Here is a 132,418-nt window from a genome sequence, read left to right as displayed (position 1 = left end):
GGAGTTGGCCTGGGGCTGGGGTTGGCTCTGTTCTTTGTTTGAATTTTTTTTTTTTTTTTTTTTTTGAGACGGAGTCTGGCTCTGTCGCCCAGGCTGGAGTGCAGTGGCCGGATCTCAGCTCACTGCAAGCTCCGCCTCCTGGGTTCACACCATTCTCCGGCCTCAGCCTCCCGAGTAGCTGGGACTACAGGCGCTGCCACCTCGCCCGGCTATTTTTTGTATTTCTTAGTAGAGACGGGGTTTCACCGTGTTAGCCAGGATGGTCTCGATCTCCTGACCTCGTGATCCGCCCATCTCGGCCTCCCAAAGTGCTGGGATTACAGGCTTGAGCCACCGCGCCCGGCCATAGGTCTGCAGTTTTAATATCTTCCATTTCTAACTTCATTATAGCCCCAGTATCCAAAGGCTGAAGCTAACAACTAAGTTTCTTAACAGCTTACGAAATGACATGCTACCAGATAACAGTTCCGACATTAATCACCCAGAAGTAAATAGTTGGTATTGGGAAAATGCTCTTAAAACTACTGTTTGATTAGTATTCATCTGCCATCTTTCTACACTGCCAAGATTTGCTTAACATAAAACTCATATGAAACAGTCGTGAGACTGGGAAGAATGGGACAGTTGAAACAATAAATGCTTGTCATCTCAGAAGATAAGCATTAAAGATGGAGATCAAGAAAAATTCCTGAGACAGAAGATCTAGGCAATGATTTAGAGGAAGCCTCCTCCCAAAAACCCCAGAGGAAGAATATGACCTGTGTTTCCTATTTTACCTTTCTGAACTATTTAAAATTATGTGTATGTTTTTGCTTTTTATTTTAAAAGTAAAGCTGCTGTCCTCAAGAAACAGGCTAAAGTGTGTTGCCCACTGGGGGTTTGCCCTGACATCAGTTACAGTTACTTACTTGCCAATCAGCAGATCAAATGTTTGTTCCATGACCTTCTGGATACCAAGTCGATCAATATCTCTCATGGAAAAATACTGGATATCATAGTTCTTTAAAATAAAACTGTGATGAGATAGAAAGGAAGGAGTCCTTAGTTTAAAGAGCATTTTTAATAAATGCATATTTGGGGGAGGGGGTGGGTTTGTGGTAGTGACCTACAATAGACCAAGTCGAGCATCAGCCTTTCAAATGGAACATAATTGGCTAGGACGGGCCCTAAACTTCAGCCAAATGCATCAACTTACTGTTCAGGAGGGTCCACGTCTCTTAGACCAATATACACAATACTTGGGGAAGAGATACAAGGTTTGATCCAGGAAAATCCTGGTAGTTGTGGTACCTATGAAAGGGAGGAATGGACAGGATTAATCAAGAATTCTTGGTCTCACCAAGATCATCACCATGTGCCTCCTGGGTATGCAATCTACTTTCTTCTGCCACCCACAGGGTAAGTTTAGAGCAACACAGGACACACTCCTCGGGGAAGGAGAAGTGATGCAAGGTGGAAATGTTTCAGAAGGGCAGCTGAGGAACAGTAGTGCTTTCTCACGAAGAATAAAATCTCTTAAGGTTGTCTTGGTTTCTCATTAACTTACCTAGTAGCAGGAATACTGCTGATTAGCCCTTTTCTATCCCATTGCACATTACTGACTTATTTACAGATTGGTTCTTGAAACATAACCTGGTTGCCATCTCAAGTTGGCCAACAGCCGACACAGGACTTCTGCCCAATGAATAATCTTTGTAGTGTCCTGGTTTGACTTGGTCTCTCACTGAGGGGAGGGATATACAGAGTCTAGTCTATGCCTAACAGGGACTCCCATAGCTTCTGAGCTGCTCAGGAAAATGTTACCCAGAGGTCATCATGGTTTTATTTGTCTTCTAGATCAGTGTGTCTGAGAATATGGCCTGGGAGCCTCTAACCAAGAAGTCCTCAGGCTGTGGGTATACCAGTTGCTATAGTTACTATCCCTCCTTGCTTTCTTACAAGGTTATGAGCCCCCCCCCCCCCCCAAAGAACAGGGACCATGTCCTAGTCTTTATACCCCCAGCATCTGGCAGACTGCCTGGTCCATAATAGTGATGAACAAATGAAGGAGTGGTAATCCACACTCAACCCCACCCTTCACCACAATCTTACTGAACTAGACCAACCCCAACAAAACCCTGCAAGCATTCACCTTTCTTTTCATTTCAGCCCACTGACCTTGTCCTGTAGTTCTCTGAGGAGAAATGAAACTGGCTGTCCATGGAGATTTCCTGATGAAGTGGTAAGGGGTGTGTTGATGTCAGCATGGGCATCAACCCAGACAACGCAAAGGTCTGGGCAGTGTCGGGCATGGCCGCTAATGGTACCAATTGCCAGGCTGCAAAGAACAAATATAATCTTGAAGGCCCTCTGCTTGGCAAACATGACCAATAACAAATGTCCTCAGCCAAAACAACTTATACTCTCTCCACAGGGCAAAGCCAGGGCCTAGACGGAGGCTGGGTTTGGGTGAAGCAAGACCTGTAGTTGTAGTTCCCAAAGATTAACCTTGAGTGATTTAGACAGGAAGAAATATAAAGCCCTAGAGATTCCAAGCTGGTGACTGGCTACCCTGCAGTGTGACAGATGTCACTGCTGTCCGCAAATCCATGTAATTTTATCCATTAGCCCTGGCTCAAAAAAGTACCTCAAATATTTGTTCAATGAATGAAATCAAGTTAAGCCAGACAAGATGGTGTACACCTGTAATCCTAGCTACTCAGAGAGCTGAGGTGAGAGGATCACATGAGCCCAGGAGTTCAAGATTAGCCTGGGCAACATAGTGACACCGTGTCTCCAAAAGTGAAAAAAAAGAAAATAAATCTTGGTAAATGATATGGTCTGTAGGTAACAACTCACCAAACTCTGAAAGAAAAGCTCTTGGAGACATTAACAGGGTAAACCAATTAAATACCTCATTTAGACCACTAAATCTACCTGCTTCCTAAGTAAAAAATCACTAAGTAAAAAGGTTTACTGCATGTTACCTTATATATATTAGCATGGCATTCAATTTTTTTTTTTTTTTTTTAGACAGAGTCTCGCTGTGTTGCCCAGGCTGGAGTGCAGTGGCGCAATCTCATCTCACTACAACCTCCACCTCCTGGGTTCAAGCTATTTTCCTGCCTCAGCCTCCCGAGTAACTGGGATTATAGGCACATGCCACCACACCTGGCTAATTTTTTGTATTTTTAGTAGAGATGGGGTTTCAACATGTTGGCCAGGCTGGTCTTGAACTCCTGACCTCAAGTGATCCACCCAGCTCAGCCTCCCAAAGTGCTAGGATTACAGGCTTGAGCCACCATGCCCGGCCTCAAATATTCTTAAAGTGTTTTTCTGTTTTTGCTCTTCCTTGTCCTTGGGCTCTGCTTAAATTAGCCAACTGTCCTGTCTCAATTCTAAGAATACACCTGATGAAATAAATGTGGGAGAGCTTCCCAGTAACCAAGGAATTTGACATACATGGGAAATGCAGCTTAAGCATCTTAGGACTTCAACCATCCTTGGTCAATATAGCATGAGACAACTATTCTAGGCTCCATGTCCCACACTGGTTGGGTCTTTTGAGGAATAGCATGGTCTAGTGAAAAGGCAGTGGATTAAGTCAGAATACTAGAGTTTTAGTCCAGGAAGAGCTGTGTGACTGAAAACAAAGCATCTAATTTCTTCAGACTTCAGTTTCCTTTTCTATGAGATAGGGATAATAATAATACTTGACCTGTGTAAATCAGAGTTGCTTTGATGATTAAGGTAGTAATATATGTTATACCACATAAAAGGAGCAGTGACCTAAAAATGCCTCTTCTTGAAAATGTTCAACAGCTGTTCAAGTTATGCACTTATCCCTTCCTCTCTAGAATTTCAGATTGCCTAGGTTTTAACATTGAGCCGGTAATCAGTAACATGGCTGCAATACAGATAGCCACAAGAAAAGAAAACAAGATCTCTGGTAATCACATTGATCAGGGGTCCCCAAACAGGGAGACTTGACCAGAAGTCAGACGAGAAGACAGACTAAATTTCCAGAGACCACACTGAGAAAGGAGGCAGGAGACTTGCCCACTGGTTACTTTAATTGAATGGCCTTGTCATCTCAGTAGAGAACCGGGGTGTGACCATTTTCTTCAACCTGAGTCTTTTTTTTTTTTTCCTCCCAAGGAGGAATCTACCTGCTTCACCAGATGTAACAAAGATTTCATTTCTGTTCAGTGATCTGAAAAGCTCTCTCAGCACCTCAGGGAAAATAATCACCAGAAGAGTCACACTGGATTTGAATTCCAGCTCTATTTCCTGGTTCTAGACCTTGCATAAGTTTTCTTTCTTTCTTATTTGTTTATTTTTAAGAGAACTGATCTCACTGTGTTGCCCAGACTGGCCTCAAACTCCTGGGCTCAAGCGATCCTCCCACCTCAGCCTCCTGAGTAGCTGGGGCTGCAGGCATGCACCACTGTGCCCATCTTGGATAAGTTCTCATATGTCTGTCCCTACGTGCTTCCAGCAGTAAATGATAAAACCATATCTACCACATAGCATTGTTAGCAGGATGAACTGAGAATATGTATGGAGTGCTCAATACTCCTAGTACTTCAGTGCCTTTTTCCTACCAAAGACCTTCATTGCTTAGTTCAAATCACATTCCCTTGTGAAATCTATTTTAGTCCAGATTGATCTCTTTCTCCTTTGAAATTCTGTAGAATTCAATATTGTTGTTTTATTCCATGTATATTTATTTCATCTAGGCCTTAATATATCACAAATTTCCTACAATCTGTAGCACTGCTGAGAAAATATCAGAACAGTGCTCAATCAAGTACATGCTGATTCAGGAGGAGACAGGATCAAAGGACTGACTGCATGAGTCACCAGGGTGCATATTGTGGAGGCAGAAAATGTATGCATGGCTGGGCACAATGGCTCACGCCTGTAATCCCAGCACTTTGGAAGGCCTTGGTGGAAGGATCGCTTGAGCTCAGGAGTTCAAGACCAGTCTGGGCAACATGGCCAAACCCCCTCTCCACAAGAAATACAAAAATGAGCCAGGCATGGTGGTGTGCACCTGTAGTCCCAGCTACTTGGGAGGCTGAGGTAGGAAGATGACTTGAGTCCAGGAGGTGGAGGTTTGCAGTGAGCCGAGATCATGCCACTGTACTCCAGCCTGGGAGACAGAGCCAGACCCTGTCTCAAAAAGAAAGAAAGAAAGAAAGAAAATGTAGTAACATGCCAAAGGGGATTTCTAACAGTTCTGTTAGCAGAAATGCTAACAAAAACTCTCAAATTCAGCCTATCAATGGACCTTTCTAATTCTCCAAAGTCAAAAGATAGTGTCTCAAGAAAGCTTCCCAGGGGACAAACATGTAACACAGTGCCTAGGAACCTTGCCTAGGCACTTGAACCTCTGAACTTGCTGTGTCTGAATGTACATGTTCTTACTATACAATGTGTCATACAAAGAAAGCCACAGTGCCCCTTCAGCAGCTCAGGATCTTAGGCGTTTAAATGCTGTTTATTTTAATATCTACCCTAAAAATTCTGTAGAGTATTTTTCTCCAGATAAGGAAACAGGTAAAGAAGCTAAGTGATGAGCCCAAAGCACCATGTAATCCAGCCCCTCACCACCCCTGGCTCCCGGCTTACCTGTGGTCTCCTCCCAGTGTGACACAGCTGTAGCCATCTGACACAGCTCTGCTAACCACCTCAGACAGTTCCTGGTTGGCAAGACCCACTGAGCGCGGATTCACTATCAGGTTGTTGTAGAGATCATCTTTGGGGACTGGAGTAAAACTCAAATCTCCAAAGTCTTTTAGGTGGCAGCCTGGAAACAAATGAGGGATGGCAAGATGAATTTTCTGTGCTATCTCCAACTCTTACTAGCCTGGGCCACAATGATAATATGTGACAAAGTACACATCATAATCATTTTGTCACAGCAAAATTTAAAATGTCAAATGATTGTGGGAAGATTATCTTGATCCTATTATGAATAGTTTTGCAGATGTTGGAAACTGGAACTAAGAGATGTCAATTGACTTAACCCAACAATAAAAAAAATGGTTAAGAGTTAGACCTCAGATATCCCAGAGTGATAGAGAAGTAAAATATCAAAAAGAACCAACAATTTTAAAGAAAATTAAGAACCAACAATTTTAAAGGAAATTAAGTACTATTAATTTAGCAAAAATACACAGAGATTCTCATTTTTTTTTTTAACTTTCTTTTTGTAGAAGTGAGGTCTTGCTATGTTACCCAAGCTGGTCTCGAACTTCTGACCTCAACTGATCCTCCCACCTCAAACTCCCAAAGTGCTGGGATTATGGGCATGAGCCACCATGCCTGGCCAAGAAATTAACATTTTATAATATTTTATAAATGAAAAGCCAATCTGAAACATCCTAAAAGAAATATCTAACATTTATTGATTATTTCCAAGATCCCAGGCATTGTTCTAACTGCTCAACATATATTCTTATTTAAGACTCAGAACAATTCTGTGAGGCAACTAAAATGTGCTTATTCTGTGGATGAGGAAACTGAAGCCAAAGAGAAGTAACCATCCAAGTTACACAGCTGTTAAGTGCCAGAATCAGGATCCGAATCTAGGCCATCTGGCTCCAGAGTTTGTACAGGTTGAGTACCCGTTATCCAAAGGCTTGGGACCAGAAGTGTTTTAGACTTTTTGTTTTATTTTTTCAGATTTTGGAATATTTGCATTATGTATATTGAGAAATCTTAGGGATGGAACTCAAGTCTAAACACAAAACTTGGGTTTCATATACACTTTATACACATAACCTGAAGGTAATTTTATATAATATTTTAAATCATTTTGTGCATGAAACAAAGTTTGTGCACACTGAACCATCAGAAAACAAAGGTGTCACTATCACAGCCACCCATGTGGACAATCTGATTGTTTGGCATCACCATCTTCCTGACTGTGAATTTATATGCTACTGATAGGCAGTAATTTTCTTGCTTTTTCACACATAGGTACTTAGCAGCAGAAAATATGACATACCATTAATACAGTGTGTTCAGGGTAACTTGTAATGTCATATTGGTGCTCAAAAAGTCTCAGATTTTGGAAGACTTCCTATTTTGGATCTCTGTATTAGGGATGCTCAACCTCTATCCTTTACTATGCAGTTTGTCTCCTAAGGAATTCCTCATGAGTCCAGCACTTTAAGAACTAGTGCTATATTCTCACAGCTTTGAATATTTTCCCACCTAAGTTGGATGCTACATTTAGGGTGAGAACTAAATAATCTGACTCCATCAAACAGGGATCTGAACTGTCAGAGAACAGAACATTGACATAGATTGTATTCTTAGGGTCCCGGTATTGGGGAAGGGGCAGTAACAAGGTAGACATGGCATATCTTAATATTGGCAGAGATTTGTGTTAAAGGTTTGGATTAAGAGCAGCATAGACTCATCATGAATTTAAATTATAATTTTGAGCTTTACCTCTTGAACCCAAACTCGATCCAAAGCCAAAATTCTGAGGAAATATAAAAATAAAAAATGACCATAACAAAAACCCATGAGGCCAACCAAGGAATTGCTACCAAGAGATATTGGAAACAAGACAGAAAACTTTATTCTATTCTTTTTTTCCTCTCCAGCCCTTGTGTCACCCAGACCTATTCTTAAAGGTAAGATACACCTACAGCAAGAATTCTGTATTTATCTTTTGGCCATTACACTTTAAGGAATAGTCGTATAAAAGGCCCTGACCTGGAGAAGATCCAGACAACTAGATAAAAAGGTAGCGGGGGCAGGGGTAGGAGGAGAAAAATATGACAACAGGCCAAAGACATTGTGAACCAAGGGAAAAATGTGAACCAAATAAAACATCTATAAAAGGCCGGGCGCGGTGGCTCAAGCCTGTAATCCCAGCACTTTGGGAGGCCGAGACGGGCGGATCACGAGGTCAGGAGATCGAGACCATCCTGGCTAACACGGTGAAACCCCGTCTCTATTAAATACAAAAAAAAACTAGCCGGGCGAGGTGGCGGGCGCCTGTAGTCCCAGCTACTTGGGAGGCTGAGGCCGGAGAATGGCGTGAACCCGGGAGGCGGAGCTTGCAGTGAGCTGAGATCCAGCCACTGCACTCCAGCCTGGGTGACAGAGCGAGACTCCGTCTCAAAAAAAAAAAAAAAAAAAAAAAAATCTATAAAAATCTTTTATTAAAAAAAAGACAAAAAGGTATGAGTAAAGTCATTATGGACTTCACCAAATCTCAAAATATGGAGAAGATACTTTAGACTTAAGAGAATGAAAGTTTTAATTAACCTTCAAGTCAATATCAAGTCTTTACTCTGTTGACAACTCAATCCTGGACTGCACAGACTTTTTATTTTGTTTTGTTTTTGAGACAGGGTCTTGCACTGTTACCCAGGCTGGAGTGCAGTGGCACAATCTTGGCTCACTGCAACCTCCACCTCCCAGGTTCAAGCAATTCTCCTGCCTCAGCCTCCTGAGTAGCTGGGATTACAGGTGTGTGCCACCATGCCCGGTAAATTTGTTTTTGTATTTTTAGTAGAGACAGGGTTTTGCCATGTTGGCCAGACTGGTCTCGAACTTCTGACCTCAAGTGATCCGCCTGCCTCAGCCTTCCAAAGTGCTGGGATTACAGGCATGAGCCACCGCGCCCAGCCTACTGCACAGATCTTGGACAATTCCTGGATGTTTCTACTTTCACCTCCATGTTTATCTCCGCACTCTCCTTAAATCACATCAACCATTAGGTTCTTATTAGATGTAAGACACCAGGGTATGCCTGCTGATTTATAGTATTAGGTGTACAATTATAACAGATTTATACTCTTCATAAATTTATATTTTGGTCATTGCATTTTAAGGAATAGTCATATAAAAGGCCCCAAACTGGAGTTAAATAATATTAACTAACTTTTCAGAACTATTTGCCAAGTGCTTTCATTCAATCCTCATATGACCAAGAAGAAATACAGGGGAATTAAAGTGCTCAATCCAGTGGATATGTCACAGAACTTGGGGACTACCCAAGTCCAATCATGCAAACCAGGATGTAGACTCAGATAAACGTGAGAGAAAACAGTACTCACTTGTATTAGAAAAAAGCTGCACAAAGCCTAAAAAATGAACCTAAAGAGAATTTGGCAATCTTACAGCAATATTCCCCAGGAAGAGAGATTGAATTTCATAGGATTTTGGTCGCTAATTCAGGCCATCACTCTGCTCTCATTACAGGTGCTAGAAGGGTACTAACTTCTGTCGGGGGTTCATCAGATTAATTCCCAACCTGGGTAGTGGATTCTGTCAACATTGTCCAACTCCATTTACTCCGATGCCATCTCACCAAACAGCCTTCTGGCTATTCAGTTGGTTTCCTACATGCCTTAATATGGGCAAGAGCTTCTAGACAGTGGACGCTGGAAGGACTACTGCTTCACATAATTATGCATGGGCACTTAGGTTGATCCAGCACCATTAGCATGAGTCTGTGGGTCTGAAAGCCCGATGAGCTATGCACTCAGCAACCTTGTGTTTCTGCATCCACAAAGCTAAGGGCCAGCCCCCTCTAAAGGGATTAATACCTTGAAAGGCCCTGCCTGAGTGGCCTACCTTCCTGCTCCCAACTCTGCTCTTTTTTTGCCCCCCTAGAATATTCAGGAAGAACCAACTCTGCTCTATAATCTGCACAGTTTCAGTGCCATGTAAGGACTTGTGACAGTGAGTCCTAAAGGAGTCAAAGGAAGTTCACTGAGGATCAGGGGCGTCAAAGAAGAACTCCTATGACAAATAATTTGTACTTGCACTGTTTTGCTTTCTTCCCCCTCTTCCCTTACTGGCAATTGAAATTCTCTGTAAAATTGGATGATAATGTGTATAACAGAGGTCCCAAACCTACTCCCCAGGTTTTACTACTGTATCCTTTTAGACTTTAATCATTTTTTTCCCCTTTTCTTGGATTATTAGTAGAGACAGGGTCTCACTGTGTTTTCCAGGCTGGTCTCCAACCCTGGGCTCAAGTAATTCTCCCATCATGACCTTCCAAAGAGCTAGGATTACAGGTGTGAACCACCATGCCTGGCCTAGTTATAAGCATAATACATAATATTATTTTAAGTAAGGTTATTAGAGTAAATTAACTGCCATAGCAACTCCCCCCAAATAGTGGCTGAAACAGTTTATTTCTTGTTCGTTTAGCATCCAGGGTAGGTATTCCAGGTCAGCAGGAGGCTTTCCTTTATGCGGTAATTCAGAGACCTGGCTTGTGGCTCCCATATCTAGGACTTTGCCATCTGTGTGGCTAAGTCTAGGTCTCTCCAGGTTCAAGGCAGCAGGAGAGAAAGAAAGCATTGAGAAAGCACACCTCCTGTTTTCAAGACTCTGGCCTGAAAGTGGCACATTACTCCTGCTCACTTTTGGCACTGGCCAGCAAATGCAGGTCTAGCTTATGTCCAGAAGAGAGTGAGAATGGATTTTGGTGGATAGCTAGCAATCTATGCCACAGTACTTTTTTATTCTACTGCCATAACCTTTAAGAACAAAATATGAAAGTTGCTCTAGGATTACAAATTTATGTTAAACTATTCTAATTACAGAACTGAATCAACAAATATATGCCAGCCTGATGTCACCTCTTAAGAGCTTTCTCCGGCCGGGCGCGGTGGCTCAAGCCTGTAATCCCAGCACTTTGGGAGGCCGAGACGGGCGGATCACGAGGTCAGGAGATCGAGACCATCCTGGCAAACACGGTGAAACCCCGTCTCTACTAAAAAATACAAAAAACTAGCCGGGCGAGGCGGCGGGCGCCTGTAGTCCCAGCTACTCGGGAGGCTGAGGCAGGAGAATGGCGTAAACCCGGGGGGGCGGAGCTTGCAGTGAGCTGAGATCCGGCCACGCACTCCAGCCCGGGCGACAGAGCCAGACTCCGTCTCAAAAAAAAAAAAAAAAAAAAAAAAAAAACAAACAAAGAGCTTTCTCCTCTAATGCCCACTGTGCCAATAGTATTGAAGTACCCAAAGGACTGGTAGAACAGAACCCTAGTCCTAGGATTATCTGAATCCTGGTTCTAGTATGTTGTTGTAGAAAACATGAATTGTAACCCATCTGCTACAGTTTTTTTTCTTAAGAGGAGTGAGGAGGCTGATGGGACGTTAACATTTTGTAAGAGCAGGATGAACTGGGTAATATTAAAGCTATTCCTTTTTTTTTTTTTTTTTTTTTTTGAGACAGAGTCTTGATTTGTCACTCAGGCTGGAGTGCAATGGCGCGATCTCAGCTCACTACACCCTCCGTCTCCCAGGTTCAAGGGGTTCTCCTGCCTCAGCCTCCCAAGTAGCTGGGATTACAGGCATGTACCACCATGCCCAGCTAATTTTTGTATTTTTAGTAGAGACAAGGTTTCGCCATGTTGGTCAGGCTGGTCTTGAACTCCTGACCTCAAGTGATCCTCCCACCTCAGCCTCCCAAAGTGCTAGGATTACAGGCATGAGCCACCATGCCCAGCCTTAAAGCTATTTCTTTATCAGGGTGCTGTGGCAAATTCTTCTGGTTCATAGGTCATAAGAAATGGTCTTGCTAATTTTTCATGAAGCTTAGGGTAATGATGAAAAATGCAAACATTGTAATGTGTAAGGAATATGTGTCTGGCTGTTATGCCTGAGGGAACTTTCCCTTTCTCTAACTGTGCATCAAGTCGGCTCATCTGTAAGTCCAGGTCAGGTGAGACCTAGTGTTTCATTGCTGCTCTTTCTTCTCTTTTAAGAGGACATTGTAGGACAAGAGGAGCCTGAAACTTCAAGGAAGTTCTCATGTCAAACAGATTTGGAAGCAATGTGAAAGGCTCTCATTTTCCACTTACTGTTTATACACTGGCACAGCCTTGTAGGTTCTCTCCTGAGTGCTGGTAATAAAATCCACCGAGTACTACACTCTGATCTTTCAGGCCCCAGATGTTACCTTTGGCCTTGATAAACCTCTCCAGGCTCTGTCAGAGTGGAACAAGAACACAAGTGCATCAACAGAATGATGCAACCAGGCGGTAAGGAAGAAATCAAAACAGCCTTACCTGACCTTAGCAATATCTGTGAACAGCACTTCTATTTCAGGGCTAGTGAGTAAATCCCTGAAAGAAGCCAGAGACAGGAAATGGATAATAATTGTCTGCCTCGCCACACCACATTGTGCTACACATTCTACAGATAGGTGCGCATTCTCGCATCCTCTGCTGGTATCACTATCCACACGTTGCAGAGGAAGAATTTCAGCAAGGCTAAATAGCTCCAACTGTTTAACAGCAACTGAATCACCCTTTGGTTAGAGACTCATATACAATTGATGAGTGAGGTTTATTTTTTATTTTATTTTATTTGACAGCATAAGACTATCCCATTCTCCTTACTGCTGTGACCCCTGTTGCTACCAGGGCTCTTAGCAAGTCAAGAGAGATGGGTTTCAAAGTGGGCTGACACACAGTAGGGTCTGCTGAGCCACAGGCAGCCCATTGGTAGAATAACAGACATGGAGAAAAGCTAGGGGCCTCTTAGTGTGCAGTTTTTCCAAATTGTTTCTACATATGAATAGGATAGAAATGTTTGTGACTTGTCAGGAATAACAAATCAGTGAAATCAGGAGAAAAACAAAGACTCTGCATCCTCACTTGGTGCTGAGAGGGTACTAATGGCTTTTAAAATTACAGACTCAAATATTATACATGGCAGATTTAGCTCCATGCAAAAGGAATTCTTGGAAATTAATTTTAAAATTTTTTAAAATTGTTTGTTTTAGATGGAGTTTTGCTCTTTCACCCACGCTGGAGTGAACTGGCACGATCTTGGCTCACTGCAACCTCTACCCAACGGATCAAGCAATTCTCCTGCCTCAGCTTCCCAAGTAGCGGGGATTACAGGTGCCTGCCACCATGCCCGGCTAATTTTTGTATTTTCAGTAGAGACAGGTTTCACCATGTTGGCCAGGCTGGTCTGGAACTCCTGACCTCAGGTGATCCACCCGCCTTGGTGTCCCAAAGTGCAAGGATTATAGGTGTGAGCTGCCACGCCCAGCCGAATTCCTGGAATTTTAAAGGGATGCGACTGCTAATTGTTAGAACAATGTTGTACCTGAAATACTAGCTTATTAAAAATAAAGTTGCAATGTTACTAGAAGTCCAAACTGGAGGGTGGGGAATGGGGGATGCCGGGGTTAATTCAGGCCATTTGAAGTAAGTAGAATTTCTGTTATCCATAAAATGTAATTTGGGCAATAACCTTTGGAGAAACTGTTGTTTAGGTAAACTCATTTGGTTACTACCAATAAAATGCAGAGATCTGAATTTTATTTGGTGCATTTAACTCCCAAAGACTGTACAACTTCAAGAACCTTGTCTTTTTTTTTTTTGAGATGATCTTACTCTGTCACCCAGGCTGGAGTGCAGTGGCACAAACATGGCTCATTGCAGCCTCAACCTCTCAGGCTCAAGCAATTCTCACATATCAGCCTCCAGAGTAGCTGGGACTACAGGCATGCGCCACCACACCTGGCTAATTTGTATTTTTTTGTAGAGACAAGGTTTCTCCATGTTGCCCAGGCTGGTCTCAAACCCCTGGCCTCAGGCAATCCACCCGCCTCAGCCTCCCAAAGTGCTGGATTACAGGTGTGAGCCACTGTGCACCCAGCCAAAGAACCATGTGTCTTGAGATATCTGTCCCAGTTCATTTCTTCAGAGTTCCAGAGGAGACGGCTCCAACCAGCCCTTGTAACATCTCCTGCCTCCCTACTCTGCTCTCATGTTGCCTCCATGACAGATAGGTTTCTCAGAGGCAGTGAGGACCATGACTGAGAAAGACAGGGGCACAGATAGTGGCACTGGGGACTCAAGGAAAGTGACTGTGGGGATCCAGGCCAGTCACTTTGGAACATATCCATCTAACATACACCAGCGTTAACCTCGAGAGCAAATGATACAAATATGGTGTTAATAGATGCCTTTGCATGAATGTGATCCTTGAGTTAAAATATATATATGAATACAAAATACACTTGAAAATTTAGTTCAAGATAGTAACTGAGATGATTTACAACACCAGTTATATGTTTCCTGCTAATTGGCTCTCCAGCTACATCTGTCCTTCTTGCCTAAGGAGAACAGATGCTGTCATCTTCTAAAGATAGGCTTTGGAATGTACACCCCTCTGAACCAAACTCATGTCAACCCTCTGAGCACCTGTAGACCATGATGAGCCAGCTCAGGCTTTCTCAGACAGACTGTCAGCTGATGGCACCCTAGTACACCCTAGAACCCGGTTCCAGCACAGGCAGGGGTGGAGGTAAGAGGAGGATTGCTCTGGCTTCATGAAGTCACATAACCATATCCATTCAGAATGAGACTGTTGAGCTCCTCTGAGAAGACAAGACCTGCTATTGTTAACATGTTGATAAAACTTCAGTCTTTCCAGTAGCTAACAAGAAGAAGAAATAGCAACAGTCCCCAGGAATAAAATACTGTTCTTTAGAGCATGTGATGTTTGAAAATTGTTTACACCTTGGTGCAGTGCTCTACACCTGTAATCCCAGCACTTTGGGAGGCTGATGCAGGTGGATCACTTGAGGTCAGGAGTTCGAGACCAGCCTGGCCAACATGGTGAAACCCTGTCTCTACTAAAAATATAAAAATTAGCTGGACATGGTAGCACATGCCTGTAGTCCCAGCTACTTGGGTGGCTAAGGTAGGAGAATCACTTGAACCCAGGAGGCAGAGGTTGCAGCGAGGTGAGATCGCACCACTGCATTCCAGCCAGGGAGACAAAGTGAGACCCCATCTCAAAAATAATAATAATAATAATAATAATAATAATAGTTACACTCTGCCTTGTTCCAGAAAGAATTTTTAAAAAGACACATCAGGCTGGTGACTACAGCTTTGCAAATTACCAGTTTTGATGGGTAGCTCCCTGCCCCAGACCCTGGGCTAGCATCCTGGTGAGTCTGCCCAAGAAACCTCAAAGCAGCAGACTGCATTCCCTACTACTTTGGGCTGAAAGCACAGAATACTCAGACAGCCTCAGTTAGCCAAATGCTACACTGGATGCAAAGAAAAGAAGCCCTGCCATCTGCCCACTAACTTCCTAGGACAGTCCAGATCTCTAGTCAGGTTCAGTTTCTAAACCTGTCCTACCTCACATAGTGGTTTCAATGAGATAACAAGGAAAGACCTGACACATACTAGAGATTACAGATTAGTTCAACTGGATGAGGCATCTTTGTGGTTTTTCTCCCCACCCTATCCTTTTCCTTTTTCTTGAAACTGATGGTGTAACCTAAGACTTCCCAAAATCTGTAATATTGCTATGTCATTTTAATAAAACAGTTTCTGGTGAGAAGTAGCAAACAGGCTGGCCGTGGTGGTTCACGCCTGTAATCCCAGCACTTTGGGGTCCAAGGCAGGAGGATTGCTTGAGGCCAGAGTTCAAGACCAGCCTGGGCAACATAGCAAGACCCCATCCCTACTAGAAAAAAAAAGAAGTGGCAAACAAATGCAGACCCACTGCTTTCTCACTGGAACGGCTCTTAAAGAGTCCTGCTCTCACACATAGTTTGAATTTCCTGCATTCCCTATAAAAGAATATAAAGGCAAGGCCAAGTAAATCTTAGAACACTGCTTCTCTGAAATCCCTAACCACAATGCCACAACCTGCAGTGACTCAACTCTTGGGTCACACAGGAAGGTGTTTTCTACTTCTTTTTCTAGGCTGTGGTTCTCTTCTCTTGGCATAGAGGAGGGAGCCAGAAAGGGTCCATTTTTCTTCCCTTCAAAGCTGAGCATTACCACATATATTTATTCTCAATAGTGGATTACAGGTGTGAGCCACCGTGCGCCCAGCCAAAGAACCATGTGTCTTGAGATATCTGTCCCAGTTCATTTCTTCAGAGTTCCAGAGGAGACAGCTCCAACCAGCCCTTGTAACATCTTCTTCCTTCAAGGTTTGGTCATTAATAGAGAGGGATGAGTAAATGTATTCAAAGATTAAATTATTTAAGCCAACCACTGTAATCTCTTAGGTTCTGCCTCTGAATTGTACTAATTTGGATATTAAAATAACAATGCCACATCTGTCTAAACTAACTAGAGGTCAGCCTTACTTGAAGAAAGCAGTCATTATCTACTGATGTCCCAGTTTAAAAATGTATCTCAAAAAAGGGAGCAATAACTCGTCATTACTACCTATTAGCGTTTTTGGTTTTGGTTTTTTTTTTTGTTTTGGTTTTTTTTTGAGACAGGGTCTGGTTCTGTTGCCCAAGCTGGAGTGCAGTGGTGTGATCTCAACTCACTGCAACCTCCATCTCCTGGGCTCAAGCCATCTTCCCACCTCAGCCTCCCAAGTAGCTGGGACTACAGAAGCGCGCTACCACACCCAGCTAATTTTTTTTTTTTTTTTTTTGGTAGAGATAGAGTTTTGCCATGCTACCCAGGCTGGTCTTGAACTCCTGGGCTTAAGTGATCCACCTACCTTGGCCTCCCAAAGTGCTGGGGTTACAGGTGTGAGCCATCACATCCGGCCCCTACTAGTATGTAGCTTGCAAGAGTTAAAGTTTGATATATGGCAGTTATCCTTTGAGTCATACATTTTTAAAAATCTGGGAGACCAGGTGGCTTCTAAGTAGCAGATCATTTTCAGAGAAACAAAATACTGGTTCGGGAAGACTCATCAAGGGTTGTGATGTGAATGAAGTTACAGGAGAAAGCTAAGATGCTTTGCTCCCTCTTTTCCTTCAACAAAAGTATACTGTGTGCCTAGCACTCCGCCAAATCCTAGGGATGCAGAAATAAGGTATGGTGCAGACTTCAAGGAGCTCACAGGCTGGTGAGATGTCAGGCAGAGAAAGTGGCAGCCCAGCCCAGTGCTAACTGCTATGAACCAGCTGTGCAAAGGGTGTGGCGGGAACAGAGATCCAGGAAGAGAAGGGTCAGGAGAACTTCTCAGAAGCAGCAATATCTGAGTCTGGAAGACATTAGCCAGGAATAAGAGAAGAGGAGGAAATGCTTACTGCAGAGGAGAGAATACCTTCAGCCCTATAGAAAAATGCACAATTCCTCTGAACCCAGAGTGCACCTAGAGGACTGCAAAGAGATGCGGCAGGAGGAGGGGGCAAGGCCCAGATCCTAAATATGGTGGGGAACAACTATGGTTTCTAAGCCAGGAAGACAAATCAAATCTGCATTTTGGATCTAGTGCTCAGACAGCAGTGTAGAAAATGACCTGGAGAAGCAAAGTGCCACAGGAAGCTAAAGAAAGAAATGAGAGGGAACAGAGAGTCTAGCAATAGAGGGGCATGGGAAGGGAGGGAGAAGATGGTAAGTTCAGTCTGGGATATATTGACATTGACATGTTAGAGACTATCCTGTTGAAAGTACATGGAGACAGGTTAATGGATAATTCTAGGCAATAGTCAGTGGCTCACAGTATCACTGAAATGTCATCTCTGATGAAGTATACATCACCATAGAACATGTCGTAGAACACAGGGCTCTAAACAGAGAAATTCTGCAGACAAATGACCTAGATTCTTCTACAAATAAACTGCAAAGAAGAAAAAAAAAGAGAGAACCTATAAAGGTCTTTTTTTTTTTTTTTTTGAGACGGAGTCTCGCTCTGTCGCCCAGGCTGGAGTGCAGTGGCTGGATCTCAGCTCACTGCAAGCTCCACCTCCCGGGTTTACGCCATTCTCCTGCCTCAGCCTCCCGAGTAGCTGGGACTACAGGCGCCTGCCACCTCGCCCGGCTAAGTTTTTGTATTTTTTAGTAGAGACGGGGTTTCACCGTGTCAGCCAGGATGGTCTCGATCTCCTGACCTCGTGATCCGCCCGTCTCGGCCTCCCAAAGTGCTGGGATTACAGGCTTGAGCCACTGCGCCCGGCCTAAAGGTCTTAAAATATAAAGCAATATGGACCTTACTTGAATTCAACTCAAACTTAAACACACACACACAAAAAAACAAAAGAAACCTAAAAAGTGTAACTTAATCAGGCAATGTGAATAATACTAATTAAAAATTAAGAGGTTTAATTCTCCCTGTTGAAAATAAAGAGACCTCCCTTCCTTTTATTTCATAATTTCTCTATGCTTTTCAAACTTATGTGAATCTTCACAATGACTAAATAGGCCTCTCACAAGTCTCACAACGCAGGAATGTTTCTTCAAGGACCCAGGGAGCCATGTCCTGGAGATGCACACATTTAGGGAGATAGTGTCTCAACCTCTCAGTTCCTACAGAAGGGTAAGAGCCTAACTCCCATGGGTACAGATGGTGAACACCTTGCTCCAATTTGCAAAACCACCTCCTATGTTAAGATACGAGAAGTCTGTTTCCCTTCTGAGTGGCCATAATAAAGTTAGGATACACTGTGTGTGATAAAAGATGCTGTCCAGTCCATGAAACAAGATATCTGATTTACTCCAAAATGGTCTGGAGGTGGTGTAAAAAACATTGCCTCGTATTGGTGATGATGCTGGCTGATGGATATATCAAGTCAGTTATGTTACCATCTCTACTTTCATTACGTTTGAACACTTCCATAACAAAAAGTTAAAAAGATGAGCTACATGGAAGACATCTGTATACAGGTTTGCAGTTAGGAGGAAAAATAAGTATTAGAGATAAAGTTTTTGCTGGGCATAGTGGCTTATGCCTGTAATCCCAACACTTTGGGAGGCTGAGGCGGGAAGATTGCTTGCATCCAGGAGTTTGAGACCAACCTGAGGCAACACAGTGAGACCTCATCTCTAAAACAAAAAGAAAAAAAGAAACAAAATTAGCTAGGCATGGAGGCACAAGCCTATGGTCCAAGCTACCTGGGACACTGAGGTGGGAGAATTACTTGAGCCCACAAGGTAGAGGCTGCAGTGAGCCAAGATGACACCACTGCATTCTGGCCTGGATGACAGAGCAAGACCCTGTCTCAAAAAATTTAAAAAAAAAATAGAACTTTGGGTGGCATCAACATACAGGTGACAGCAAAGCCATGGAAGCAAATTGCCAACCAAGACAGGATAAAGCAGGAGAATCAAGGACAGAATCCTGAGAACACCAACATGTAAGGAGTAGGTAGAAAAAGAGGATGTAGGCCAGATGCACTGGCTCACACCTGTAATCCCAACGCTTTGGAAGGACCGAGGCAGGAGGATCACATGAGGTCAGGAGTTCAACACCAGCCTGGACAACATAGTGAGACCCTGTCTCTAAAAAAAATAAGTTAGCTGGTGTGGTGGCATGTGCCTGTAGTTCCAGCTACTTGGGAGGCTAAAGTGGGAGGATCGCTTGAGCCTGGGAGGTCGAGGCTGTAGTGAGCTGAGATTGTACCACTGTACTCCAGCGTGGGTGACAGAGTGAGACCCTGTCTCAAAAAAAAAAAAAAAAAAAAAAAAAAAGGATTTACTAGAGGAATTTGAAAAGTTGAAGCCAAGAGAGAATAGTGTTGGTTTCAATAAAGAAAGCAAGATTAGTGGTGTAAATAAAGTGAATATTATACTGTTCATCTTATTAGGAAGTAGGTCAGATACTGCAGCAATACTAGGTTTACTGCAATGATGGCCTACGAAGCCACATTATAACAAGCTGAAATGTGAAAGGGCAATGAGAAAGCCAGGAAGTCGGCTCTGAAGAAAAACAAAATAACTGGACAACAGCTAGAGGGCTACCTAAGGTCAAGGGGGATGGTGGAGGGTAAGGGTTGCACAATTAATTACCAAAAGGACAGGTTAGGAGAGAAGAGCCATGACACGAGGTGAGAGGAGGGATAATGCTGGAGCAGGGACTGTCGGAGGGGAGGGGGTCTAGAGTATAGGTAGAGGCACTGCCACCGAGTGTTAGTTACCCAAAATTCATTCTTCCCTTTTTCCACAGAGAAAAGGCTTTTAGCTGGGAGCATAACCTCTTAGAATAGACTACATACTACATGCTACATGGGGCGGGTGCAGAGGCTCACACTTGAGGCTGAGGAAGGTAGATCACAAGGTCAGGAGTTCAAGACCAGACCAGCCTGGCCAAGATAGTGAAACCCCATCTCTACTGAAAATACAAAAAATTAGCTGGGCGCAGTGGCAGGTGCCTGTAATCTCAGCTACTATGGAGGCTGAGGCAGAGAATTGCTTGAACCTGGGAGGTGGAGGCTGCAGTGAGCCGAGATCATGCCACTGCACTCCAGCCTGGGTGACAGAGTGAGACTCCGTCTAAAATAAATAAATCAATAAATAAACAAACAAACAAACGAACAAACTACATTTACTAACCTCACTTGTAACTGGATGTGGTCATGTGAACTAGTTCTGGACAATAAGATAAGCAGAAGTGTCCCGCAGCAACTTCTTGGGAGGGGAAGAGAACTGCTGTTGCCCCTTTCTTTGTTCATTCTTCCATCCTGCTGCTGAGGCTACAGCCATCTGGCACCACTAGGCAGAGGCCTTGCCAGTAGCACCAGATAAGAATCTAGGTCTGAACTTAAAGGAACAGAACCGCAAAACCAGCTCTGGACTACTTTCCAAACTGTTTGAGAGTCAAATGAACTATTTTTCTTTCCACTGTTACTTTCGAGCCCTTACCATGGGCACTCTTATCTATGGTATCCATTTCAATGGCAAAAACTGCAATTATTTTTGCATCAGCCTAAGACAGGAACTAGACTCTCATCCTCTAAAGAGGGTGTTAAAAAAGGTTCTGTCAATACAACTGATTTGGGGGATGACAGGGAGAAAGCTGAGAGAGTCCCTACCCAAGTTGGAAAAGCATGAGCTTGAGGATCATGAGATGGCTGTGGTGGGAAATGAGGGAAGGAAGACCCTGAGAATGAGGGCTCTTCAGAAGCTGGAGGTGAAGATCATACATTTAGGATGATTTTTTAAAGATTTTTGAAACTATTTATATTTTTGTTTTTCAGATGATCACTTTTAAGTGGACTTTCTGTAACAATGTATAACTCAAAAATTTGCCAAGTATCTATCTGATCCACACAAATCCTAAGAAAGGTTTTCTGTGTAGTCTTCGTTAACGCAAGTCTTTGCGAATGTTTCACTTTTACTGTAGGATCTTGAATACATTTCACAATAATGAAGCTATAAAGTTTTTATGCAGTGCATTCATTATAAACTATAAATAACATTTCTATTAAAAAGAAAGCTGGGTAGTTCAGTTTCTTTCTTTGTAATAAGAGCCAAGAAGACTGAGAAGTTGATTGGACAATCCAAAATTCGGGTTGCATATGGCAAGAAATGAGGTTCTTAACTCCTTCTCAACTCTACTACTGACCTTGGGAAAGTTTCTGAATCTCCTCAGGTCATACTTTGTTTTTTGGTTTTTTTCCTCTCTTTTTCACACCAGAGTACAGTGGTGCCATCTTGGCTCACTGCAACCTCTGCCTCTTGGATTCAAGCAATTCTCCTGCCTCAGCCTCCAGAGTAGCTGGGATTACAGGCACCCGCCACCATGCCCAGTTAATTTTTGTATTTTTAGTAGACACAGGGTTTCACCATGTTGGCCAGGTTGGTCTCGAGCTCCTGACCTCAGGTGATCCACCCGCCTCGGCCTCCCTAAGTGCTGGGATTACAGGCCTTATGAGTCACCACGCCCTGCCCCCATACTTTCCTTTTTTTAAAAAAATTATCAGCATTTATTTACAGATCAAAACAATGCGCTGAATAACAAATTGAAGAGTTTTCAGATATACTGCATTATGTTCATATACAGCATTATGTTCCTAAGAAGCCAGAACTTCAAGTGACCTTCCTCGTTCTTAATATACATTCTATATTTAAATGTTTCTTCTTAAATTGTGATAATATACCTAAAATTAAGTTTAGTAGCATTAAGTACCATTCATATTATTGTGTAACTAACCATCACTACCATCATCCATCTCCAGAACTCATCTTGCAAAACAAACTCTGTACCCATTAAGCAATGATTAACTCCCCATTTCCTTCTCCCACCAAGTCCTAGTAACTGCTATTCCACTTTGTTTTTATAAATTGGACTACTCTAAAAACTTCATATAAATGGAATCATGCTGTATTTGTTCTTTTGTACCTGGCTTATTTCACTTAGCATAATGTCCTCAAAGTTCACCCATATTGCAGCATATGTCAGGTTTCTTTGTTTTGTTTCTTAAACAGAGATGAGGCTTTATTCTGTTGTCCATGCTGCTGGACTGGAATGCAGTGGTATGATCACAGCTCACTGCAGCCTCAACCTCCTGGGCTCAAGCAATATTCCTGCCTCAGCCTCCAGAGTAGCTAGGACTACATGCATGCACCAGCACACCTGGCTTTTTGTGTGTGTGTGTGTGGAGATGGGGTCTCGCTAAGTTGCCCAGGCTGGTCTCAAACTCCTGGACTCAAGCAATCGTCCCGCTTCAGCCTCCCAAAGTGCTGGGATTACAAGCGTAAGCCACCCCACCCAGCCCTGCTTTTTAAAGACTGAATAATAGCCCATTATATGTATGTACCACATTTTGTTTCTCCATTCATCCATCAATGAACACTTGGGTTACTTCCACCTTTCGGCTATTGTTAATACTGCTGTGAACATGGGTACGCAACTACTTCAAGATCCTGTTTTCAATCCTTTTGGGTACATACCCAGAAGTGGAATTGCTAAATCATATAGTAATTCTATTTTTAATTTTTAGAGGAGTTGCCATACTGTTTTCCATAGCAGCCCCATTTTATGTTCCTACCAATAGTGTACAAGAGTTTCAATTTCTCCACATCTTCATCAACACCTCTTATTTTCTGTTTTGATAGTAGCCATCCTAATGGCTGAGGTGGTCAAAATTTGCTTTTTACAAATTTTGAAAATGGGATAATAGCAAATGCCTAGCACAGTGTCTAGAAGATGGTAAATGTTAAGTATCAAAAACTTTTGATAAGAGGTATTAAGTTAAATAAAAGGTATTAAGTTAAAATCTTTTCTGTCATAAATGGGAAATATACGACTACATTGAAATTTGCCAAATCCCAATAGTGTCTATTATAGATTTCCCTCTATGCAGGCACATCACTGAGTTTTCACTAAGGCATTAGCAAATTACTGATTATGTATTCACCTCCTGAAAGGAATCTGCAGCCGAGCACAGTGGTGCACATCTGTAATCCCAGCTACCCAGAAAGCTGAGACAGGAGGCTTGCTTGAGCCCAGAAGTTTGAGGCAGTAGTGTACTATGATTTTGTCTGGGAATAGCCCCCGCACTCCAGCCTGGGCAACATAGTGAGACCTTTCTATAAAATAAAATAATCTGCAATATAAAGGAGGCCCAGAAAATGAAAAGCTTGAACCCAAAGAAACAGGTCACTATTAGTGACATTCCATGTGGGATTGGAGTGGGCCCTAAAGTGATGCCACTTATCAGCTCATGCCTCAGCTCCTATTCTTCTGCTACAGGTGGCCCATCCCCCAAGGGGACTGTGGCACAGATGAGGTCCAAAGCAGGTTTGGTCTTTGCTAGATCTCTAAAGGAAATATAAGGCCAATTTGCTAGACATTTACTTTTCCAAATACATATCAGAATGACTTTAGAAATCGAAGAACCCAGCACTTTACTAACCTTAAACAAACAAGCTCATTCCAATAATTTAGCTTCCAGTCACATATGCAGACCCTAGGCAAAGACTTTTTTGCGGGGAGTGGGACAGATGCTGTACTTTCATTTCTTCCTTGCTGTGGAAATAGACTCTTAAAATATGTAGAGATGGGGTCTTGCTACATTGTCCAGGCTGATCTTAAACTCCTGGCCTCAAGTAATCTTCCCACCTTGGCCTCCCTAAGTGCTGGACTGACAGGCATGAGCTACTATGCCTTGACAATCGTTTAATAGAAGAGTGTGAATGGCGGAGGCAGAAGGTTTGGTGGATCATACAGCCCTACACTCTCTTCAGAAACATCACTAATATTTGCTGTTGAGTCAACCTAGCAACCAATTCTTGTCCCAAAGATATAACACGGTTCAAAAGGCACCTCAGAGACGCCATTTTCATCTCTTTTCAATGCCCAAAACTAAAGCTTAAAAATATCCATATCTATCAACAGACATGATTTGTAGTGTGTCTTTATTGTATATTTCATAAAATATAAACACATAAAACTTACATAACAGATAGTTGTAAACACCCTGTAGTTACTACCCAAGTCACAAAATAGATCAATATTAGCAATTCAGAAGTTTCATATATATATATATCTCCTTACTGATCACAATTGCCTAGTTTTTTAATTATTAAGATATAATTCACATACCATAAAATTCATCCCTTTAGAATTTATAATTCAGTGCTTTCTAATATATTCAAGAAGTTGTGCAGCCATCGACACTATGTAATTCCACAACAGTTCCATCACCCTTCAAAAAGAAACCCATGCCCTTTAGCAGTCATTCCTAGCTCCTGGGAACCACTAATCTCCTTTCTGTCTCTATGGCTTTGCCTATTCTAGACAGTTCATATAAATGGAATCATATAATATGTGGCCTTCTGTGTCTGCCTTCTTTCACTTAGCATGTTTTCTAGGTTCATCCATGTTGTAGCATAAATTAGTACTTCATTCCATTTATGGCTGAATAATACTCCATTGTATGGATATGTCAAATTTTCCTCACCTATTCAATTAATGTACATTTGAGTTTCCGCATGTTGACCATTATGAATAATGCTATAAATATTTGTATATAAGTTTTTGTGTGGCCAGGTGCAGTGGCTCATGTCTATAATCCCAGCACTTTGGGAGGCTGAGGCAGGTGGATCACTTGAGGCTAGGAGTTTGAGACCAACCTGGCCAATATGGCAAATTTAAAAACACAAAAGTTAGCTGGGCATGGTGGCGCTTACCTGTGGTCCCAGGTACTCAGAAGGCTGAGGCCGAGATTGCACCACTGCACTCCAGCCTGGGTGAAAGGGCGAGAATTTGTCTTAAAAGAAGAGTTTGTGTGAATATGTGTTTTGAATTCTGTTAGGTATATACATAGGAATGGAATTGCTTGAGGATACAGTAACTATACATTTAACTTTGAGGGTCTGCCAAACTGTTTTCCAAAGCGGCTGCACAGTTTTACATTCACACCAGTAGTGTATGACAGGTCCAATCTTTTTACACCCTCACCAATACTTGGTATTGTCTGTCTTTTTTATCATAGCCATCCTAGTGGGTGTGAAATGTTATTTCCTTGTAGCTCCCACCCCTGCCCCCTCCGAGACAGAGTCTCACTCTGTTGCCCAGGCTGGAATGCAGTGGTACGATCTCTGCTCACTGCAACCTCCACCTCCTGGGTTCAAGTGATTCTCTCGCCTCAGCCTCCTGAGTAGCTGGGACTACAGGCGTGTGCCACCACATCCGGCTAATTTTTGTATTTTTTAGTAGAGATGGAGTTTCACCATGTTGATCAGGCTGGTCTCGAACTCCTGACCTCAAATGATCTGCCCACTTCAGCCTCCCAAAGTACTCGGATTACAGGTGTGAGCTGCCACGCCCGGCCATTGTAGTTTTTAATTTGCATTTCTGTAATGACTAATGTGTTTATTGCCCATTTGTATAAATTATTTGGAGAAGTGGCTAATTAAATCTATTGCTAATTTTTAAATTGGGTTGTCTTTTTACAGTTGTTATTTTATTTATGTTTGCTGAACACTACAATCCTACCAGATATACGATTTGCAAATATTTTGCCCATTCTATGGGCAGTCTTTTTACCTTCTTTTCTTTTGTTTTCCATTACATTGATGAAGTCTTTCTACTTTCTTGATAGTGCTCTTTGAAACATAGATATATTTAATTTAGGTAAGTCCAATTTAATTTTTGTCATTTGTGATTTTGGTAGGATATCTAAGAAACCAACACCTGACCCAAGGTCACAAAAATCCAGTCCTATGTTCTCTAACAGTTATATGGTTTCAGCATTACATTTAGGACTTTGGTCCATTTTGAGTTAATTTTCATATATGGTGTGAGATAGGGATTTTTTTTTTTTTTTTTGGTATGTGGATATCCAGTTATCCCAGCACCATTTACTGAAGACTATTCTTTCCTTACTGATTTGTGTTGGTCAAATAAAGACAACTTTGTGAGTGGACAATTTTAGGAAACCACCAGACCAGTCAAATGGCAATTTTCTGGGGATGGTCTATGAGGAGTATTAACTCTGTTCTCCCTTTTCCAGTAACTGCCAGCCTCCTGGTTTCACTGTGATTGCAGGCTATTGGTTGTCCAGGCTACAGCTGATCTGGGAAAAGGCAGCATGGGAACAGGGCAAGTTAAAATGCCACAAATCTTAACGTTCTTACGGAGATTCAACATTTTTCCTGAATAAATGCTCCCCAGATTGCTGCAAGCCTTTGGTTAATTTCCAGAGTTCTGAAAAAGCTGATTCTAATCATTTTTGCCAGTGTTCTTGATATAATTTGGCTCTGTGTTCCCACCCAAATCTCATGTTGAATTGTAATCCCCAATGTTGGAGGTCTGGCCTGGTGGAAGGTGATTGGATCATGGGGGTTGTTTCTAATGGTTTAGCACCATCTCCCTAGTACTGTCTCATGATAGAGTTCTCATGAGATCCGGTTAAAAGTGTGTAGCACCTCCCTCTTCGCTCTCTTCCTCCTGGTCCCACCATATAAGACGTGCTTGCTTCCCGCTTCACCTTCCGCCATGATTATAATTCTCCTGGGGCCTCCCCAGAAAAGAAGCCTGTACAGCCTGCAGAACCATGAGTCAATTAAACCTCTTTTCTTTTTAAATTACCCAGTCTCAGGTGTGTCTTTACAGAAGTACAAGAACAGACTAATACAGTTCTCATTCCTTTTATGGAGGCCCTACACCACCATTTTCAATGGTGTCATTATACAGTATTTTAAAACAACACAGATTTCCCATTAAAATGCAAATTTCTCACTTTTCTTGAAAAACTGGAGAAAAGAGTACAAGGCCTACGCCTTCTCACATGGTAACAGGTGGCTAGAGTTCACAAATTACCATGGTTCTCAGAGCTAACCAAAATCAGGTGCAGATATACTACTCCTCAGCCTTGCCAGAACAATGCCTTTTCATTTCTCTTCAGGCCCTCTTAAGCCCAGTAGTTCGGGACCAGTCTGGGCAACATAGTGAGACCCTGGCTCTATGAAAGAAAAAAAAATTATCCAGGCATACTCGCATGTGTCTGTAGTCCCAGCTACTCAAGAGGCTAAAGTGGGAGGATCACTTGAGTCCAGGAGGTTGAGACTGCAGTAGGCTGTGACTATGCCACTGCAGTCCAGCCTGAGTGACAGAGTGAGACCCTCTCTCAAAGAAAAATAAAAGATGGCTGGGAGCAGTGGCTCACTCCTGTAATCCCAGCACTTTGGGAAGCCTATATGGGCGGATCACCTGAGGTCAGGAATTCGAGACCAGCCTGGCCAACATGGTGAAACCCCGACTCTACTAAAAATACAAAATTTAGCCGGGCACAGTGGCACACACCTGTAATCCCAGCTACTCGTTGAGGTTGAGGTTGAGGCAGGAGAATTGCTTGAACCCGGGAGGCAGAGGTTGCAGTGAGCCAAGATCGCACCACTGCACTCCAGCCTGGTGACACAGCGAGACTCCGTCTCAAAAAAAAAAAAAAAAAAAGGAAAGGTTACCTGAGAGAACTATTGAGTGTCCTTAGTAAGCCCAAGGAAATAAAACAAGCCCAGGCACTAAGTCAAATACATTCATTTGAGAGAAAACAGGAAGTTTAACTCATGCTATGTTAACACCGGCAGCCTGTGACATCAGAGCAAAGGCAAGGAACAAAGGGATTGTGAAAGTTACCTTTCCATGAGTCTCTCCTTCGAAATTTGACCCATGCTGTTTATTTGAAAGTGCTCAAAACACTCAAGTTATTTTTAGAGAGGAAGCAGTAGGGGAGTAGTAGTTGCAGGAGAATGGCTTCCCCTGCACTGGAGTGGAAAAATACCAAGAGCTGTGACAGGAAAGGAAGTCTACAAAGCATGAGTAAGAGAAGCTGCTACAAATGTGCCCTTCCCCCTCATTCAGCAGCCTCAGCTGATTATTATAGAGGTCTCCTCCAGAAGAGACTGAAACCGCTTCTTGTCAGGAGTCTCTTGTGGCAGAACCTACAGATGGTAGAGCAATTGGAGCAATGCTTGGCCAAGTTCAGATGGACTGCAGAGATGTCTCCAGGATTTAAAAATAGTGATAACCAGAGATTGTCGTCTTCAGTGTAAAATTATTCTTTTAAAAAGGCAATGTGTACAAGCTATTTTAAGAGACAGTATGCTCATTTATAGGCAGGAATAAAAACCTCCTTCCATTAGGTAACTTGCGACACATTAAAAGAAGACTAAATCTTAGTAGTTTGTCTTTAATCTTCGGTGGTGAACTTGGAGAGTTATTAAAATGACTAAGAGAGGCCTTAGTAAAGAAGAAACTGCAATTGTTTAATAAAGAAATAAGGTCTGAGTATTGAATCCAAGTCACCATATCCATATGTAGGTGGAGGTAAATGAAGGACACCTGAACTCAAGGTGGTTTCAGTGACTTCATTATTCCTGTCTTTTGGAAGGAGATGACTTCACTTGGACTGGACTTATGACCAGCAGATAAGATTTCAGAGCAACAGTGGGGAGTTAACTTAGATTCTGTGTTATTATCTCCATAATCTCCGTGCTGCCTCACATTTTGCTCTTATATCACCGGAAAAGATATGTGAATGATCCAAACATAAACAGAGCAAATGGCCTTGAATGGAGGCTAGAAACATTTAGATTGGATATAAAGAAGAACCTTCCTGCCATAAATGTATTTATTTATTTGAGATGGAGTCTCACTCTGTTGCCCAGGCTAGGGTGCAGTGGCACTATTTTGGCTCACTGCAACCTTTGCCTCCCAGGTTCAAGCAATTCTTCTGTCTCAGGCTCCTGAGTAGCTGGGACTACAGGTGCATGCTACTATGCCTAATTTTTGTATTTTTAGTAGAGAAGGGATTTCACCATATTGGTCAGGCTGGTCTCGAACTCCTGACCTCAGGTGATCCACCCACCTCAGCCTCCCAAAGTGCTGGGATTACAGGCATGAACTACCGTGCCCTGCTTATAAAGGTATTCAAATTTGGTGCTGTTACTAAAAGAAGGGTTCTCCCTTACTATAGAAATGGCATTTATAGCTGGGCACAGTGGCTCACACCTATAATCCCAGCACTTTGGGAAGCTGAGGTGGGCGGATCACCTGAGATCAGGAGTTCAAGACCGGCCTGACCAACATGGTGAAACCCCATGTCTACTAAAAATACAAAAATTAGCCAGGTGTAGTGGCACACACCTGTAATTCCAGCTACTTGGGAGGAGAATCACTTGAACCCAGAAGGTGGAGGTTGCAGTGAGCCAAGATTGCACCATTGCACTCCAGCCTAGGTGATGGAACAAGACTCCATGTCAAAAAAAAAGACAAAAAAGAACTCGGAAAACACAGATCTAAGCCTATTAGTTCTATAAGATCAATGAGTCTATAAGACCTATATTACTGCTTCCAGTAATAAAGATATTAACCCTAGAGAGGAAATAATTTGAAGACAGGAAACTGGTGAGACTGACAAATCATAAGCACCTCAAGATTGAGTTAGGAAAATGGAATTTTAAGGAGAAAGGTTGACTATGCAGTTGAAGCTGGAGTTAGTGTTCTTAGCATCACTTGCATTCACTGGCAGCTGTTCAGACCTTGCCTCACTCTACCACCTTGCCTTTCACACACTCTTTATTGCACGAGGACTTTCCCTGATGACTCCTTGATAGATCTTAAGCTGTAGATGGAATCCAAAGGAGGATGCCGGATGTGGCAGACTGTTCCCAAACACAAAGCTGTGTGGTTCCTGGATGTCAGAGAAAAAGATTCTGAAATACTCTATTACTAGTCCTGCACTGATATCTAAAAATCTAACCACTTACCCAGACTGGAGAGCCTTTTCATCAAGCCAGCTTCTCTTATGGCAGCGGGACCATGCTCCACTCCTTTTCTTTTCTGTCAATCACAAAAATTACAGTTAGAGAAGATGACTGAAAAAACCACTTTGGTACACTTAGTTCCCAGCAGGTTCCTCTGAAAACCTGTGACAGCATCAGCCCTTCCATCTATGACTGTCCTTCTAACTCCATTGTTGGAATCACATCAGCTGCCCAAGCCAAGACGGGAGAGGCTGAGCCAGGTTAGGATCCGGGAACTAGGCGTGTGTGGGGCTGGCTGGGGCCAGAGACCGGGCTTCTAGAAGACTGAGCGCTCCCGACTGCAGGTTTCCTTCATTGAAGAGAACAAAACAGCTCCTCCCGGCCTCCCGCGCTGGAGAGGCCAGCTCCAATTTCCCTCCCAGTTAAATAAAGCTCATTCTGAGTGAATGGTTCCAGAAGACTTAAATCCTCGGTCGCTCCCTTTAACCTCCTCCATCGATTCTCCACTGGGGATTTCTGGCCAGTTTCGCCTCCTCCAGCCCCTCCAAGGAATCCTCCCCCTCATTCTCTCCCCTCCATCACCCCAAGCTGCATCCACCGTTTTCTCGGTCTTTCTGGGGAGGCCGCAGAAACTCGCCCTCATCCCAAACAGGGTGGCCTCCACCCCTCCCTCCCTCTCCATCCTCTGTCGGGGAAAGTCCCACACGCTCCCACGGTGCCCAATCGCGGGAACCCGCCAGCTCTTCCCCTCGCCTTTTCTCCCCATCCTCTCCTCGCCTCCCGGTCCCCGCATCCCACCGCCGCCTTCTCCAGGTTCTGGGGGGCGGAGGATCCTGCCCGGCGGTGCCAGGTGCCAGTTCTCACCTGCCCTTGTGAGAACGGGGCTCCTATCACAGCCACAGAGTGGACGGATTTCTTCAGGATGGAATGCACTCGCTTCTGGAGGAGACGCGAGAGGCTGCCCCTTAGGGACATGATCCGTGGCACTGAGAATCTCCAAGGCAGAGGCTCAGGGAGGCTGGAAGCCGGGAGTGAGTGAGCGCCACCGCCGGTCGCTGCGCCTACCTACTCGCTCCAGCCTCCGCCCCGCCCCGTGACGTCACCGCCACATTGTCCCCGCCCCGACCCCGCCGCCCGCGCCTCCAACCAGCCCCCGGCACACCTTCGCAGGCCCCGCCCACCGCTCTGCAGGGCTGGGACATGCCTTCGATGACGTCACCCCACACTGGCCTGGGCTCTCCGGCCAGGGACATGCCCCTGCCTCTGACGCCAGAAGGCCAATATCCAGGTCTGGCCAGTAAGAGCGGTGACCAACAGGTGTGTCCCTTCGCGGGAGGCGGCCGGCCCCTGCCAGGTTCCTGAACTTGGCGGAACGCAGGAATCAACACGAATCTTCACGCCCGGCTGATGCTGACTCTACCGATGGGCTGGCTGGGTCGGGCCTGGTCTGACCAGACCCCAAGTGAGTGCCCTGCCTAGTCAAAACCAGCATCCATCTTCGTTCTGTCTCAAAGCTCAACGCCCACGAAACACTTAGACTTTGGGCATCAGTGAAATTTAGATTCGGAGATATAATATAGATGAGAGCTCTCTGAGCCGGGCACGTTTATAAAGAGCCGTCTACCTTAGGTATTTTGAATGAAAGAGGTTAGGATTTACAAAGCAAATTACTTCTAAATGTTTTTAATTCTTTACCTGAATAACGGGAGCGCTGGTTATTAAAAAGTAAATATAGCAACGTATTTAGACTATTTCTAATTTTGGGGTAGGCTAAAGAGCTGAAAGTACTAAGTAACTACTTAGAGTTTTAACAACTAATAATAATTTAATAATACTCAGCATTCCAAGAACTTTACCCCTCCAATTCTATACCACAGGTTACTTTTTAAAGCGAAGAAGACAAGATCAAAGGTGTAAGTAATTTTCCCACAGCCACATGGCTTGTAAGTGGCAGAGCTGACTCCACATTCCAAGTTCTTAACCAATACACCATGGCATGCACGAATCTAGACATTATTTCTACCAAATTAATTTTTTACATAAACACTTGAAATGTATTTCAACTGATGTCAATTTACACACTGCTTTCCAAAATAGTTCAGAGGTCTCCATGGCAACACCATAACTCCAAAGGAGCTTTAGTACCTTAAGGCATTTTATTTTTAGAGGCTCTGTTGTGTACTGTGTCCCCCTGCTGGTTTAACAGTGCTGTCTTTGAGGCCTTAGCAAAATAACTGCTGTAAGTCAGTGGTTCTAAAAGTGTGGTCCCAGACCAGCAGCATCAGCATCACCTGGATACAGCATCAAGAAGAAACCGGCTGCACACGGTGACTCACCCCTGTAATTCGAGCACTTTGGAAGGCCAAGGCAGAGGATCTCCTGAGCCCAGGAGTTTGAGACCAGCCTGGGCAGCATAGTGAGATGCTGACTGTACTAGAGATTTAAAAAAAAAAAAAAAAAAAAAAGCTGAGTGTGGTGGCATGTGCCTATGGCCCCAGCTACTCGGGAGGCTAAAGTGGGAGGATCTCTTGAGCCCAGGAAGTCGAGGCTTCAGTGAGCCATGATCACACCACTGTACCTCAGCCTGGGTGACAGAGTGACACCCTGTCTCAAAAACAAAAATAAATAAAAAGCAGCAAGAAACTTCTTGCTTCTGGAGCACCTGTTATGGGTCACCAGATACTTGTTAGAAGTGCAAATTCTTGGGCCCCACCCCCAAATGTACAGAATCAGTAACTCCAGGGGCAGGGCACCAGTAACCTATGTTTTAACAAGCCCTCCAGGAATGGGAGGGGGCGTGGTCAGGGATTCAGTCACAGATACATCATACTTGTTCAGTTCACTGAAATTATGTTGATACTTTTGTATTTCTTGCCCATCACCACATTCAACTTTTTCCCTTTTACTATGTTTTCTGAAGTTGATACTGGCACAGGTTGCCTCAGGACTTCCTGTGCTACTGCAAAAACCTCTTGCTTCCACTGGGTGAGGTGGCTCACGCCTGTAATCCCAGCACTTTGGGAGGCCAAGGCGGGTGGATCACCTGAGGTTGGGAGTTTGAGACCAGCCTGGCCAGCATGGAGAAACCCCCGTCTCTACTAAAAATACAAAAAGCTGGGTGTGGTGGCGGGTGCCTGTAATCCCAACTACTCAGGAGGCTGAGGCAAGAGAATCACTTGAACCTGGGAGGCGGAGGTTGCGATGAGCTGAGATTCTGCCATTGCGCTCCAGCCTGGGCAACAAGAGCGAAACTCTGTCTCAAAAACGAACAAACAAACAATAACAACAACACAAAACAAAAAACCTCTTGCTTTTTGAGCATTTACTCTGGATCACCAGACTGACCTTTCCAAAGTGCTACTTTAATCCTGCATGTCATTTTCAGTGGTTTTCCACAACCTATAGTTTAGTCAGAGATAAATTACTAGTTCCACTTTTTTATGCACTGGGAAAGTGAACAGGAGATTGTTATACAGGTTGAGCATCCTTAATCCAAAAATCTAAAATCCCAATCCAAATTTTCAGCACCTACATGATGACACAAGTGGAAAATCCCATACTGGACCTCATGTGACCAGTCCCAGTCAAAATGCAGTCAGTTTGGTCCGAAGGTAGTGAGTTACCTTAATAGATTGTTCACAGTCAGTTACAGATGGAACACCTTGTTCTATTTTTTCTCCCCTTCTCACTACTGCACTTGACTAGTCTTAAAAAAAAAAGAAAGTAAAGAAAAAAGAAAGAAAAACAGAAAAGAAAAAAAAAAGGCTGCGTGCAGTGGCTCATGCCTATGAGCCATGATTGCATCATTGCACTGCAGCCTGGGTGACAGAGCCAGACCCTGTCTCTAAAGAAAATAAAAACAGGGCCTGGCATGGTGGCTCACGCCTGTAATCCCAGCACTTTGGGAGGCCGAGGTGGGTGGATTGCCTGAGGTCAGGAGTTCGAGACCAGTCTGGCCAACATGGTGAAACCCCATCTCTACTAAAAACACAATAAAATTAGTCAGGCGTGGTGGCGTGTGCCTGTTATCCCAGCTACTTGGGAGGCTGAAGCAGGGGAATTGTTTGAACCAGGGAGGTAGATGTTGCAGTGAGCCAAGATAGCACCACTGCACTCCAGCCTGGGTGACAGAGTGAGGACCCTGTCTCAAAAGATAAATAAATAAAAATAAAAATGAAATAATGCAGTCAAAACTTTGTTTCATGAACAAAATTATTTAAAATATTTTATAAAATCACCTTCAGGATATGTGTATAAGGTGTATATGAACATAAGTTTCATGTTTAAAGTTGCATCCCATCCTATGATACCTCATTATGTATATGCAAATATTCAAATAAAAATCCAAATCTTTTTTCGGGCCATATGCGGAACAGAACAAGAAAAAGGCTGAAGGAGACCTCTTAGGTGCATTGGGATCCTTGAACTACTTTTTTGTCTCCCCTTTAGGAGGGATATATGTTTTAATTTCTCTTTCATAGCGGGCCTTGTCCGCCCTTGCCATAGCTTCAAATTGTCCTTTCTCTTTAGCAGACATGGTCTTCCACCTCTCTGAGCACTTCTTAGAAAACTCTGAGAAGTCCGAGTGAAGCATCTAGGTGCTTCTTCTTATGCTCCTCCGGACAAGTTTGCACACAAAACACATATGATGGCATTTTGCCTCTTGGCTTCTTAAGATCTCCTTTGCCCATGTTTAGTCATTTTTCCTCAGCGAGGCACAGAGTCGCCCAGTGCCCATCTGGCTCTCACTTGCCCTGGCACTGTCTTTATGGAGCTCAATGTACTGCTTATAATTCATTTTTACAACCCCAAAGTTCATAAAACAGCAACTCAAAGCAAAACAAAAAACAAACCCCAAAGTTCCAAATGAATACCTCCTTTTATTTTCAAAATAGGCATTTAATTTAAAAATCTGTTTTTAAAAATAAAATTCTAAAGTCATAAAGAATGAGTTACATTTTAAAAATTTACTTTAAAACTTGTACCGTGGCCGGGCGCGGTGGCTCAAGCCTGTAATCCCAGCACTTTGGGAGGCCGAGATGGGCGGATCACGAGGTCAGGAGATCGAGACCATCCTGGCTAACACGGTGAAACCCCGTCTCTACTAAGAAATACAAAAAATAGCCGGGCGAGGTGGCGGGCGCCTGTAGTCCCAGCTACTCGGGAGGCTGAGGCCGGAGAATGGCGTGAACCCGGGAGGCGGAGCTTGCAGTGAGCTGAGATCCGGCCACTGCACTCCAGCCTGGGCTACAGAGCGAGACTCCGTCTCAAAAAAAAAAAAAAAAACTTGTACCGTTAGTGCATCGCTCTAGGATCCCTCCTCAGGTTTAAACCAGTTTGCTCCATTTTTCTTCTTCCTCTGTAGGAAAATCTAGGGATTTGGCCTCTTTCCTTTAATTGCATGGCTGCCAACACACACTCTATCCCTTAATAGGTTGCTGGGAGTTGTGGGGTGGGGAACTGTGAGGGAGTGGGAATAAGTAAGATGCAATTGTCAGGTTTGCTGATTTCTGTGGTGTAAATACTTCCTATTTATGAGCTCCCATTGTGATGTCACTGAACATGGAGTTGGGAAGAGGTGCTCATTATACAATATTTCTACCATACAGATACAATCAACACAAAGAACCTCAAGGACATAAATAATAGGAAGACGTAAAATAATTAGGCAGTGATAAGTCTGGAGTCTATATTATCTTTGGTTTTAATATAATTTATGTAGTTAAATTATTACAGGCTGGAGTACAGTGGCACAATCACAGCTGACAGCAACCTTGACCTCCTGGACTCACGCAATCCTCCCACCTCAGCCTCCTGAGTAGCTGGGACTACAGGTGTTGTGGATGCTGCACTTGTGTGAGATGTTGATTCTGAACCTCTGGCAATCTTTGAATCTTCTTGGTTAATATCGTTTTGGCAAATACAGACTGTAATGGTTACATGATGGCAGTGTTTATGGGCAACACAGGTGCACACCTGGCATTGATAACCCTGTTTCCCAAATACTCCCCAGATAAACTTCCTGCAGTAAGAGCAGTAGGTGGGCTGCCTCAGGTATGTGAGAATAATCTTGTTTCCATTGATCTGTTTTATTGGTGGGGAGGGGTTGGGTTTGGAGACAGGGTCTCATTCTGTCACTCAAGCTGGAGTGCAGTGGTACGATCATAGCTCACTGCAGCCTTGAACTCCTGGCTCAAGAAATCCTCCACCTCAGCCTTCCAAGTAGCTGGAAGCACAGGCATGCACCACCACTCCTGGCTAATTTTTATTTTAGAGACAGGATCTCACCATGTTGCTCAGGCTGGTCTTGAACTCCTGGTCTCAGATAATCCTCTCACCTCAGCCTCCTAAGTACCTGGGATTACAGGCTTGAGCCACCATGCCCTGCCCTATCAGGGTTATGACCACAGTTACTTTCCCCTCTGGCTGCCGATTCACCAAGCCTTGTAAGGTGTTCAAGGTGTTGGCCATGCTGGCCGTGCACAGCCGCTCCCAGTGAAAAGAAAAAAAAAAAAAAGCTCAGAGCAATCTTTTGAATCTGTGCTCCTGTGTTGCAATCCTCAAGCTTGGTCCAAATAAATTCTCTAGTTACATTAATTTTGCCTCAGCTTCTTCCTTTTAGTCCACACTGGAATTGCTACCAGGGCAGCCCTAGAAATATAGCTGGGAAAGCTCATTATTTTCTTTCTTTTTTGAGACAGAGTCTCCCTCTGTCACCCAGGCGTGCAGTGGTGCGATCTCGGCTCCCTGTAACCTCCACCTCCTGGGTTCAAGAGATTCTTGTGCCTCAGCCTCCCGAGTAGCTGGGATTACAGGTGCAAGCCACCACGGCTGGCTAATTTTTTGTATGTGTTTTTAGTAAGATGGCGGAGGGGGTGGTCTCACCACATTGGCCAGGCTGGTCTTGGACTCCTGGCCTCCAGTGATCTGCCTGGCTTGGCCCCCCAAAGTGCTGTGATTACAGGTATGAACAACCGCACCCAGCCTATTTTCTTAAACCATAAACAGCTGTGAAAGCTCTTTTTTTTTTTTTTCCTTAACAGTGTTTTTCTAGTCTTTTTATCTGAAGGTACTTTGCTTAAAGAACTCCAGATGGCCCAAGAAGCCACAGGAGCTTCAGAACCCTTCATCAATTACCAGAGGAAAATAAGGCTGGTGCAAAACTGGTGCCAACCAGAACTGGAAGCTCCTTGTTACCTTTAGATCATTAAGATATCATTATAATATCAAAATCCCACCCATAGAAGAAAATCCCCACCATTTTCTGAACATGCATTGTATGAAGATGCATGTTGATGATCTTGGGCTCCCAGCACGTGTTTACATACCTCCCCTTCCCACATCTAACTCCATAAAATTCCCCAGTTTCCCATGGCTCTGGGAGAAGGTGTCTTTAGAGCAGGGGTACCCAACCCCCGGGCCATTGACTGGTACTGGCCTGTGGTCTGTTAGGAACCAAGTTGCATAGCAGGAGGTGAGTAGCAGGTGGGCAAGCAAGCGAGTGAAGCTTCATCGGTATTTACAGCCACTCCCCATTGCTGGCATTACTGCCTGAGCTCTGCCTCCTGTCAGATCAGCAGCGGCATTAGATTCTCCTGGGAGCGTGGACCCTATTGTGAACTATGCATGTGAGGGATCTAGGCTGCACACTCCTTATGAGAATTTAATGCCTGATGATCTGTCACTGTCTCCCATCACCCACAGATGGGACCATTTAGTTGCAGGAAAACAAGCTCAGGGCTCCCACTGATTCTACATTATGGTGAGTTGTATAATTATTTCATTATATATTGCAGTGTAATAATAATAGCAATAAAGTGCACAATAAATGTAATGCACTTAAATCATCCCAAAACCATCCCCTACACCCTGGTCTGTGGAAAAATTGTCTTCCATGAAACTGCTTCCTGCTGTCAAAAAGGTTGGAGAACATTGCTTTAGAGCAAGAGCTCTCTATTCATGGCCAGAAATAAAACCTGCTTGCCTTTTGTTTTTCCCATTGGTTGTTCTTTCTTTGCGGCTGACACAAAGTAGGGAAAGAACTCATTTTACCAGTGATAGAATTACAGGGTACATGTGGCCAGGTGCAGTGGCTCACGCCTGTATTCCCAGCACTTTGGGAGGCTGAGGCAGGCGGATCACCTGAGTTCAGGAGTTCGAGACCAGCCTGGCCAATATGGTGAAACCCCGTCTCTACTTAAAAAAAAAAAAAAAATTAGCCAGATGTGGTGGCGCATGCCTGTAGTCCCAGCTACTTGCGAGGATGAGGCTGGAGAATCACTTGAACCTGGCTGGGAGGTGGAGGTTGCAATGAGCCAAGATGGCACCACTGCACTCCAGCCTGGGCGACAGTGTGAAACTCCATCTCAATAAATAAATAAATAATTACAGGGTACATGTTTACATGAAGTGGTCATAGCCCAGGGGCATCTCATGGACGATGGCTGCCATCAGTGGCATTAGTGTAGAGCGCCTCATTGTACATGGGTTTGTTGGTCCTCCATTGGTGCTAGTGTGGCCCACATTCACCTCGTCCACACTCACCATCAGATACGGCTCCAGCAGCTGGTGGCCCTTCATGAGCAAGTGGCACAGGTATCACAGTCTGACGGGTTCTTCTTGCCTGCTGCCCTGAAAAAAAAAACATTGAGAACAGCAGAAGTTGTGGCAAAGAAAGAGTTTAATTAATAATTGCAGGGTCAAGCCAAGTGAGAACAGGGAGAAATTTCTCAAATTCCTCTCTCCAAGAATTTGGAGGCTAGGGTTTTTTAAGGGTACTTTGGGAGTCAGGGAGCTGGGCAACTGAAACAATTGATTGGTTGGGGATAGAATCACAGGGGCCTCTAAAACTGTCTTTGCACAGCTGAGTCAGTTCCCAGGAAGCGTGGGTGGTCTCAGGACCAGACGGCCTCTCTTGATCTACTGAAATGCTAAACCTGAAAAGGATCTCCAAGACCAGGTCTTTAGGTTTCACAATAGTGAGGTCATCTATAGGAGTAGTTGAGGAAGTTATCAATCTTGAGACCCCCATTATGTGACTTTGGGGCAGTAAGCAACTTACAGAAAACAGAGGGAGCAATAGCAGCTCATTCTTTAACTATGTTCAAGCCCCACCACAATTCTTCAGCAAAGTTCAAACCCCTACCATAATTGTAACCATGTCATATGAATGTGGCTTCAATCTCCAAGCAAGGAGGGGGGGTCAGTTCTCCTTGCCTCAAAGTTTAGCTATAAACTAAATTCCTCTTATAGTTATCTTGGTCTCTGCACTAGAATATACAAAAACAAGACAAAAACAAAACAACAACAAAAACCCCAAAACAATTTAGTCTGCAAGACTAGAAGCAAAATGGGGTCAGTCATGTTATATTTCATTACTTAAAATTCTGCAAAGGTGGTTTCTCAGGGAATGTGGATCCTTGAATAGCCATTCAACAGCATGGTGCTGGACCATAGGCTGGCACCTCTGCCCCCAGCTGGCAACCCTCGAAGCAACCACAGGAGTGGAGGCAGCCCTGGGGAAAAGCAGCACCCAAGCGGCCCTTGACTAGCCATTCTGCCTTCTCCGTTGGCCCTTCTCCTCCCCTCATTCCCTTCATCCCTCCCAAGGTCGAAAGGAAGGGACCGGGCGCACTAGGGAAGCCTGTCCCTCTCAATCTCACAGCGCTTCCAGGGGCCTTGTTGGGACTCGCCCTTTCTCCAGGGCCAAGAAACTCCTCTACTCTGAAAGCTGGAGCTACCAGTCCCGTTAGTGCCAGCCCCTAGCGGATCCCCATCCCCTTCGCCTTTTCCTCCTCAAGAACGTTTTGTTAAAATATTTGGCCTTTTGTCTTTGGTTCCTGAAACAACTCTAGAGCAATAAAGGTGAAAGGCTCTTGTTATTTATAATGAGCCCCTTTCAACCACACCTAAATTTATGTTAAGGCGGTGAGTTTTGTAAAGTCCCTAGGTAACCACAGGATTAGGGGCTGGTTACCAGGAGAAGAAACCATGTGCTCAGGGGCTTGAAATTCATACCCCCACCCCGCCCCCAACACACACACACCTTCAGGAAGGGGAAGAGGGGCTGAAGGCTGAGTTGGCCACCAATGACCAGTAATTTAATCAATCAGACCTACACAATGAAGCCTCCATATATAAACCCAAAAGGACTGAGTTCAGCGGACTTCTACATATGGAGTACAGGGAAGGCAGTGCACCCCAACTCCATGGGACAAAAGCGCCTGAACTCGGGACCTTCCCAGACTTCCCTCTATGTATCTCTTCATCTGGCTATTCATTTGTATCCTTTAAAATATGCATTATAATAAACCAGTAAGCATAAGTAAAGTGTTTCCCTGAGTTCTGTGAGCCTTCATGAACAGTGGCACAGGTGTCACAGCCTGACTGGTTTTTTTGCATGCTGCCCTGAAAAAAACCACTGAGAACAGCGGGAGTTGCAGCAAAGACAGAGTTTATAGGAAATTAACTGAACCCAAAAGGAGCGTTGTGGGAATGCCAATTAATAGCTGGTTGGTGGGAAGTTCCAGAAGCTTGGGCTTGCGATTGATGTCTCAAGTCGGGGGCGCTTTTGTGGGACTGAGCTGTCGACAAGTTCTGTAGGATCTGACGTGACTTCCAAGTGGACAGTGTCAGAATTGCTTGCTTGGTGTATGGGGAAAACCCCCCACACACTTGGTCACAGAAGTTTTCCGTGTTGTAAGAAACAACAGGAGAATGAAACTGTGTTTTGTTTTGTTGTTTTCTATTCTGTGCTCTTGTAAAAAAGTGCCCAGAGAGCTGCCTTGCCCCTTGTAACATGTGAGGACACAGCAAGAATGTGTCATCTGTGAAACGGGCTATCACCAGACACCAAATCTGCAGGCAACATGATCCTGGACTTCCCAGCCTCCAGGACTGTGACAAATAAATTTCTGAGGTTTCCTGTGAGGAAGTTTCCTGATTAGGAAAAGACTGAGACTTAGCACCAGAAAGTCCTAATTCAGCGTCATTTGGTATCAAAAAACCCGGTAGAATCTTCCATACATTCCCATTGAAGCCCTAAACCTCCCTCCTTTTGTTTAAGGTGATATATACAGTTGTCCCTCTATATTAGTTGGGGATTGGTTCCAGGACCTCCCTCAGATACCAAAATCTACAGACGCTTAAGTTCCCGATATAAAATGGCATCGTGTTTGCATATAGCCTATGCAATCCGCCTGTATACTTTAAATCATCTCTAGTCTACTTCTTATACCTAATACAATGTACATTATATGTAAATAGCCATTATCCTGTATTGTTCAGGGAATAATGGCAAGAAAAAAGTCTATGCAAGTTCAGTAGACATTTTTTTTTCTCTTTTTCTTTTTTTTTCGAGACAGGGTCTCACCCAGGCTGGAGTGCATTGGCATGAACATGGCTCACTGCAGTCTTGTCATCCTGGGCTCAAGGGATCCTGCTGCCTCAGCCTCCTGTGTAGCTGGGACAGTAGGCACGTGCCACAACACCCAGCTAATTTTTTTGATTTTTTGTAGAGACAGGGGTTTCACTTTGTTGCCCAGGCTGGTCTCAAACTCCTGGGCTCAAGCAATCCTCCTGCCTCAGCCTCCCAAAGGGCTGAGATTATAGGTGTGAGCCACCAAACCAGCTCTCTGAATATTTGCCACCCTTGGTGGGTTGAATTCATGGATACAGAATCGACAAATACAAAGGCCCTACTGGATACCTTTATCTCTGACTATTCAGAGTTACACTGTACTACACAACACCCCAGTAGGTAAATTAACATTTTCTCCTATTAAAGTCTATTGTCAGTTAATTCACAGGCCTCTAACATTAGAACCTAGGATGGCAGAGGGAAAGATTATCTCCCAAGAGTGCTTAACTCTGGCAGCTCCCTAAAAATAACTTGGGAGCTTTTTAAAAATACTCATGTCCAGGTCGGGCGTGGTGGCTCACGCCTGTAATTCCAGCACTTTGGGAGGCAGAGGCGGGTGGATCACGAGGTCAAGAGATCAAGACTATCCTGGCCAACATGATGAAACCCCGTCTCTACTAAAAATACAAACATTAGCTGGCCCTGGTGGCGGGCGCCTGTAGTCCTGGCTTCTTGGGAGGCTGAGGTAGGAGAATCTCTGGAACCTGGGAGGCGGAGGTTGCAGTGAGCCGATATCGCGCCACCGCACTCCAGCCTGGTGACAGAGCGAGACTCCGTCTCAAAAAACAAAAACAAACACAAACAAACAAAACTCACGTTCATGTTCTCCTTCCCTCACTGCCCATTCTGATTTAATTACCTGGGATGGACCCAGGTGTAGTAGTTTTTAAGAGCTCCCCAGCTGATTGTACTATGCAGCAGGGTAGAGAATCCGGTATTAAGAGTTATATCTTTCAGTACTTCTCAAATTTTAATGTCTAAGAGTATCACCTGAGAATTTTGCTAAAACTCAGATTGAGTCTATAGGTTTGGTGTGAGACCCAAGAATCTGCATTTCGAACAAGCACCGAGCCACTGCTGCTGGTTTACTGCCCACACTTTCAATATATCAGGGTTTTTAAAACTCAGAGCTCTTGGCCAGGCAGGGTGGCTCACGCCTGTAATCCCAGCACTTTGGGGGGCCAAGGTGGGCAGATCACAAGATCACGAGGTCAAGAGATCGAGACCATCCTGGCAAAGATGGTGAAACCTCCGTCTCTACTAAAAAATACAACAAATTAGCTGGGTGTGGTGGCGCGTGCCTGTAGTCCCAGCTACTCGGGAGGCTGAGGCAGGAGAATCGCTTGAAACCAGAAGGCGGAGGTTGCAGTGAGCCAAGATGACACCACTGCACTCCAGCCTGAGCAACAAGAGCGAAACTCCATCTCAAAAATGACAACAACAAAAAACCAACAAAAACCAAAGTACCTTTCCTTTGAAATCTTCATTAAAAAATAGTTACATAAAGGTAACTTATTTCCAAGCCTACACAGTTGTGGCTTGATCAAAATCATGAAACTGAACTGAGGCTGTTATAGTCTAATTGAACCTATTTGTAAAACCTATGCCCATCAAATTAGATCCATCTTTTATCTAAACTTTCTCACAAGCTTGGTTTAGTACATTCAAAAACCTTTAGTGCACAAGAACAAAAAGTATCCTGATATTACAAGGGAAGAGGAACAGTCCACATAAAAGCCAGGTGTGTTCCTAAAGTTGAAAATACTAAGCTCTACTGTTTTAGAAAGTCACAAGATGGAGATGTGACTTCATGAAAAAAAACAACAACAACAACACTACTTTCTGCGCTATATCAGATTCTGCCAATAGATTTCTTTCTATGTTTCCTTTCTTCTATTTTTTTCCCACTGTCATTTGTCCTCACTTGTAACAATTACTAGCCATTTTCACTAGCTATTAGAACAACAGGGTGACAGTAAGCAAACTATGGTAGATTAATGTCGGGGAAAAATAAGTATTTTTTTTTTCATTGCTGTGTTAATGGCTGACAACAAAGCACACATCAACATGAGAAAAAATATACAAGAAAACATATTAATCAGCTAGGTACAGTGGCTGACATCTGCAATCCCAGCACTTTAGGAGGCCGAGGCAGGCAGGTTGCTTGAGACTGACCTGGGTAACATGGTGAAACCTCACCTCTATTAAAAATACAAAAATTAGCCTGACATGGTGGTGCGCACCTGTAGTCCCAGCTACTGGGGAGGCTGAGGTGGGAGGATTGCTTGAGCCCCGGAGGTGGAGGTTGCAGTGAGCCAAGATTGCACCACTGCACTCCAGCCTGGGTAACACAGCGAGACTATGTATAAAAAAAATTAATATGAGAGAAGCATATAAATTTATTTAATACAAATTTTATATGACATAGGAGCTTTTGTAAAGAATACTTAGGTGGCAGGATTATGGATGTATTTTGTTTTATAAAATTTCAATTTGATGTTAGGTAAATACCAAACATACCTTACTAAAGAGAGAGTGGCAAGGCTGGGCACAATGGCTCATGTCTGTAAGCCCAGCACTTTGGGAGGCCAAGGTGGGAGAATACCTTGAGCCCAGGAATTTGAAGTTATAGTGAGCTGATATTTGTGCCAATGGACTCTAGCCTGGGTGACAGAGTGAGATGCTGTCTCTAAAAATAAATAAATAAAAACGGAGAGGTAATAAAATTTTTAACGTACATCATTTATAAGAATATCAGAAAACATCAAGCCTGTAATCCCAGCACTTTGGGAGGCCGAGACAGGCGGATCACGAGGTCAGGAGATCAAGACCATCCTGGCTAACACAGTGAAACCCCGTCTCTACTGAAAAATACAAAAAACTAGCCGGGCGAGGTGGCGGGCGCCTGTAGTTCCAGCTACTCGGGAGGCTGAGGCAGGAGAATGGCATGAACCCGGGAGGCGGAGCTTGCAGTGAGCTGAGATCCGGCCACTGCACTCCAGCCTGGGCGACAGAGCAAGACTCCGTCTCAAAAAATAAAAATTAAAAAAAAAAAAAAAGAATATCAGAAAACATCAAATACCTACAAATGAAGTCTAATGAAAGATGTGCAAATAATTGTTAAGCATTGCTAAAAGAAATTAGAGAAGACTTCAATAAATGGAGAGATGCCAGGTTCATGGATTGGAACATGTAGCATAGTTAAGGTGTCAATTCTCCCTTAAATTGACTATAGATTCAGTACAATCCAGGCAAAATTTTTGGTGAAAATACAGAAGCCCTAGAATAGCCAATACAATTTTGAAGAAAAGGTACAAAATGGAAAGACTTAACAGAATGAGAAATCAAGACCTACTGTAGAGCTACAGTAATTGAGACAGGTTGCTATTAGCATAAGGGAAGACAAAATAGAACAACAGAACATAATAGAGGGTGTGGAAATAGATCGACAAATATGTGGTTGCTTATTTACAACAAAGGCACCATCACAACTGGGGGGAAAGGGTAGTCTTTTCAACACATGATGCTGGGAAGAAAAATTACCCTTAACCTCTACAAACAAAAATTAGTTCAAAATGGATCATTGGCTTAAATATGAAAGGTAAAATAATTACGCTTCTAGGGAAAGAAAGATAGGCAAAGTTTTTTTTTTTTTTTTTTTTTCCTTTGACACAGGGTCTTACTCTGTCACCCAGGCTGGAATGCAGTGGCTTGATCATAGCTTACTGCAGCGTCGACGCCCTAGGCTCAAGCAACCCTTCTGCCTGAGCCTCCCTAGTACCTAGTAGCTGGGCCACCATGTGCAGTTTTTTTTTTTTTTTTGGTAGAGTCAGAGTCTCGCTATGTTGCCCAGCATGGTCTGGAACTCCTGAGCTCAAACAATCTTCCTTGCTCAGCCTCTCAAAGTGCTGGGATTACAGGCATGAGCCACCATGCCCACAAGACAGGCAAAGCTTCCTAAACCAGACAAAATATTGTACACTAGCCATAAAAGACAAGACTGATAAATTGGACTTTATGAAAATTAAAACCTCTGTTCATCAAAAGACACCATTAGAGTATGGAAAAGTAAGTCACAGACTGTGTTTTACTGCTTGGAGGATATACCTCAATTTAAAAAATTTCCTTAAATGGACAGATGAGGAGACTTCCACTTCTGAAAGGTGGAACAGACATACCTTTGCCTATCCATCCCAGTAAGAAAGCTAAAACCCTTGTGCCTGTAATCCCAGCTACTTGGGAGGCTGAGGCACAAGAATCGCTTGAACCCAGGAGGTGGAGGTTGGAGTGAGTAGAGATTGTGCTACTGCACTCCAGCCTAGGCGACAGAGCGAGACTGTCTCAAAAGAACAAAAAACAAAGGCCAGGCGTGGTGGCTCACGCCTGTAATCCCAGCACTTTGAGAGGTCAAGGTGGGCAGATCACCTGAGGTCAGGAGTTTGAGACCAGCCTGACCAACATGGAGAAACCCCGTCCCTACTAAAAACAGAAAATTAGCCGGGCATGGTGGTGCATGCCTATAATCCCAGCTGCTTGGGAGGCTGAGCTCAGCAGGAGAATCGCTTGAACCTGAGATGCGGAGGTTGTGGTGAGCTGAGATTGTACTATTGCACTCCAGCCTGGGCAACAAGAGCAAAACTCCTTCTTAAACAAACAAACAAACAAAAAAACCCACAAAGTAGTAATAAGGATTTTAGTGACTGGGCACAGTGGTTCACGCTTGCAATCCCAGCATTTTAGGAGGCCAAGGCAAGAGGAATGCTTGAACCCAGGCATTCAAGGTTACAATGAGTTATGATTATACCACTACACTCCAGCCTGAGTAACAGAGCAAGACCCTCTCTCTAAAAAGAAAAAGAATTTTAGAGATCTTGTATTACCACAGTATTTATTCCTAATAATTGAATATTTTTTTAAAATTAAGTACATTTGGCCTTTTTCTTTCTATGACTCTATAATTGTAAAACTTCTTGGCCTGCTGGGCATGGTGACTCATGCCTGTAATTCCAACTCTTTGGGAGGCTGAGGCCGAAGGATCAACTGAGCCCAGGAGTTTGAAAATAGCCTGGGAAACATAGTGACATGCCATCTCTACAAAACATGCAAAAATTAGCCTGATGTGGTAAAGTGTGCCTATAGCCCTAGATACTTGGGGGGCTGAGGTGGGAGGATCTCTTGAGCCCAGGAAGTTGAGACTGTAGTGAGCCGTGACTGTACCACTGCAGCACTCAACTTTGGGTGACAGAGCAAGACCTTGTCTCAAAAAAAAAAAAAAAAAGAAAAGAAAAAGAAAAAAAGAGAAAAAAAACCAGGAAGAAAGAAAAAGAAAAGAAACTTCTTAGCCTGTACAGGTACCTTTCGTATTGTAGACCCTCTGGAAGTCTGGTGAAACGAATGGACCCCTTATTATAATAATACTTTAAAATGTATAACTACATAGGACTTCTAAGAAAATCAACTATATTAAAATATGGTTATCAAAATATTTTAAAAACGTGTTACAGTGATGTTTCTCTTTATTGACACATTAAATAATAATAGCTAGTGATGCGTTTAATAATTACTGCAATTCTGAAGTAGCAATGACTAGAAATGATATTTTGAAACAATTATTGTGAAAAGAAAATATCTGTGATTTCTGTCAGTGACAAAAATCACAAGCTCTAATACTAGTTTGTTGCCTATATTAATAATCAAAAGAAATGTTAAATTTTAATTAGAAGTTAATGAAACTAAAAATGACACACTGATTCTATCCATGGAGCCCAAGTTAAGAACTCCAGGACTACAGGCTTCCCCAAAACATTAACAGTACTTATATCTGAGTGATGGAAATATGGGTGGTTTACATTTTTTTCTTTTCTGCATTTTTCAAATTTTCCACAATAAGCAAATATCACTTTTTAAATTATAAAACACATGATATATGCAATAGTAAAAGGGGTGATGTGGTTTGGCTCTGTGTGCCTACCCAAATCTCATGTCAAACTGTAACCTCCATGTGTTAGGGGAGGGACGCTCCACCATGCCCAGCTAATTTTTTTTTGTATTTTTAGTAGAGATGGGGTTTCACCATGTTGGCTAGGCTGATCTTGAACTCCTGACCCAAGTGATCTGCCCTCCTCAGCCTCCCAAAGTGTGAGATTACAGTCATGAGCCACTACACGCAGCCCATCACCAGTGTTTTGACAGTCCACACAGCCAATCCTGGGTCACATCAGAAGTAAAAATGGAACCCATACACCACTATTACGCATGAGTTCAGTAAATTTATTATCAATTCCATCTGCATCTCCCGCTCCTACTTAATTCCCAGCCAGGTCTTGCCTGTCTACCACGGTCCAAGCAGTCATTTGGGAGACAGAACTCTCAGGCAGTGAAATCCAAACTCCGTACAAGACCCTCTTGGATCTGACCCCTACCTACCTCCCCCATTTCCAACTGTTTTCCTCACATATCAACCTTTCTGGCCTTTTGATTATTTCATTAAGCCAAGTTTGTTCCAATTTCGAGGGGTTTGTCTTTCCTGGTCTTCCTTTCTGGCAAATTCCTCCTCCAGAGCTCCTTCAGTCCTGTCTGGTTCCTCACCCTTTGTAACTCCAGTGTCCTCTTAGAGACTTCCCATGACTGCCCTATGTAAAGTCCTCAGTCAATCCCTGCCAGTCAGCATAGTATTGCCAACAATATTCTCAAGTTATTTCCATATTGTCTCCTACTAGAAAGGAAGCTACTTGAGGGCAGAGACTGTCATCAACATCGTTCACTGCTGCATCCTCAGCACCTCAAACTACCCGGCACAGGAAAAAAGTGGAATGAATACCCATGGACTCTTCTTGCGTCTTTCCGGCTTAGAGAAATCACCTTGCCAAGCAACAGCGTGATTAAAACTGTGGGTTTGGGCTGGGTGCGGTGGCTCACGCCTGTAATCCCAGTACTTTGGGAGGCCGAGGCGGGCGGATCACCTGGGGTCAGGAGTTCGAGACCAACCTGGCCAACATGGTGAAACCCCGTCTCTACTAAAAACCCAAAAATCAGCCGGGCATGGTGGCGCACGCCTGTAATCCCAGCTACTCAGAAGGCTGAGGCAGGATAATCGCTTGAACCCGGGGGACGGAGGTTGCAGTGAGCCGAGTTCGCGCCATTCCATCTCAAAACAAAAACAAAAAACAAACTGTGGATTTGCTTGTTTTTAGACAGGGTCTTGCTCTGCCGCACAGATTAGAGAGCAGTGGCATGATCTCGGCTCACTGCAACCTCGACCTCCCAGGCTCAAGCGATCCTCCCACCTTGGCCTCTCAAAGTGCTGGACTACAGGCGGGAGCCAACGCGCCCGGTCTAAAAACGGTTTTAATCCGTCCGCTGAACTATCGCCCTCGACGGGCTTTGTTCGAAGACAATCACAGAAGCCGGATCAAGGCCGGCCCGGACGAACGCACAGTCATCAGCCCCACACAGGGCTCTCGGCGCGCAACTGAGGCTGCGCAGGCTTAGGGCGGGGCATGGTGACGCGACTGCCGGAAGCGGGTCTGGAGCGGGCGAGACGCCTAGGGCGGGCGATCGCTGTGGAGCGCCGCGCGGTGCGGTGCTGGCGGCCGAGTCGGGGCGTCATGGAGGATGAGCGGAGCTTTTCGGATATCTGCGGCGGCCGCCTGGCCCTGCAGCGCCGCTACTACTCCCCGTCCTGCCGGGAATTCTGCCTCAGCTGCCCTCGGCTCTCGCTGCGTTCGCTCACCGCTGTCACCTGCACTGTGTGGCTGGCGGCCTACGGACTCTTCACCCTCTGCGAGGTAAGGGCAAGTCGGCCCCTCCCCGCGGTCGAAGGTGGGGGGTTCGGCTTTGGGAGGGTCTTTGGGATCTTTGGTCGAGCCCGGACCTCTGGTCGGCCCCTCCTACAATGATAGAACAGAAGGGCGGGAACTCACGGGTTCTGGGGACGACATTCCGCTGCTGGACAGCTCTTTAAATGACGTTTAGTGAAGTGTGTGCTCCTGGACAGTACCTTCCCTCTCCGTGGCTGTGCTCTGCTCGGTGGGTTCACTCAGCACACATCTAGTTCTTGCACGACGGTATAAAACTTTAACTTCCATGTGTTCTATGTAGTATAGGCGCGCAGTAATTTAATTCCAGGAGTTCAGGGAACTCTTAAGTGAATCTTCCTTGTCCATCACTTCTGCTCCTCAAAGTAGTACTGCTAACAATACTTTATGTAGACTTCCACAAACTGTCTTTGCCTCCACAAGTGTGTGTGTTTATCCGTGTGTATAGATAGTGTTAGAGTTCTTCCTAATCTCTGTTTTTCTTTTTCTTTTTTTTTTTTTTTTGTGGCGGAGTCTCGCTCTGTCGCCCAGGCTGGAGTGCAGTGGCCAGATCTCAGCTCACTGCAAGCTCCGCCTCCTGGGTTTACGCCATTCTCCTGCCTCAGCCTCCCGAGTAGCTGGGACTACAGGCGCCCGCCACCTCGCCCGGCTAGTTTTTTGTATTTTTTAAGTAGAGACGGGGTTTCACCCTGTTAGCCAGGATGGTCTTGATCTCCTGACCTCGTGATCCGCCCGTCTCGGCCTCCCAAAGTGCTGGGATTACAGGCTTGAGCCACCGCGCCCGGCCTAATCTCTGTTTTTCAAGGCAGTTTTTTAACCCTCCGTCCTCCCAAACCCTTCCCCAATTTCAAGTACTTTCTAAAGGATTATGAAATTTTGGACGTGTGTGATATCTGTACTCAATTTCCAGATTCATTCCTGTTTTCTTTGAGCCTCAATTTTCTACATCTCTAATATAGAATTCATGCCTGCCATACCAGCTTCATGATATCGTGAGGGTTAAATGCAGTAACTTTGTGACAGCTCTCAAATAAAAAGAATTATCCCAGTTGCCCTTTTCAGGATGAGTTCTAGTTTCATATGTAGTGCCTGAATTGAATGTATTATCCCAGAAGTGATCTTATCAGAGCTAAGTACAGCAGGGCTATTTATTTCTGTAACTTGGATATTGTTTCCATTACTGCATCCATTAGCTTTTTTGCTGTCAAAGCATGTTTCAGAGCATGGTAATTTAGCATAGAAATATGCAGAATTAAGACTGCCCTAATTGTAGGAAACTGTATCTAAACTGTATGTTTGTTCAGGCGAAGGGCTGTACCTCACGCCTGTAATCCCAGCACTTTGGGATGCTGAGGCGGGCGGATCACTTGAGGTCAGGAGTTCGATACCAGCCTAGCCAACATGGTGAAACCACGTCTTTACGAAAAACACAAAAATTAGCTGGGCGTGGTGGCTCACGCTTGTAGTGCCAGCTACAAAAAAAAAGAAAGAAAAAAGTTTATTCGTAAGTCCGTTAAAATGATTAAGTTGATAGCTCCCCTAAAATTTAATTTACAGTATAGTTGAATTTTAGTACTAGCCTGAGTTCTTTTTTTTTTTTTTTTTTTTTTTGAGACAGAGTCTCGCTTTGTTGCCCAGGCTGGAGTGCAGTGGCGCGATTTCGGCTCACTGCAAGCTCCACCTCCTGGGTTCACGCCATTCTCCTGCCTCAGTCTCCTGAATAGCTGGAACTACAGGCGCCCGCCACCACACCCGGCTAATTTTTTTGTATTTTTAGTAGAGACAGGGTTTCACTGTGTTAGCCAGGGTTTCACTGTGTTAGCCAGGATGGTCTCGATCTCCTGACCTTGTGATCCTCCCACCTCGGCCTCCCAAAGTGCTGGGATTACAGGCGTGAGCCACCGCGCCCAGCCTAGCCTGAGTTCTTATAGCCTATGTGTGTGGTCATGTGAGGAGGAGGAAATAGATATTTATTAAATGCCCACTGAGTGCCAGATGCTTTACTGAATTCCTTACTTTAGCCCTAGAACGAAGAAAACCAAAGCTCACAAAGAGGGGTGAGTTATCCAAAGTCTCAAAGTGGTAAATGGCAGATCTGGGCTTCCAACCCAGGGCTTTCTGACTCTGAGACCCTTTCTTTTCCTTTATACCATTGTATAGTTGGTCTTAGGCAAAATTTAAAAACAAAAATCTGTTTTTGTGCCAGGTCCTTTCTGTACTTATCTCTCTCATCCTGGTGTACTCTGCTTACCCCCATCAAGTACCCCAGGACTCAGTGACCACATCTTCCTTTAAACTCTACTGCAACACTTTCTAAGGGCTCTGTGTGCCAAAATTTCTTACCTTTCCTATTCAAAACTGCTTATGAGAGTAATGAATATCTGGAATGAGAAGAAATCTGATTGAAGGAATTCATTCAAACATACAGCTTAACCCCAACCCAAATGAATATTGAATTGTTTCAATTCTACACAGTAAAATGAAGTTGAAAAAAATGCAGATAGTAGGGCATGGATTGCTCTTATTGGAAAGCTGACATGATCAAATCCTTAAGGATTTACTGTTCTTCATCCCTTCATTCCTTCTTGTTTTTAAGTTCACAGTTCTATTAAAGTTCCAGGTTGTTCCCTTGTTTATTCCAACCTGGAATGTTCTTCCCCCTTCCCTTTCAACTAATTATATTGGTCACTAACCACCACCTCCCCTGCACCAATTAAATCCTAGTTCCTTGGATGTGATGGGATATATTCTTGTGTGCTTTAATGTCTTTTTCTTTTTCTTTATTATTATTTTTTTTAACTTTTCCTTTGGCACTTATAGTCAGTATCAGAGTGTCCTCCAGAATATTTTCTGTGTATTAATCTTGCCTTTAATAAATCTATAAGGGTCAGGGCTGAATTGTATTCCTCTCCATTCTTCATAATGCTTATTCGGTGCAATTAATTAACTCAAAATTAGATCTTTCTGGATCATCAGAGACCCAGTACTGAATCCTCCATTCATCAGTCAACAAATAATTATCTAGCACAGAGATAAGCAAACTTTTTCTTTCTTTCCTTTTTTTGAGACAGTTTCTCACTCTGTTGCTCAAGCTGGAGTGTAGTGGTACGAATACCCCTCACTGCAGCCTCAGTTTCCTGTACTCAAGCGATCCTCTTATCTCAGCCTCCTGAGTAGCTAGGACTACAGACATGTGCCACCACACCTGGCTAATTTTTGTATTTTTTGTAGAGACAGGGTCTCACTGGGTTGCCCAGGGTGGTCTTGAACTCCTGGCCTCAAGCGATTCCCCCAGCGTTGGCCTCCCAAAGTGTTGGGATTATAGGCGTGAGCCACAATGCCTGGCCCAAACATTTTCATTAAAAGACTAGAGAGTAAATATAGCAGGTTCTGTGGGGTCTGTCTCACAATATTCTTTTCTTTCTTTCTACAACCCTGTGAAAACTTAAAAATCATTCTTTGCTTAAGATGGGCCAGACAAAACCAGACCACAGGCCCAAATAATTTGCAGATCCCTGATCTAACACTATGGGTTAAATATAAAGAAGTAGAAAGAGACCATCAAAGAAAACCAGAGCTAGTGAGTGGTTGAAGTGGTAAAAAACCAGGTTTTATTCAGGAACTACTACAGTAGGGGAAAAGAGACTTCAGTATAGAATTCCAAATTTCCTCAGTTCTGAATACAGCATGGAAAACTGGAGATTTATAGCCAAGGAGCAGGGTGGGAGTCAGTGGATAGAAAATTACCCAAAGGAAACATCAGGGGCAAGGTGGGATTCTGGCTAAACTGACTTGACAGGATTCTTGCTGAAGGCAGGCCAGGCTGATCAAATACCAAGGGTGGGAATTCTTTCTAAACTGATTCAGCAAGATTCTTGCTACAACTGGGTGGGTAGTGCAGGCCCAACAGAGATGTCAAGGTCAGGGCCTAGAGAGCTTAGAGGAACCTGACTAGAGGTAGATAAAGGAGAGTGTCTTGTCAGTGCAAAGAATAATAAGACACTTCCTGCCCTCAAGGAATGCAGTCCAAAATTACAAAATTTCTTTGATTCTAGGTCATCAATATTTTTTTCCCTGTGCCAGCCTTCTAAGTCACAGCTTTGCCGGGTGCAATGGCTCACGCCTGTAATCCCAGCACTTTGGGAGGTTGAGGCGGGTGGATCACCTGAGGTCAGGAGTTCGAGACCAGCCGGGCCAACATAGTGAAACCCTGTCTCTACTAAAAATACAAAAAAAAATTAGCTGGGCGTGGTGGCGGGTGCCTGTAATCCCAGTTACTAGGGGGGCTGAGGCTGGAGAATCGCTTAAACCCAAGAGGTGGAGGTTGCAATGAGCCAAGATCACACCACTGCACTCCAGTCAGGGAAACATGAGCAAAACTCTGTCTCGAATGAATGAATGAATGAATGAATGAATGCAAGCTTCTGGGAAAAAAGATAAAACAATGCCACATGAAAGAAACACACACCAATAGGACAACACATTTTAACTTCAGAAATGTTAAAGATTGTACATTTGTCTTAGAATCAAGGGAATAAATAATATATACCATTTTTTGAGTCCTTAACACATCACTTAGTCAACTGTAAGTAACACAGAACAACTAAAATAGCCTTAAGAGATCAGGACCTTTTCTGTTAACAAGAAGTCATAAGGTAGGAGGGCTCCAGAGTTCACATAGAAACTCATTTGATTCCAGCTCTTGTCATCTTACTGCTGACACCCTTAGTGTGCCCTACTTGTCCTCCACCTGGTCCTCCAAGTGCAGAAACTGCATTTCCACCCTTAGCGTCCTCTAGTTGTCCTCTACTAGCTCTCCACTAGGTCTGGCAGAGGCCATAGTAGTTCCAGGTATCTAAACCTCATGATGAAGGGAACGTCTCTTCTGTAGATTTTTAAAGATGAATTCATGTTTTCCGGAAGCCCCTCCAGCAGATCTCCCCTCACATCTCATTGGCCAGAGTTGTGTCACATGCCCATTTTTAAACCAGCCATTGGCAGAAGGGGTGGGAACCAATCATGATCACTCACAGTTCAACTGGGGCTGGTGGGTGGCCGTTTATTAGGCAAGCCGTAGTATTTGCTATACTGTACTAAGCACTTTATAATTGTTCAGTCTATGGTTTTGCACTATATACACAGATGGTTCCCAACTTATGATGGTTTGACTTAGGATTTTTTGACTTTAGGATGATGCAGAAACAATACACACGATACTGCAAGTACCCATACAAACATTGTTTTTCACTTTAAAGTATAGCATTGAATAAATTACGTGAGATTTTCCACACGTTACTATAAAATCAGGTTTTGTGTTACATGATTTGCCCAACTGTAGGCTAATGTAAGTGTTCTGAGCACATTTAAGGTAGGCTAGGCTAAGCTCTGATGCTTGATAGGTGTATTAAGTATACTTTTTAATTTTAGTTTTTCATTTGAGTGCTAGAACTCAATATTAAATGCATTTGCATGGGTTTATCAGGACATAGCTCCCTCCTGTATTCTGCTGAGGGAGTGTGAAAGGAAAAGATCTGGGGTCCTTTTTTTTTTTTTTTTTTTGGAGACGTCTCACTCTGTCACCCAGGCTGGAGTGCAATGGTGCGATCTCGGCTCACTGCAACCTCCACCTCCCTAGTTCAAGTAATCCTCCTGCCTCAGCCTCCGGAGTAGCTGGGACTAGAGGCGCATGCCACACGCCCAGCTAATTTTTGTATTTTTAGTAGAGACGAGGTTTCACCATGTTGGCCAGGATGGTCTCAATCTCTTGACCTTGTGATCCGCCTGCCTTGGCCTCCAGAAGTGCTAGGATTACAGGCTTGAGCCACTACGCCTGGCTGGGTCCTTTCTTTTTTTAAAGATACAGTGTCATATTTTGGTACCCAAGCTAGAGTGCAGTTGTATGATCATAGCTCACTGCACCCTCGAATTCCTGGGCTCAAGTGATCCTCCTGCCTCAGTCTCCCTAGTAGCTGGAATTACAGGTGCAAGCTACTGCATTCAGTTGATTTGGGCCCTTAATTTGGAATTTTGGAAAAAATAGTTTCTGAGATTGCTGTGATGATGGTGGACATTTTGCTGATGGAGGTTTTCCCCAGACCTATCCATTTGTTGTCTGGATCTGTTTCACTGTATACTTTTATAGCACCTCAGAACCCAAATAAAAGCAATTTCCTTTTCCTCCATGCATGTTCCCCTCATCTGACAAGAGAAGAAAGGCTTTTTTCCTCTTTGCCTGGAGTTGACTGGTACCACTTGGTAATCTTACTGCCTGTGTCTGGCTCTCTCTTCAGAACAGCATGATCCTCTCTGCTGCCATCTTCATCACCCTCTTAGGTCTGCTTGGTTATCTCCATTTTGTGAAGATTGATCAGGAGACTCTGTTAATCATTGATTCCCTTGGCATTCAGATGACTTCATCTTATGCTTCAGGCAAAGAAAGCACTACCTTCATAGAAATGGGCAAGGTCAAGGATATTGTCATCAATGAGGCTATTTACATGGTAAGTATTTAAAAGGCAGTATTACAGTCCTCTCTGGAGGAGGTAGCCAGCCCATGGGGTGTTCCCAGATCTATACCGAGCCTTAATACCTAAAGTACTTGATGTCACAGAATTAAACATGAAGATCCTCTGCTCTAGTACTTATAGTACTAGAGTTTTCTTTTTGGCTGCCATGTCTATAAACCATAAAAGTGAGACTTATATGTAAAAGGTAAATCTCCTTATTTTTAAAGAGATGCAGCAGGTTTTCATGGATAGAGAATTAGCATTTCAACTTTATCTTCAAGACCAACTCCAAAATTATCACTGGCATTTTTTCCTTCTCTTTCTTTGTTTTTTCTTTTTTTGTGAGACCCTGTCTGTTACCCAGGCTGGAGTGTAGTGGCTTAATCACAGCTCACTGCAGCCTCAACTTCCCAGGCTCAAGCCATCCTCTCACCTCAGCCTCCTGAGTAGCTGGGACTACAGGCACGCACCACCATGCTTAGCTCGTTTTTTCTATTTTTTGTAGAGATGGAGTCTCACTATGTTGCCTAGGCTGGTCTTGAATTCCTGGGCTCAAGCCCTCCTCCTGCTGTGGCCTCCCCAAGTGTTCAGTTTACAGGTTTGAGCCACTATGCCTGGCCCTGTCTTTTTTCATTTAAAGAACAAGAATATACTTTTCTCCCACTTCAAAAGCTATCAAGTGTTCTACTACTTAACCATTTGTGAAAAAGCGTTGAGCCTTCCCTTAGAAAAAAAGAATGTGGCCAGGCGCAGTGGCTTACGCCTGTAATCCCAGCACTTTGGGAGGCCAAGGCGGGCGGATCACCTGAGGTCGGGAGTTCCAGACCAGCCTGGCCAACATGGTGAAACCCCATCTCTACTGAAAATACAAAAAATTAGCCAGGCATGGTGGCAAGCACCTGTAATCCCAGCTACTTTGGAGGCTGAGGCAGGAGAATTGCTTGAACCCGGGAGGTGGAGGTTGCAGTGAGCCAAGATTGCGCCACTGTACTCCAGCTTGGGCAACAGAGTGAGACTCTGTCTCAAAAAAAGAAAAAGAAAAAAGGAATGCAAAATGAGTTTCACAAAGACTTGGAATCAACCCAAATGTCCATCAGTGACAGATTGGATTAAGAAAATGTGGCATATATACACCATGGAATACTATGCAGCCATAAAAAAGGATGAGTTTGTGTCCTTTGTAGGGACATGGATGCAGCTGGAATCCATCATTCTTAGCAAACTATCACAAGAACAGAAAACCAAACACCGCATGTTCTCACTCATAGGTGGGAACTGAACAATGAGATCACTTGGACTCGGGAAGGGGAACATCACACACCGGGGCCTATCATGGGGAGGGGGGCGGGGGGAGGGATTGCATTGGGAGTTATACCTGATGTAAATGACGAGTTGATGGGTGCAGCACACCAACAAGGCACAAGTATACATATGTAACAAACCTGCACGTTATGCACATGTACCCTACAACTTACAGTATAATAATAATAAATAAATTAAAAAAAAAAAAAAAAAAAAAAAAAAAAAAAAAAAAAAAAAAAAAAANAAAAAAAAAAAAAAAAAAAAAAAAAAAAAAAAAAAAAAAAAAAAAAAAAAAAAAAAAAATGAGTTTCACTTAGACTTTGCTATTTGATTTATTTTCTTACAGCAGAAGGTGATTTACTACCTCTGCATCTTATTGAAGGATCCAGTGGAACCACATAGGATATCCCAAGTAGTACCTGTCTTCCAGGTGAGCATAGAACACTTTTACCGTTCTCCAATTAATCCTCAACCTTTTCAGTGGGAATGTAAATTCCTTTTTTCAGAGTATTGGAAGACACCTGACAGCTGTTTTGAGTGATAATTAGGATTTCAGTTATTTGAGAAGTTCCTCTCTTGAGGCAAATATAGTCCTTAAAAATATTATTCATGCATATTTTATTATTTTATTTTATTTTATTTTATGAGACAGAGTCTCACTTTGTCACCTAGGCTGGAGTGCAGTGGTGTGATCGTCACTCATTGCAGCCCCCGCCTCCTAGGCTCAAGAAATCCTCCTGCCTCAGTCTCCTGAGTACTTGGGACTACAGGTGTGTACCACCACACCTGGCTAACTTTTTTTTTTCTTTTTAGTAGAGATGAGGTCTTGCCATATTGCCTAGGCTGATCTTGAACTCCTGAGTTCAAGCAATTCTCCTGCCTCAGCCTCCCAAAGTGTAGGGATTACAAGCATGAGCCAGCACACCTGGCCTCATGCACATTTTAAAGAGCACAATCAAATATATAGCAACCTCTGCCTACAAATCACTATTCATCTACTTTGACTCTGTCAGTCTACTAATGTACAGTTTTTTAGATAGAGGTCATTGATCTCACATTGTACGCTATTGTGTGTCTTGCTTTGTAAATAATATGTATGTGTCCTACAAAGGCCATTATATTTATTATTTTAAATAACTATATTGTATAATATATTGAAATGTCAGTTTATGTAGCCACTCTTGCCACCTTTTAAAATCCTCCCTGGAGTTTTTTGTTTTGCTCTTACAAAAAAAAAAAAACACTTATCAGCTGGTGCAGTGGCTCACGCCTGTAATCCCAACACTTTGGGAGGCTGAGGCAGGCAGATCGCTTGAGCTCAGGAGTTCGAGACCAGCCTGGGCAACATGGTAAAACCCCCATCTCTACAAAAAATACCAAAATTAGCTGAGCGTGGTGGCACACATCTGTGGTCCCAGCTACTCAGGAAGCTGAGGTGAGAGGATTGCTTGAGCCCAGGAGGTCAAGGCTGCAGTGAACTGTGATCATGCCACTGTACTCAGCCTGGGTGACAGAGATCCATCTCAAAAAACAAAACAAAAATTATACAAACATAATAAATTATACAAACATAATAAATTACGAAGTAAATTATTTTAGAGGTAGGTATTTATGCACGTATTTATGTATATAGTTAACCCTGCCTCACTGACCTTTTTCACAAAGGATTTAAGATAGCTAAGTTAAATATTATTTTGCATTATAATTAAAAATTATTTTATTAAAGCTTATGAATAGTTTTATAGATTTCTAGTGTTTAAGATGGGGCTCCAGAGATTGGACAACATTACCATACTTTGGGGCTTTTGTACTTCTTTTTCTACCATCCTGGCTAATAGTGGATTTAGCTTTTTTAGCTTAATATGTAGGTAAAGGCATTTTAAATAGGTAAATTTGTATCTCTTTAAATGATAGGCTTTTCATATTTCCTTGTATTACCTATCAGTATTTCCTCTTATTTTAAACTACCTATCTTCTCTATTAGTCAAGAAGAATCTGAATATTATGTATTTGTACCTGTTTTTATATATTTTTAACAATCTTTATATATTTTAGGTAGTATACTTTTATTAAATATACTTTCACATATATTTTTCCCATTCTGTGGTTTTTCTTTTAATTTTGGTTATTACATTTCATTGTACAAAACATTTTTCAATATTTACATATTAAACTGCCCTTCTTGTCTTTGAGGGCTATTTTATAACGTGTGACATTTCTCAAGGGTCCATTTTGTTTTTCCTCTTTGCTTACTCTTAGAGATGGAGTTCATGAAACTTAGACAGATGAAAAAGCTATCATTTGATCTCCCACTTCACACAATTCACAAGCTGGGCTGTAAGCCTAGCTGGGACTCTTCCCAGCAAGGTGTGCTGAGGCCTAAACTTAACTCCCTGAGCTCACTGCTGTGCCATTTATACCCCTTTATGTGGGTGACAGATTGAAGTTGCATGTGGGCCCAGTACCGTGGCTCAAGCCTGTAATCCCAGCACTTTGGGAGGCCGAGGTGGGCGGATCACTTAAGGCCAGGAGTTTAAGAGCAGCCTGGCCAACATGGTGAAACCCTGTCTCTACTAAAAATACAAAAATTAGCTGGGCATGGTGGTTCGTGCCTGTAGTCACAGCTATTAGGGAGGCTGAGACACAAGAATCATCTGAACCTAGGATGCAGAGGTTGCAGTGAGCCGAGATTGTGCCACTGGGTGTGGTGGCGAGCACCTGTAATCCCAGCTACTCGGGAGGCTGAAGCAGGAGAACTGCTTGAACCTGGGAGGCAGAGGTTGCAGTGAGCCGAGATTGTACCACTGCACTCCAGCCTGGGCAACAGAGCAAAACTCTGTCTCAAAAAAAAGTTGCAAGTTGATGCATCTCCACTGTACTCCCTTATGTTCACTTTGACTCTGCATTTCTCCCCTTTGGAATTCAGAGTGCTAAGCCCCGGCTGGACTGCTTGATTGAAGTATACAGGAGCTGCCAGGAGATCCTGGCACACCAGAAAGCCACATCAACAAGCCCATGAGCCCCAGCGTTCAGAAGGCCAGCATTGTCTTCCATGGGAGATGACTCTTAAACCATAGGGGCTGGTTTTCTGTACTCTAAACCATCACGTGGACACAGTCCTGGGAACCATTATCGGTGTAGTGCATCTCAGAGCCATAGAGCAGGTGACTGAAAATCTAACTCAGTGTATTTCCATGTACTGTAGTGTTTTCCTTGTAAAGTTTTGCCTACTTTACCAAAGGAGGGGAGACCTTAAGAATTTTGACACAGTATGTCAAAAGTAATGTCAGCAAAGAACACTTTGTGAAATTGCTAACCATGTTCAGGTTTACTTTGTTGATGTTTGTGAAGCAAAACCATGGGAAACTGACGTCAGATGTCTTGAGCAAGGTGTATTTTCCAATATTACCCCTTGTGTAAAGTTACAAAAAAAACCAAGCCCTCCACGTACTGGTTAGCAGGAAGAAATGTCCTACAAAAGGTGAGTCTGTCAACCTAGCGCCTGTGTTCTGTACAGGGCTTATTTACTCTTAATAAACAGATCTTCCAAAACACACAGTTACCTGATTCACAGATAGCTGCTTTTTATTGACAAACAAGATCATGGTATTTCAGTCATGGTATCAAGCACATTAATACTTTTCTGTTACTCAGCAATTTTTAAAAATCAGTTCAAAAGCTACTTTTGCCAAGAGGGATGAGACAAAAGGCCACACAGAAATTTGACTTTGGTTTTCAGACACGGGACTCTCATGTTAACAAAGAATAAATAAGCAAATTATTGAATCCTTTGTTTCTAAGGCAGTTTCTTCTGTATAAAATTAATAAACTAAAGGAGAATTCCTGAAGGGTTGGGGAGGAGAGAGGGTGGGGGAAATAGATTGATCCCAAATTCAGTGTGAACACAGCTCCATTCTTGTTTACCCTTCCTTCGGACTCCTACTTTTCTTTTAAACTCTCTGGGTAGATAATGTTATTCTTATTGGCCTTAGAGACACCCAAGATATTATAAAACCAGAGCTGTTATGTCTGTCACCAGCCCTGCAGGAATTATTCAGGAACCTGTGGTACATGTGACTTGTTCGAGGTAGAAATGTCTCAGCTAGATCCCCAAATCCTGGGGTGAAAGGTGTGAACAGAAATGGCTGTAAAACTACTTGCCTTGCACAGTCAAGTACATGTAAAAGAGGCAGAGAATTGGATGTGCTCCTTTTTTCCTCATGCTTGTCAGTTTACAGGGTGAGAGAGGAAAAGCTTACAGCAGCTGAGATGTTCAGATAAACTAGTTCCAGCCTCGCAGTTTTTGCTGTGCACAATATACACACATTGTTGGGATTAAGGGCTTGGTTTTGGGTGCTACTGCTAAATATACAGTTTTCAGCACTTTATTGACAGATAGTAAGGCTGCCTTAGAGCTAGGAAATAAAACTCAGCTTCTTAGATGTTGGAAAATCAGTGTATGAACTCTTTCATTTTGTTTTTGTTAAGGGAGGGTGTGTCTACACCCTGTCTAGAGGAGACTGTCTAGTCTCCTCTGCACTCAGTCAGAAGGTCTGAATTGAGGGGGATTATGGTATTATCAGTAAGGCAAAGGAGGAAAGAAACTTTCTTTTACCTGCTACTCGTAGGCTAGGGCAAGTGTCACATACGTATCCTCACCCTCAAACTAATTCCCAGCAGAAGTTTGCCAGAAGTCTTAAGGAGCATATCCAGGCCCACATGCCTGAAATAGTGTTCTGTGTTTCTGACTCATTTTTGGTAGTCTTATAGCAGCAAAAAGCAGAGTGCATTTGCTTGGTCTTTTACAAGAACAAGGAAACAAATGATGGCCCACTATAGTGAACACAGCCTTCACTGAGCCCTGTCCAGTCGTTAAAATGAGACAGGGAGGGGTCAGATTGGACCTACCCCCTGCCCTTGCTTGCACATTGTGTGGTACTGGGTTTGGCCTACAGTCCAGTGTGAGGGAAACAGCTTGAATCTTAGCAGGGATAGCATGTTATCCTGCAAAGACTGCCACAGAAGGGGCTGTACCAATGCCTACATACCAATAATGGGGAAAAGTGAGTCTATTCTTTTTTCTCCAGCTCTGCCAGCACCTTTCCCATTTGGGCAAGGCAGCCCAGTTTAGTGAGTTCTAGGCTTCTGACAGTGTAGGAGAATTGGAAATTTTAGTCCTATCCTGTTTAGCGACGTTCAGAAAACTTCAAGTATAAATAAGACCATATACAATATTAAAAAATTAGCTTCCAGGCTGGGCACGTTGGCTCATGTCTGTAATCCTAGCACTTTGAGAGGCCAAGGTGGGTGGATCAGCTGAGGTCAGGAGTTTGAGACCAGCCTGGCCAACATGGTAAAACCCCGTCTCTACTAAAAATACAAAAATTAGCCGGGCATGGTGGCACACACCTGTAATCCCAGCTACTCAGGAGGCTGAGGCAGGACAATTGCTTGAACCCAGGAGGCAGAGGTTGCAGTGAGCCGAAATCACGCCTTTGCACTCCAGCCTGGGCAACGTAGTGAGACTGTGTCCCCCACCCCACCAAAAAGAAAATTAGCTTCCTTGAGAGTATCAGTGCAGAAAGCCTTAACTTACAGCACTGATGCCCTCAGTAACAGTGTATCATCCCTGTCTATGTCTAGAATCAGGTAGCATCCAGAGTCATTCTTCTTACGAAAAAAGGAATAAGTGGTTTTAACACTGGGTCTAGATTTTTAAAAGTTGAGCCCTGAAACCTTGTAAGGCACCTAGAGAATAAAGGCTTCACAGACACTAAAATACACATTTCACAGAACAACAGTGGTGGGGGGCTGTTAGACCCATCACAGTAGTATCATACCCTAGGATATATATCTCTAAATCCAGAGGCACTAGTGGTAGTGGGGAATCGGGTAGGAGAAATATTCACAGCAACGTTGGCCCCTTGGTAGCACAGGAAACAGAAGAAAAGAACTGTTGTCCATCCAGTTCCCACAGCTGGCAGGCTCCGGGTAGGTTGGTGGGTGGGTTCACAGTTGTAGAGCAATGGTTCATATAGCTGGCCATGATGAAGGTAGCTTCTGCAATCTAAGAGGAGGTCAGAGATGTGAAGGAATTGAACTAGCCTTGGCTTGAATCCTGTTTTTCTCACTTATTAGCTCTTATACTGAGTTCTGGGGCCTCAATTTATTTAATCTCTTAAAATACCCACCTGGGAGAAAATATCCAAAGGGAACCATTACCGTGCGGTTCAGAGGCCCAGTGGTGTGGGCCCCTGTTGGTCTGGCGATCCTCTGAGATGCACAGTGCCTTTCTGAGAAAAGGAAGCCCAGTGTTCTGCTCTGGTTAGCTCTACAACCAGGGAAGGGGCTTTCTTAAGAACGGGATCTGGAGATCCTCCCCTTTGGCAGGGGTGGTATTAAAGGAGGAGTAGGTTTGGCAAACTCTAACTTTAGGATTAAAAAGTGGAGAACAACAGGGTTTCCAGGTAATCACAGAGGAGTCAGGAACAATAAATCAGAACTTAGGTTCCTGAGCCTTTGTAATTGTTATTTTCGCTGGTCAACACTTCCTGTATTGAGTAGGAGCAAAGTCATTAAAGCAAAAGAGGTCTTTTTGCCGTCTTCCCCACAACAAGGAAGAGGGAGAACTGTGGGACTGTCCCACTTTTCAGCTAGTGTTGGGTCAGCAGAACCTAGGGGTAACATGAGAGCACCTTAAAGCGGAATCTGCCCTGCCTCGAGGCCTGCTGCAAGGAAGAGAAGAGCACATAAACACCCAACTGAGGACTGCGTGATGCTGGGGCTTGAGAGAATGAAAAAGAGTAAGTGAAGAGCATAATAGTAGCTAGGCCAGAGTTAGTTCCCTCCGAATATGCCCCTTTACCTACTAGCTGAACATTGCTACTGAGATGCTATACCACCTGAACCTTCGGAATACTAATTACAGACAAGACCAACAATTTTATCTGGGCAGGGCCCTTGTAGAGCACTAGCATAACCCCAGTTTCCTTTGTAAGCTCCAAGCCCACCACATCTGGCCAGAGTAGAATGTTTTAGCAGCTGTCAGACCTACCTTGGGAGCAGCCATCCGGAAGATCAACTTCTCAATGTGGCTTTTTCCAGAGGTCTTGTCTGGGATAGATCTAATCACAAGCATGAAGTCATCCCTGCAGCCACCAAAGGTTGTCACTGAAGAGTAGGGGTAAGTGACGTGCACTTGCTGTGGAAAGGAACCAGTCAATTCTGGGGAAACTTTCCACCTGTCCCCTGAGCTAGGAACCAGCATCCCCTGTCTCTTCTAGGCACAGGAAAGGAGAACTCCCAAGTGGTCATAATTTGGAGATCTCCATCTTGAATGTCTACAAGCACTGTCTAGACTAGATGACAGTGGTGCCTGGGCAGGAGTGGGGGTAGAGCAGCCATGGTCACTTGGTTCAGGCTTTTGAGTCCACAGAGGAGAAGAAAGACCATGTTGAGGAAGAAGAGGGGTCAAGGAGCAGCCTGCATCCTTTCATACCATAGTGTTGTGGTCCAGGATGCTGACACCATCCTCATTCACAGCAATCCACACCAGAGCATTCTCCTTGGAAGACAGCTGGGCAGGCTGGGGAAACAGAAACAACCCATCAGATAGATCCATAGTTACAGATTTTGAACTATAAGAACTTTCTGAGAAAGAAGGCACATCCAGGGATCTGCTAAGCAGTAATTTCCAGCCACCTCATCTTGGAAAACAGATGGTATTTGTACAGCGTATGCAGAAAATAGACAAGGCTGCTTGTGACAGGAGACCCTTGGCCTTGGGGCTCTGGTCACCTACTAACCATCTCAACAGCAGAGGCGATCATTCTTTTGGTGTCCCTAGCACCCATGCTGCCACAGCACACTGGATGGAAAGCTCTGTGCTACAGAATAGAGGCTAGCCCTGGCCACTCTATTAGGGGAATGGGGAACAGGTGGTTTTCTCCTAGTCTTGGAAACACGGCATTCCACCTATAGTCTCCAAGCTGAAGTGCTTCTGACTTCAGCCAATCTCCTAGGTGCTATAAAGGAAATAGGAAAGCAAGAATGCAGTCCTGTGGCTTTAGGCCCTATCAGTAAGGAAGTGACTATTTAGTGGACATTCCTGTAATGACTGATTTTCACTGCCAGGAGTACGGTATGGTAATCCAGAAAACCTCTCTCTTAATCTAAAGGGAGGCAGATAGACATTGGACATGTCGCCTTTTTCAGAAGCTTTTCCCAAGCTCCCAGACCAAGTGGGTCCCCGTTTCATGCCTTTATAACACCTCTGTACATCTCCTTCATAGCACTTGCGATGGCTTATAAATATATATTAAATATATAGAGAAAAAAATGAATACGATTATTTGATGAATATACATCTCCTGCACTAGATGGGAAACTCCAGGAAGGCAAGGACCGTGTCTGATTTTCTCACCTCTTATAACCTCAAACAACCAGCACTGGACATAGTAGGAGCTCAACTATTTGTTGAATGAATGGATGGCCATTTTCCGATCTGTGGCTTCAGTAAACAGGATCACTGCCCAGCTTTGAGCTGTAATTATCTACAATGTTTATGCACAACAGACACCCAGTGAAGAAAAGTTCCTTCTGAAATTACTGTTGGCCACCTGGCCTTCATACAGAGGTGAAATTAACGGCTGCCTAAGTAATTTGATTCCCCTGTATGCCATGTCATACCAGTGGAGATGCATTTCTTTAGGTTATACATTGTTCTTTCAAACTTTAAAACAAATGAAAGCACTCTTGAGAGGGCTATTATATCAAGTCTGAATCTGTGTGTGTGAATTAGTTGATCACATCTTTTCTTTTGGGGCAGTCAACAAAGGACAGATGAAGATAAGCAATCACAATTCTGCTCTGGACTGGAAATCCAGTAGGCCAGAAATGGTGGAGGGATAGTGACCCCTGGTGGTTACTGGTATGGAGGCGGGGGCTGCAAACTGGTATGGCTCAAACATGAGCAGATGGGGACACACCTAAGGGTGTGGGCAGCTCCTTCCACGGGCACTTACCTGAGCAGCAAAAAGCTTAGCACCAAAGAAAGGCCATTTCCTGGCCACAGTCAGGTAGATGCGGATGCACTCAGGAGGGGAGCAGCCTTGCAATGTTGCCCACTTTGTGGTCAACATATCTGCCAGGTGCCTGGTGTGGGCAGATGGAGAGAAATAGTGCCAGTGAAGTGCCAACATGTCTTCATTCCAGCCCTGAGGCCTCCCCACAGCGGCTGCAAGCCTACCTACCTCAGCTGTTCGGGGGGAGCCCCATGTCTGTAGCGCCTGGGGTAGAACCTGTCTAGGACCTGCTGGAGAAGATGCTGAGCCTTGGCAGGGGATGTGGCTCCAGGGCCTGGCAGGGCAGGCTTCTCCAAGTCCCCATATTCTACCTGTGATAGAAGCACATGAAGAGACTAGTCAAAATCTGACGGTGGATGGACCAGGTGGGGGCTGTTGAGAGGTGAAATAAACCATTACTTTATTACCCTCTTGGTGGGGTGCTAGTGGATGTGAAAAATACTTTAGAAAAACACTTCATCTCAAGTTTTACAGACACTGGAGAAACAAACTTAGGGCCCTAGAATATTAGAGATCACTGACCAACTTTGATTTTGCAGCTGAGGTAAAGTGCCTTTTCCAAAGACACAGTTAATTGATAGCACACAAGGGAAAACAGTGTGGAAATTCTGGCTTCCAGTCCAAAAATATGGGCTATAGAATTGAAGATGCTACAGATCCTAGAGTACAGCAAAGTGTTCTAAATGTGGCCTTTGGAGTTGGATACCTGGCACAAATCCCAGCTTTGTGTCCCTGATCAAGTTACTTAAGCTCTCTGAGCTTCAATTTCCTCATCTATTAGGTGCGAATAAAAACTACAATGGAGGATGCATATATGCTTATTTCAGGGCCTCCTAGAGAGTATTCTTATCTTTTTAATTATAAACATCAACTATTATTGTTTCCTCTTCCTTTCTAGCATGTAAATCCAGATTCTTATTCTTTTTTACAATATTTTTAACTTTTAATTTTTGTGGGTATATAGTAGGTGTCAGACTCTCTTATATGCCCCTTTACCTGCTAGCTGAACATTGCTACTGAGATGCAACACCACCTGAACCTTTGGAATACTAATTACAGACAAGACCAACGATTTTATCATGGCTCTTATGGGAGCCATGGAGGTATCCCAGATACCTTTGACAAGATGGCCTTCTAAATATAACAGGAAGGACAGTCCAAGTCTGAATGTGTGTTCCTCTTCCTAATTCTACTTAGAAGGTCTGATGGTTTATAAAGTTTACCACATCTATTACATGATACACATTATCCAGGTATCATACTTAGTACAACCCTGTGGAGGCTGGCAGGGGTGTTGTTGTTGTTTTGTTTTGTTTTGTTTTGAGACCGAGTTTTGCTCTTGTTGCATAGGCTGTAGTGCAATGGCACGATCTTGGCTCACTGCAACCTCCACCTCCTGGGTACAAGTGATTCTCTGGTCTCAGCCTGCTGAGTAGCTGGGATTACAAGCGTCCACCATCACACCCAGCTAATTTTAATTTTTATTGTATTTTATTTTATTTTTTTCAGTAGAGACAGGGTTTCACTGCTCAGGCTGGTCTCGGACTCCTGACCTCAGGTGATCCGCCCACCTCAGCCTCCCAAAGTGCTGGGATTACAGGTATGAGCCACTGCACCTGGCCAAATATTTTTGGTTTTGGTATACTGAGAAGGAAACTAAAGCATAGAGAAGTGAAGTGACTTGGCTAAGACCTCACAGTTGGAAGGACTCAAACCCAGTCTCTGGATTCCAAGTCCAGCCATCTGCACGCATCCTGTATCTGCGGTGAGTGCGGAGCTCTGCTCTGTAGGAGTCAGCTGTTGTCCATCCCAGAGATGGCAAAGCTGCCTTCTCCTGAGCACCACAGGATCTGCAGAATCTTTCCTGTGTTTTGGGCTGCATGGTGCATTCATTCTAAGCTGGCAACCCCACCCTCCTGCTTCCTGAACAAAACCTTACCTGGGCCATCAGGGCAGCCATCTCAAGAGCCAATTCCTTGTTGACAGGAAACCTCCCTGCCACTATCTCTCTACTAGTTTGAGAGGCAAGGAGCAGCCGTTCTCGGTCCGTCTCCCCTTTGACTTGACTGCGAAAGTACAGCCTGCAGAGCAGAGAATAAGAAGCCAGGACTCAGCAGGGATCCCAGACAGGGATGAGGCTTTCTCTGGGTCTGTTACCTTTATTTCCAAAAGGAGAAACTACTCTTTTCCCACTATTTATGAGCCTATTTTGTATTGCCTCCAGAAACATATAACCAAGTATGGCACAGAGCAGATGAAGGTCATGCTGATATAGGAGGACATGGTTCATTCTGAAGACACCATTAAACTTACTGGATTTAGTAAGGGAAATCTGGTACCTGGAGTTACAGATTAAGGGACTGGATGAGGTAAGAGTCCAAGAGACTATTGGAAACTATTTGCCTGGAGACATACTGAGATGGAGGGATGGGATTTTCTTAACCAAATTGATAGAAAGTCGAGATGTCTACTTCTGTATTTCCTGGAATTGGTATAGGAGGTACATACTCTTTAGCTTTAACTAGCTGGAGCTTATACAAAATTTCACTCTCATAAAGTAACACACTTAGCCATCCCATGAGGTTGGTCTATTTTCTTTTCTTTCCTTTTTTTTGAGGCAGGGTCTCACTCTGTCGCCCAGGCTGGAGTGCAGTGGCGCGATCTCAGCTCACTGCAGCCTCGACCTCCCGGGCTTAAGTGATCCTCCCACCTCAGTCCCCCTGAGTAGCTGGGACTACAGGTGCATGCCACCATGCCCAGCTAATTTTTGTATTTTTTATAGAGGCGGGGTTTTGCCATGTTGCCCAGGCTGGTCTGGTCTGTTTTCTTGGCAAATGTATGTGTGTGCGTGCGCGTGCATATACACACACACACAAGCAGTACAGGGAAGGCTGACAGAAGGCCTGAGCTGCCCAGGGTTTCACAGAGTATCAGCAGCAGAGCCAGCCTGCACCCCAGCTAGTGACTGCCAGGCAGCATTATATCTGTGGGCCCCTCCCCCGTCTGGATAGGCTGTCTAGTCGAGGAGGCGATGGGCTGGCACCCAGTGGCAGCCCTCGTGTTTGGCCCCACCCTCGTGCAGTGCTGAGGACCTGTTCTTGTACATCAGCTTCACGACGCGTGTCCCACCCTCAGACTTTCCGGGGTGCAGCTCCTTCATGGCTTGTTCCCACTTGGAGATGGCATCGCAGATCTTGAAAAGGCAAAAGAAGAAAGTCAGAAAATTTCCTGATAAGGAGAGAAGGGATCAAGGTCCAGCCAGGGCTGGACTCAGAGCAGAAGAGCAAAGAAAACAAAGGAAAGGTCCTCCCACCAGGAGGCTGACCTGCGGAGCTTCATGCTTCCTGGACCCAAGGTGGCAGCGGCTCCCTCACAAACAGAGGAAACCCTGGACAGGGTGAGCAATAAAGCAAGAAATCTGCCCTGCTGGCCTCACCAGCTGAGGGGCCTCCCCAGAGGCTAGGCAGCCCCATGGCCTTTGATCACCAGCTCTATTTCCATTCCACTGACTGCTATTCTCCTTTTCAACAAATATGCCCAGAGGCCTACCATGTCACAAAGCCTCACAGACACCCAGACATTGGCAAAGAAGGTATGTGGCATAGTTTTTCCAGGCAATGTTAAAAGACCATAGAAGCCTTTGTCCTGTTAAAGACAAGCACACACTGGAGCCAAATATGCATCAAAGTGCTAGAGCACATTCTCACAAACACTTATCCCCTAGGGCAGTAAGCCCAGACCACAATACAAGATTGACCTTAAATTCCATTCAACGGCCTTTACCTATAGGGGCACCATAAGGACCTGCCTCTTTAAAAGTGTGGTTCAACCTATAAGCATGGCATAGACCCTGGCAGAAAGCGTAAAAGTGAGGTGCTGGGTACCACATGACATCCGGGGGGTCCAGGCATACAGCTGGGAGCCTCTGAGTAGGCGCATGTAGGCAGTGGCTTCGTGGGGCCTCGCTGTCCCTACACCAAGCCAAGAAGAGGCTTTTCTTCTGGACGCTGCACAGCCACTCGAGGGAAGTAGGAGTGTAGCGATCTTGTCTCCAGAGACAAGGGCACACAACAGCTTTTTTCTCCCTCCCCAGGTACATTTTAGGATGGCACAGAAATGCTGACTAGGGCAGCACCTTGGGCTCAGCACCAAATGAGCTACCAAACAGTCAGGCACCCATCAAATGGGCTCTTTCCCCACCACCAATATCCCTGAGCAGGGAGGGGCTCAGCCGGCTCAGTGGGAGGCTGTCACCTTGACACTTCCCTGCAGGCAGTGCTCCAGGTCCCTGCCAGAGGGATCGTCCGTGAAGAGGGCAAAGCCAGAGTGGGATGGCTTTCTCATGCCTATCTCCTGGTTCAGCCGCTGGAGGAACTCATCAACCGTGGAGGAGCCGTCAAAACCAACCACCTGAGACGGGAGAAGGGTTCCACCCCTGAGTGAACTTCCCAAGAGGAGCTCACTAGGGCTGGTGGAGGGGACTGGGTACAGCAGGTGGAAAGGAGCAAAGACAAATACAAGAGGCCAAAGCAAGTTGGTTTCTGTGTTCATAGGCAAAGGGCCAGTGCATGAGGGATGTGAGCCCATCCACTGTAAATTTTACCGGGCATACCTGGGTCCCTCCTTTACCAACAATCTTTTGGAGGCCCTTTCTTATGCCACTTTCTTAGTCAGCATCTCAGCTTCCCTGTTCATGCAATGAGTTCATAAGATCTACTTCTGGGGCGCCAGTGAAGAATCTGCCAAGCCTAAGGAGCTTTAGCATCCACCTGGCCCAGAGGTATTCTCTGGATGATGACGTGAGAAGACCCGGGGCAAGGAGCACGCCCAGCTCCTCACCTGATAAGTCCCGTTGGTAAAGTGCACGGGGATGCTGAAGGGCAAGGAGTGGTGGAAGGGGTTACGCAGCAGGATGGACACCACTTCCATGCGTGACGGCCTGGCTTCCCGCTCCCCAGTCTGCAGGGTCCGCTCCACTGCCCGCTGGCAGTAGGTGGCATACTGGCCAGTTTCACTTCTAAAAAGACAGAAGAAGGGAGTATTATGGACTCTGCTCATCCCTGCCACTTTGGCACCCCAGGTCCCTATCCGGATTCAGCCAAGACCAAAACTGTAGCTGGGGCAGGTTGTGAGAAAAGCCCTGAAGACTCTGGTCTGGGGCATTAATTTGTCATTCAGGACCTTTACATACCAGGTTGCTGGCATGGATATTTTCTTCCAGAACCCAGAGAACATAACAACAGAATAGCATTTGCGGACAGTTTGGGGGCAGTGTGGCTTTATGCAAGAGTTGCCACAGTACCTCCAGGGATGCATGGATTGGCATGCAGAGAAGCTTAAGCATGCCCAGACCCCCACATACCCATTTGTGCACATGGCAATGGGTGAAGTCTCCACCACCACTGAGCGGTTTCAGAGGACAGGAGTGATCTGGTCTGTCCTAGACTCCTCTCATCCCTCTTATTCATGCTGCAGTTGGCAATGCTCAAGTGGCAGAGGAAATGGCCAGGTTCACTCACCTGGGATCTGCATGGCGTTGGAGCTGCTGCTTGACATACCAGAGGAAGTGATGCTGAGGCAGGAAAAGTGGAGCACACAGAGCGAGGAGCTGCCAGCACTGCCAGGGACACACACAGCGTAGGGTGAGTGCTGGGCCTACAGCACTACTTGTCCTCATAGCCCTGAGTTACAAAGCCTTCAGCACTCTTTCCCCAAACCAGAGCCCCCAACTTGCTGTGGGTGCTGGGACAGCCAGCTTGGTCAGGCTGTGTCCAGAATGCAATCACCTGTCTGTGCACAGACAGCTCAGCTGTACTGATGCAGCTTGGAGCACGGAGGCTGGCCACTGGCTGGGCTCACAGTATGCCTGTCCAGTCACCTCCTCCCACCTTTCCCACCTGCCAGCCCTTGCCAATGGCTTCTGTCAGCTGCTGTACCCCTGGCATACCTACCTGCATGAGGGAGTACTTCTGAGGCGGGCGGCAGCTGGTCTGCTTCATGAGTTGGCAATAGATCTCACTCTGCAGCTCAGGGTGAACCAGGCAGACCTGCAGTGCGGTCTGGGCCAAGGACACGTGGTAGTCCACCGAGGCAGCTTCCACCGGCACGTTGATGAAGAGCTGGCAGGACTGGGAGGGAACAGCAGTGAGCACAGCAGACCAGCATCCCCTGGGTTCAGAGAACTCAGCGGCTTGGCCATTTCCCAAGGGCTCCAGGGAGGTTTAAGTTTACTGACAGCCCTTTCTAAGAGGGAGCACTGCTACTGTTGGAGGGCATCTCTGCTTACTAAAAGGGGCTATGGGCTACTTTGGGGTAGAAGCTTTCCTTTTTAAAATGTTCTCATTACATAAACAAGACAAATGCATTAAAAAAAAAAAAAAAAAAAAAACCCAGAAAACTCAGACGTTCACAAAGAACATGCTAAAATAGGTCCGAATCTCTCAGGTCCAGAAGCAACATAAACCTGGCCTTTTCTGCTTAACTACAGGAGGAGGGGAGCTCCCCCAGAGAGAGTTTTCATTGGCATTTCCCAAGGACTTGTGCGTGACGTTCCAGAGCTGCTTCCCTCCCAGTGACAGGATTACATTCCTGCCATCCAGGAAGTGATAGGGACCCCAGGAAGTTTCCTTCCCTTCCTCTCCAGATCCCTCTGTGGGTTGTCCCCAACGGCACAGGTCTTCTCCACCCAAGTATTGCAAGTATCCCAGCGGTGGGCCTGGCCGCCACCCCCCTTTACCTTGAAGAGCTTGAGGGCCTCCGTCTGCAAGGCCTCAGAGGGCAGGGTGGTGAGGGAGGCGTATAGGCCGTCTTTGCTGTAGCACAGCATGGGGTGCCTCCAGAGCGGCGAATCTGCCCAAAGCACAGAACCAGAGAGCAGGGACAGTTACTACTGAGAGGGGACTCACCTCCCATTCACTGCCATCTTTAATTTATGGGGAAGAGAGTGGTTTATCTGTGACACTTGGGTTGTGCTGGGTTTATCATCCATGGAGTGTGGGGGGTACAGGTGGGCACTGCAATGAGCACCCTCATATAAGCATGACCTTTCTCATGGAATGGCAGTAGGGGTGAGTGTGCAAGGTTATGGGTGTCTGAGTGCAAGTGGATGTGTGCAGGGGAGCCGCTTTCTTACTGTGTCAGGTCTGGATGGAGGAGCACATGAATTGGTCAGAAACAAGCCTCAGAGCAGTAGTAAAGGGGTGTATGTGGTATATGCCATTAATTAGTTCCTCAGGGCCCTGAGAATCAGTAGCAAAACAAAGACTCCAAACAGGTTAGTCCGATCCCAATTTAGGCTTCACTCATTGATTTACAAACTCTTAACTATAGATTAACCAGCTACCTTCTTTCCTCAAACCTCTGCCCAGCCAGCAACGCAGCAGGTTGATCCAAGTAAAACATTTACCCAGGTCCCTGGAAAGCCTGCTTCCCAGATAAACTCCCCCAGATGCAGAGTGGTCACCTCAGTGTCTCAGCCGGAGACAGAGGGGCCCTGGAGCTTGGATGGGAACTTCCTCTCTGTGGCTTAGATGTTTTAAAAACAGCTTCAGAGTACAACACTGCTTTCTTTGGAATCTGGACCAATAGTCACCAAGCCACTACCCTCTGACCCAAGCAGTGGTGGCCACCCTTGCCTTACCTGGGTCTCCTTCACCATCCATCAGTTTTCCAATGAGCTGCTCATAGGCAGTGCCCACCTTGGCACTGCTGCCACCCGCAGCCACTGTGAGGTGGTAGAGCCACGTATCCTGGAAGAGGGCAGAAAGCCATCGGATGGGGACGGGGTGGGAAGAGTGGAGGCAAGAGCTCCAAGGAGGACTCCTTAAAGGGGCCAAGCCCATGTGGGGTTCAGCTAGTTTGGTTGGCATGAGTCAGGGCTACCTGGAAAGACTGAGGATCAGGTGAACATGAACCCAAGTTTCCAAATTTGCGATTCTATCACATGGCCTCAGTGAAGCAATGTTGGTCACTGGGAATAAATTCAGTATAAAGGAGTATTCCCATTCAGAGAATATTAGTTGCCCAAGTGTCCAGAAGGAAATAAACTTGAATTTTGAGAAGCTCAGGGGAAAGAGAAGAGAAGATCAGAATCACAGGTCCGAGCCTGGCCCTGGAGGCCCAGCCCTCTTCCTTACCTTTTCATGCTTGGTGCCAATGAGGAGGTAGGTGGGGCTGTGCTCTGCGGGGTGGATCACCAGGGTGCAGTGGGAGGAAAGCAACCGTCTGGTTCCTCCAGCCTCATAGTCCTCGTCTGAGTCACAGGATCGATCTACTTCTTCTATGCGCGCGTCCTGCACAGGCAGGCAGCCCAGGGGTCGCTGTGGACAGGAGACTTCCATGAATGGGAGAGCCAGTGGAGGACAAGGGAGTCTCCTTTCTCTGAATACATAGGCCCCGTGGAGCTGGGAATGGTGGATATGGACAGACAACAGGATGGGGAGGTGGAGACTATAGCATCCCAGCCAGGCTGGCAGCAGAATGAGGCTTGCTTGGAGAAGCACCAGAAACCCAGACAGGCAGAATCTCACACTCTGGAGGGATCCAGCCAACTGGTTTTGTATTTATCATGGGGTTACGTGGGGTAGGGACTTTCACCAGGACATGCAGCAGCGGTCATATGCTTCAGGGGAAGCAGGAGAGTGGGTATTGTGAGGAGGCTGAGGAAGTACCTTGTCCTCATGGCTCCGATAGTAATAGAAGGTTTTCCCAACAAGAGCGCACCAGACCAGCTTGGAGTGGCCATGCTTTACCTGTAAGACAGAAATGAACTGGCATTATGAGAAGTAGGTGACTCTAGAAGTAAATCCAGCACTGGCAAAGAGAACTAGGTGACTCCAGAAACAAATCCAGGACTGGCAAAGAGAAGCCACAGAGAGACAGATTTGACCTATGGTAGAGATGGAGATGCCATTCGGGCTCCCTACTAATGGAACCACCCCTTTCACAGCGAGGGTGCCATGGCGCCCTGTGGCACCCCAGCCATCATGGGCTATTCAGTGACCTATGACCTGCCATGAAATGATTAGCCAGGCTAATCAGATGTCCCCTCCAGGCATATGAAAATGGGAAGAACTTGCTAGGTGGCAGAGGCCACAGTTGTCAGGGTGCCGGGAGGGAGGGAGGGAAAACAGCAGGCTGAAGCCCTTGGGCAACCATGCATCATGAGGGAACAGAAGCTGCACATGGGTGGAGGAGAATGACATAAACAGACTGAACGAGAAGCAGAGGCACAGAGCGAGCCTGCCAGCCCTGAGCTTGCTGAGTGCAAGTCGCTTTGGTTCCTGCTGGTGTTCTGGTCTAGCTAATGTACTTCCTTGTTAACTTCCATTTTCTTGGGATTAACAACTGCTTCTCTGCTCTTTTCAACCAGAAGAGCCCTAATAAAAATGTCTTTCGGGTAGGCCTGGGATACTTTAAGCTTTAAGTCTTTGAGAGGCCATACCTACCTCACCCAGGTCTCTTCCTCCCATTATTAACACTGAGGTGAGTACAAGGTGTGGGTGGGTGACAGCCCCTAATGACCTCAAAATGGATACAAGATAATTCCTTCCCTTCTCTGTCTCGAGAATAGTTGTTCCGACGACCCTGATTTGTTTCCAGGGAATCACTCACCATCACGTTGTGTGGCCAGACCACGTTTGAGGGCTGGCCAGCGAGTCACTGTGAGGAGGCTCCCAGAGAAAGGAACCCCGTATAAGGGGGACCCCACCAACCTCGGCACCCCACTCCTCGCTCCCCTGACTCGCAGGAGGCACACGTTCCTGCCCTATCAGCCCCACCCTGTACCTTGGTTAGCCAGCCCTTCACGGTGGGCTTGGTGCCCCCCCGAGGCAGAGCTGGAGGCCCGGTGGCCTGCACCTTCAGCAGGCTCTGGAGTACTCGGATCCACTCCTCCAGCAGGCTGGGTGAATCGGCCGTCAGGTAGTAGGTTTTCTTCTCAGAGATGAGCTGTGGAGGGCAAGATGTGGGGGCGGGGCAGCACGCTGGGAGAATGGAGTAACCGGGACCTGGCTCCGAGGTGGCACCTGTCCCTGAACCCAAGGGACCGGCCTTCTGCCTGCCCTAGTGCTCCCTCCTTTCTTTTCCTCCTCATCTTTTCCTCCCTGTCTCTCTTTCCTTCACTCCATCTCTCACATTCTATCTCATCTTCCTTTCTTGTACTCAAAGTTAGGATCACATCCAAATGTTGATCTAAAGTCTTTCATTCATGCTCATTTGGCCCCATCTTTGTTTCACTCATAGCCATATCCAAACCCAGCACCTCTCTGTCTAAAATACTAGCAGCTAGGAGCATGCTCACCTGAAATGTCTGTGAACCCTCCCCTCGAACAATTTGGCAGCGGGAGTTCAGATCCACTTGGCCTTGAGGTTTCCGGATGACATCACTCTGTACAGAAAGTATTGGGGAGGAGAGCCACTGAATGTGGAGCCTTTCCGGAGCACCTCATTTACCCTTAGCTCTTCCTCCAGGTCAGAAGCAAAGGGAAACACGACTCCCAGCATTCCGGCTGTGTTATGATGGGTGACTTACTCTAGATTCTGGTTATAGCTAAATGGAACCTCAATCAGGAACATGGGTCCTTCTGAGAATCTCCCTATTTCATTCTGAGAACTCATGGCCAGGCTTAGGTCCCCAAGTGTGGCTCAAAGCTTCAGGTGTCCAGTGAGGTTGCCTCTCCCCACCTGCCAGACCTTTGCCCTCTGGCCTTGGGCCACATTCCCCCTCCTCCATCCCATCTGACATAGTCCAGGGTGTGACGTGGAGTCCTTTCGACTGCAGTGCTGGGCAGGGAGATTCTCACCGGGGACTTGTAGTACATAATCTGTCCCTGTCTCAGGACAAACCAGCGCCTCTTCCACGTCTTCACCCGGCTCCCCATTTTCAGCAGGTAGCCTGACTTCTCCAGTGACTCCTGAGGGGTGGAAGGGTGTAGGGGGAAGATGAAGAAAGGGGAAATCACTCAGGGCTCCCAGACATCACACAGGTCCGAGTGGTCCAGCTGCCTCACTACTCTGTCATCAATGAAATACAAAATTATTGAGTACCTACTCAGTGTATTTTCAGAATACCATACCCTGCTACGGTTCAGGGAGGACTAAATAAAACATGGGTGGTCCTGCCAAGGAAGGGCTTCCATGCTAGCTGGGGAAGGCCTCACTATGAGAAGGTAGCAGAGCAGGGGCTGCTAGAGGGAGAGGCTGGCCAGCGAGAGCCTCAGGAGAGAGCCGGCCCTGAGCTGGCCTTGTTAGGACAGGTCAGCCACTCCCTCAAAGACTGAGACAAGGAAGAAGACCATTCCAGGCAGCACAGAGCAGGGAGAGGGCAAGGCAGGTCTGGGCGACCATGGACACACCAGCCAGGCGGGACTGGAGGGTCATGGAGCCAGGGAGATGATGGGGCAGTAGAGAGGTGTGAGCAAGGGATGGGGAATTACATCTGGATGGATGCTAGCCCTGGCATGTAGTGGCACAGCTTGGAGCCTCAGGCTTCTCATCCATAAAATGGGCTAATGACCCCAAGAGGATTGTGAGGACAAATGAGACAATGCCTGGAAACTGAGCACAGTGCCTGGTGCCCTCTAAGAGTTCAATAAATGTTAGCTTGCGTTAGCATTCCAGGTGATAAAACAAAGTCATATATGGAAAACTCCTCACGGGGCCTGGTGGGCCACAGCAGGCTCTCAGTAACTGGCCATTGCTGGTATTCCAGGAGCTCTCTGGGCTCCCTCCTTCCTTCCTCGTGGGGTCTGTGTCTGACTCCATAACTGTACACCCCCAGCCCACGCCCCCTGCCCCCATCCCCCAGCTCTAGGGACCCCTCACGTCAGGCGGCTACTGCCTGTGTCTTGTGCTGAGGGTCCCAGCAGCCTCTGCTGACATTCTGCTCCCACCCTGCCCCCGCCCGTTTCCCGGCTCACCCCGCCCAGGCCCAGCCCGTCGGTGGAGTAGGATGAGGTGCGCTGCAGTTTGTGCTCAGGCTCTGAGTAGTCACTGTCCAGCGAGCAGGCGTCTGGGGGGATGGCGTAGTCACCCTCCGAGCTCAGTGAGGACATGGAGACGCCTTGCCGAGGGAGGAGGAGTCAAGGCCTGGGTCCCACACCTCCCTGACTCACGCAGCCCGGGAGCTGCTGAGCCTTGACCACCCACCCGGGACCCGCTTTCTGGGGCTGGAGGTGGAGCTGCTGGGGGGGGTCATGAGCTCAGATCAAGTGGGGATCCCCATGTTCAAGTGCCCATGGGAAGAGGTGAGGGACTCCTTGCTGCTGCACCCTGCCCCTGCTCCCCTTCTCTGTACCTCTCTTGATGGCCCGGGGGCTGCCTAGTCCACTGGTCTTCCTGGACTCAGAGCAGGGCACTGAGATTCGGAAACTCGCCTGAGAGCTGCAGTCATCGTCAGACCCAGAGGACTCGTCCATAAAGGGCATGTTGCTGATCTGCGTGGCTCTCTGCAAGACAGGCCCCTCCCTCACTGCAGCTCAGGCTGCAAAACAGTCCTCTCCCACCCTGCAGCTTGCACTCCTGCTCCAAGCGTCCATGGTGTGGCCAACCCCCAGCCAGGACTCTGAACAAACAACTGTCCAGTGTAAGGTCCCTCCTGGCCTCACTCCTGTGTCATGACCTCCATGTTTCTCAGGCCTCCCTTCCCACACACCATCTTCTGCGGTCCCCAAAGCAGCTGCCCATCACGACTGAACGCCTGCCCACTGTAATCCTCACTCCTTGCCACTAGGGGGCCCAAAAGCTACACCACAGACCAAGTGTGCCATGCAAGCTTTAAAAATGTGTAGGGTCGCAACAATCGATGATTGCATCTCCATTGGCAAACATTTAAAGTGACTAAGTGTTGGTGAGAGTATGGGGAGAAGATGAGGAAAACGAAACGCCAGTGTGTAAGGCATTTTTAGAAGGTAATTTGGCAGTACCTGTCAAAAATTAAAACATGCATATAATTTGCCCAGAAATCCCACCTCTAGAACTCTGTCCTACAGAAATATGTAGATATAAGTTCACAAAGACATATGTGCACAGCGATGTTCATGGCAACATTCATATTAGAGAAAAATAGGGTCACAGCCTAAATTATCATTGGAGGAAAGCTTTAGGTATTAATAGTTATGGTGCTTTGATACCAAGGGTACTGGACACCTATAGAAGGCGCGGTGGCTCATGCCTGTAATCCCAGCACTTTGGGAGGCCAAGGCAGGTGGATCACAATGTCAAGAGATCAAGACCATCCTGGCTAACACGGTGAAACCCGTCTCTACTAACAATACAAAAATTAGCTGTGCGTGGTGGTGCGTGCCTGTAGTTCCAGCTACTTGGGAGGCTGAGGCAGGAGAATTACTTGAACCCGGGAGGTGGAGGTTGCAGTCAGCCAAGGTCGCACCACTGCACTCCAGCCTGGTGACAGAGCCAGACTCCGTCTCGGAAAAAAAAAGAGGAGGTAGGGAAGGATAACCTGACGTGGTTATTCATGTGGTTAGGTGAACAAGCAAGGCATAGAATGACATGTATATGAGCACCTTTTGTGTGCACACAGGAGACAGTGAGAATGTGCTGCATATTTATAAATGCATCAAAAGGCCTTACTGAATAAACACTAAACCATTCACGACAGCTTCCTCTGGGCTTACGAATTAGGCAAAAGCCATGTGAGGGGAAATTTCACTTTTGGTTTTTTATTCTTCTATAAAAAATTTTATCAAGTATTACTATTATGATTCACAAACCAATAACAGAGACAAAAATGTGTATGAAAATATTGCAATTATATCTGATTTTTGTTTTTAAAATGTAATGACGTTATGGGAATATAAGTTGGAATATACCTAAATAATTCTAGAAGGAGCCCTGCTGCCCTCTGGGACCTGGGGAGTGGGGCAGACATGAGAAAAGACGGGGAGGCCCATATAGCAGGCATAGGCTTAACCTTCTTACCTTGTCCACATTCACACTGATTCAAATTTTTGTAAATGTGGAATTTTTATAATAACCTAATAAACAATAAAACAAAATGACATATGCTGGGCTGAGCTCCCTGGCCAGGGTAACCATGTGCAGAAGCCTGGCCCTAGCGGGGAGGGGGGAGGGATTGCACTGGGAGTTATACCTGATGTAAATGACGAGTTGATGGGTGCTGACGAGTTGATGGGTGCAGCACACCAACATGGCACAAGTATACATATGTAACAAACCTGCAAGTTATGCACATATACCCTAGAACTTAAAGTATAATAATAAAAAATAAAATAAAATAAAGAAGCCTGGCCCTAGAGCCCCGCTCCGGTCATTGGATGATGAGGCCAGGGGCCTTTGCTGATGAGACACCCCCTATTTGTGCAGCAGTTTCTTACCCCCTTCAGTGCTGTGTAGACAGGCACAGTGACATTCTTGTAGACCAGGCCAGAGAAAGACCCAGGGGAAGCAAGGGCAGGAGGGCTTGAAGCTGAGCAGGGAAGAGAGGAATGAGATTACTCAAGGGCATAACCCAGGAAGAGGTGTGGGAGAAGCAGAGAACTGGGCAGATGGCATTCCCTCCAGGAGCAAGCCGGTGACAGATCTCAAGAGGGGGGCCAGGGCTCTGTTCATCTTCTCCCCTTGACTCACTTTGGGGACCATGATCTCCATGTGGTAAAGGATCCCTCACAATAGAATCCAAAGGCCTTACCCTTTAACCATTTTCTCCTCCATGACGTTTGCACAGTGTTCCACTGTTGCAGATGTGAGTTACAAATCATGCGGCTATGGGACCACCCCACAGCCCCCCCTTGTGGAGATTTGGTGGCTGGCTGGAGAGGAGCCAGTGAGTGGGGTCCATGTAAATCAGGACACTTGGGACTCCTCCCACCCACGGCCCTGGCACTGCAGAAGGGAAGCCTGTGCAGGTGGGAGGCTGGGCTGGAGGCCCCCCTCAGATCCCTTCCAGCTCTGTGACTGGCTCCTTCCCTGTGATGGGCTGAACCTGTACGACTTCCCTTTCCCTTCTAGGTGGGCCTTGCTGTGATTTCACCTGAACTTCACCTGCTGGGGAGGGGAACAGGGTGCCAGGCAACATTGGCCCTGGGTGTTGCTTGGAGTCTTCTCCTCCCCGCTTGCCCACCCTGCCCACCTTGGGTGTTTGGTGCCTCCAAGCGTCACGTGGGGACTCACTGTAGGGGAAAAATGTGCCCTAAGTTCCCACATGTGGAACTCACCGCAGCAGGCAGTATTACTTCTGGGAGACACGTCTGAGAGCCGCATGCCCGATGTGGCCACAGCGTAGATCCGGCTCTCCTGAAACACGAGGTCCTAGGAGGGTCAGGGCCCAGCATCATGCCCACCCCACCCCCTCCAGGCATGTGCAGGAAAAAGCATGGCTTTGGGGGTGGGCAGACCTGCAGGGGGCAGTGACTCGCTAATAAATCTTGAGCAAGTTACTTCATTTCTGAGACTCATTTTCCTCTGCTCTAAATGGGGGTAATAATACTTACCTTTCAGGCTGCTGTGAGAATCAATGAAATACTTAAGGTAAGCATTTAACACCTGGAATATAATCAGTGCCCAACAGTTCCCTGTCTTGCCTCCACCCTTCACCTTTGGGGCAAAGGAGGTTCAAGAGAAGATAGGTCAGTAACCTGTTGCTCTGAATCCTACCCATTTTAGAAACCGTTGGGTCTCAAGATCTCACCCCCCCAAGTTAGGGATATTGATAATGAAGAAGCCACTGGTGCCACACAACAAGGGCTCTTTTGTAAGCCAGTTGTTTGGAACTTAGGGCACATTTTAAAAAAATTCTCTATTGTTTCTTTTTCTAAAAAATTATTTGTTTTTTAAGTTCCAGGGTACATGTGCAAGATGTGAAGGTTTTTATATAGGTAAGCGTGTGTCATGGTGGTCAGCTGCACCTAACAACCCATCACCTAGGTATTAATCCCAGCATGCGTTAGCTCTTTTCCCTAATACTCTCCCACCACCGCCCTTCCCTGCCAGGCCCCGCTAAGTGTTGTTCCTCTCCCTGTGTCCATGTGTTCTCATCGTCCAGCTCCCACTTGTAAGTGAGAAGATGCAGTGTTTGGTTTTCTGTTCCTACGTCAGTTTGCTGAAGATAATGGCTTCCAGCTCCATTCATGTCCCTGCAAAGGACATGACTTCATTCCTGTTTATGGCTGCATTGTATTCCATGGTGTATTTATACCACATTTTCTTTATCCAGTCTACCACTGACGGGCACTTGGGTTGATTCCGTGTCTTTGCTATTGTGAACAGTGCAGTGATGAACGTATGTGGGAACTTAGGGCACATTTTTCCCCTACAGGAATAATGTCATATCATGGCTAGGCTTCAGGGCCAATCTACAAAGCCTATTTTGCCCAACAGTTCTCCAGCATCCCCATGCAGAAGACACTGGGAGAATGCCTATCCTGGGTCTGAAGTAGGCCATAGGCCAAAGGCCAAAGGAGCTTTTCCTAATGGCCCCGATTGCTCATAAACAACCCACATGGCTCCCTGCACCTTCTATATCTGTTTGCTCCACTGAGCCTTTGGTCAGCCTTTGGAGGAATGTCCTGCTGGCTCAGGGAGGCAGCTAGATGTGCTGTCACCTGGTGGGGTCAGATGGGCTAGGAGATGGTGTTGGAAGGGAGGTGGGTGCCTATTGGGGTGTATCCCAGAGGAGAGCAGCAGCCCTGGGGCACCTGGGAGGAGAGAGGGCAGAGCTGATGAGTGCTGCCATGAGACGCTGAGATCACTGGAGGGGCGGCAAGGCAGGAGACAGAGAGGCAGTGAGGAAGGAGGCCAAGGAGGGCCCTGCAGCAGGGCAGCGAGTTTTTGTGCTCGTGTAGGGCAGATACACCAGGCCCAAGTAAAATTAGGCATAAAAAGGATTATTTCTGCCCACAGCGGTGGTGGAATTTAACCAAGGACAGGCCTCTAACTTTGCAGAGGAAATGAAACTGAAGTTTGAAGGATTTAGGTGAAACAAAACCTAGAACTGTTTGACAAAAGGTTATCTAATGCCTAACTCACAAGGTTGTTTTAAGGATTAACTGAAAAAAGGGCTTTCCAAACTCTAAGGTACATAAGTATTTCTCACACCCTCAGATTGAGAAATGTCCTCTGACATTTCTTTTTTTTTTCCCCCTCCAGATGGTCACTGCCCCATTTCCCCCCCCCTCCATGGTTACTGCCTGGGAGAGAGAGAGGCTGGGCTGTTTGGCCACTGTGATTTCTTAAGCCCTCCCTGGAACAGGAGTGATCACGCCTCAGGGGCCTGGGAAGGAGCTAGCATTGTGTCTTGTTTTCCCCAGGAGCAAGTTACAAAGGGGATAGCAAACAGGATGAGATCTCCTTACATTCTTTTGGCTGATTCTTGGGTCCTCGGGGCCTAGCTGGGGGCAGGGAGGGTCTATGGGAAGACCTGCCCCTGCCCCTTTAATGCTTCATCCCAGAGTTCAGCTGAGGTTCCTGGGGAGAATGTCATCTGATATGCTTTCTATACAGAACAAGAGGAGAGAATAACTCCTCGTCTTCCCATTCCTCCTCTCCTCCTCCACCCTCTCTCTCGCACACACACACTTAACCTGTTCAGATAGAGAAGACCCACTCTTTTTTTTTTTTTTTTTCTTTTTAAGACAGGGTCCGGCTCTGTTGCCCAGGCTGTAGCACAGTGGCAAGATCTTGACTCATGGCAACCTTCACCTCCCTAGGCTCAAACCTAACTTCCACTTAAGCCTCCTGAGTAGCTGGGACTACCAGCATGTGCCACCATGCTCAGTTAATTTTTGTATCTTTTTTGGTAGAGATGGAGTTTTGCTGTGTTGCCCAGGTTGTCTTGAACTTCTGGGCTCAAGCAATCTACCTGCTTCTGTCTCCCAAAGTGCTGGGATTATAGGTGTGAGGCACTGCACCCGGCCCAAGACCCACTCTTAAGCTATCACAGTGAATGGCTGTATTTTGGCAAAATGGCAAAGGGAGCAACGCTTCTTTCTGGTAGCAGCTGCACATTCCTTGCCTGACTGCTCCCCGTTCCCAACCTCTGCATTTGGACGCCAGAGCAAGAAGAGGGCCAGCAGCCCAGGGGACCAGTGCTCTTCCATCTCCTAGTCTTCCTGATGTGCCCCACTCTTGGCTCAACTGGGTCTCCAGTCTTCCAGGTGTCCTTGTAACAACTAGAAGCTGGTCAACAGTCACTGACAAGGATATAGCCCAAAAGTCTAGGGCTGTGCGCCTCCCGAACCAGCATTTCTTTTTGTTTTGTTTTGTTTTGTTTTGTTTTTGAGACAATCTCCTCTATCGCCCAGGCTGGAGTGCAGTGGTGGAATCTCAGCTTACTGTAACCTCTGCCTCCCGGGTTCAAGCGATTCTCCTGCCTCAGGCTCCCAAGTAGCCGGGACTATAGGTGCGCACCACCGTGCCCAAATAATTTTTGTATTTTTAGTAGAGATGGGGTTTCGCCATGTTGGCCAGGCTGGTCTCGAACTCCTAACCTCAAGTGATCTGCCTGCCTCAGCCTCCCAAAGTGCTGGGATTACAGGCATGAGCCACCGTGCCTGGCTTAGAACCAGCATTTCAAAAGGAGGCCCTGGGAGGTACTGCTGAAAATACAGGTCTCCTGAGCAGTGGTGTGGGGTGAGTCCACCCTGATGCTACCCCCTCTCCCAAGTGACCTCATTCCTCCTGCTGCCAGGAGCCAATGCTTAGATGTCCCCCATGGTATTGCTGCACACCCCAGAAGCATATGTGGAGGGGATGTCTGCCCATGAATAAGACTGACATTTGCTCTGGCAATGTCCCTTAAGAGGAAGTACAGCTGGAGTGTGAGAGCTGGGCTTCAGAGCAGCTGGAACTACATTTAAAGCCTGGCTCTCAGACCAGGTGAGGTGGCTCTCGTAGCTGACGAAGGAGGATCACTTGAGGCCAGGAGTTTGAGACCAGCCTGGGCAACATAGGGATACTCCAACCCTACGAAAAATTTAAAAAATTAGCCAGGTGTGGTGGCGTGCATCTGTAGTCCCGGTTACTCAGGAGGCTGGGGTGGAAAGATCCCTTGAGTCCAGGAGTACAAGGCTGCAGTGGGCTGTGATTGTGCCACTGCACTCCAGCCTGAGTGACAGAGCAAGACACTGTCTCTCAAGTAAATAAATAAATAAAGCCTGGCTCCCTCACTAACTATTACATGACCTTGGGCAAGTACCTAAGTCTGTGGGGAACAGTGGTTTCCTGACCTGTAAAAGGGAGAAACCACACCTTACTCCTTGCAAGGAAGGGAGCCTTCCCACAGGCTCCGTGTGAAGCCCTTAATACCCGCAGGCCATTTTCACTGGTGACCTGTGAAATGTCATTTTTATAGCCTGTCTCATTTTTATTTTAACTTTTTATCATGGAAAATGTCAGACACAGAGCCAGACACCAGTGGCTCACACCCGTAATCCCAGCACTTTGGAGGTCAAGGTGGGAGGACCACTTGAGCCTAGGAGTTCGAGACTAGCCAGAGCAACACAGTGAGAGCCCATCTCCACAAAAAATTAAAAAATAGCTGGGCATGGTGGTACATGCCTGTAGTCCCAGCTACTGGGGAGGCTGAGGTGGGGGAATTGCTTGAGCCCGGGAAGTTGAGGCTGCAGTGAGCTGTGATTGCACCATTGCACTGCAGCCTGGGCAAGAGAGCGAGACCCTGTCTCAAAAAAAAAATAAGGAAAAGAAAAAAAAATGTCAGCCTGAGCAACATGGTGAAACCCTGTCTCTACTAAAAATACAAAAATTAGCCAGACATGGTGCCGCATGCCTGTAGTCCCAACTACTTAGGAGGCTGAAGTAGGAGGATTGCTTGAGCCCAGGAGGCAGAGGTCGCAGTGAGCCAAGACTCCACCACTGCATTCCAGCCTGGGTGACAGAGTAAGACCCTGTATCAATTAAAAAAAGAATGATCTCATGTGCCCATCACCCAGCTCCGCAAAGATTAATGAGGTGTGGTCAGTTATGCTTCATCTGTGTCCCCACCCCTGGCCACCAACCAGATCATTGCTTCTGAAGTATTTCTACCAGACAGACGTCAAGACATTTTATCCAATGTTACAAGTAAGGAAGCTGGCCTGGTGCAGTTGCCTGTAATCTCAGCACTTTGGGAGGCCTAGGCAGGTGAATCACTTGAGGTCAGAAGTTTGAGACTAGCCTGGCCAACATGGTGAAACCCTGTCTCTACTAAAATTATAAAAAGTACACTAGGCCGGGCGCGGTGGCTCAAGCCTGTAATCCCAGCACTTTGGGAGGCCGAGATGGGCGGATCACGAGGTCAGGAGATCGAGACCACCCTGGCTAACACGGTGAAACCCCGTCTCTACTAAAAAATACAAAAAACTAGCCGGGCGAGGTGGCGGGCGCCTGTAGTCCCAGCTACTCGGGAGGCTGAGACAGGAGAATGGCGGGAACCCGGGAGGCGGAGCTTGCAGTGAGCTGAGATCCGGCCACAGCACTCCAGCCTGGGCAACAGAGCGAGACTCCGTCTCAAAAAAAAAAAAAAAAAAAAGTACACTTTGGGAGGCTGAGGCGGACAGATCACGAGGTCAGGAGATCAAGACCATCCTGGCTAACATGGTGAAACCCTATCTCTACTAAAAATACAAAAAATTGGCTGGGCATGGTGGCAGGCACCTGTGGTCCCAGCTACTTGGGAGGCTGAGGCAGGAGAACCTGGGAGGCAGAGCTTGCAGTGAGCCAAGATCGTGCCACTGCACTCCAGCCTGGGCAACAGAGCAAGACTCCGTCTCAAAAAGAAAAAAAAAGAAAAAAATTAGCTGGGCATGGTGGCACACACCTGTAATTCCAGCTACTTGGGAGGCTGAGGCAGGAGAATTGCCTGAACCCAGCAGGCAGAGGTTGCAGTGAGCCAAGATCGTGCCATTGCACTCCAGCCTGGGCAAGAAGGGAAGGGAAGGGAAGGGAAAGGGAAAGGGAAAGGGGAAGGGGAAGGAGAAGGGGAAGGAGAAGGAGAAGGGAGCCAACATTTACCTGCCACCTACTGTGAACCACTACTGTAAGTACTTTCATAACAACCTTATAAAGTAGGTACTATTATCCCCATTTTATAGATAGGGAAGCTGAGGCACAGAGGTTCAGTAACATGCCCAAGGTCACATAGTTAACAGTTCAACCCTAGTGGTTTGCTTCTGGGGCCTATGCTCTTGACCATTATACCAGACCATCTGAAAGACTCCCAAAGATTCAATGGGAAAAGGTATGCAAGGCACCCAGCTTGATGTATGGTGCACGGTGAGCACTCAGGAAATGACAGTCAACTGCCATTCACATCATTCTGAATTCTAGCTCTGACCCTCACTGGTTGGGTGGTCTGCACAGGCTCCATGGTACCTGCCTGCCACGGCCACCATGAGGATGCCAGCAGCCTCCTTTCCTGCTCAGTGCATGGCTGTGCTCAGCCAGCAGTGTTCTTGTCATTAGCTCTGCTCTTCTGCCCAGCCCGGAGCTTGCCTCTTACCCAGGATGAAAACTGGTGCAGCGGGGGTGTAGGTGGCTTGTTACCCAGCTCCACTTCCTCCAGCTCAGCTCCAAGGGCCTTCGGGCTCTCTCTTTCCTCATTCTTCCCTGCTGGGGGTGGCTCCTCCATCTCCATCTTCTCTGGTTCCTCCCGGTACCTAGCTCGGGACTCCAGCTCAGGAAGGCCAGAGGGGTGGAGGGCTGAGAAGGCCCCAATCTCAATGCTCACCACACGGTCAAAGTGCCCATGGCCCACCTGGGGCTGGCTGTGGTGCCTTTTGGTCAACTGGATGCTGTCCCGTGGGGTGCCAGGAGTCCGCACCTTTGGTAGGGTCAGACTGCTGCCAGGGCCACCTTCCCTGGCAGAGGTCTTTGTCCCAGGGAGCATCCCTCTCTGGGCAGTAACCAGACCCTCACCCCAGGAAGCTGAACCACATCTGAAGGTACGAAGCTTCATGCATGGCTGGTGGGGAGGGCCCGCTCTTCCCAGATGAGGTTGAAGGGGCTTGGCCTCTACCATTTCCCCAGAATGGACCGTGCTGGAACTAGACTCCTCCAAGGGACTTGCTGCTTCAGAAACAGAGTCCTTGCTCTGCAGGGCACCTGGGGAAGGTGCAAGCACAGCTGCCTTCAGCCCCTCGGCCTGGGAGCCACTGTTCTGGCCCGTGGGCTGGATTCCCGGCTCTGAAGGGACCGAATCCTGCTCTGCAGCTCCGTGGGAGGGCACCAGCAGCTTCCGCGAAGGAGCTATCTGAATAGCTGTGGTTGGGGTAAAAACAGTCACATGGAGAGCTCCCGTAGCTCAGCCCCATATCCACCACACACACCTACCGCACACCTGCACACCCTGGCCTGCCTACCTTCTAGTGCATCTTGAAGGGCTCCCACCTGCTCCACCAGGTGCTGATTATGGCTTTTCAGATGCTGATTCTCCATCTCAAGCTGAGCAAAAAGAAAAATGAAGATTTAGGACACCCAGCCTACAGGTTTAGACGTACTTTTTCAATTCTTTTTTTTTTTTAATAAAGGGTCTCGTTCTGTTGGCCAGACTGAAGTGCAGTGGAGCAGTCTTGGCTCACTGCAGCCTTGACCTCCCAGGCCCAAGTGATCCTCCCACCTCAGCCTCCTGAGTAGCTGGAACCATAGACGCACACCACCAGGCCCAGCCAATTTCGTTTATTTTTTGTAGAGACAAGCTCTCGCTATGTTGCCCAGGCTGGTCTCAAACTCCTGGACTCAAACGATCTGCCCACCTCAGCCTCCCAAAGTGCTGGGATTACAGGCATGTGCCACTGCGCCTGGCTGCGGCATTTTCTTTTCTTTTCTTTTCTTTTTTGAGACAAGATCTGGCTCTATCACCTAGGCTGGAGTGCAGTGGTGCAATCTTGGCTCACTGCAACCTCTGCTTCCAGGGCTCAAGCCATCCTCCTACCTTAGCCTCCCACCTCAGCCTCCCGAGTAGCTGAGACTACAGGTGCATGCCACTATGCCTGGCTAATTTTTGTATTTTTTGTAGAGACAGGGTTTTGCCATGTTGGCCAGGCTGGTCTCAAACTCCTAGTGTCAAGCAATCCACCTGCCTAGGCCTCCCACAGTGCTGCTGGGACTATAGGTATGGGTCACTGCCCCCAGCCTGCATTTTCTTTTAAATTAAGTCCAACACACTTCTATTGAGTATCTTTTAGCAAGGGTTGGGACTGTGAGAATATGCAGGTAAGCCAGGCATCAGTTCTGTCCCCAAGAACTTGCAGCCTAGCAGGTGACCTGAGATATGCATCCAAAGAAGGGGATAGAAGGCAAAATGAGACGATACCCTCCTGCAGGTGTGAACCACTTGTGTGGGGAGCACACAGGAAAAGATGTATGTTCGTCAGCCAGGCGTGATGGCTCATGCCTGTAATCCCAGCACTTTGGGAGGCTGAGGTGGGTGGATCACCTGAGGTCAGGAGTTCAAGACCAGCCTGGCCAACATGGTGAAACCCGTCTCAACTAAAAGTACAAAAATTAGCCAGGCATGGTGGCTAGTAATCCCAGCTGTAATCCCAGCTACTCAGGAGGCTGAGGCAGGAGAATTGCTTGAACCCAGGAGGCAGAGGTTGCAGTGAGCCGATATTGCGCCATTGCACTCCAGCCTGGGCAACAAGAGAGAGACTCCGTCTCAAAAAATAAAAAAAAAAGTATGTTTGACCTTTTCCAAACTGCAATTCCCACTCCTTTTATTTAGAAGGAGGTTGTTTTCTGTTTGTTTGCTATAGCACTGTAGCTTCAAGTCCTGAGTTTCCTAAATAAAGGTACAGCATGTGATAAACTACAAAAATGGAAGATAGAAAAGGAAGGTGGAATAGAGGTTACCAGGGGCTGGGGGAAGACAGAATGGGAAGTTAGTGTTTAGCAGGTACAGAGTTTCTGTTTGGGGTGATGAAAAGTTTTAGACATAGATAGCAGTGATGGCTGCACAACACTGTGAATGTACTTAATGTCACTGAATTGTACACTTAAATGGTACATTTTATGTATATTTTACCACACACATACAAATAGTTAAAAAGAACTAAGAGGATGAAAGAGAAAGTAGTGCAGTGCGATGGTTCACGCCTGTAACCCCAGCATTTTGAGAGGCCGAGGTGGGCGAATCACTTGATGTCAGGAGTTCAGGACCAGCCTGGCCAACACGGTGAAACTCGTCTCTACTAAAAATACAAAAATTAGCTGGGCGTGGTAGCGCGTGCCTGTAAACCCAGATACTCAGGGAGGCTGAGGCACAAGAGTCCCTTGAACCCAGGAGGCGGAGGTTGCGGTGAGCCGAGATTGCACCACTACACTCCAGCCTGGGCGAGAGAGCGAGACTCTTTGTCTCATAAATAAATAAATAATAATAATAAATAATAAAAGAGACAGTGGAGCGAGTGGATGATGGCCTGTATGGGCTTCCTAGAAAGAAACTGAGGGGGCTTTTTAGAAGTGAGACACATTCCTTCTCCCAAACTTAAATCCAGCACCAAGCTAGTCAGGAGCTCCAGGGAGACCCAACCAAGACAAAAGGAAAGGGGAAGTGAACCACGGTGTCTCAGCATGGAGGCTGAATGCAGAACAAGTGCTGGACAGAACAAAGGTCAGCCGAGGCACCCCAGACAGAAGGGGGCAGGAAACTCCGGGGGTCAGGGAAGGCCGCCAAGATGAGTTTCCAACCCACCTCTGCCAACTTGAGTGTTACCCATTCCTTGATCTTTGCAGCTTTTTCTTGAACAGTTTTTGCTTCCTCTGCTCTCATCTGCTTCTGCAAGAAAGAGAGGGCCTTCTGTTAATCCCAACAGTCACCAGGAGACTGACTGACTGGAGGTGGGAGACTCCAAGAAACATCAAGTGTGCATGCCACTGACCTTGCAAAGCCAGTGAGCAGAAATCGTTTGTTGCAATATTATTTGATAAGGTAACACAAAATTTAAAAACTTGAAACTGGAAATAGTCTAAGTGTTCACCACTAAGGGGTTGGCTGAATAAACACGGCACATCCCTGCCATGGAAGGAGAACGCTGTGCTTCCATATGCAAGCAACATTAACAGTGAGGAGTGGAAATCAAGGATTGGGGAGGGAGAGAGAGGTGACTTGTTGTTTTATAGTCCTCTGGCCACTTTTGTATTTTTTACTATAAGCATGTATGTATTACGTTTATAGTTAAAAAATAAGGCGAAATTGCAGATCGCTGAGGTATTTCCATCAAAATAGTCAAAAGAGGAGATGATTGAAAAGGTTTGTATCTAAAGAGGAGCAGCCTGGCCAGGCACGGTGGCTCACGCCTGTAATCCCAGCGTCAGACGTCAGACTCTCAGTATTTCAGAGCTGGAAGGACCTTAAAGGTCATCTAGTTTAAGGTGTGGCAAACAATGGCTTTCAGGCCAAATCCAGTCCTCCATCTGCTTGCCCCCAACCAGACCTGTTTTTGTCAATAAAGTTGCACTGTAATACAGCTATGCTCATTCATTTATGTATTATCTGTGGCTGCTCCCATGTTACAACAGCAGCTTTGACCAGTTGCAACAGAGACCTGTGGCCCACAAAGCCTAAAATAGTTACTACCTGGACCTTTACAGAAAAAGTTGGCCGACCCTGACCTGGTTTGATACTGTCTTTGTAGTTCTGTGGCAACTAAGGCTATGGCAACAAATGATTTGCCTCTGTCCATTCATGGCACAGCTGGGACTAAAACCAGGTCTCTTGACTCACAAAACAGTGCCCTTTCTTTTATGATCTTGACCTACTGATTCTGATTGTAAAATGACATTTTTTCTGACCTAAGGAGCTTTAGCAAGAGTCGTTTTGTCCACTAACCCCCAGGATGCTGCCGCTTCTAACTATGAGCTACTCAGAAGAGAAGGTATGTCTAAAATCCATGGAAGAATTGGTCAGAGATTCCATGTGTCAAAATTCTATTTTTCCATCATTTTTCAGGAACACATGGTACCCCACAGCATACAAAGTCACCTCCATTAAGGGCCTATTTGATGAATGCTGATGGGTAAACATGAGTCTGCCCATGATGGTTGGAAGGCACCATCAGGATCCCACATGGAGAAGGCATGTGTAGGAAATTAAAAGTCATCTGTCCAGACTGTGGGGTGTTTAGTTGGAAATGATGGCACTCTGGCACAAGGGGAAAGCTGGGTAGGTGAGGTCAGTGGCAGAGGAAAGGGAAAGAACTGGGATGGAGTTGGTGAGATTGTGAAGGAGAGAAGGCAGGACACAGGAACTGGCAGGGGGATGTTCCAGAAGTCTTCTCAGGAGCAAAGGTGCCGAGTGGAGCTGAAATGCTGGGCCGTGGCCTCTCCTGGGCTTCCATGTGCTAAGGAGGGAAGACCCTGGTTTTCTGAGGAGGCAGCAACTTTGGTCTCTGCGTCTTCAGCTTCATTGAGAAACTTTGGGCAACCAGCTGGCCATGACTGACCATCCAGTTCTGCGCAGCTTTGATCATACTACAGCCAAGTATCAAGTGTCTCGTCTTGGCAGGGCACGACAAGGCCAGAATGGAGAAAGAAAAGCTCTCCTTACCAAGTACTGACCACGTGCCTGACGCTAGGCACAGGTCACACAGGATGCTTCTCCCAACAGCCCTATGAGGTGTTTCCACCTTCTTTTATAAATGTGTAAAATAAGAATCAGTGGCTTAAAAGCTTTGCCCACTGTCAGAAGCAGCAGGTGCTAGAGGTGGGCTTCACACCCAGGTCAGTCTGCCTCCAAGCTCCTTGTTCTACTCTATCCCCTGCTTGGCTTCTAATGAGCAGATGTGGGAGGAACAGCCCTTCCTATAATGAAATTTCCACATAAAAGAACAGGCTCAGGAGGAAGTGAGTTCCCCAGCACTTGAGGGCTTGAGCAGACCAGCTCAGGAAGCTGGGGGCCAGCGGGACAGATGTCGAAGAGGGCATGGTGCTCCCTTGTGCATGAGCCCTTACCTGCTTCTCCAGCTGAGCCTCCAGCTGGCTGATGAGCTCATCTTTGCCCTTTATGGCTTTCAGCAATTCTTGGTATTTCTGGTGCAGGCTCCCCCCAGAGTCCACATTCTTCAGATTGGACAGTTTTACTTTCTCTTCCATGACACCCACCTGAAAAGTACAATGATCTCATAGTACCTCCCGTCATTCACACGGGGTGTGCAGTGGCCAGTAACGTGGGATGGGACACCCTCTGATGCCCCAGGCTGTGACTCCCAGGCAGTTTGAGACCAGCCCGGGCAACACAGCAAGACCCCATCTCTAATTAATTGGCAGTCTGAGCCAATTAATCCAATTATCATTTATAAAGCTCCAATCTGAGCAAAAGAAGGACTAACAAAGAAGAAACTCATTTTGGCTACTCTAGGTCATAGTAATGGAGAGATGGGTACGAGGAGGGCAGAGGAGACGATAAGTGGAAAAAGCAGCTGGCCTTGTGCCATTGACCTCTGTGGATCCCAGTAGGAATGAATTGAGCAGGACAAACAGCCTAGGAGAGCAACTGTCCCAACCCCACCATGGTAGAGATATTTACTGTTCACTGGACAGCCATGTGCTGCCTCATATTTCTCAACCCTCCTGCAGCTAGATGGAGCCATGTCATTGATCCAACCAATGGGGTCCAAGTGGAAATGGTGCATCATTTCTGGACTCAAGTATGTATGTATGTATATATTTATTTATTTAAAAATTTTTTAAAACAGACAGGATCTTGCTATATTGCCCAGGCTAGATTCAAACTCCTGAGCTCAAGGGATCCTCTAGCCTCAGCCTCCCAAGTAGCTGGGACCATAGGTGCATACTGCTGCACCTGGCTGGGCTGAAGTATTTAAAAGCTGGTGCAGGGTGAGTGTGGTGGCTTACACCTGTAATCCCAGCACTTTGGGAGGTTGATGCAGGAGGATTGCTTGAACCCAGGAGTTCAGACCAGCCTGGGCAAATAGTGAGACCCTGTCTCTAGAAATAAATAAATAAATAAATAAGGTCAGGTGCATGGCTCACACCTGTAATCCCAGCACTTTGGGAGGCTGAGGTGGGTGGATAGCTTGAGCCCAGCAGTTTGAGACCAGCCTGGGCAACACAGCAAGACCCCATCTCTAATAAAAAATAAAAATACATAAATTTTAAAAATAAGTAAAAGCTAGTGCACAGACATCCAGCTTTCTTTCTTTGCCATGGCAACCAAGAAGACTGTGTATTCCAAGTGGTCCAGCTGTAAGGTAGGCAAGCTTCCTTTAACCTGGATTCCTGAGTGACTGTGGAAGCGGAATCACTGGCTAACCCTCAATGGACAGGTTCCATGAGTGAGAACTAAATGTGATAAACCACTGAGACTTCAGACTTAATTTGTTACCATAGCATAGTCCAGCCTATTTGGAATACTATTCCCAGTTGCTATATGGATCTTTACCCAAAGACTCCATTCCCACAGAAAGCTCCATGCACACTCATTGGTTCAGGTATAACACAGCACTGCTGGTGATGTGTGTGTCCACCTGTGTCCATGGGAAGGGCCTGGAAGGGCCGACAGTCAATCCCCTGCATATTGCCGCCAGTCCCCTCCCCTGGTTACCTGGGTCTCGGCATTCTCTGCTCTCTGCTCTGCCTCCAGCAGCCTCTGCTCCAGCTCCTGCATCTGCTCGGCCAGAGAGAAAGGGGAGATGTAGGTGCCATGTCCCTACTATGAACATGGCATCAAGGCCACTTTAGAGAATTGTGCACACACTGCACACAGGCCAGGCTTCAAGTGCCCATTTCAAGTGGCTCGAGAGTGTCAGGGTAAAGATTTTCAAGGCAACTCTCAGTTCCCTAATCCTGAGTTCATGGGGCAGGTGAAGAGCCCGTGGCTGCTGTCCCCTCTGCTGAGGGAGTGGAGGCCCAGCTCTTTTGTCCTGATGGAGGGTGTCCGAGGAGGGCAGCAGCTCCACTGTCATTCTTTCTGAGCATCCCGCCCTGTCCTGGCTTCAGTCTCCCCTTCCCGAGGCCCCTTTCCTCTCAGCATTGGGTCGAAGGCAGGGCCATGCTGCTGCTCCCATAGGGCCCACCCTGTGTCATCAATAGAGAACGTTTCTCCCCACTCAGAATATCTCTGGCTGGGGACGAATACCTCCACACCCACAGTTGAGGACACCTCTGCCTGTAAGGGCTTCAGGGCTATCACCTTATTTGATTTCTTTAATCTTAAAGAACTAGAAAGAGAAAAAGAGGCTCAAGATACATTTTTCAAAATTCTATCTTGTGAGCTGGGCACAGTGGCTCACGTCTGTAATCCCAGCAATTTGGGGGCCTAAGGCGGGAAGATCACTTGAGCCCCGGAGTTTGAGACCAGCCTAGGCAACATAGCAAGACCTCGTCTCTACTAAAATTTTTCTTCTCTAATTAGCTGGGCGTGGTGGCATGCACCTGTAGTCCCAGCTACTCGGGAGGCTGAGGCAGGCAGATCACTTGAACCCGGGAGGTTGAGGCTATAGTGAGCTGACATGGCACCATTGCACTCCAGCCTGGGCGACAGAGCAAGGTCCTGTCTCAAAAAAAAAAAAATTAAAAAACATAAAAATTCTGTCTTGCTGCCAGTAGAGGTGTGTCACTCAGGCCTGAGGAGCATGGAAATTCTGGAAATTACACCAAGTGGGCCAAGCAAAGGGACCAAAGTTCTTGTACGTGGAGGCTCTTCAGGTACCAGATCTAAGCTAAAGACTAAAGAGCTGCGCACGAGCCCACAGCCTACACGGCATCTCTTTGCAGCTTCTCAAGCTCATGGCTTGGTAAGTGAAGTGTGCGTTGGATGTCAGCTCCCATTCTCCCCCTGCCAGGGCACCACTGTCTGTTGCCCAACTGTACACCATCACACGGAGGACCCACAGAAGCAGAGCAAATTCATGCATCCTGCTCTCATGTCTAACACCATGTGCCACAGCCTAGCTGGGACCGCTACTTCCTTTCCCAGCCTGCCTTGCCCCAGAGTAACACATATGCTTCATACATGTCCCAGAGGCGTTGCATCCCAGCCGCGCCTTCCACGAGGCTGGACAGGCCCAGTGCCCCTCACTTCCCAAGCTTCAGCCCAACCTCGTCTCTAAGGATTTGGCCTCTTCTCTGGCTATTCAACCTTCTCCCCTCAGCCTGGACCCTAGCTGATATTTACCAGTGAACTGATCAATCCTTCTCTCTTTTCCAGTCTCTCAGCTGAAATTCTGCTTTCCTTAATTAAAAGGTGGACGAGCGGGATCCCTCAGCCTGCTGCTAGACAGTGAGAGAAAAGTTACACGGGAACAGGAGTTCATGTTTGGGAACCAGGGGGACCTCTTTGCTCAGGGTGGCCTTCCCTCATCCATTGTTTCCTCCTTCCTGGGACTGGGGAGACACTGATGCTTTCAGGGCACATTCCCTTGGACACCAGAGAGTCAGAGTTATGCTTATCTGAAGATCCCAAGTAAAACTCAAGACTTAAACCCATGGGACAAAAATGCCCCAGTGCTCCCATGGATAGGGCCCGCTCTGACAGGCATTCACGTGTTCAAGCCAAGGATGCCCCCACCCCTTCTTTCCTTCCTCTCTTGGGGTAACACTAGTCAAACCTCTCGATGGAAGCTGAGTGAGTGGGTTGGTTCTGGTCAGTTTCGGGCATCGATGTGAGCCAGATGGACTGTCCTAAGTCAAACAGTCCTCAGGCTTGTCCCAGAGGAGTTCCTTGACCTTCACACAGTTGCCATGCAGCCACGGGGCAGATAACAGCACAGCATAAATCAATATTATGGTTATAGCGGTGGTTGTCCAGTGCAAAAGGAATTCTACTTGGTGGTGGGGGGTTGGTTGATACATAGTGGTGGCCCCCAGTGTTGGTACTGCATAACCCTTCTCTCTTCGACACCAGACCTAACTGGGCCAGCCAGGTTCTCTCTCTCCAGGAATCTGGAATCAAGAGATCAGAGGCTGGAACCAGGGAGCTGCCCTGGAGAAGGGGCACAAACCTCACCAAGTCATGGTTGCTGGATAGTTCCTTTGGTTTTGTGAGCTGCCCCAGGATCCTTCTAATAAATCCCATTTGCTTAAGCTAGCCAGAGTTGAGTTTTTGGGTGTTTTTTTTTTGTTTTTTTTGTTTTGTTTTTTTTACCAGAAATAATCTAGTGAATGCAGTGATTAGGAGCATTTTCTTTTTCAAGAATAAAATGAAATACTGAATGGGAAGGCCCTGGACTCTCAATAAGTTTCCTAGGTTGAACTTCAGCAGGACTATTAAGACCTAACTAGTCTGCTCTGTAGCTTAGAATAAGGCATAGGCTTTCCATTGAAAATGATAATTCATATTTGTGACATTCTGCAACGATTGGCTGATATTTTCTAACTTCATCTGATGGAAAAATTTGTCTTGCTCTTTTGCAAATGGAGACCAAGGTGGAGTAAAGAATAAACTTGGGTCTTACCTCCCATGGAGGCATTTCCATTTGGGTCAAGAGTGATAAGTCAATGACATTGGTCAGAACCAGAAATCGCTCTGTTATTGACAACACAGCGAGCATTTTTCCCCTCCAGATTTTATTATCTATCCCATGCGCATGCTATTACTGAAGTAGATGGAATGGCAAAGTACCTTTCAGAGCCTGGGGTCTCCCTTGGGGTATCCTCCCAGCCCTGGGTCACCCTCTGTCACTGCCAGGTGGTCCTCATTACTACCGACCCTCCCAGTCCTTGTGTCCTGGCAAGGACACTTGACAGTCAAAGCATTTCATATTCACTTTTATGTTGGAGTATTCTTTTTTCTCTGAAACTATTGTCTGAACACTTTAGCTCCAGCATCAACACTTTTCACGAGGGCAGATCTTTCTTCTTCACCCTTGCTTAAAGGGCCACACCTGGAGCTCTGCAAAGCTAGTGCTATAGGTGGGCACCCTTATTTGGCTGTTCCAGGGTTCTCTAGGACCATGTCCTCAGCTGTCCTTTCAGTGTGTGGGTCTGGGGTAACGCACCAGCCAAGGAGGTGTCAGGTTTAGGTGGCTGACAGGGATCTACTTTCACCAGCTGCACATAAGACTCATAAGCTGCCCTAGAACTGGCTGCAGCAACCTGATGAAGTGCACTTGGCACCAATCTGGCATTTAACCCCCAAGTGTGCAGTTCCTTGTCACACGCTGTGAGGTGCTGTGAAATATCAGCCCACTGTGGCAGGAGCACCTGGGACTCTCCTGTACTCCCAGCACAGTCCTGCCATGCCAAGCAGTGGCCTGAGCCAAGAGCCACACCATCCTGGGTCTCAATGATCCCTTTGAGAAAAGGGTTCAACATTCTTTTTTTTTTAGACATAATCTCGTTGTGTATCCCAGGCTGGAGTGGCCGATCTCAGCTCACTGTAATCTCCACTTCCCAGGTTCAAGCGATTCTCGTGCCTCAGCCTCCCAAGTAGCTGGGATTACAGACGTGCACTACCATGCCTGGCTAATTTTTGTATTTTTAGTAGAGATGGGGTTTCTCCATGCTGGTCAGGCTGGTCTCGAACTCCTGGCCTCATGTGATTCGCCTGCCTCAGCCTCCCCAAGTGCTGGGATTACAGGCATGAGAGGTTCAACATTATTACCACTGCTTTGCACCCACGGGAGAGAACAGCACACCTAAGAGGTAGGGCTCTGGAACTTGACTGACTCCACCACAGTGTGGTTTTAGAAAATTCCCTAACCTCTCTGTGCCTCAGTTTCCTCATCAGTAAAAAAATAAATAATAATAATATGAATAATGACACCTCCTAGGATCGCTGTGAAGATTCCACACACCGCCCCACGTAAAGCACATGTACATGGCCTGGCATTCGGAAGTTTATTGGTAAAAGCTACTTGTTGGTTTTTTCCTGTACAAAGATGGCACTTAGGAGCAGGGAGACCAGTTTGGCCAGGACAGTGTGATGCTCACCTGTTGTCTCAGCATGACTAGTAAGAGAGCCCCCTTTCACTTTCTCTCCAGAGTGATAGATTTAGGTGATAGATTGTATGATCGGACTACTTACGGTTCACCTACAGAAAGAATGGGTTTAAGCCAGAGGTTGCCCACTATTAATTTAAAGAGTGTCCTATAAGACCTACACTGTGCTGTGGGCATTTAGCTTATATGTATATAGCTAAACAGGGCCACCTGGTCTGTGTAGGGCTGTGTGTATATACACGTAGGACATTTAGGCTACACTTATGTAGCTAAACAGGGCCACTGTCATAAGCACTGTACATGCGTTAACTCATTTATATTTCATAACAACCCCAGAAGGCAGGTACTATTAGTATCCCTATTGTGTGGATCAGGAAGCTAAAACAGAGAGGTAAGGTAACTTGCCTAAGGTCACACAGCTACTAAGATTCAAAGCCAGAATTCAAACGCAAGTAGACTGGCTCCAGAGTCCGTGCTGTCAGCCACTATACTACACTGCCTCTCACATCCAAATCTCACATGTCACATAAAAATCCAGATTCCATATACATCTTGATTTCCACCTTCTCTTAAAAAATCAAAAGATATGGCCACACTAGCATTATATTTTCTATTTTCTATAGCAGTAAGTGGCTTCAGCCCTTCCCCTCACATTTTCCCAGAACCTCTCGCTCTCTTCATTGTCTCATCTGTCTAAATTAACTGCAAACATTTGAATTTGCAACCCCCCGTTTAGCCATTAAATTGTTCTAACTCTGTTGTTATCAAAGACAATTGTTTTGGCCAGGCGCGGTGATGCACGTCTGTAATCCAAGTACTTTAGGAGGCCGAGGAGGGTGGATCACTTGAGCTCAGGACTTTGAGACCAGCCTGGACAACATGTTGAAACCCTGTCTCTACTAAAAACACAAAAATCAGCCAGGCATGGTGGTGTGCACCTGTGGTCCCACTTACTCAGGAGGCTAAGGTGGGAGGATTGCTTGAGCCTCAGGGGCAGAGGTAGCAGTGAGCCGAGATGGCGCCACTGCACTCCAGCCTGGACAACAGAGTGAGACTTTGTCTCAAAAAATAAAAAATATAAAGACAATGGTTTTCAGCTTTTTTTTTTTTTTTTTTAGCAACAGATCAATTAAAATCATATGCTTATTCCCAAATACATAAAATACATGAATGTGGGGCTGGGAAGAGAAAGGGCTCCAAGTCTTGTCTGTGGGCTCCACTATACCCCACAACCCCAGAACCTCTCTGGGCCACATGGGGCTCCAGGGATCCACTGGAAAGACAGCTGAATGGGGTCCGAGGTAAGGCCATGGCAGAGGTTAGTTGCAGGAGAGACTTTCAAGGGCATAAGAATTACACATGGGCTTTATCACCATGCAGATTCCTGGGCTCTGCTCACAGAGCTTTTCTTTAGCAAGTCAGAGACATAGCTCCAGAAAGTGCTTGTAAAGAAAGTGCCTGTGGATGAAGGAGGTGGTCCACAGACCACATTGTAAGAAACAGTAGCCTGGCCACAGAATGCAAAACAAAGCTGACTCCTTTAGGGATATAGCCTGGAGCCATAACCCCATCAGCACCTCCTCGCAAACGGTTCACCAGCACTACAGAACTCATCCATACCATGGTTCCCGAGAAATACTATGACGAGCAGGAGGGCAGCCTTATTAAAAAAATAGGGGGTTAGAAAAATAATTTAAGGTCGGGCACAGTGGCTCACACCTGTAATCCCAGCACTTTGGGAGGCTGAGGTGGGTGGACCACTTGAGGTCAGGAGTTCAAGACCAGCCTGGCCAACATGGTGAAACCCCGTCTCTACTAAAAATACAAACATTAGCGGGGTGTGGTGGCGCGTGCCTGTAATCCCAGCTACTCGGGAGGCTGAGGCAGGAGAGTCTCCTGGACCTGGGAGGTGGAGGTTGCAGTGAGCTGAGATCACACCATTGCATTCCAGCCTGGGTGACAAAGTCAGACTCCGTCTCAAAAAAAAAAAAAAAAAAAAAATTAAAAATCTCTCTTTTACACACACACACACACACACACACAGCCCCCACAGAATAAAAGCCCTAGAAGGCATCTTCTCCCAAAACAAATCAGATTTGTGAGCACAGAGACCTGCTAAGACCCATTCCATGATGATTTTATGCAAACTTCAACATACTTCCAACTCATCCTTGTATTCTCCTTTTATGGTACCTGGCCTTGTCACAAAGTATGAGATATTTTAGGATATGTTTTTCTGGGCTACCCATATGTTGTGAAACTGGCACTTAAGCTGAACTGCTGCCTCTGTATAATCCATCTGAGGTGGGAGGAGCAACATCCATTGTTCTCTTGCTTAAGAGGAGTGAATGGAACCATTTATCCACTCAGAAAAATTTCTGAGCTACAAATTTTTGGTAGGTAGATCAAAAACTGAGTTATACTCCAAAACCTTGGTTGGTAAAACTGGCAAGCAATTGGGATACAGCGAAAGTACACATGGTTGCACTGGAACTGGACTTGGTAAACGCTGCTTCATTTAGAAATTTTTAAGCTACAAACAGAATGATGTTTTGTCACATTATTTCTTCTCTCTTTTTTTTTTTTTTGAGATGGAGTTTTGCTCTTGTCGCCCAAGTTGAAGTGCAATGGTACAATCTCTGCTCACCACAACCTCCGCCTCCCGGTTTCAAGCGATTCTCCTGCCTCAGCTTCCCGAGTAGCTGGGATTACAGGCGTGCGCCACCATGCCTGACTAATTTTGTATTTTTAGTAGAGACGAGGTTTCTCCATGTTGGTCAGGCTGGTCTCAAACTCCCGACCTCAGGTGATCCGCCTGCCTCAGCCTCCCAAAGTGCTGGGATTACAGGCATGAGCCAACACTCCTGGCCTATTTCTTCTTGTATTAATACACTCAAAGCCCTTTTGGCATAAAGAAGCAGATAGGGAGTAAAGAAAAACCTTGTATTCTAATATTGATGCCATGAATTCATAATGATAATTCCTACAATGCTCTTTTGTGGATAGATACTATACTCCCACTTTTCTGATAGGATAACTGAGAAACAGGTTTAGCAAGAATGAAAAAGTCCAAGGAAGAATCACATTTTCATATCCATTTATGTGGCCTCTCAGAACAGTATCAATTTTTAAATTGATCTGAATCGCCTTTGTGGCTTCTCCAGCAGGCCAAGAAAGACAGGAAGGGAAAATGATGAGCAGAGCAGGGCAAGATGTGAATCTCAAGTCATTAACCACTCCCTCAGCCTCCTCTACTGGAAGGAAAGGGAACCCACGGCTAACCTGGCTCCAGAATGGGGTGGCTCGAGCAGGCTGGGTAACCATGGCAATAGCACACCAGAGTCAGAGGTGTAACAGCAAAGGCACAGTCTCAACTCTCCTCTCCCTTCATCCGGCTCTCTCTCCTTTAGGTGAGGGATTATCTAAGAGCCTTGGTGTTTCTGCTTTTTTAAAAAAATTCTTTCTAGCACAGATTATTCCCTGACTACAATGACAATTTTGTACGAAGGAGTCAGGTGCAAGTAGGCTGTGTCAAGGTAGGAAGAAGGGCATTCTTCCAAGCCTCCGCAGCCCACAGGCGGGTCTGATCCTAAGCAGAGATGGCTCCCCGGAGAAGCACCCAGGCTTTGCTCACCCTGCAGGATAGCCAGCTGTGAGCAGCCTGCAGTCATCTGCCCATGCAATGTCCCAGGGCCAGCTGTGTAGAGAGGTAGGGGAGCAGGTAGGTGAGAGGGCTGGCCAGAGACTCAACTGACATGGCTTCTCCCAGTGCAGGTGGGAACTGGCATGATTCTTGGCCCCAGCAGGAGCTCTCCTAAGAAACCCAAGGCATCTCTTTCTGGGATCTATAACTTGTCTTGGCTCTGCTAGGGAAAGCATCTCATGAATTGCTGGACCTGTCTTACTGGTTTAGGGATGATTGCAGAGGACAGACACAATCCTGACATTGACCAACATGGTGTTTGTGGCCTTAAGATTTCCTGCCAAGGGGTCCAGTGTCGGGCTAAGGTCCCAGTTCTTTTCTTTACTTAAGTCTCCCACCCCATGGTCCCTAGTCCAGATCTGTGTCTCTCCCCTCTTCCTTCCCACATGCCCAGTTGTTCCTGCCGTGTCTATGCCTTTCCCCTTTCTTGACTCATCACACTATTCACCCCTAACATTTCCATGCGAGGGCATTCTGGTTACATGAGGATCAGAGACAGACTTGAAGACAAGAAGGTGTTGATATTATGAAAGTTCAGTTTACCCAGACTCCAGGGGCTGTAGAGAAAGAAGGTATGGTGTTTATAATGTGGCTAAGGCTTTCCAGTCACTCTGTTGGCCCCTGAGGAATAGGGTAGAGAGGCACTCTAAAACATTTATTATGAAATATTTTAGGCAAACAGAAATATGTAGAGTGTGTGTATATATATATATCCTTTGAGACAGGATTTTGCTGTGTCACCCAGGCTGGAGTGTAGTGTGGTCATGGCTCACTACAGCATCAATGTCCTTGGCTCAAGCGATCCTCACACCTTGGCCTCTGAGTCACTGGGACTACAGGCACGCACCACCATGCCTGAGGAGAATAATTTTTTAAAACAAGTATCTGCCGGCTGGGCGTGGTGGCTCACACCTGTAATCCCAGCACTTTGGGAGGCCGAGGCGGGCAGATCACCTGAGGTTGGGAGTTCAAGACCAGCCTGACCAAAATGGAGAAACCCCATCTCTACTAAAAACACAAAATTAGCCGGGCGTGGTGGTGTATGCCTATAATCCCAGCTACTCAGGAGGCTGAGGCAGGAGAATCACTTGAACCTGGGATGGAGAGGTTGCAGTGAACCAAGATCATGCCATTGCACTCCAGCCTGGGCAACAAGAGAGAAACTCTGTCTCAAAACAAACAAAAAACATGTATCTACCTGTCACTTGTCACTTTGTCTAAAAACATCCCAAAAAATCATATATCCACCATTCAGCTTTGTCAACCCTTAATTTTTGTCACATCTGCTTCTGATGTTTGTCTTTAAGAAATGGACCATGACAGACACAGTTGAAGCCCTGCGTACTTCTCTCCAATTTTACCCCCTTCCCCCTGGCATTGATCCTACACTTGGCTGTTTTTATATTTTTATCTCATTTGTATATGGTAAAAAAAAACCTGGGGTTACATTTTCTTATGGCAATAAGTGGCTTCAGCATGTAGCCTCATGTTCTCCCAGGACCCACCTGGCTCTCTTCACTTATCTAGCTTACCTGTAAACATTTGACTTTGCAACCCCCAGGTTAGCCACTAAATGGTTCTAACTGTTGTAATCTAAGACAGTGTTTTCAACTTTTTTTTTTTTTTTTTTTTTTAGCAGCAGAGCTTTTGTTCTGTTGAAATCATATGCTTATTCCCAAATATATAAAATCCATGAGCATGGATCTGGGATGAGAAACAATAAACAGTACTGTCTTTGGTTTTCAGAAGTACATAAACTGTATGATGCTGTATATATCCTTCAGATGTTTTTTGTTCAATGCTGATTTTTGAGATTTATTGATCTTACAAATGTAGTTCTACTTGATTCATTTTTAATTGCAATGTTGTATTCCACTGTACAAATACACTGAATATGTTTATCCATCTCTCTGTTGATGGATATTTAGTATGTTGCCAATTTTTCATACATCAATGCTGTAATATATATGTCACCTTGTCACCAATATATTTGGATTTATTTCTGCCACTTCATTTGTCCCTTCTGTTTACTCCTTTTTTTGATATATTATTTTCTTGTCCCTATCTGGATTTAATAGACTTTCCTTTTTTCATTTCCTCACTCTACTGGTTTGAGGTATGTATACTCTGTTTCTATTTGTTATCCCTCCTATTAGTCTAGACTTAAAGATTGCTGGTTTTTCCCTATTATCTATCCTCTCTTTCTCATATGAATAGAACCCCCAACTTTTAGCTGAGCGCATGCTTATTTAGAATAAAGACTACATTTCTATTTGTAGAAATGTACAAACCTTCTTTGTAGCTGGGTATAACCATGTGAATAAGATCTGGCCAGTGGGATATCAGTAGAAGGAAGGTATGAAACCTCTGAGTCACTAACTTAAAGGGAAGGGGTTGAAATGTGACTATCAGGTGACCCATCTTCACATATCCAGAGGATATCACCCTAGAGCTGGACTGCTTGTGTCTGGAAGGTTACATGAGAAAGAAAGAAACATCAGCCTGGTTTACACCATTGTTATTTGAGGTTGTTTCTTACAGCAGCCAAACAATTATCTAACCAAACTATGATTTTTAAAAACTTAACCTGGTTAGACTTACTGTTTCCTGAATCTGAGGCTTCACATCTTTCATCAAGTTTGGAAACTTTTCAGCCACTATCTCTTCACAAGTAATGCCTTTCCTTCATTCTCTTCTCCACTTTTGGAATCTTATTTGATAGACATAGGACCTTGTCATTCTAACATCCAGGTCTCAGCCGCTGTATCTTTATTTCTATAGGCAGCATGCTGGAAACTTTTCAGATTTTCTTAGGTCTGTCTTCCTGTCCATTAAGTCCATCTTCCGTGGTGCCTAATCTGATGTTTAATCTATCCATTAATACACTTTAATTTCAATGAAAACACTTTCGCTTCTAAAAGTTCTATTTAGTTTTCAAGTCTACCTGATCTTTTTAGGTAGTGTCTTGTTCTTGTCTTATGCTTTCAATTTCTTTGTTATGTCTTCAAAACTTTTGAACTCATTTATTTTATAGTCTCTTGGCAACAGTTCCACTATTAGAAGTTGTTGGGGATCTAGTCCAATTGTTTTTTGTGTATGTGGATACTCATTCACTGTAGATTATTTCCTCAAGTATTTAGTCATTTTTGATTATATATTCCTCTTCATTAAGGCTTTTTTTTTTTTTTTTTTTTCTGTGTGGATCCTGTGTGATCTGAATTAAGGTCTTGTGTCTCCAGAGAGGTTTTGTTTCTGTCCCTACCAGGCTCCCCAGGGGTATCACTGGCCCAGAGCTTGAGTTTCCTAAACCACACAGGTAGTGTAAATCCTAACATTAAACCAGTATTATCGTCAGGTTCTCAGGAGAGACTCTACTCTTGTTTTCCTACCCAGAACCTTAACTAAGTCGGAGAAGCTGTTGTCATCTCCTGTGCCAGTGAATGATTTTCCTTTTCTTGTCTACCCTGTTATTTAGGGTAAGTTCTTTAATATTCCTGGCCATTTTTTATTTTTAAATTTTGTTCATACCGACACTAATCAAAAGAAATAATAGTCCTGACTTTATGCAGAAGTCTGTTTCAGCTCCAGCCTCCAGCTGGCCAGTCCTCGTTTCTATCCCTACAGATGTTAAAACTCTTAACTTCAAACCTTACATTACTCTAGGGAGGCCAGTCACACGCCACCTGCCCCTCAATCAGCTGTCAGAGTCGAGTACCACTGTGGCTTTCCCCTCTTCATTTTGTTAACTGAGGATGTTTCTTACTTTTTTCAGTGCTCAGTTCTTCATTTACATGAATATTTTAAATATTTAACCCAGTATTTCCAGGTGATTCATAGCGGGGTTTTTTTGTTTGTTTGTTATTTTGCTGTCCATATTACTAGAAACAGAAGTCTCTTCCCTCTGAGGTATATCTCAGACTGCCTGGCTGAGTCAATCCCTACTTATCCTTTCCTTCCCTCACGTCCCTCCCCCAATACCATAGCCTAAGACAGGGTTCTCAAACTTCTTAATGTACAGAATCATTTTCTGAGAGCTTGTTAAACATGCAGATTATTAGCAACCCCCCAGGAGACTTCAATTGAGAGGACTGGGGTGGGACCCAGGAATATGCATGCTTAACAAGCACTCTAGGTGGTTCTGGCCAAACGGTTCTGACCACACTTTGAGAATCACTGTCTAAGGTCTGCTGCGCTTTCCTGATGTATATCCATCCCCTTCTATTGGCAGTACCTGGCAGGAGCCCTGCACATCTCTGTTTTGCAAAGTCTGAGTTAGGAGACAAGAATGCCAACAGACCCAAGGTTCAAGAGTTCTAGTCCAGACTAGTCCAGGACCACTCCCCTTAGCCATGGTGATGCCACTGATTTGTCCTGCTGGACTCCAGCTATCAATAAAACAGGTCATCCATTCAGGTTATGCTCCAGAATGCCTCTGAAAGTTAGCAGTTTAGAATGTATCTTCCAGCCGAGTGCAGTGGCTCATGTCTGTAATCCCAGCACTTTGAGAGGCCGAGGTGATCACCCGAGGTGAGGATCACCTGAGGTTGGGAGTTCGAGACCAGCCTGACCAACATAGAGAAACCACATCTCTACTAATAACACAAAATTAGCCAGGCATGGTGGCGCATGCCTGTAGTCCCAGCTACTTGGGAGGCTGAGGCGGGAGAATAGCTTGAACCCAGGAGGCGGAAGTTGCAGTGAGCTGAGATGGCGCCATTGCACTCCAGCCTGGGCAACAAGAGCGAAACTCCATCTCAAGAAATAAATAAATAAATAAAATAAAATAAAATAAAATAAAATAAAATAGAATGTTGTCTTCCCACAGAAACATTAGGAAAGGTGGTCAGTTTCCCAGACCAGCCCACCCAAACCTGTAAATAAAATAATTATTCTCATTTAAGACCTATTCTATGTCAGGACCTTTACATATGTGATCTGATCTAATTATCAAAATAACTCTTAGAAGTAGACATTTGTGTTTCTGTCTTAGAGGTGAAGGGAAGACCCTGTCTTCCCCAGGGTCATATAGCCAGTAAGTGGCAGAGCCAAGCTAGGTCTGGCTCCAAAGCCTGTGTCCTTGTTACCAGGAAAGCAGACCACCTCCTGTAGCTCATTTATTTAACAAAGGGTGAGAGGAAGGATAGAGATTTCTGTTTTCTCCTGAAACACCGTCCTTCCCCACACTGAGAAAGAAATGTTAAGGGAATAATAGAACCTCTCCTTTGCAGCCACAGGTGACTCCGGAAGTGATGGGGGACCGAGAAGATCGGCAGCAAGTCTTTGGTGTGCCTTATGAGCAAGCAAAGACGCAAGCAAGATAACAGCTTAGTAAACTGCTCAGAGTTTGGTCTTAAACTGCCTTGGGTTTCATTTTGCATGTGGGGAAAAGCATCTTACTGAAAGTTGACTTTCCCCAACTCTCCCTCTCTCACAAGGCCCTCCCTGCCATAAACCTCTGCGTGCGGAGAGGCAGCTCCCCGCTCTGAGGGACTCACCTTGTCAGCCAGCAGCTCCCTTATCTTGCTGGCCTGTAGGCGGAACCGGAAAAGCTGGGTTTCCAGAGTCAGGCAGCGTTTCTGCCAGTCTACGCTGGCCCGCGCGTCCACCTTGAGTTCTGCCATGATGGAATCGACTTCTGGATTATTCCGGGGAGCCCTAAGAACCAGCATGCAGAAAGAGGAAAAGATAAATAAGCGTGTGAGGAAGAGTTCTGTGGGGAAAGAATGGGAGGGGACCAAAGGACAGACAAAACAGGGCTGGGGAAGAGAATCGGTCACTGATCCCCAGGGCCCCTCCCTGCCTTCCTCAGCTCAGTATGTCCCGCTCCATTGTAAGTTAGCTGAGAGCCTCAGGAAACCGCGAAACCTGAGAAACCATAAGGAGAACCTAGTCTCATTTGGACAGAAGTGAAAAGTAGGGCTCATTTGTTTTTCAATTATCCACACAACAAACTTATCCATTAAATAGCTATTTATGTGCCTGACCCTGTGCTCTGCACTGGAGATGAAAACAGAACTAAGAGAAATTCCTTGTCTTTGGGTTTTTCAAGGAACTCTTAGGAAAATCTAATTACAGTGTAGTCATAGTTGCCAAGTGACATGCAGATAAATGGGAATGGGAGCTGGGAAAAGTGGGAGGGATGTGTTTAGGGAAGGCTTAAAGTGGGTAACAGATGCATCCAAGGTCACATCGCTAATTAGAGGCAGAACCCCGGTTCCCAGTTTATTTCTTATTCTATTTCATTTATATAAGATGTTAGATGAGAAAAAAATGAAAATAAAATATAATGCTTTGAATGTCCTTGACAATTGTGTTCATTGTTATCATCGAATCATCCATCCCACTTTGGAATAGATTCTCACTATTTCCTTCAGGTTCTAAGATGCAAACCAGAAAACCGCTAGATATTTTGCTGCAATCTCAGGAGAAAGCCACAAGTCTTTGGGAAAAAAATTTGTACAAATTCAGAACAAATCAAGTAGACACCTATAGTATGTCCAGCCAGGGGAATCCACCCAGATGCCTTGTGGACATATTTAGAGAAAAAACACTGGATGGAGGATGAGAAAAGGAAGAAGGATGCATGAGTGTGCATGAGAGAGGGATACAGGCAGGGCGAGCAGGAGAGAATGCCTGGGAGACACATGCATCATCAGGATCTTTCAAATCCCCCTTCTAGGGCATTATGATGAATGATGCTTGCCACAAAGTATAAATTTGGTCTGTCCCAAACCATGACACATGGTCACCCTAGTACTCAACGATTTTAAGGAATAATTGTTAATTTTTTAGGGTTTTTTTTTCTTTCTTTTTTTTTTTTTTTAGGGAGAGTCTCACTCTGTCAGCCACGCTGGAGTGCAGTGGCACAATCTTGGCTCACTACAACCTCTGCCTCCTGGCTTCAAGTGATTATCATGACTCAGTCTCCTGAGTAGCTGGATTACAGATGTGCACCACCAAGCCTGGCTAATTTTTTATATTTTTAGTAGAGATGGGGATTCACTATGTTGGCCAGGCTGGTCTTGAACTCCTGGCCTCAAGTAATCCTCCTGCCTCAGCCTCTCAAAGTGCTGGGATTACAGGTGTTAGCCACCGCACCCAGCCGATATTTTTAAATGTCATCTGTTAGAAATTTTTATGATATACAGGTGAAATAATATAATATCTGGGATTTGTTTTAAAATACTTCATGGTAAGAGGTAAGTAGGGGAGGAGATATACGAAACAGGATTAGTAAAATGTTGATAATTTTTGAAGCTGGCTGATGGGTATATGGAAGTTCTTTATATGATCTCTCTACTTTAATATATGCCTGGAATTTTCCATAATAAAAATTTGTTGCTTTTCAAAAATCCCCTTTTCCTTCCTCAGGAGCCACATGGCCTCAGAAAATCCAGCCACCTCCTGTACTGTTGCCAGATACTACCACAGTACAAAGTTAGCCTCTCTTTGGTGGGCTAATCACCAATAGTGCTTCTCCCCTCGCATGTGACCTTCATTTGTATCTTTCTCCCATCATACACTACAAGTAGCTATTGTTTATTGAGTCTTTATTGTATGCCAGGCATGTGTGGCCTCTTTAATCCTTACAACAACCTGTGAAACAATAGGTAAGCACCGTTTTCCACACACACATGAGGACATTGAGGAACAGAGAAGCTAAGTAATTTACAGATAATTGTACAGCTAGTTAGTGGAGGAGCTGGGATTCGCTCCAAATTCCTTGATCATTGCCACTCTGTGCTCTTTATCCATCCAAAAAATAAAAAGAATTCCAATTTCACAAAGAGTGTGGTAGACTTGGTAATGGCAGAAATCATTTCCAGGATCTTTCAGAAGTCTTAGCACAAGGATTAACCTATATCCCAGATTTTCCAAGACATCTTGGGCTCAAATATTCTGACACCGTAATCTCCCCAAGCACTGACACTTACCATGTGTCCTGACTTTTCATCTAAAAAATAAGACCTGCAGAGAAGGACCCAACAATTAAACCACTGATGGACCAAGTGAGCTCGGTTCTTGGCTCCTCAGAACACATGACTTCAGCGCTGCTTTCCCAGCCCTGTCATCTAAACAATCCCTACATTGTGACTTCCCAGCAATCCCCATCTCAAAAGACTAGGACCAACTGGAACGGCAGGAAGACAAAAGACAAAAACAAAACATGACCTTCTCTGAGCTAAGATCACAGCTGAAAAGACAAAACAGAACCTTGTAAGGCTCTCAGAGAAGGCTGGGAGGCTTCATGTTTGATTTTTCCTTGTCCTTTACTGGGATTTTGCTTTTCCTTGTATAAATAGGAAAAATAGCAGATCTGAGACTAGGACCTGGGAGTCTTGCAACTCAGTTCAGGGCTAAGAAATAACAGTAAAAGCAAAAAAGCAAGGGGCAAGGGAAACGTAATCCTTTTGTGTAGTTGAAAGAGTGTGAATAATATTGATTCCCTCTTACTGATTGTCAAAGCTGCTGCTTAGATTCTATTGGGAGAGTGAAAACCCAAATCATCAAAATCTCCAAGTACTTTGGAAATATGTCACTGGTGTCTGCCTAGCCCTTATATCTGAGATTATACCTAGTTTGGGGAATGCCTTCCCCAATCAAGCATCTCCATGACATCATCGTTCTGAACTGATCAAGTGGTGTGGTTAATCCTCTCCCTGGCAAGTTGCTGAGGAGGTTGGGACTCGTGCTTGGCTTGCCTCGGCATGTGAGGAGAGCAGAGAGGTTTTGAAATAGATCAGGAGCAAGGTGCCTGCTGCCAAACCCAAGGCCCAGAGGCTCTTCCGACAGAAGCAGGTGGTCTGAGCAACAGCTATAAAATAAGGGAGATACCAGTAAGCTGAGTCTCACCTGCTAAGTCACCTTGCACTTATACCTCCCATAAAAATGCACAAGGATGAGCAAAAATGAATACCTTACATGTGCAGTAGAGTTTGTAACTTGTCAAAGCATTGCGACGCGTGTGTTATTTCTCTCTTTATCCCTGAGATGGAGGACAAGCACAATTAGTGACAATGAACAGATGAGAAAACTCATCACATCTGTGACTTGCTTAGAGCCTTGCATAGAGCTAAGGCGTAGCAGAACTGGGCCAAGAATCCTGATCTCCTAACATCTACAACTGTCCTCTTCCCATGATGATGCTTCAGTAGTGGTAGCAGATATCTCATACTAATCTCACACTAACATAAATACATTAATGGCAAAAATAAATGGGGAAATGAGAGAGGAGAAGTGAGCTGGGAACAAAACTCAGCTCAATTTTTTTTTTCTATTTTTATTCTGGAATGCTCTATCACACATTAGAAATAGGGAGAATAGTACAATAAGTCCCTATGTCCCCAATACCCAGCTAAAATTATGACCAGCTCTTGGCCAGTCTTGTGAAACTCATAGTTTTCTTGATTCTGCTGGCACCCAGCCTGCTAAACTGCTTGGCACGTGAGTCAGAAAACTGCCATAGTCTTGATACCTGCTTTGGCATACCCTGAATCCTCCAATACCCAGAACTGAAATGCCACAGCAGTCAGTGGGGATATGCCTCAGAGGCAGGGGCTGGGAGTAGGATGGGTGGGAAGGTGGCACAGGGAGTCATTAGGTGACTGTAGACTCAGAGCCTATATCAGAGAAAACATAAATTTGACCTGGGATCTCTCTGACAAGTTTGAGGATTTGACCAGAAACTGATAAAATGCAAAGATTACTTTTTTTTTTCTTTTTCTTTTGAGACAGGGTCTCACTCTGTTGCCCAAGCTGGAGTGCAGTGGCACAATCATGGTTCACTGAAGCTGCAACTTTCCCAAGCTCAGGTGACCCTCCCACCTCAGTATCCCAAGTAGCTGCGACTACAGGCGTGCACTACCATGCTTGGCTAATTTTCATATTTTTTGTAAAGACAGGGTTTCACCATGGTGCCCAGGCTGGTCTTGAACTCCTGGGCTCAAGTGATCCACCTGCCTCATCCTTCTAAAGTGTGTTAAGCCACTGCGCCTGGCCTAAGATTAAGTTTATTTTATTTTATTTATTTATTTTTTGAGACGGAGTCTCGCTCTGTCACCTAGGCAGACTGTGCAGTGGTGCAATCTCAGCTCACTGCAACCTCCGCCTCCTGGGTTCAAGCAATTCCCCTGCCTCAGCCTCCTGAGTAGCTGGGATTACAGGCAGATGCCACCACACTGGCTAATTTTTGTATTTTTAGTAGAGACAGGGTTTCGCCATGTTGGCCAGTCTGGTCAAACTCCTGACCTCAGGTGATCCACCTGCCTTGGCCTCCCAAAGTGCTGGGATTATAGGCAAAAGCCACTGCTCCCAACCCTAAGAGTAAGTTTAATTCAAACAACTTTTAAGTGATTCCTGTGTGCAAGATTGGGGATATAAAGATGAATAAAGATATTGTGGCTTTTAAGGCTCAAGTCTACAGCCTGAATATCCTGGTAGCTCCCTGCAAAGGTAGCTAATCAATACAGGAGCCTAAAAGAAAGAGGTCAGAGGTCACCACAGGCCTCAAAATAGCTCATTGCCTCTATCTTGTGGAGGATGCAGGAGGCATTGGAAGGCAACGGAGCTTCTGTTATATGCACAATTTCCACTGGGCTCTCTCATGTTACCTCACTATGGTTCATTCCCTGAGTGTGAGTATGAGTATCTGTATGACTTCCACTTGCTAGTGACAGGCTACTGTCTCCTAAAAGTGCTCTGCCAGACTAGGCTGACTACCTGTCAATTGTGGGAAAGAAACAGTTTTGTGTCCGCTTTCTGGGGATGAGGCTGGGAGAAGGGTATGAGCGGACACAGGGACAACTTCCTCTGATCTCAGAATTGTCATCTGATCAAGCTAACAACATCCATTTGACCACTGCTGGGTGCCTACATGATATTCCACACAATGTCTGGGGAGACAGAAAAGGTGAGCATGTCCTAGGCTGCAGGAACCTTGATACCAAAAGAAGGGGTCAGGACAACCAGGTCCAACATTCCTTGAGAACAAAAACAGCAAAGAGAAACAGCTTAGTACCTAAGATCCCATGCTCTGGCACTGACAGGCCTGGGTTTGAATATGAGCTCAGGCACTAAATAATCCTGGGGCCTTAAGCCATTTGCTTAACTTCTTTGAGACTCAGTTCCATTTTGAAATTGAGGGCAGGAGGACAATAATATTTGGTTGAACCATATGAAACCATCAACATTTAACCATTTTCCGGCCTTCAAAATGGCCATTTCATATATCACATCATGAAGGGCTTCTTTTTTTTTTTTTTTTTGATACGGAGTCTCGCTCTGTCGCCCAGGCCAGAGTGCAGTGGCACAATCTCGGCTCACTACAAGCTCCGCCTCCCAGGTTCTCCTGCCTGGGAGGCCATTCTCCTGCCTCAGGCTCCGGAGTAGCTGAGACTACAGGTGCCCGCCACCATGCCTAGCTAATATTTTGTATTTTTAGTACAGACAGGGCTTCACCGTGTTAGCCAGGATGGTCTCAATCTCCTGACCTCGTGATCTGCCCACCTCGGCCTCCCAAAGTGCTGGGATTACAGGTGTGAGCCACCGTGCCCAGCCAGGGCTTTTTGAGAATTAAAGGAGATATTACAAAAGCCCGGTGCACACTAAGTGCTCAATAAATGACTGTTATTGTTATCCGCAAACAAAAGGCAAACCAATAGCATCTAGAACCTAAGAGGAGATGTGACCCAAAGACGTGCTCACTGGGCTGGGCACGGTGGCTCACGCCTGTAATCCCAGCACTTTGGGAGGCTGAGGCAGGCAGCTCACCTGAGGTCAGGAGTTCGACCAGACTGGCCAACATGGTGAAACCCTGTCTCTATTAAAAATACAAAAATTAGCCAGGCATGGTGGTGCATGCCTGTAATCCCAGCTACTTGGGAGGCTGATGCAGGGAAACTGCTTGAACCTGGGAGGCAGAGGTTGTAGGGAGCTGAGATTGCACCACTGCACTCCAGCCTGGGCAACAGAGCGAGACTCCGGGTCAAAAAAAAAAAGATGTGCTCACTACCAGATCTAACTCTGGAGATCTGGAGAGGAAGTCATATGATTTTTTAAGTTATTTTAGAACATTGAACAAAAGGGTATATAGTGCAAAGTAAGGCTTCTTCCCATGCCTGTACTTCAGTCATAGTTCTCCCCAGAGGCAACCACTGTTACGGGTTTCTGTGTGTTCTCTCAGAGATATTCAGAGCATCTACAAGCATTCATACGTATGTGGCATACACACACCCACACAAAAATGGTGGCCCACCATACACACTGTACTCAACAATATAACTTAGAGATATTCCAGCATCAAAATACATATCTGCCACATTTTCTCTCCACGCTTTGTAACAGCTTTAATGTATCTTATCGTGTGACTTTTACATGATCTTATTGAAGATCATCTGATGGACATCTAGATGACATTTGATGGACATCTAGATTGTTTCCAATCTTTTGCTAAAGTAAACAATACTGCAATGAATATTCAATGATGTACACCATTTCATATACATCAGAGTATATCTGAAGAATAAAGTCCCAGAAAATGGAATTTAGGGGTAAGTGGTATACACTTTAAATTGCCAGACATTTCTTCAGATTTTTGATTTTTTTTTTTTCTATCAGGAGTGGGAGGAACATGCTATTCCCTACAGCTGATGACTTCTGAAGAGGGTAGAAGAGGGTCCACATTTTTTCAGCTTAGTTGTTAGTTTCAATGAGTTTGGGGCCACAGGCTGTACCCCACCATTGCCCAACTCTGAGCAGGCCCCCTCAGCAGTCTGTGGGAAGGTGGTAGAAGTGGACTGAACCATATGTTAGGAATTTATGAGGCTTGGGTTTCAGTTATGGCTCTTCCTTTTTAGCTATGTGACCGTAGCAAATCACAAACTTTTTTTTTTTTTAAGAGACAGGATCATCAGCCTCCCAAGTAGCTGGGACTACAGGCCCACACCACCACACCCAGCTAATTTTTAAATTTTTATTTATTTGTAGACACAGGGTATCCCTATGTTGCCCAGTCTGGTCTCGAACTCCTGGCATCAAGCTCTCCTCTTGCCTTGGCTTCCCAAAGTGCTGGGATTACAGGCATGAGCCACTGCAACTGGCCTAAATCACAACCTTTCAGAGTCCCAGTTTCCTCCTTTGGAAAATGGAGTTAATAATATGCAGAAACACTAATACCGATGTTCTATAAAGTGTTAAGTGATGGTACCAGCCCTATACACAGTGTCTGTCACACAGAAGACAGTCCAAAAAGTTTGATGAAGGAACTGATAACTCTCCTACTTAATTTTTTAAATGGTCTTTCAGGTGTTTTACCTGAACCAAGGCTCTGTCTTGAAAGAGTTTTATGAGGTCGATTCATAGTAAAAGCTATAGAGGAGATATCCTAGCAAGCAGAAATCCCAGTTTGCTTCCAGATGAGGGTCTTTACCGCTTCTGCCACCCCCACTAAGTCCCCTGGTTCCTGGCGACCGAGTCCTCGCTAAGACTCCTAGGACACAATGCTCTGTGTCATTCGGCGCCCAACCTGTTTTCTTTTCTGCTTGGCTGACCTGCTCCTAAGAGTCGAGCCTAAGCCATAAGGTCCCTAAGAGAACACTCAGAAATCACAGAAGAAATAACCTAAGGTGAGGTGGGGAAGGGTGCGGGAAGGGTTGAAAGGGAGCGAGCACCGATAGCAAGGTGGCAGCCTGCACGTCCGCTCCAAGGGCCCTTCCCAGGAGCGACTGAATCTGGCCGATCCCCAACTCCAGGTCCTCCCGGGGGACGCTCCTCCTGGCCTCGCGGCGCTAGACCACAGGGGCGCCCGGGTCGCCAAGCCGGACGCGAGCTCCAGCGCTCCCCGCCGCTGGGAGCTCGCTTCCAGGTAGGGAGGCACCTGCTCAGGATCGTCCTCCCGGCCGGAGGGGCAGTCCCCCGCGCGCAGCCTGACGCCCTCCCCCGCGGCGCAGCCCCAGCCCACCACAGCTGCAAGAGCGCAGGTCGCTCACCTCCAGCGAGCTCGCGGCCGTCCCCGCCGCGCACTGGGCACACGGGCGCCCTCGGGCCGCCGCCGCCGCCGACCCTGCGTCCCTCTAGCCGGAGTCCCAGGCGGCTGCCGGCTCTCCGCTCTCCTGCAGCAGGGGTCGCGGGGGGCGGGGCGGGGCGGGGCGGGGCGAGACTGGAGCGGGAGGGGTGCCCGTGGGCTCGCTGCACAAAGCCCGGCCATGCCTTGCGGCGCCCCGTTCAACGCTCCGCCGGGCCCCCTCCTCCCCTCGGCTCCCCGCCCGCTCCTTAAAGGCAGAGCGCTGGGCTCGGCTCTCCAGGCAGCTCGCGGAGAGGCACAGGAAATGACCTCAGCAGGCTCCAGCCTCCCACCTCTCCGCACCGCTGGGCTAGTCCCTGGGGCGGCGGGGAGGGCGGCGGGGTGTCCCGGGCGGCGGCCCCGAGCTCTCTGAGGAGGCCGCACCAGCTGCTGCAAGGGGCGGCCAGAGCGCCCCGGGGATCTGCTTGGCCCCAAATAGAGGGGACCCTCGCGGGATGCGGGACAAGACCAGACCCTCTCCGCCAAAGGTTCTAGCATTTGCCTGGCCACCTGTGGGAACTGTAACGTCTGGATATTTGGAACAGAAGTCCTTAGTTCAGTCTGGCAGACCAAATGTTCTGAGTTGCAATTTGCAGGAGAAAGAAAAAGAAAAAAGAAGTTACGACAGCCCGGAGAGTAACTTACTTGCTTATGTATATTTACTTATTCTCTGGTCTCGCTATGTTGCCCAGGCTGGACTCGAACTCCTGAGCTCAAGTGATCGTCCCGCCTGGGCCTCCGGGCTAGCTTATATATATATTATTTTAAAGGAGAGCCCAGGAGGACCCCGCCTGCCCGGCAGTTTGCAGGGCAGTCATCAGCGTGCCCCTGTGCCCCTCGTTCTCAGACATTTGCAAATCTCAGATAGCCCAAAGCAATCTCATACCCAGAGAGGCTGGAAAACTCAACATTTGGTTAGGTGAACATGGAGTAAAGAGGATGCAAATAGAGACGATTGCAGGGAGGGATCCACCTTTCAAAACAGAGCCTTCTTCCTCAACCCTGCAGGCTCTCTGTCAGTCAAGGCCTGAACGGAAGCAAAATACCAGCAGGGCCTGTTTCTCCAAATGGTCCTTGGAAGACTCATCTCAGGAACCATGAAGAACACCCCCACCCTGGTTTTGAATCTGAATTTCTAACTAAAGTTCCCCAGGCAATTCTCACCGAGAAGTTTTGAGAGCCCAGACACTAAGGAAAGCTGGTAGTGCAGGAGGCCAAAAGTGAAAGTTTAACTGGGCCAATGGGTCTTCAACAGCTGAACTTGCAAACGACTTTATAGCTCATGGGTATTGGGATACATTAGCCCCATTTTGTGGGACAATGCTCAGGCTACCCACTTCAACATTCCAGAAGTTGCCTAAGGAAGCGCAAAAGCAAGTTCTCTGGATTTTGCTAAGAAGACATTCATTCATTCATTCATTCACTTTTTCTTTTCTTTTCTTTCTTTTTTTTTTTTTTTTTTTGGAGATAGGTTCTTGTTCTGTTCTCCAGGCTGGATTGCAGTGGCACAATCATAGCTCACTGTAACTTGAACTCCTGGGCTCCAGCAATCCTGCCATCTCAGCCTCGTGAACAGCTGGGACTATAGGCACATGCCACTATACCCAGCAAAAAACAATTTTTTTTTTTTTGGTAGAGATGGGGTCTCATTTATGAGACCAGCTCAGGCTGGTCTCGAACTCCCGGACTCAAGCAATCCTCTTGCCTCGGCCTCCCAAAGTGCTGGGATTACAGGGATGAGCCACTGTACCTCGGCCCAGAACTCATTTAATATAACTTTGTTATATAGTAAAAAGGGACGCACCATGGAGAGTGGAATGGGAGGAACATGCTCTCCCCTATAGCTGGTGACTTCTGATGAAGGCAGAAGAGGCTCCACATTTTTTTCAGCTCAGTTGTTAGTTTCAATGAGTTTGAGGCCATAGAGTGCATCTCACCATTGCCCAACTCTGAGCAGGTCCCTTTGGCAGTCTGAGAGGGTGATAGAGGTGGATTGAACCTTACATTAGGAATTTAGGAGGCTTGGGTTTCAGTTATGTCTCTTCCACTTTTTAGCTATGTGACTTGGGCAAGTTACAACTTTTGTTGTTGTTGCTATTGTTATTTCTTTTAAGAGATAGGATCTTGCTCTGTTGCCTAAGCTAGAATGCGGTGGCAATCATAGCTTATTGCAGCCTAGAACTCCTAGGCTCAAGCAGTCCTTCTGCCTCAGCCTCTCAGGTAGCTGGGACTATAATACCCACCATCACCCCTAGAGCCCCTTTCTTTGGATATTAGCTTATTATTACAAGTGACCTGACAAAGGAGAATGGAGGATGGAGCAGAGAGATGGGAAGAAAAGCCATCATGTGCCTGAGTTGAAGGATATGCCAGGGCACTCCTGTGAAAGAAGATGAGGCCGGGATGGGGACTTGTCAACTGGTCTGAGCCAGTTTAGTCCTTCGATGATTGTATTAGCTGCCACAGGACGTGAGAGGTGCGGGGAGGCTTCTTTTCTGTAATCTCCTGCAGGTGGGATATTAAAAATAGTTAAGGCCAAATTCTGCCAAATATGCATGTATTGGCAAGCTGGCACAAAACAGTCACACAGCCTGCTTCAAGGAAGTCAGGCAGTTGGCCTGCTCTGGCTCTCACACTCCATTCATGCAAGGGCAAATAATCTTCCTGGCCAACTCCATGTTTTGAAAACTGCTATTTCACCAATAAAAGATTATTTCTAGCATCCCTTAAACACATTAAGCCCTTGGGTGTATATGTTGATGTTGTTTGAAGTGCTTATGTAACCCATTTTCTGGAGTGCAGATTCCTGATTAGGGCACTTCAGATGCTAACCAACCACTCTAGGGGTTACAGGAGAGTCACTTTATATACACACACCACAGGGTTTAGGCTGGAATGTTTAAAAAATAAATTCCTACAGAGTCAATATAACAGCATCTTAGTCTGGGCCTTGTTCCTTGGATAGCACCATGGGAGGGAAAGGGAAACTTGGAACTGGCCAGAGCTCAGTTCAAGCTTTATCACTTAAGTGGTGGTGAGACCTTGGGGCAGTTGCTTGAGTTTTCTGAATTAATTCCACGTTTGTAAAGTAATGATGGCAATAATTCCGGCCTCTTAGGGTTGTTGAAATGATTAAATGAGATAATATGTTGTCTGGCATGCAGCAAATGATCTATAAATGGAAGCTTTTGTTATTTATTCTTTGAACAAATATTGGCTGGAGGTCTAGGAGCTCTCTGTTATAAGATTGAAATGGATAAGTAGATAGCTTGAGAGATAGGAATAACTCTAGGAGAGCTGGTGAAATGGTTGACAATTCATCTTCCCATGTACGAGCCTTCTAGAAGCCCCACTTCCCATCCCCACCTGCTTTCTCTGAGCAGAGCTCTGAGCTCCAAAGAGACCTCCTCCTATTTCACCAAAAAACCCTCAAATTAAGGGATCTCCTCCTCCTGCCTTCAGGACCTGGTTCTCAGTTGCTGTTGGAAGGGGAAGAGAGGGGAGAAGAAGGAGAAGGGATTCTCAGACTCTCAGGAAACTTGGGGCCAGTCCTAGTCCAGGCTTCTGCTCTCTGCCTTGGGTCACAGGGAAGTCAGGAGGTTACTTCTACTGCTGAATCTTTGGGAGCAATTTGGCTCTTCGGTGATTGTCAGGATTAGCCACCATGGGACATGAGAGGTAAAGTAACCATGGGTTGGAGCAGAGTGTCAATAGTCACCATCCAAGTGGGGCTAGGAAGACAGTATTGGACATGCAGAGAAGGTCCAGGTAGGAAGGAAAGGAAATGGCCCAGAGGCTAAATCCTCAGTGTGTGTGTGAGTGTGTATGTGTGTGCATGTGAGATGGGTATGGAAAGATAGGAAGTGTTATAACTTTAAGTATGGACTCTTCTTTCATTTATTCATTCAGTTACTCACTAACAAATATTTATTGAGTACTTGCTATTTTCCAGCCACTGTGCCAGGAAGGAAAGTGTGGCAAATGTGACCCATGAACTCTGGGCACAGGCTTTAGAACTAGACATGCCTGTCCTTGAATCCTGGCTCTTCTGCCCAGGGGCACAGGGTGGAAGTGATGCAGTTACCACATACATCACTGCAAATGATCTGTTTCATGCAACTGTGGGTATGGGAGCCAGAGAGAGCCAGGCAGAGGATGGGGAGGGGAGGGAAGGCGTTTCTGGTTTGTAAATCAGGAATCAGAATTCCTTCCTTAGAGGGTTATTATAAAGATGGAGATAAAGGGCCTGCCTCAGTGTCTGGCATATTATTGGCATCTAGTAAATATTATGAAATGAGGAGGGAAGTTGAAGGTGTGAAGGTGTAAAGGACTAGCAAGGTGCCCAAAGACTAGGGAGCTGGAAGGTACCCAGGAGGAGCAGCATGGAAGGAGGGCCTGGTGGAGAAGGATTCCAATGAGGAGGTGGGCAGTGATTCCAAATCTAACCTCATGTCATAAAATGCTGATGTGAAAATATAGATTCCAGGCCACCCCTAGTTATTCAGATCAGTGGGCCCAGGAGTCTGCATTGTCACGCACCTGTCTGGGGTCTGTATTGACTGGCATGCTCTTGAGTAATTTTCTCAGAGAGCAGCTGCCAGGGCAGAACTGATGTAATTACAACATATATCAATGCAAAATGCTCTGTCCGCTGCAGCTGCAGGTTCTTCAGGCAAGAGAGAGCCAGGTGGATGCGGGCTCAATGGGATAGGGACAGTAGAGGGAGGGAGAAAGAGCAACTGAGTTGGGAGCTGGTGGAGCTCAGGGAATGAGGATCAGGTAAATCCAGCCATCTGACTGCAATTCTAGATCATTTTAGAGTTTGCAACATCCTAGTTTTAAACCAGCTGTCTTATTTCTCCAACAGTTTTCATCAAAGATGAGAACAATGGCTGCTCACATCAACTGGGGGAGGGAGGAACTGGGCACGGACCAGCTTTAAGTAGGTGGCAGGTTCTCCAACAGCCCAGGGAGCCTGTGTGGGGAGAGACTAGGGCTCTAAGAAGCCAAGGAAACCCAGGCCTGTCAGGGAGCTGGCAGTGACCCTTTTCTTTTCTGGGACGCATGTGTGGCCGCTGTAGACAATGGGTTCTCAAGCTGACAGTGGGGTTCAACTTCCAGATTCAAATTCCAGCTCTGGCACCTAGCTCAGTTCTTGGCACTCAGTAAGTACTCAATAGATGCTGGTTGTTATTATTATCTCCTCAGCAGAAGACAGACCCAAGCTGAGATAAAGGAGTCTCCCAGCCCTGCCTTATCCTCCTACCCCATCCTATCTGAGTCCCCACCAGCCCATCTCAGAGCTGAACTATGAGAGGTCTGGTGAGCTAGGGTCCTGTGTTCATACATTCATCATGTGCTTGCCGAGTGTCCACAGTGGGCCACTGTAGGAGAGGGAGAGCGTGGAGGAGTAGGTGGCTCAGTACAGGACAACTGGACTTTGGAGGGCCTCTTCCTGCTACTTGACCTCCCCTCCTCAAAGCCACTACTTTTGCTGACAGGAAGAGGCCAGAGGTCTAGGGTGGGGTCCTGCATGCAGGGCTGTGAGTGAGTTCTTGCTCAGCCACTACTTTGCTCTGCAACCTGAGGACATCTCAGCAACTCTTTGTGCCTCCGCCTAACTGTAAAATAGAAGCAGGACCTTCATGGCTGCTATCCTCAGCCTGGAGATAAGGAATTAATGAACACTTCACCAGGGCCATGATGGGGAATGAGGGGCTGCTGCGGTACCAAACACATTGTCGGTTCATCTGAGAATTGCTGAATGGGAATAGAAGCAACTTCACCAAAACACACTGGGGACACAGCCAGCCATTCCAGGGCACTGCAAACGAATGAAATCTTTCTTTCTAATCTCCTAATTAAAAATCAAAACATTTAAGGCCAATATTTATTGAGGGCTAACTTTGTTCCTGACCCACTAAACATTTTAGGATGAATCATCTTTTTTTTTTTTTTTGAGATGGAGTTTCACTCTTGTTGCCCAGGCTGGAGTGCAATGGCACGATCTCGGCTCACTGAAACCTCCAGCTGCCGGGCTGAAGGGGAGGAATCATCTTAATTCTCACAATTCTCTGGAGCTGAAGCGATTTTTATCTCCATTTTATAGATGCGCAGACTGAGGCTCACGAAGACCAAGTGACTAAGCTCAGGTAGCAAGCAAGCAGCCAAGCCAGGACACAAACCCTGCCCTGCCTGACTCTAAAGACCACACCTTTAGCAACTCGAGGCTTGCCTCTGCTCAGGGATGTGTGGGTTCCCCTGCAGGGCACCTTCCAGGCTGAAAGGTTGCAATGAGTGAGCCACAAGTACCCTGGGATTCACAGAAAAGGAAATAAGTGAAACCCATGGACAGAATGAGCAGACCTAGCCATTGCAGCTCCGTCTGCCCTGCCCCTAGTGATTTAGCCTGAACCAATGGGTCTGTTATCTCCCTTGATGGTCAGGACTTCTCCTTGTTGTGCTCAGTGTTTTTGATGGTGTGTCAGGGCTCATACCTTCCAGGAAGCTCTCTGTGCCCTCTCCTGTTTGTAAAAGGGGTTGAGTTCTGATGACAAACCTGCCTTCAGTATGGAAGCCCTGGACGTGACTGCCAGCAATTGGAGACTATCTCTCAGCACCACCTAGTGGCCAGGATGGCTTGTTTGTTTTCTTCAAGGACCCTGAGCCCCAGCATTCTGGCTCCCAATTAGGTGTAGGGCCAGATCCGTTCCCTTCTGATCTGACTGCTGCATGCTTTGGTCACCTACAAATGTGGTGATTAATGGGGATTTAAGCTGTGCTTAAAGTGGAGACTTTAAACTATGCATATTTTGATCCTGTTCAGTTTTGCATAATTTCGGGGAAGGGGGATAGAATACCTAGTTGGATAAAAGACTAGGAAAAGATGGAAAGAGTATTCTCCCCTTTCCTAGTTCCAGGCACCTGGCACCAAGCAATGTGTACCTCTTCCTACTGTGCAAAGCATAAGACTGAAAGCAGCATGCACAGACCGACCGTCAGCTTGGCACTCATTCCAAGCAGGTGTCTTACCTAGCCATGTTACACAGGCAGGGGACAGGAAGAGACGCCTCTGCACAAAGTCCAAGCTGCGAGTCAAGGATTCACTTTGCTCTGCTACAGATAAAGTGATGGGATACAGAGCTGGCAATAGACCGACTCCCAGTTGTATTAGGAACTTTGCTTATGTAGAAGTGAGCTCTGGGGTTTTCAGAGTGGTGGTGTGGAGAGTGCACATTTCTAAAAAGGATTCTGCATTTCCAGGTTCTGGATTTCCTAGTCCAGATCCAGAAGAGGAAACACTAAAGTGGACCCACCCAAAGGAACCAGGTGGAGCTGACAGACAGGTCTCATGTATAAGGTTGGTGATGGAGCAGAGCAGGCAGATTCCTAGGACGGAAAGCCAATAGGCATTGCTCTGGGGCTGACATGCGGCTGCTGTTGCTTCTAGACACTGCACATTGCCTCACTGGCCATTGGGGAAACTCTCAGATGCCTTCTGGAACGGCTTGATCTTGAAAGCAGAAATTTCCTGGGCACAGGGCATCATGCTTGTGTGGATCCAGGATCTCTAAAACAAAAGACACTCCTGAGAAGAACATGGGTTCTTTTGGGAGGCAAAATTGTTAGTGTTGAAATAAATCCACTGGAATACTCAAAGTAACTTTCTGTAAATATATTTTCCTGTCAAGTGTAATAAAGTGCATGTGTAGTAATGTTCATCAGATTGGTAGCCATTTATAGTGGGGAGAATCACTAAAATGTTACTAGGACCTTTCCTACTCTAAATCTCCTTTCACTGACATGGCATGTTGTGATTCTTGTGTCCTTTCTTGAGCTACATCACGACTATTTCTCACAATTTATGTTAGAAGAGTGAGGGTTGCCCCTAATATTTATAGCAGCAATAACAGCAAAATAAAAGGGGGGAAAAGGATCCAACTGAAATGTCCAACAGTTAAGACCAGTAAGTAAAGTATTAAAATTATGATTCATCTAGAAAATGAAATACTATGCAACCATCAAAATGTATGATGAAGAATTATATTTATTGACAAGGAAAGACATTCATTACTTAATGTCAAGTGAAACAATGTCTAGAAAAGCATGTAAAATATTTGTTTTATGTAAAACTGTATACATGTAACTATATGTATATTTATGTATATAAATACGGGTAGAATTCTTTTTCCCAGAGGTTAACAGTGATTGTCTTTGAGTGGAGAAATTTGACATAATTTTGTTAGTTTCTGCTTTGTTCTTTTCTATATTATGTAAGCATTTTACAAGGAGTATGAATCATTTTTCTAATAAAGCTATTAAAATGTTTTAAAAGTATTGATCCTCATGAGTAAGTAGAAAGCCGAGATTCAGGGAAGTTGATATCTAACTCAATAAAGCCACAACCTGCCAGTCCAAGAGCCAGAATGTGCACCCATAGCCACCCATTCCTCAAGTTTAATGCCAGCGCTTTGAGTTCTGCCTCCTTTCTCCTCATTAAGAAACTGGGGAGGGATATGGTAATGGGGACCTGGGGAAGTTGGGGATCAATGTTCAGATCAGAGGGGCCTCACATCTTTTGATATTATCTGGATCCCTATTATCTCTTCAAAGCAATTACACTATGACCACAACAGCATTACTGGATTCCTATTATACAGTATGTTCTTGTGGTTTGGCGGTTGTCCAAGACTTGAAGGAGCAGACACAAGTCTGGGGACAGAGTTAACTTGGGTCCCTACTTCTAATTCAAGCCCATTTCACAACCTTCAAGAGAAATGATGTATTCAGCCATTTTCTCCATTTGAGGAAAGAAGGAAAGTGAAGCTAGCTGGGTGTGGTCCATTGGCCGGACTGCAGGAGGTTCTGGGTAGGAGTGGCATAACTTCAAGGAGAAAATCCTGAGCCTGTGTTCCTTCATCTACCCCTTCTCACCCCTCCACAGCCACCCATGTTTTTCCACACTCCTAACTGCAGCACAAGAGACCCTCATGACCTGACCTTTGGCATTCTTAGAGTTCTGGACACCAGCCAGCTCAATTCAGCCTGGTGAAAAATGAGCAGTTATGACACGGATTGGGGTCCAGTGGGCCCAGTGTCTTCCTAGAACATGAATTTGGATGTAAATAGTAAAAACAGAACCAGGTTTGGTGGCATGCACCTGTAATCCCAGCTACTCACTAGGCTGAGGTGGGAAGATTGAGCCCAGGAACTTGGGGAACATATGAGATTTCACTTATTAAAAAAATAAATAGCAAAAGCCCAAGGTTGTGAGAGAGTATTAATCTCCCATTAAACAACTACAGGGCATTTACAAGGTCAGAATGGGTTTCTGAGCAGCCAGTTCCTTTCTTAGCCTATCCACTCAGAACACAGACATGCAGTTCCAGAACAAAGGATTCATCCCCTCTGTGTTCTTGCTTTGTGTCACTGGAAACCCTCTTTGTGTCACTGTTCTTCCCTCCCTGTTCTCAGCTCCCTCTACTGTATTCCCTAGAGAGATCACAGCTCTATACCTGACATTACTGCCCATGGATACAAAGAAAAAAAAAATTCCTCCAAAGATGTTGTTTCCCCTTCCCATGTCTGTTCTTTGCTGAGGGAACTAAGAGAAAGCAGACCTTGACCTAAGCTGTGGGCAAGAAAGAAAGGCAGAGTCTTTTAACAAAAAGAAGTGTGTATTTACAAATACTGGTCAATCTTGAGCCAAAGCCAAAGTTTAACCTACAAATAAGATATGGTAGAGATACAGCATGGCCACAGAAACAGCCCCATTGTAGAACACAAATAATCGCACATCTTCCTCTGTGTGGAGGTGTAGAATCTAAAGCAATTACTTGGAGCACGGGGTAATGCTTTGTTATAGACCATCTTGTATTGCTCTCATCTTCCAAATGCCTAGGTTTCATTCTTTGTTACCTGTATAACCCTACCTGTATAATCCTTAGCACGGTGCATAGAACATTAATGGTTGTTGAATTGAATAACAAGTTGAATGACTTTTTTTCCTAGCACTGCGCTGTTTTGAGGACAGGACTCCTCTTTTTTCTTTTCTTTTCTTTTCTTCTCTTTTCTTTTCTTTTTCTTTCTTTCTTTCTTTTTTTTTTTTGAGATGGAGTCTTACTCTGTTGCCCAGGTGGAGTGCAGTGGTGCCATCTCTGCTCACTGCAACCTCTGCCTCCTGGGTTCAAGCAATTCTCCCTGCCTCAACCTCCCAAGTAGCTGGGATTACAGGCATCCGCCACCACATCCAGCTAATTTTTGTATTTTTAATAGAGACAGGGTTTCATCATGTTGGCCAGGCTGGTCTTGAACTCCTGACATCGTGATCCACCTGCCTTGGCCTCCCAAAGTGCTGGGATTACAGGCATGAGCCACCGCGCCCAGCCTGGGCTCCTCGTGAAGTCAGAAGCCCAGTTCTCAAAACAGCACAGTGCTAGGCAAGAGAAGACACTCAATACACATTTATTAATTAATTGGCATCTGAGACTAATTGAACTAATTCCCCGGACAAGATAGTCTCTGGGATCATCAACCCTTTGGGCTTCTGCAGCCTTTCCTGAAGGTGGCAGAGTTCTAGCAGGTCCAGGACAAGAAGGGTAAAAAGAATAGAGATGGGGTTTGCCCCACCCTCTACAAGGCAGTGGGCATACTGCCTCACCGCCTGCCCCAGGCTTAGCTGTCTCTCAGCTGGCTCTTACAGGAGAAACCTTTTGACTCAGACCTACAAAAAGAAAGATTTTCCCACTCTACCCCATCCCAGGACCTAGCTGTGACTTGGATGAGAATGCTGTGATACAAATTCTTAACCTATTAATGTTGCCAAGTCCCAAGATATCCTCCTGCAATCACTGTGTCTGGCTGAAATTTCTCTTTGAACTGATATAGTGAAGTTGGGACAGGCACACAGTGTCCCCCCAGGCAGAGTGGCTTAGATAGCAGCATAAAAGCTTTTAGTTGCAAAGCCTTCTCATAACCAGGCTCGCCTCAACAATACTCCTTTGTCCCCCCTCAGACGACTAAGCTTCTTGTATCCTGGCAAAGGGAGGCACAGAGGGGAGGTGACCAGCTTGGAGTTTGGATTTTAATCTCTAGGGCAGAAATTCTTTTAAATTTGCCCAGCATCTGGGCTGACTGCTGAGAAGGAAATGAGAGCAGTAGAGTGGGAGAGGAGGGGGTACGGGGATATGTGTGGAATTGGGCTCTCCTGCACAATCCCCAACTTTCTTTCTTTTTTCTTTCTTTCTTCTTTCTTTTTTTTTTTTGAGATGGAGTCTCACTCTGTTTGCCCAGGCTGGAGTGCAGTGGCACGATCTCGGCTCACTGCAACCTCTGCCTCCCAGGCTCAAGCAATTCTCCTGCCTCAGCCTCCAAGCAGCTGGGATTACAGGCGCACTCCACCACGCCCGGCTAATTTTTGTATTTTTAGTAGAGACGGAGTTTCACTATGTTGGTCAGGCTGGTCTCGAACTCTTGACCTCATGATCCACCCACCTCGGCCTCCCAAAATGCTGGGATTACAGACGTGAGCGACCGCGCCCGGCCTAATCCCCAACTTTCGTAGTCAACTCTGTCCTCCAAAAGATTTACGACCTTCACAGTTAAACCCATACTTAAAAGTATGAGGTGATGTGATTTCAGTGTGTGTTCTTATTCTCACTTTGATTTATTTTAGCTTTGGCCTTTTCCTGTCTTACGGCCTTTTCCTAACTTACTGCTCTTCTTATCAACCTGTGCTAATTTTCAGGGCTGTTTTAGTGCACACCCATTAATGTCTTAATGCTTTATGGATGAATTCACATGATCACAGAATCATGCGCTCTTCATTTTCAGGCTCAAGGTGTTCATGAATACCGTATAGTCCTTATCCACTGGATTTTCTTTTTGATAATGAAAAAAAGAGAGAGGACAGGGCCTTTAAATTTTGAGACTTCTATGAAAGTACCTACACACCCCTTTCCCACATGGACATATGGATACCAAAATCTTCTGATAAACCCACAAGACTTAATCATTTCCCCCGGGCCTAATGCCTCTTCTCCCTCCACTGGTACCCCTTTATATCCCTCTGTGACATTTTATAAATATTCAAAGGCATCCTTAGTAAGCTTTTGCATTTGCTTCCCCTATCACAATGCACTCATTCCTGAGCATAGCTCTCAGCTGTGCAGAAGTCTGACTTTGTAATGTAATTTATGAAGTTACCTAAATGTAAATTATGGACTTTGGGTGATAATGATGTGTCACCCAGCTCTATACCAACGCCAGCATAAGAAGTGATATTATTCAACAATCTACATCTTCCTGTCCTGGTACTTTTCAGAGCCTCTTGCTGCTTTCCTGAGGCTTACCTGTTTCTCCATTCACCTTCTCTCATAGCCAAGAACTTTACAGAGAACAACGATGAGATACCATTACACACCAATTATAATGACCCAAATGTGGAAATACTGACAAGATGAGGATGTGAAGCAACAGGAACTCCCATTCATTGCTTGTGGGAACACAAAATTGCTACATCTGCTTTGGAAGACAGTTTGGAAATTTCTCATAAAACTAAACATACTCTCACCACACAATCCAGCAATTGTGCTCCTTGGTATTTGCCCAAAGGAGTTAGAAATTTATGTCCACACAAAAACCTGCATACAGTTTATGGCAGCTTTATTCTTAACTGCCATAACCCGCAAGCAACCAAGATGTCCTTCAGTAGGTGATGGGTAAATAAACTGTGGTACATCCAGACAATGGAATATTATTCAATGCTAAAAAGAAAAAGCTATCAAGCCATGAAACGGCATAGAGGCAACTTAAATGCATATTACTAAATGAAAGAAGTTAGTTTGAAAAGGCCATAAATGGTATGATTTCACCTATATGACATTCTGGAAAAGGCAAAACTGTAGAGCAGGTGAAAAGATCAGTGGTTCCAGGGGTTAAGGGGGAGGGAAAGATGAATCGGCAAAGCATGGAGGACTTTTATGGCAGTGAAAATATTCCATATGATATCATAATGATGGATATATGTCAATATGCATTCATCCAAACTCATAAAAAGAACAAGACCAAGAGTGAACCCTAATGTAAACTCTGGACTTTGGGTGATAATGGTATGTCAAGGCAGCTTCATCAGTTATAACAAATATACGACTGTGGTGGGGGATTCTGATAATGGGAAGTCTATGCATGTGTGGAGCAGGGGGCTATGGGAAATCTCCATACTTTCTTCTCAATTTTGCTGTGAACCTAAAACCACTCTAAAAAACAAAGTCTGGGTCAGGCATGATGGCTCACGACTATGCTCCCAGCACTTTGGGGGGCCGAGGTGGGAGGAGCACTTGAGGCTAGGAGTTCAAAATCAGCCTGAGCAACATAGGGAGATCCAGTCTCTACAAAAAAATAAAAGAATTAGTCAGGCATGGTGGCATATGCCTTTAGTCCCAGCTACTTGGGAGGCTGAAGCAGGAGAATCGCTTGAGCCTAGGAGTTCAAGGCTGCAGTGAGCCATGATCGTGCCACTGCACTCCATGCTGGGTGATAGAATGAGAACCTGTCTCAAAGAAAAGTTAAAAAACAAAAACAAAAAACTTCAGGGCCACTGAGTTAGGTACAAATTCTCTATGCTGCTTGCTTCCCCTTGTCCTGGACATTCACTGTTGGGGGACTACTCGGCAGCCTTTCCCTTCTTGTAGTAACAGCCCGTTAATTCTTTCACTGTTTGCCTCTACTCAGGACGATGTGCAGTGCCTAGTAGGGCTTACACCAGAGTATCCGGGTGGACCCTTCCCTGCCCAAGAGGGAACGTGAATGCAGGACTCAACTTAGGCAAATCTAACTCTTTATGCTTGAGCAGAAGTGATGAAAAGATTGGCGTCTAGTTGCTCTGGCAGCACAGCCCCGAGGAGACTCTTGATTACTTCCCATTACCTGGATTCCCAAAGCTGGCCTTGTGCTGTGCTAGTCCTTTCGAGCTTGTTTTGCCAGCATTCCCTTTAAATATGTGAGCCATCTGATCATATTCTTTTCCAATGAATTTTTTTTTTAGACTTAAGATAGCTAAAGTCGGTTTCTATTGCTTGCATTCAAAGAATCCTGCGTGATCTGGGTTCACACTCCTTAGCCTCTTTATGCCCCTTTCCTTCCTATTTCAAGAAGGGACAGTTGCAAAGAAACACCCCCTGTTTTCAAATGCTGGCATTCTCACCAAGACCATATCCATACATCCCATCTCCCAGTTCTTTCCTGCCCAATTTGTTTTCCTGTAAAGCTGATCCAAGTAATTCCAAATTCAAGATTGGCTTCGACTTCAATGCTTCCTCTGCTTCTACCTCACTTCTTGCTTTCTTATCATAGCATCTGCAACAGACTGCATGTGATCTTCTCTTGATGTCCCATTTCCCTGCTCCGTCTCCCTCCCAGACCCTTTCTGATCGGGCTGCAGGTCAGTTCCTCCACTGGAATCACCCTCTTGAGCCACATCTCTCCTGACTTGTGGTCAGAGGGCAGCTCCCGGGAACCAGTCCTCTCTAACAAGCATAAAGAAATCTTTCTGATTCCCTTTGAAAGTCATCAAGAAAATTACTTATGGGGGACAAGAACAAACCCTTTATGGCTGGTTTGCTTTTGGGGGAAGGGCAGAAAAGTTCTTGCTTTTCAGAATATATGTCTAAGGACCTAACACGTTCGAGGAACTTTAGAGATATAAAGATACTTTAAAGACTCTTCTTGTCCTTGCTGGGTGGTGGAAGAGAGATGTGAAGGGAGCTACCACTCACTGCCTACCATGGCGGGGCCTTTACATGACAGGGTGGAGCTACTGCCACTTATTACCTATGTATTATACTATGTGCCTGGCACTATGCTAAGCACCTTATATGCATTCTCCTACTTACTATTACAACTGCCCTGGACTTGGGTATTATTGCCATTTCCATTTTGCAGATGAGAAAAATAGGCTGAGAAAAGTTAAATGAACTGCCTTAAGACATCCAACTAGGATAGAGTCTGAACTCAAACCCAGGTTTGCTTGAGCAAAGCCTGTCTGTTCCTGGCCCATGCCACCGCACCGCTCCTCTTGCTTTGATAAGACACGAAGGCAAAGCAGGGGTGGTATCCTTTGGTGTATGTTAGTGCAGCAGGGGTGGTTTGTCCCAGGCCCCTCCATCTTCAACCTGTTCTTGAATTGCTAGAACCATGATTACTGTGCCTCCTGCACCCAGGGTCACCCTCCCCACCCCTTCCCACAATTCTGTATGTAAGTTTCAGCATTCCTTGGGTGAAAAGCCAGGGAGGGCCCTCACTGTTACAGATGCTATTTTAAAGTCCATTTCTACAGCAGACTGCTCCACCCTGTGCACGCCTGATCTTATGTCAAATGTTCTTGATCTAAACAGAAAGGAGCTTGGAAGTGGTAACAGAAGACCCGAGTTTGAACTGCATTCTGCCTTTACTAGCAATCTAAACTTGACCAAACCATACAACCTCTTTGAGCCTTAATTTCCTCATTTATAAAATGGTGATAAAAATAGCTGTCCTACCCAGAGAGAGAAAATATGGCAATTGTAAGGCACTACTATCTAAACTTTTTGGGAAGAAATGATCCCTAACGTAAAGAATAAGGAAAACCCAGGACATGGATTTAAGTTCATGGGAGACCTGGAGAAAGCAGAGGCTGGATGATGCCATGCATTGCGCCTTAGTTCCTAACCCTTCTTTCTGATTCTCTAACTGATATCTTGGCTTCTA

The 132,418-nt window shown here is 45.7% G+C and overlaps 4 protein-coding genes across 8 annotated transcripts in view; 2 read left to right on the top strand and 2 right to left on the bottom strand.

Annotated features, from left to right (window-relative positions):
• VTI1B (vesicle transport through interaction with t-SNAREs 1B) overlaps positions 1–1,026 on the top strand; it is a 28,746-nt gene extending 27,720 nt beyond the window's left edge. Inside the window, exon 7 of the mRNA XM_025392707.1 lies at positions 350–1,026. The gene's annotated coding sequence lies outside the window, so the exon portion shown is untranslated. The remainder of the gene's footprint in view (positions 1–349) is intronic.
• Positions 1–31,337, bottom strand: part of ARG2 (arginase 2) — a 35,513-nt gene extending 4,176 nt beyond the window's left edge. The window contains exons 1-6 of the mRNA XM_025392702.1: positions 30,779–31,337; positions 29,918–29,990; positions 5,614–5,791; positions 2,158–2,317; positions 1,196–1,290; positions 909–1,013 (exon numbers count right to left, since the gene is read on the bottom strand). Of these exons, the coding sequence (XP_025248487.1) occupies positions 909–1,013; positions 1,196–1,290; positions 2,158–2,317; positions 5,614–5,791; positions 29,918–29,990; positions 30,779–30,889 (722 nt within the window). The 5' untranslated portion in view covers positions 30,890–31,337. The remainder of the gene's footprint in view (positions 1–908; positions 1,014–1,195; positions 1,291–2,157; positions 2,318–5,613; positions 5,792–29,917; positions 29,991–30,778) is intronic.
• A 17,506-nt stretch (positions 31,338–48,843) lies between these two features.
• Positions 48,844–61,410, top strand: PIGH (phosphatidylinositol glycan anchor biosynthesis class H). 5 transcript variants are annotated; one of them, XM_025391556.1, is made up of 4 exons: positions 48,844–49,120; positions 55,441–55,650; positions 57,308–57,388; positions 59,885–61,410. In XM_025391556.1, exons 1-4 carry the CDS (start codon positions 48,941–48,943, stop codon positions 59,975–59,977), a joined length of 564 nt encoding a protein of 187 aa, XP_025247341.1. In that variant the 5' UTR covers positions 48,844–48,940; the 3' UTR covers positions 59,978–61,410. The 5 variants fall into 5 exon arrangements, with proteins under 5 accessions (XP_025247341.1, XP_025247340.1, XP_025247342.1 ...); XM_025391555.1 differs by having other exon boundaries at positions 57,305–57,388; XM_025391557.1 differs by having other exon boundaries at positions 48,857–49,120; positions 55,446–55,650; positions 57,305–57,388; positions 59,885–60,484.
• Positions 60,521–116,804, bottom strand: PLEKHH1 (pleckstrin homology, MyTH4 and FERM domain containing H1). The gene is made up of 32 exons (XM_025391553.1): positions 116,601–116,804; positions 108,111–108,270; positions 94,576–94,638; positions 92,964–93,113; positions 90,706–90,789; positions 88,373–88,454; positions 87,514–88,271; positions 81,236–81,314; positions 80,396–80,487; positions 78,337–78,487; positions 77,960–78,102; positions 76,844–76,954; positions 76,342–76,428; positions 75,828–75,989; positions 74,711–74,791; positions 74,177–74,359; positions 73,681–73,789; positions 72,778–72,890; positions 71,993–72,169; positions 71,561–71,658; positions 70,881–71,058; positions 70,296–70,451; positions 69,134–69,234; positions 67,981–68,122; positions 66,210–66,352; positions 65,982–66,111; positions 64,457–64,543; positions 64,013–64,159; positions 63,654–63,742; positions 63,150–63,289; positions 62,465–63,025; positions 60,521–62,422 (listed from the first exon to the last, which is right to left on the bottom strand). The coding sequence occupies exons 2-31, from the start codon at positions 108,234–108,236 to the stop codon at positions 62,793–62,795; spliced, it is 4,395 nt and encodes a 1,464-aa protein (XP_025247338.1). The 5' UTR covers positions 108,237–108,270; positions 116,601–116,804; the 3' UTR covers positions 60,521–62,422; positions 62,465–62,792.
• Between the last annotated feature and the right edge of the window lie 15,614 nt (positions 116,805–132,418).

Source organism: Theropithecus gelada, chromosome 7b, assembly GCF_003255815.1.
Source record: "Theropithecus gelada isolate Dixy chromosome 7b, Tgel_1.0, whole genome shotgun sequence".
Lineage (NCBI taxonomy): Eukaryota > Metazoa > Chordata > Mammalia > Primates > Cercopithecidae > Theropithecus > Theropithecus gelada.
Note: the sequence above shows the minus strand (reverse complement) of the source record. Positions and strands in the feature narration are given on the sequence as shown.

Excerpts from the sequence above, each read along its gene's own strand:
- PIGH (XM_025391555.1), top strand. The coding sequence starts at position 48,941 with ATGGAGGATGAGCGGAGCTTTTCGGATATCTGCGGCGGCCGCCTGGCC. Across the intron at positions 49,121-55,440 it reads GACTCTTCACCCTCTGCGAG|AACAGCATGATCCTCTCTGC; the intron begins GTAAGGGCAAGT and ends CTCTCTCTTCAG. Across the intron at positions 57,389-59,884 it reads AAGTAGTACCTGTCTTCCAG|AGTGCTAAGCCCCGGCTGGA; the intron begins GTGAGCATAGAA and ends TTTGGAATTCAG.
- PLEKHH1 (XM_025391553.1), bottom strand. The coding sequence starts at position 108,236 with ATGGCAGAACTCAAGGTGGACGCGCGGGCCAGCGTAGACTGGCAGAAA. Across the intron at positions 74,360-74,710 it reads ATCGGAGCCATGAGGACAAG|CGACCCCTGGGCTGCCTGCC; the intron begins GTACTTCCTCAG and ends TCCTGTCCACAG. Across the intron at positions 69,235-70,295 it reads GCCTGCAGGGAAGTGTCAAG|ATCTGCGATGCCATCTCCAA; the intron begins GTGACAGCCTCC and ends TGCCTTTTCAAG.